Raw genomic sequence first — 125,910 nt, forward strand, 5'->3', positions numbered from 1 at the left:
TTAATTGAATAACAAATGCAAACGGCGAACACACATATTGCCCGTGAACGACATCTCTGTTACACAAAAGGGTAACACATCAGCAAATACTCGCGACATGCGAAACAGGATACATAAGCGAGTAACGGTGACAATACAACGATGCCTCAATACCAAATAAACATACAACGACACAAATGCTAAAGAGATAAATAAATAAAACCACGCAATGTCTCAATATGCTGCATTCCTTCCCGCAAAGCTCGTTCAAGTAAAGGAGGTGAAGTTCATCTCACAGAATGTCCATGTAGTCGGAGCCTCGGAGCTGGCTGCTCGAGTCGGGGCCGAAGGTTGGTTCTTCGCGTCGCGGTCTGATCTCCAATTCGTCAGCGTCTTCATCGTCTTCGTCATCGTCGCCTACGTCATGCCTCTCAGTGATTCCCATCTTAGCTTCTCTACCATCTCGAGCTCATCGCATCATCTATCCGACTCTCCTCGCATCGTATCTCTGACTCTCTTCGCATCGTATCTCTTTGACCCCCTTCGCATCGTCTCGTAGTCCCTTTTTTGTAGGACCCGACTTCACCCTACCGGGGCGCCAAACCAGTCGCCACTCCACGTGGCATATCTTTTCTTCTCCGTCCGAGTGTATCCTCTTCGGCGGCCGCCCCCGCGGCCTACACCAGTAGAAAACCCTCTCCCAAACAATGCCGAGCAAGTAACGATGTACAAACTCAAGCCTCAGGGAGAGTGATGGGCGAGCCGTCCGAAGACACTTTAATTACGGGCGAACAATGGTACCGATGCTTTCGGTACTTGGGGAGCCGATGTCCAGACCAAGTCTCAACGTTTCCATGCAGCTCGGTGTCTCCCGCGAAATTCTCCGTAGCCGCCGCTTCTTCGTCGTTCACTGCCGGGGGTGGCCATCCGCGCAGAACGCAGTAATGAGTCCTGGAGCCACGGAGGCTGACAGAAGTCAGACCGGACCCGGCACAGGCGCTGAGGCAAAGGTCGTATTCCCCGAATCAACAAAAGGTGCTCTGCTGCTCCCCCATGCCACAAATCTGAAGGGTGCGCGCCGATTATCTCCACCGTACGCTGTCACACGGTCTGTAGACGACAAGGCGCCACCCGGTCCTCGTGTTTGCGCGGGGGAGCCCGTGAGAATAGTAGAAATAATCCTTCTGGTACTTCACTCAGGAATGCCCATTCGTTACACCAAAGGTTTTCTTTTCCTTTTTTTATGCGTGGGTTTGAGAAACGAGCGTACACATCTTGAAAGGAGCGGGGTTCAGTCCGTGTTAGCGGGGACGTCACAGTGGGTGTGCGCCAGAGTAACAAGGATCATCATCATCATCGTCATCATCAACGCAATTTGTTTCCCGACATGAAGTATTTAGGTACCGTTTGCCACCTTCTCGGAATAGATTTAATTGCTCAAAATGTTCTTTCTTTCAGGGCTTTGTCTTTTGGCCTCAGCGTCGGGAAAATCATTGACGCATTGCAGGAGTTCGTCAAAAGTTCAAAGAGGTTTAAGTGATGAAATCATTCTTCGGTAGATTTTGACTTTTCTAAATTCACATTAAATCAAATACGCTGCTTTATTGCATTACACCACATATTATTTACAAGTCAACCATCAAATTCGTCTTGCTGCGTCTTTCTTTTATTTCTCGTAAATAGATTATTCTTAACCTGTCATTAAGGAAGAAATTCATGAAAACTATCCGATTCTTGGCCAATCTCCCAGCGTGGTATGCACCACATCGTCAAGAGTCTCGACTTGACTTGATCAAGTCTGCCTAAGGCCAGTTTGCAAAGGAGCGCCAAGCACCGGCTTGGCTTAGTAGTAGAATGCTAAGCTGACGCGCAGTTTACTCGGGTTCGAATTACAGTGTCATTGGTGTTTTTTATTTACCGAGTTTTTTTTCCTTGTCTCGTGCAGGACATCGGAAGCGGCGGCGGCGCGCAACTACAGTGCGCAAGTGAACCGTGTTCGTATCTCATAACAGCTTTCGCTGTAAATGGAAGAGAAGGGGGGGGGGGGGAGCAGCCAGATAAGCCCTGTGGGAATAAAAATTTAGATAGCCTGAAAACGTAGTCTCTTGACTTCCACTTCACTTGTTCGTAATTGACATATTTTACTATTCAACTGATGAATCAAGTGCTGGAGATCAGGCCCAAACCTCCATCGCAATGCTGTCTTTTTTAAGGACGATAGTCCTTCTTGGAGACCTTCGACGCGAAAATTTTGGTCTATCTGTCTGTGCATTTGTCTGTTTGTCTACCCTTGACTGTACCGGGTACTCAAAAGGCACCAGCTGATACCCCAAACGGCTGACCCCATCCGCAGCGCCCACCAATGTTGCTCAAGATTCAGCATCCATATTATTTATTTATGCATTTATTTATTTATTTATTCATTCAAAATACCTTACAGATCCAACAGGGCATTGTGTAAGGGGAGCATAAAAGGAATACATACGCAAATTCGTACAATTTCCATACAAACGATTACGTGAACTATTTGTCAATTAATATACACGTCCTAACAGGAATAGCAATGAGAAAATATTAATAATTTTAATGGGAACAGAACGGCAATTAACATCAGATAAGTATACGCGTGAGATAATGACGTAAAAGAAGCTAAAAAACAAGCACAAATTCTGAAAAGACTTCCCATTATTCAAAATAAAACATCACTAAATAAAACCCAACAGAACTGAATGGCATGTTAGTATTCAAACCACGGTGGAGGAATAACTCCACCGTGAAGAAAACCATTAAACATAATAAGTTTAAAGTAAGAGAAAAAAAGCGAGATACTAGTATTGAATAAACGCGTAGGTGCTGATTTCAATATAAATAAAACGAGCAGTTAATCTTGGAAATGGGTGAGTAGAAGGTGCCGGAATTTTTCCTGATTGCGTTCAGCTACGATTTCATCTGGAAGGCTGTTCCTCATGCGGATGACACGGGGGAGTGCAGATGAGTTAAAAATGCATGTTTTACCGCATATGCGTGTGAATGAAACATGATTATTTAGTCTCTTTGATGTGAATGCAGATGTTTGCAATGTCATTGATAATGGCCTTGTTTCATGTACGTGTTTATGAAAGGATTAATTGCAATTGTCAATTGAAAAACAGTTATTGATTTTTCAGCTGGAGCATCCTGTAACTGGGGGTTACTTGCACCTGTGACGCTGGCTGCTTTGTCCTTCCCCAACACTACTTCATTGAAGCTTGGTCTTGTGACCATTGAACCAGTGGAACCTGTTTTCTCCGGACCTATTTTTCTATTCTTCCCCGTCGTTCTGGGTGACGGTTCCCTACCATTCTCTGCATCGGTCACTCCTTTGTTCACCTTCACTAATATCTCCTCGGCTGACCTAAGCCTTTTTTCCACAGCCTTCGTTTTTTCTTGCTCTGTCAACAACGCAGTTTCCAACTCGGCGATTTTCATCAGCAGTTCACTCTGGGCAACCATCATTTTCCCCATTTTTTCCTCTATATCACATTGCCTACACTAGGCGTCAGCCTCCTCAGCATTCACATCCGCGCTGGTCTCCATTTTGAGACCCACCCTGCGTGCTGAACCATTAAGGCCTTTTTAACCATGTCTTTTTGAGACCAATTGTTCTGCTGAATTGTCCCACTCGATAATTGCAAAGTGCGGCGTACGACGAACCCTGCCCTAAGCAAAAAAAGTCGAAGCCCCACTACCAAATTTTGCATCTTCGGTTTACGTGCACCCCCACCACGGAGTGACAGGAGAAAACACACACACACGAACAAGTAAGTACCAGGTGATTGACCCCCTACCCAAAAAGCCATACTATGTACTAGGTGCTCTAAAGGCTTACACTGCTGCCGTATTAATTGTAAAAGCAAGCTCGAACCATGAAAAAACACTTATCTGCACAGTCGATAGGGAGCCCTCGCAAAACACATCCCTCCACCATGCCAGTACGACCTGACCAGCACTACCGGAGTTCGAACGAGCCACCTTATAATTACGAGGCGGGAACATTTACCACTACGCCACGTCTCTGAAACTGCGCCGACAGATGGCCCTGCGTGTCTGAAAAACTTCGGTCTGACATCTCTAGACCTAACATAAATATTCAGGAAACTTCATCGCGCCAAAGTTGCTAAATTATGAAAAATAAATTTTCATTGATGGATGCTACATTTTGACTTATGAAGCAGATTCTAGAGCAGGCAGCAATTTATTTAAAACAACTCCTGGAGCTTAATGCGTCAATTAAGCCTTTATACATATTATTTGTTATAAACAACTCGCACATACAAAAATCACTGCAAATTGCAAGAGCCATAACTAGGCAGATGGATAATCTTCGAGCACCAAGTGTTTTCATATTTTGAAACGCTAGTCCCGCTGAAGTTTTCGAAAACCAAATACCCTAATTGAAATAACACTTAAAATGTTTCTCCTTGTGACATAAACGTGGTTAAAGCTGATGAAAGTGCTAAATGTACTCAGTCACATATCACTCACAGCAGTGGCTGGTACGACTAAAAAGTCTTGCACGCATTTCACCAAAATGTTCTGCTTGTAAGGAAAAAATACACAACTATACAAGACACACACACACACACACACACACACACATATATATATATATATATATATATATATATATATATATATATATATATATATATATATATATATATATATATATATACGGAAAACGCGAGTATGTGTAGCAATGTTCATTTTATTAGTATACAGCTACCATACAAGCTGTATACTAATTGACAGCATACAACTCAATTTTCTTTCAATTTAGGCTCGCTGGATGACCACAAGATTTCACTTCATTGTTCTTTGTTCCTGCAATGCCATTTCAGAACAGGATTGGAGCAGTTACTAGCAAATATTACGATTTGTAACAGCTAGGAGCAGCATTTCTATTTTGAAGCAGTTTAGAGCAATTGGAGCAGCACTTCCATCACTGCATTTTTAAACTTGCGACATCAAACGCAGAGATTTGGGCACGAAACTAAAAACAGAACCTGATTGTCTCCTTCTCAGAACTTGTGATTGTGAAAGTTACAACATAAAAGTTTTCCTAATACACTTGATAAAACTAAATTGAGTTGTTTTTTTTTTCCTTTCGATGTCCCTTTAACTAACCCAGTGGTTTTGACATCAAAGCCGTCTGCAAATGCAGGTTATGATTATTGAGTTGGCTACTAAAAAAAAGTTTAAAAACATGTTTAATCCCTCCATTATAAGAATCGATAAAACAGGAAAGTAAAACGTGTCCTTAGAGAAGTATTTTAGAGTATACTGTATATTGATATGAAAGAACTTTCGCAGAGTCTAATGGTGTTTATAACAATGCTTAATGTGAATGCATCCAAGTTAAGGCTTAACATACACATCCATCCCGATGACTAAAATCCCTCAGTAATGATTGAACACACCCTTGTCATCAGAAGTGAGTGTGGAAACATGAACTGATATGGCAGCCAGAAGAATGCGACTGATTGGACGCCAAGCTTGGGTTATGGTCGCCTACTTCCAGCATGCTGGTGTTATTGAATGGCATGGCTCAACCAGAGAGAAATGCAATGCGCATTGTGTCCTGACTGATAGCCAGCCACAATTTTTTGTGGAGTATGCGTAAGCAGCGGACACAGAGCCACCATAGCAGAGATTGTACATCCAGACAAAGCAGGCGCGTTACTCTATACGTGGCAAAGCTATTTTTCGGTATGGATGAATGCTATGAGCGACACCGACGCTTGGGGTAAGATCGCCACCTGGGAATGTGGCACTGACAAAAATTGCACATACTCTACTAAGAAGCACGCCGAATAAGATCGACGCTTTGAAAGAATGCGTTGAAGTAACTAATTGCGGATGCTACAGTCAGGACGCATTACTGCAAGAACGCTGAGAGGACTATGGTAGCCATAAAAGAAGTACTTTTTTAAGAGATCACGAAAACACGGGTCATGGGTTCGACTCTAGATGATGGCACTTTTTGCTTTGTCTTCAGATGGTGTGAATGTTTTCGACGTCACTTCCAAGAGGAAAAAACAAGTCTTGGTGGGCCCCGGAATAAAACACTTTTGTGTTAAAATTGGACAGTGTCCAGCAGAAATTTCGCTGGTGACTGAATGTTTGCTTCTGACCTCAGAAGATGGGCGAAGAATGTGCAAGATCCCGCGATCCGAGAGTCGGGAACATGTACAACATTGCAAGGATTGTGTAAAAGTGGTTTGTTCCCGTTTCCGATCAGAAGTCTCAATGTGAAAGCCTTCCAAAATTGGTGCAGATAGGCGAATATTGTGACTGAGACACCGTGGAACGACATGCGTTAGAACTTGCCCACGAAAAAGAGGGATTAGCGTCTTAAATTGGGTTGGTTAATACACTGCGAAAAATATGGCCTTCCTTTGCTACAAAATTTGGTAATATATTGCGATCAAATACTTTTTCTTAATATAAGATTGCTCCTTTCATTAACGCACAATGCGTAACCTAGGCGTGCCTTTATAACGAGTGAACTAGTGTCCTGTGTCTGTACTCTGCGAAGCATACGTTGTAATGCAAGGTGTGACAATACATAATAGAAGACCCCTATTTCGTGTATCTACACCTTACGAGTAAACCGTTAGAATACAGTGTTTTGCAGTAATGAGAAAATATGAGACCCTGTGTGCTGAATCCATGCTGTGAAAGAATGCAGCGCATATTGCTTCCACTAGTGACATTCTTTCGGTGTTCTCGTGGACAATGCACAGCGGTTGATGATAAATGCTGGGATCACATATCACAAACATGTTGTAAGCACCAAGGAGATTTATTTTACACGATTATTCAGTACTGAATATCTAACGAATATTCTTGCGACTTTCTACATCATAAAAAAGCACAAGATGCTGTTCTATTGACGAAAACAGTGACAAAACTTGAAAAACAATCTATCTGCGAGGTGCAGCACTGTTATGTCCTTCCACACAAGCCATGGGGTAAACACCGCTCATTCCAGGCATTAAAGAAAGAAAGCATTGCTAGTGTATGAAATGTATCTTTTAAAATGAATAATGTTGAACCAAAATAAAGAAAATATCTGTTTGAAGCTATACAGTCTTTTCAGGTAAGGTTTGCCAAGCATGTCTTGCAACCTGTTATTTTTATAAGAGACATTTGATACATGTTGATGTACTAGTCAAAATATATGAAAACATTTGATATATTTCAAAATATTTTGATATATTTTGTCCATCATTAGCTGGGGATAAATAAATTTGTCTTTCAAAAAAAATGTCAAATATAGAAGTGATCAGTGAGCGAAACTTGCTTAATGTGAAGAACGGCAGGGTTTTTCAAAAAAATGAGCATGAAAAAGTATCACTTTATTGAAAATTATTTGGATTGTTTTATAAATATGGACGAAAATTGCACTCCAGAAGTTCTGGTGTGATAATGTAAGAGTAAAACTTCCAAAAAAACAGGTAAATTTAAGCTTCTCGTCAAAGCACTGCACAATAAGCTTGGGTGGTGTCATACCGTAGTGCACAGTCCATTAGTACAACAGAGCTTCTTGCTGAGATAACTGGTGCAATTGATTAGAAATACAGGTATGGCACAAAAGTACTGGTGCAAATTAAAGGCACGAATTGAATAACTCATTGCCAATTTCTAGATGTTTATTGAAAGAAACTATGCTGATTCATACATACTGTCAAACAAGGTTAATCTTTTTTAAAAAATACAGCCACAAGAATAAACTGTGAATCATCATGAATTTGTGATCAAACAGGTCCCACAAAGTGCATTGACCTAAGCAGCGAGATCATGCTAGAACAATATAACACGTCCATTACATAGTTGATCTGAGTGAAAGCAAAACAGAGAGTGCACAGTCTAAACTTGACATGTCTACAAGCTATCTTTTAGGACAATCACTTCTTTTATCACTTTACTCTAGTCGCGGCTTCTTAACATGACTACCTGCTCTTTTTACTAGGAATTCCCCAATTGTCACCTTTTCGGAGCAGCTGCTTTCTGTAAGAAATGTGGTTCATCTAAGGTACGACGCACAACCACAATGTTAACAGTGGCGTGCCAAGTGCACTTTCATGGTCATGCCGACCACCAGCGGCTCTTTCGCATGATCGCGAGAACATTGGCCCATTTGTCTGAACAAAGTGGACTACACTGCTAACACATTCCGTGTATCATGTACCGTGCTGTGTATCGTGCAGTGCGCTGTGGACCACATTGCTAACACATTCAGTGTATCATGCAAAGCTCGGCGGCCTTCTTTCTGTCTTTCTGGATTTGTTTCTCTTCATTTCTAATTTTATTCATTCTTCTCTTTTCCTTTTCTCTTTCATTTCGCACTTACTCTTCTTTATTCAGTTTTTATATGTGGTGTTACTTGCTGTATGCGAAGCGTGCTAGCTTTTTTTTCCTGATAATGATAAACGGTAATCATGAAAGCACTCGAAGTACAAAAGAACACTTCGCCTTGGAACGAGCCTGTGCTTAACGTGCTACATATGGAGTGTTATGCCAAACGACAATGACAGAATATGACAGCCCGACCCCCTGAACTGCTCCACACTTAAAAACCGAGCTGTTGTCGGGAAAAATGGCAATAATAAACATAGTGAAACGTAGAGAAAAGTAGCCTGATGACATAGTTGCATACAGCAAGCCAGAAGCACGCTGGCTATGGATACTGGAAAACAACCTCAAAATTGGGGCCACGTCACACTAGAGGCTTCATGGCACAACCATTGTTTACATAAAAATAAGCCTCCTCACCTACAACCTGCATCCCTACATGCAACCCGTATGCCCAACTACCACAGAAAACATAGAAAGTTTTAAACTAAAACATTAACATCAAACAATGAAAATAAAAATGCTTAAAAAAACAATAAATATGTTTCCGTGCTGCCATAAGAGACCTTCCTCGCATTATCGTGTGGCTGCGCCACCAAACCAACTTCCAGACCGAATTTTTCAAAAGTTTTATATCGAATTACGGGTTATATTGAATTCATTGCAGGTTTGTTGTGAGCTCGCTGTGTGCCAGTTATAATGCAAACGCAAAGAAAAAAGCGGCTGAGAAACCAACTTGCCACAAGCATTAACCGAACCTACAACTCTTAGCTCGGGCGTTTCATGTTTTACCACTTGAGCTATGGTGGCGGTTGTCCTCTCATTTACTCTATTAGGCATACCTGTGCACTTAAACCTGGGAGTGCTGCTACGAGCCAGTTCTGGTCGTTGCCACGAAGCGTCACTGAAAGTTTGAAATGCTCCGCCACTCCCAAATGGAAGGATGAACAACCGTTGCCGTAGCTCAACTGGTAGAGCGAGAAACGCCCTAGTTGAGGGTTGCCGGTTCGGGCCCTGCTTGCGCCAAGTGGCTTTTCTTTGTTTACGTTTTGCTTGATGTTTGCATTATGATTACTATAAATAACATCCCCTGCATATTTCTTGAATGGATCATCTGTTTGTTCTTTATGACGTTGCTGGTGTGAGGATGCTAAGAAAGAACCAGTGAAACCCATCATTTCAGAGAACAATGATATGTTCAGATCCTTACATGCCGAAGCTGATGCTTATTAAAGCAATTGTTTTGATAAACGATTGGGACACATTTAACACTTATACGGCCTATCACCACTGTGCGTGCGTCGGTGACTGAATAATACGGAGCAGCTTGAGAAGCTCTTGGAGCACACTTGACATTCATACGGACGCTCGCCTGTATGGGTGCGGTGATGATTTCCTAGAGTTGACATCGCTGAAAAACTCTCGGGGCAAAAACGGCACTTGTACGGTCGTTCTCCCGAGTGACTTCGAAGGTGCAGTGAAACACCGAAACTCGTGGAGAATCTCCGCGGGCATGTCGAGCACTTGTATGGACGCTCGCCCGTGTGGGTGCGTAGGTGACTTGTCAGAGTGGTCTTCCGTGCAAAGCTGTTGGGGCACAGATGGCACTGAAACGGCCTTTAGCCCATGTGAGTCCTGACGTGAATTTTCAGAACGGACGGGCAACGAGCCTCGTAGTCGCACGACTCTCAGCAGTAGCGGCATCCGAGACGAAACTTTTCACCATCTTCAGTTCTTGGATGACTGGCGGACCCTAGTGCTGCACAAAAAAAAAAGAAAAACGTGATGACTTTACTCTCTATGCCAAGGAAATAAGCTTCTCCCCTCCTTTTTTTTAACCACTAGTTTTTTTATGCTATCACAGGCGAGGAATGGGAATTACAAGCATTGTTTTTTTTTCTTATTAAAACGTGGTACGTATACGAGGTTGTTCCTTAATGTATCTGACCTTTGCTGGAAGGAAAAGACTGGCATAGATGGAGCGTTGTTTTAAAACCTAATCAACCTCAAAGTAGTACCACTCGGACTTCACACACTTCTCCTAGCAGTGTTGCCATTGTTGGAAGCATTCTGAAAAGTCCTCTTTCGGCATGCAATTCAGCTCAGCTGTCCTTGCAGCCATAACGTTTTCTGTTGCCTGAAATCGCCCTCCTTTCAATGTCCTCTTGAGTTTGAGAAACAGACACAAGTCGCAGGAGGCCATATCAGGAGAGTAAGCAGCCTACTGAACTGTAGAGTCTGACCTTTTGCCAAAAAAGTTTGAACCAAGTATGAGGAATGGGCAGAAGCATTGTCGTTATGGATGCGACAGTTTCCTGTTTGCCACATTCCAGTCTCTTCGACCTCGCAGCATCACGTGGGCGATGTAGCACATCCCTGTAGTACTCTTTGGAGATTGTGTAACTTGTGGTGCGTACTCATGGAGTACTACACCACAGGAGTTAAAAAAAGCACTCAGTATCACTTTGACACTGCATACTTGGCGGGCCTTCTTTGGACTTGTGATGTGTAACACTTCCATTGTGACGACTGGGATTTGGTTTTCAGGTCATACCCGTACACCCAAGATTCGTCATCAGTAATAATGATGTTCATGAAATTAGGGTCACTGCTTGTGAAATACAGCATGTCCTGTGAGACTTCAACACATAGTTGCTTTTGCTCAACCAAGAGCAGTTTCGGCAAGAATTTTGCCACAACTCTCTTCATGGCCAAATCTTTGGTCATGATAGAATGTGCGGAGAAAGTACCGATACCCATATCTTCCGCAATTTCCAGGATAATCACATGATGGTGCTGCATCCCTGCAGCGTTCACTTCGGCAATGACCTGGTCATTTCACCATGTTGATGGCTCACCGGAACCTGGCTCGCTCTCCACCAATGTGCGGTTCTCTTTAAACCCGTTGTACCACTCCTTAATTTGCGTAGGGCTCATAGCATCGTCACTGAAAGCCGTTTTGATCTTCCCAGTGATTTTCACTTGGCTGTTGCCCAATTTTTGGCAAAATATATTGCAGTAGCACTGCTCCAGTCACTCCATTATTTTCTTTGCAATGACAAGCCGATGAGAGCTCTGCGCACTACCTCACTCAAATTCTGCGTCCCAGATGCTGACGTTACAGGCGGCGAAAAATTCACGCATGCGCACGAAGGTTCAAGGTCAGCTCGTGCAAGCACGCTTGTTTCAAATCCAATAGGTGCTCACAAAAAAGAAGGTAGTATACTTTTCTAACAGACTTCGTACACTGAAATGCCAAAGCAATTATTGAGGAGACACTAATGTGATAAGAAACAGCTTCTTCATTGAATATGTCTTTATAGAAACTTTCATAAACAAACCACGCCACGATAAGCTTCAAGATTTGAACAGGCTTAGCAATGCACTGTTGCTCAGGTCACTACATTCACACAGGAAGAGCGTAATGAGAGACAGCAGTACAACAGCCACAACCGTGTTGCAGTTTGTATGCACAACTTGAGCTGAAGGTACGATCTCTTAGCATTTTAAAAACATAGCATCACAAAAGCAACAGGGGGAACCGCGACATGCACTACAACTCCCCTCTGCTCTGCCATAATTCCTCACAGGGCTAGTATGAGCGGGGAACTTCGTGTTACCGCCCTGGAGAGGCAGCAGGAGGGCGAGTGTCGCAGGTATCGTTGCGAACTCACTATGCGTTACGGCATCAGAAAAATGCAGTTCTCTGCTCGGAAACATATCATATGAGACGGGCATAGCAAAAGTGTGCTGCGAGAGACAATCACAGAGGCCAAAACTCAAAACACAATCATATGCCTGTCATATACTATAACACACTGTATCTCAACATAATATGACCTATAAGGTTTTATAGAATCTAAAAATTTTAAGATGACAACGCATTAAAGGAGGTTTTTCATGAAGAGGAGTCACCTTGAAATACACATAAACATTCACTTCTGATGGTTCTTACGCAAATGCTTGTTGAGGTTGCTTTTCGACATGAACGTCTGAGGACATAACAGGCACTTTAGCGGTCGATCGTCTGTGTGCATGCGCAGATGCTCTCTGAATGCAGACCTTCCAGAGAAGCTCCGGGAACACAGATAGCACTTGTGTGGTCACTCGCCTTTGTGAATGCGCAGGTGACGTACCAAATTGGATTTGACTGAGAAGCTTTGAGGGCAGAGGTGGCACTTATGTGGCTTCTCGCCTTTGTGGGCACGCAGTTGACATACCGAATTGGATTTCTGTTAAAAGCTCTGCGGACACAAGTGACATTGAAACGGTCGTTCACCTGTGTGAACCCTAACGTGGGCTTTCATATTACACAGATTATCACTCGCATAGCTACAGTAGTTACAGCTGTGGCAGCGTCTATGCTGCAGCTGTTCAACGTCTTTACTTGCTGGGTGTGTGAACCAACCCAGTGCCGCAAAAAAATGGGACAGTTGAACTTTGCTTTACTTTCAAATGGAATTCAGTATCAGGTAGGGATGTGAAGATTAGAAGAAAAGGGGGTGAGAGAGTAATGCATAGCATAACCATAGGCAGCATAGTACAGCGAGAAATAGGAAATGCAAGTCATGGTTAGAAAGTGATGTAAGAGATAAGAGAAAAAGAGGTGATAGGGTAATTTGAAGCATAATGATTTTGATTGATTTGTGGGGTTTATTGTCCCAAAACCACCATATGATTATGAGAGAATCCGAATCCATAGCATAGCCATTAACAGCATATCATAGGAAGAAAATGGAAGATGTAATTCAGGGTGAAGAAGTGGTGTGAGGGTTATGAGGAGGCAAAAGAGTGAGAGGGTAATCGATAACAAACATTGACAGCATAGCACAGTGAGAAATGGGAAATGGAAGTCTGGGTCATGAAGTGATGTGATGGTTAGAAGGGAAAGGGGTGAGAGTCTAATCCATAGCATAAACAATGTCAGCAAGCACAAAAAGAAATGGGAAATGGAAGCCTGGGTGATGAAGCGATGGGATGGTTAGATTAAGAGAAAGGGGTGAGAGTGTTATCTATAGCATAACCATCTACAGCATAGCATAGCAAGAAATTTGAAATGAAAGTCAGGGTGAGGAAGTGGTGTGAGCGTTAGAAGGAGGGAAAGGGCTTAAAGGGTAATACACCATTTAAAGCAAAGTACAGGAAGAAATGGGAAATGGAAGTGAGGGTGAGCAAGTGATGTGAGGGTTGGGTGGGAAAGGGGTGAGAGGGTAATCCATAGCATAACTATTGACTGTATAGCACAGCAAGCAATGGGAAGTGGAAGTGAGGGTGAGGAAGTGAAGTGAGCGTTAGGAGGGAAAAGGTTAGAGGGTAATACACCATATATAGCATAGCACATGAAGAAATGGGACAGGGAAGTCAGAGTGAGGACTGATGCTATATGAAGAACAAGTGGCTGACCGATTTCACACCTATTTTGCTACTGCTCCTCAAAGTGTACACCAGGGCTTTGAATGTTCCGATCACACGGTTTCCCCACTCATCACCCTCTCACCTGCCCTCTGGGATCGTGCCGCATTCCAGTGGCAGGTCGAGTGGCCCTGCACTCTGTGCTCTGCCTCCCACTCCTCCCTGCCCTGCCTTTTTACTCCTGTTTTCTCAATGAAATTCGCCATTAAAAGAAGGGAAATGGGTGAGGGGTAATCCATAGCATAAGCATTGACAGCATAGCACAGCAAAGAATGTAAAATGGAAGTCAGGGTGATGAAGTGATGTGAGGGTTTGGAGGAGGGAAAGGGGAGAGAGGGTAATCCATAGCATAACCACCTACAGCATAGCACAGCAAGAAATTTGTATTGAAAGTCAGGGTGAAGAAGTGGCGGGAGCATTAGAGAAAGGGGTGAGAAAGTAAGTCATCGTTTACAGCATAGCACAGCAAGAAGTAGGAAATGGATGTAAGGGTGAGGGGGTGATTCTACAAGTAGCGCCATCCTATGGACGCCTTCTTAAATATGCAGCTCAGGGCGCTTATATCAGCATGTGGCCGTCAACTTTTTGAGAATGCTTAGTTCATTCTAGTTTATGGCATCATTTGTCATAAGACGAGGGAGCAATTTCTCGGTAACTTTGAAAATTGTGTGAATTTCATCCCGCATGCTGCACTAAAATTTCTGAATCTCATGTTCTCGGGAGGTTTAACTATTTATTGGCCGCGTTTACTGACCATGCCACAAAAGTGTTGCAAGGCCATTTACAGTAATACTATTTAACCTCTGATCTCAGGAGCCAAATCTAGTCAGTAAATAAACCAATTTCATATCTCTGCAAATATTTGCCCACCACTTCATGACACAATAAACTATTAGCTATATTTACAATATATACACTCTATGTCACGTCTCTGCTTGATTTGTCTACTAGCATGTCTTCATGTATGAGATATTTACTCAACTAAGCATGCTCAACTAAATGTACCATACTACCCAAATGCACGTTTTTATCTACAAAAAATGAATTAACCACTCAATTCACCCTATAAATGTAATCTAAGCAATGAGGCTGAACGGAACAGAGGGTCCATCAAATAAAGGCACTAAACAACACGAAAGTGAGCAAATAAAAAAGAAAATTAAAGAGTAAAATCAGAGAACTATAAAGAAACACAATCGCTTAAATTTCTCTCTGTTATTTCAGCTGCTATAATATTACTTTACGACTGTAATAAAGGCACATGCTAGTGTCAGTATTTCTACCACACTAAGCATGCCAAGGATAAATTAAAAAAAAACAACTAGATCAAACATCCAGGTGAATCTAGTAGATCCTATGAAAAGTACAAACATGTGAGCTTTATAACAAACAAGATCGATCGCATAACATTTCAATAAAATACAGAGACTACTGAAACAAAACCACAATCACTCGAAAACGTAAAAAACACTTTACACTCTACACCTGTAATCAAGGCACATGCAATACTTTACACCTGTGTTCAAGGCACATGCAAGTGTCAGTATTTCCAGCACTAAGCATGCCTAGGACAAATAAAAAAACTAGCTCAAACATCCAGGTGAATGTAGTAGATCCTAAAAAAAGTAAAAACATGTGAGCTTCCTAACAAATAAAACCGATCACATTACACTTCTATAAAATACAGAGACTACTGAAACAACACCACAATCACTAGAAAATGTAATAAAGATAGCACACTCATAAAAAATTCAACGGTAGTTCAAGTATTATCTAAAATTTCTAAAAATACAGTTATTAACACAATATTTGAAATGTAGTATGTTTGATCCAACAGTGTCTTCAGATTCCTTCCATACTCTGTGACAGGAACCTAGAAAAGATAAAAACAATGCATTGAAAACAATGAACTAAAAACAGCAGTTATCAGCTTCCAAAAAATATTTGCAAAGCAGTTTTGGAATTCATCTTTGAAGTTTGACCAAGCTATGCTTTTACAAACAAACTCGTTTACAAACTATTTTCTAACCAACAAACGCACAATAAAACTTCGTAAAATGAAATCACTGTATGGCTATTCAGACATTACATGAGCCGTCAGAGCAGTTAGCTGGAAGCACATCTCAATCTACCTAAGGCATACTACTTCAGGAAACCATGAATAAACTGCTACGAGCTGGGAGCATTTCGAACAAAATGCCAACATCGCGGCTGGAATCAAATGCGCAACCTAATAGAGCACTGTCACCGAAACACACTTGTGGTACGCAATCAAACTTTGATGTCGCGAACAGCAAAATGAGGCCCCATCCAACAATGCAGATATTCTCTCATAAGTGTCAGTCACGCGTACGAAAGTCTTCTCTTTTGTGCACTGTAAACACCAAATTCAGTTTTGGGACCTGAAAAGACGACTTAACCCTCGTGTGGTTATTGCATCATTGAAAGCTAGCTGCTGCGACGCTACAAGGTAGTGAAAACGTTCCGTTCAAATCGAGGCAACAAGAAATCAGCCAAAACATAGCCAAGAAATTTCTTCGGCTGCCACAAGCTTAAAGAAGTAGCCAAACCTGCAACCCTGGTTAAAAATATAGTAGTGTAAAACAGCACAGCCACACATGTCAGTGAGTTGAAGAAAAAGACTATATCCTCCTGTTCAAAAAGAATACAATCTTCATTTTCCTTTTAATCTCACCAGAGTTTCGTCAGGAAGCATGTAATATTATCAGATTATTAACAGTTGCTGCTGCAGGAGACTTCAAGAGGCCATGCAACACTTTTACAAATAATCATCGAATGGCCGCACTATTGGACTTTATTACTTCAAAGGTGAAATGCAGCAAAATATAGTTAGAATCCGTGGAATACCAACAGTTACAAAAGTTGGTCGCACAGTCGAAGCCTGTCTTTTCCCTATCTTTTATCTCCATATTTTCATCTCAGTGAGAGCACTGAAGCTACACAGTGGAGGAGAGGAGGGGCAAGAAGTGGATGACAAACGAGCGAGAGGCTATGTCTATATGTCAGTGCGTATCATTACATCAAGCACTTTTATTGTGATAGCAATGATACGGACACTCTCGGCTGGATTTTGCCATTGGCGTCGGCGTAGGCGTCGATGTCATGCACCGTATATGTATACGTACCTATACATATGAAAACGCAAGAAAGTAAATATAAAAAACACTCCTCCGGCGTGCGAAATAGAACGTGGGACCTCTGCGACGTGAGAGCAAGGGGCCAACTGTTAACCACAGAGCCACCCCGGAGCACATTCCTCACCGCTCAAACAACAAGCTACTTATATGCTCCACTTACCACTGCTCACGAGCATCTCAGGGGGGAATGGTGTTTTCAGCATTACCAGCAAGACGGTGCAATGAGGGCGTGTCGCAACATCGCGTGGTGGCGGCCGCTCTAATCTTCTACGCGTACTTTGCCCGGCTTAGACAAGAGAAGCGACGCTCCCTCACGCGCCCTTATCGCGTGGCAGCGAGGAGGGGAAGGTCGTTTGCCTTGGCTAGCCTCAGGCTTCACCTGGAACAATTCTGTTGTAGTTAACGGGTGCACAAAGGTCACTGCAATCATTGCAGTCTCCATTTGCGAATAGCACGCACTTTTCAGACACAGCAAAGTAACAAATGAGACGCTTATTTGTGTGATCCGTACCTGAGATTACGTTTTGTGAGTAATTTGTTTCAATCTGCTTTCCATTCTGCGCGTGCCCTCCCAATCTTTTGCTATCGCGTTCACTGCTTCGCCTTTCCGGCAAAGCTGTGACTTTTTTTGCTTTGTTTTTCTTCAACAAACACTGCACGTCACCCACTTGCCTGAACCACACCATGTCGAGGTGTAGGTAGATTGTGACACACTCCACAGACCATCACATCTACGCAGACCACGATGTACAAATAGGCCAACGGCCGTGTCATTTGGGTGGGTGAAGCAGTGGATTTGAATACGTGGCTTCATTTGTCAAGAGAAGAGTGAGTGATTCCTAGGGGACTTTAAAGTTTATTTGTAAATTCCCTACCTAGTCACGTCACATGTCTCACACGTTCGCAAGAGCCTCGACTACCATCGGCGAAATTTCCTGACCACGCTCAAAAAATGTTCCAAGGACACTGTAAGAAAATTCCAAATGAACAACAATCATGCAAGTTTGCAATGAGCTCTTACCGACGATAGCATTATAAGACAGACTAGAAAAGAAGAGTGAACTTATGCTATATTTCAAAGTTGTAAAATCAATGTCCAAAGCATAAGAAAAATGGCAATAATGCATAACCCTGAAGGAACCTGCGTTTACATATGAACCTGCTCGTGTTCTTGCAAAGGTGTACACAGTGCTCAGCTTCTGAACACTAAGAAAACAAAAGATTTTAGCCACACACAACTTCTCTACAATAGACCACAAAACACCTATGCAAAGTTGCACATGACAAGGTTTTCTTGTGTACACATGTAACAATTCCAATTCGAATGCGGCAGCTCAGATTTGTGCTCACACATCAGCGCGAACATAATTTCTTAAACATATATAATAGGGCATATTCAACTGTTTGGACAAAAAATATTATAAAGGAATGAGATCAAATGCAGCCCCTTCATTTTACTGCCTGCTGAAAAATGTTGTACTGTCGGCAATGCTTAAGTCAGGATGTCACTGATACAGCTATTCCACTTATGTTTTTTAGCAAACAATAGTTTGGCTGGGGCATGCCACAAGAAGAAAGTCTGAAGTGCCATTACAAAAAGAACAAAAGAAGGGGAATTTAGCCCCTATTTTTTAATCAGGTACTACACAATTATTCCAACACACAAATCGACCAAATAAAGCATAGACCACCTTAATTTTTTTAGGGGTGAAGCTCCTTATGGCGTGGCTTGTGCGTCCCTCGTAGTACACAACCACCAGCGGCACATACCCGAAATAGCGGTCCTTACGATTTTGATCTCCAAGGCGGTTCCGGTGAGAGATTTCTTCTGTGCGTTGTTGAACAATAAAAGATAGTGCTCAATGTACATGTTAATGGCTGCTAAGGGGGAATGAGAGACAGGAGCATTCGGCCTTTAGGTAACGCGCACGCTGCGATCCCCATTAGCAGCTATGGGCATGTACATTGAGCACGATCTGAGAAGAAAGGGTTGCTACGTTATACTTGCTGGGTGTAACCTCCTTGGTTTCAGAAAGGTTTAGCGAGCGTTGGGCCGCATAGCCATGAATACAGTGAACTAGTATATACCATGAACTCGAGGTGGTTAAAGGTGGGAAGTGAACCCGAAGCGCAAGCCGTAAGAAAGTGTGCATGTGCCACCTCCCGTTTAGTCCTTGAAATGTCCGCTGGATGGCGGTGCTTCTATATGGAGAATATATGATGAAAAGATGCGAGATGGTGGTACTTGGAGTGCTGAATAGATGGACGAACGGACACACAGACAGATGCATGGATGGACGCATGAACGGATGCAGGCGCGGATGCATGGACGAACGCAGGGACGGACGCACGAACAGCCACACGCACGGACGGGTGGATGGACGCATGAACGGTTACACAGACGTACGCAGGAACGGACGGAAGCAAGAACGAATGGACGGATGAATGGTTCGCCCCACTCCCCATCATTCACTCCGTGGATATGCTGCCATTTTTTTTATCTGACGTTGAAGTGAAATAAATATTTAAATTAATTATAGAGGACGAAAAAGCAGCCTTTCCATCGGTAAGATACATATTCCGAAACTTGTGGCTTCAGATCCCGTCGACGAAGAGGGTGATTTTTCATCAATTGCCATGATCCTCACAAAATGGCCTTATTACAGCTGTGCACTGCATGCACACACACACACACACACACACACACACACACAAGAAAACCGAGCACTCTGACTCCCCCTCCAACTACCACAAACTAAAATCCTCGTTAATACTCTGTTTTGAAAGCAGGTTCGTGCAATTATGGCCCTATAGGTTCAAAGTCAATGGCAATCAGTGTCAAAAAACTATGAAGTGAATTTAAATGACGGCAGAACTTGTACAGTACCACGATGAAAACTGTACAGGGAAAAATACATTAGGTTAGAAATTTCTTGTAGTGCTTATCAAATTTAAGACAGTAAAAAATGAAAGAAGAATGACTTAAGTGCAAAGGCGCGGCTTTGCAGCAGTACGGATTTCCCTCGAAAAGTCGTTTTATGGCACAGCAGTCCTGAGATGCAATGAAACCAAGATGAATGCAGGTTACATGTGGTAAAAAAGGTCTTTTTGTTCTTTTTAATACATTCACATGTTTAATTCATGTCGAAGTAAATTTTACAACTGTACCATATTACAATACTTCCTAAATTACATGATTACAACTACGAATTCTTTATTATTCAGACAGAACTATTTAAATAGCAACTGATCATAACTGGCTGAACAAAAAAGCATTGACCAACTTTAAGCACATTAGGAGCCTACAAAATTTCAAGGGTTTTCATTCCACTTCACAATGGTCTTTGAAGATTAACATTAGGAAGGGGACCCCAACTAATCTATTCACCAACAGTAAAAGCTTCCTTTCATTGAAGAAAAAAGGAAAAACTCGGCGTTTTGGGTGCACCTCACACCTTTCTTCAGGGCACCAAAGCGCAACAGAGTTTATAACTAACGTATTCTGTTCATGTTTGGGGTCATGCTTGCTTTGACCAACGTGCCATGCTCTGGCAACACAGTGAGAGGGTTTATAAACAATAGTTTCTCCAAGTGCCAGTCAGAGTAGTGTACAAGTCTGCACTTCTCAGACGTTGACAATACTCGTTCCACTCATGAAACATCACGCAGAAGTGTCAAAGGTCAAAGCTTCGTGTAACACCATACATTCCCAACCCTCGTCGATGTTTCAAGTGCCAACGTTTCGGTCATGGATCGCAGAGTTGCAGAGGGCGTGCCACTTGCGCAAATTACGCATCCATTCAACAAATATCGGACAATTGCACCTCAGAAACAACTCATTGTTCGAACTGTGAAGGAGATCACGCTGCCTACTCAAGATCGTGCCCCGCATGGAAAAAAGAGAAACAAATAGTAGAACTTAAGGCTATATTCAATCTCACATTCCAAGAAGCACGCCAGCATTTCGCAATACACAACCCATCTTATCCCTCCTTTGCAGATGTGACGCGCCGGGGCGCCGCGCCACATGCCTCGGCACCCGCGATTGTCACACAGTGTGTGGCCGCGGTCGTGCCACCAGCACCCCCCGCTGGAGCAGCCTCTACTGCTCCGCCACCTTACAAACAGGGCCGGCAGACCCCAGTGTCTGCTGAACCTCGGACGACTGCAGGCGCTGTTAGGTCCGAAAGTTCAGTGAATGTGCCTGCCCAGCAGGCACCATCCACCACCTCACAAGAGGTGATGGATACAAGTCCCACTCCTCCGGTGCCTCAGACGCCGAAGGATAGGCGCAACTCCTTGGAGCGCGCCAAAAAAGAAAAACCTCGAATCACAGGGCCCTCAAAAGGCCCTGTAAACTAACGCAACACCTTTGTATACACAGCACCACACTACACTAAAATGACACAAATACTACAGTGGAACGTCAGAGGACTGTTGAGAAATCTCGACGATATCCAGGAACCTTTACACAAACATACACCTAAGGTGCTGTGCGTACAGGAAACACACCTGAAACCGAAACACACCAACTTTTTACGTCACTACGTTATCTTTCGGAAAGACCGGAATGATGCCATTGTGCCATCCGGTGGTGTTGCCATTATAGTCAATCAAGGAATTGCATGCACACCCCTAACACTACAAACATCCCTTGAGGCGGTGGCTGTTCGAGCAGTTCTTTTGGATAAGCTCGTCACCATCTGCTCTCTCTACATACCTCCACAACACCGTCTTGAAAAGCATGAATTCGAGTCCCTCATAGAGGAACTTCCAGAACCTTATATTCTCCTGGGAGATTTCAATGCACATAGCAATATGTGGGGTGACTTTCGCTGCGATGCTCGAGGTCGCCTGATTGAACAGCTTCTTTTTTCTTCCGGTGCATGCCTGCTGAATCGGAAAGAGCCAACATATTACAACATCGCTAACAATACGTACTCAGCAATAGACCTCAGCATAATATCCCCATCACTCCTGCCTCTACTTAAATGGGAAGTCATTAATGATCCATATGGTAGTGACCATTTTCCTATCGTTATCAGCACATCAATAACAAATACATGTTCTGCACAAGTTCCCAAATGGCTCACTGACAAAGCCGATTGGGAAAAGTTTCAAAAAATGACTTTATTATCTTGGACTGACATGGCGGCATTGATCATAGAGGATGTTGTATGCTACTTTACAGCTTTCTTGGTTGATGCAGCAACAAAATGTATTCCCCAAACATGTGGACCGTCAAGCAAACGACGAGTCCCATGGTAGAATAATGAGTGCCGTGATGCTCGAAAAAAACAAAATAAGGCATGGAGGTTGCTTAGAGACTCGCCCACAGCCGAGAATCTTGTAAACTTTAAGAACGTCAAGTCGCAAACAAGGAAGACGCGCCGACAGGCGAGAAGGGAAAGTTGGCACAAATTTGTATCGGGCATTAACTCATACACAGATGAGTCGAGAGTCTGAAGCATGGTTGGTAAGGTGGCAGGACGAGGAGCACATTCGCTTCCTCTAGTGAACACACAAGGGGAGAGTTTGGAAGACCAGGCAAACACTCTCGGAGCGCACTTTGAACAGGTCTCCAGCTCAACACACTATAGTGAAGCGTTCCGACGATACAAAACCGCAATAGAAAAACAGAGATTAGAGCGCAAGCCCAGAACACATGAGGCATACAACGAACCTTTCTATTTGGCTGAACTGCAGGCCTCACTGGCCTGCTGCAATAAATCGGCCCCAGGCCCGGACCGTGTGGCATATGAAATGTTAAAACACCTGCCCACTGAAACCCAGAAAGCTCTCCTCTCTCTTTATAATGCGATATGGTCTTCTGGCGAGCTACCCTTAGCCTAGAAGGAAGCTATCATTATCCCAATTCTAAAACAAGGCAAGGACCCGGCCTCAGTTTTCAGCTACAGGCCAATAGCATTAACCAGCTGTATTTGCAAAGTCTTTGAAAAAATGATTAACAGACGCCTGATGCACTTCCTTGAAATTAGTGGCCTACTTGACCCATACAAGTGTGGGTTTCGAGAGGCTCGGTCCACCACTGACCAACTTGTCCGTATCGAAGCACAAATTTGTGACGCTTTTGTTCATAAGCATTTTTTTTTCTTTCTGTGTTCCTCGATATGGAAAAGGCATATGACACTACATGGTGCTTCGGCATATTGCGAGACCTGTCACATTTAGGTGTGCGGGGTAGAATGCTGACAGTTATCGAAAGCTACCTGTCCAACCGTACATTCCGTGTCCAAGTTGGCACTGTCTTATCTCGAAAATGTCCAAAAAACAGGAGTGCCACAAGGAGGTGTATTGAGCCGCACACTTTTCATAGTTAAAATGAATTCCTTGCACCTGTCTCTCCCACGAAATATTTTTATTGCATATATGTCGATGATGTGCAGATTGGTTACAAATCGTGCAACATCTCTATGTGCCAACGTCAAGTTCAACTAGGGTTGAACAAGGTATCTCAATGGGCAAACGAGAATGGTTTATACTCATCGCGCAAAAGAGCACTTGTATCTTGTTCAACCGAAAGAGGGGCCTCCATCCTGACCCAGACATTGACATGCATGGTCAACCTCTGTCAGTGAAGACCGATCACAAGTTTCTTGGTCTCATATTTGACACTAAGCTAACCTTCATCCCACACATCAAGTATTTAAGGGACAGGTGCTTAAAAACAATGAACATCTTGAAAGCGTTGTCATGCACTACATGGGGTATTGACAGGAAATGTTTAATTAACTTATATAAAAGCCTCATACGCACTCGCCTAGATTACGGTGCTATAATCTATCAGTCGGCAACACCATCAGCCTTGAAAATTCTCGACCCTGTCCACCATCTAGGCATTCGCCTCTCTACGGGTGCTTTCCGCACCAGCCCTGTGCTCACTCCCAAATCCCAAATTACGCAATACTTACGACCGCAAGTATTGCGTAAGCTTCTCCTGTGAAAATGCTTGCATTAGGATGAAGAACGCCGGCCTCGGAAAAGGATTGGCCTATTGCCAATCCTTTTCACTCCTGTTTTTTGGACATTTTCGAGATAAGACAGTGCCAACTTGGACACGGAATGTACGGTTGGACAGGTAGCTTTCGATAACTGTTCTCCCAAATCGTACGTGGATTCGAATGAATGGTCGCTCCACCTACAAAGATGTTCCCTGTTTTTTTTGTACTTTTTGAAGGTGAAGGCAGACAAGAAACACCCTTCCCATTTCACAATTAATGATTTGTCTTGTTCTGGCTTGTTCGAGAACCGTCCTTCGTTTAGGCAGCCCTGCTCGCTCATGTAAAAGGCCTGGCCGAAGAAACAGGTGTGCCTCTTGAACACAGTTTGATGGCTCCTGCAACATATCTGCCACCGTGGCAGTGGCAGCTTATAGACTGTGATGTCTCTTTTGTTGATGTCACAAAGCACGCACCACTTTACCCACATACATACTTCCTAGAACTACAACATAAATACACATGCCCTCAGTTCTTTACCGATGCGTCAAAGTCAAACACTTCTGTGTCATATGCAGCAATAGGCCAATCCTTTTCCGAGGCCGGCGTTCTTCATCCTAATGCAAGCATTTTCACAGGAGAAGCTTACGCAATACTTGCGGTCGTAAGACACATTAAACAGATAAAATTACAAAAGGCGGTAATATACACAGATTCCCTAAGCATGGTCAAAGCCCTGAAAACTCCTAAAAAACACAAGAACCCCGTGCTGGTGTCACTTTACTCACTTCTGTGCACACTCTACACATCAAAACAGCATGTCGTTGTCTGCTGTGTTCCAGGGCACCGTGAAATACAAGGGAACGTTTTGGCCGACAATCTGGCTGCTTGCGCCAATGTCACTACTGCCAATGCATCAACACCAGTCCCTGCACTTGACTTAAAACCTTTTATAAAACGAAAGCTCAGGGGGTATTGGCAGAGCATGTGGGATAAACACACAGATAATAAACTCCATGCTATTAAGCCGCAACTAGGTTATTGGCTGCCACTATCAAAATCACGACACACAGAAGTAATACTAACAAGGCTTAGAACAGGACATACACATTCTACACATTCATTTCTTCTGTCTACCGGTGATCCACCATATTGTGAGAGATGTGGAGAGCCCCTTACGGTTCTCCACATTCTCGTCCAGTGCAATGAGCTAGATGCTCTAAGAAAAAAGCACTTTTTACTGCCCTACCGACAGCAGCTCGCTCTACACCCTGGGATGCTCATCGATAGGGATCCGCTTTTTAAACTGCAAACACTTTTTATGTTTTTAAAAGATGTGCAAAGCTTTCACCCGATATTTCGAGGTCATTCGTAGCACGACCTCTATAGAGTGGTCGTGGCTGCGGTGACTACATCTTCATGGTTTTATTATCATGACATTTTGCCATCCGCTATCACTAGACATATGTCACGCCATTGACATGATTTTATTACTTTCATGTTTTAACCCGCGTTAGAGCGAGGAGCTTTAAGGCCCCTTTCCAGCCACGCACCATATCATTGTTCATATCTGTAGTCAATTGAAATGGCGCTCTTTGGCCATCAATTGGCCCTTGCGCCACTAAAAACTACTCATCATCATCAAGCAGTAGGCTCAATACAAACAAAGATTTATTTATCGGATGCCTGAGCTGATGTCACAGTGAACAAGTCCTTCTTCTGCTTCACCTATTGCCCGTGGCGCGTACGAACAGTGGGGGATTAGCCAAGAATTGAGTAGTTATATAAAATAGCTTGCAGTTTTAACATAATGCAGGTTATGCAATTGAAAGATTACAGGTTAGCTACAAGAAATTATGATGTTTTATCTCATGGAAATATTGACGAATTTAAAAGAACCGTCGTAAGATGCTCGTAAGGTAAAGCACGAGTATCATCGTGACTAATGAAGACATCGCTGTTCTGAAGTTGTGATAGGCTCATATAAATGGCCTTGAAATCGTGAAGAATCAACAGGCGTACAACTGTAGCCATAGTAGTTCACGGGTGGTCAGCGTAAGAGTGTACCTCAGCCAATTTCGGTTCCGAGGCAAAGAACTCACCGGGTTTGTCAAGCGTCGTGCCGAAAAGCCATCTCTGCGGATGAACACTGCGTGTCTTTCACCGCGGTGTGGAGACCTACTAGAACCAAAGGCAGGCGTTCCATCAATGTAATTATTGAATCTTCCGCCCGCAATTATGCCTTCAGTTGACGGCGTAAGCGTTCTCCCAAATCGTTCGCGCTAGAGTGGTAAGCTGTAGTTCGTAGAAGGAGGGAATGTAGAATGAGGGAATGAGCCTCACAGGCCCTCGATCTGTCGTGGTGTGAAGCACGTCATAACGAGTGATCCATGTGTGCATGAGAGCCTATGCAACAGATTCGGCAGCGAAGTGTCTCAGCGGCGTTGCTTGGGTACCACGTTACACCTCATCATCATCATCATCATCATCATCATCATCATCATCATCATCAGCTTCACCACGTCTTCTGCAGGACAAAGGCCTTTCCCATGATCTGCCAGTCGACTTGGTCCTGTGCTTGCTGCTGCCACTTTATACCCCCAAACTCTCTAATTTCATCTGCCCACCTAACTTTCTGTCTTCTCCTAGCCCACTTGCGTTCTCCTGGAATGCAGTCAGTTGCCCATAATGGCCAATGGTTATTCTTCGTCTATTGGCTATGAGTGTTTGTAAAAAATGCCAAAACCGTTGAAGGGTCCCTTTAACTCTCCCCATTCTAGGTCTTAGAAAAACTTCTGTAAGCACGCGGTAAATATCATTGGGGAAATCGTATCCCCTTGTCTTACACCCTTCTTGATTGGTATTCTCCGCTTTTTTTATAGAGCATTATGATGGCAGTTGATCCTCTGTGAATTTTTTAGGGTGTTTCTATATGATTTGTCGACTCCCTGATTCCACAGGGTCTGCATTACTGCTGATATTTTTACTGAATCAAAGGCCTTTTCGTAGTTTCAGAAGCCGAAGGCCATGTATAGTGAATGGCTGTATTCTGAGCATCTCTGTATAACCTGATTGACAGTACGAATGTGGTCTATTGTTGAATAGCCTGCTCAAAATCCTGCTTGTTCCTTTGGTTGATACAAAAGGCGATTTTTAAAGCGTACAAAGTATGTTTCAAATGCGAATTCATTTCTTAGTCGGGAAATGTCAGGCGTCTGTCGGTGTCCACGCACCGGCAGGTGTTATCTCTCCACTCGCACTTCCTCTCCCATAGGAACAGCTGCGGGCGCGCACTTATTCGCTACCCTAGCAACTGGAGCGGGTGGGGTGGGCGTGGTAGCGGAGAATGAGTGGACAAGAAGAGCGCGATCTGGCGTGTGTGTGGCACTAGCATCGCGGGAGCTCGGTGGAGCTCCCGCGTGTGTGGACAGACATGCAGACGACGGACAGATGAATTAACAGACAGACGGACAGATGCACAGACGGACGAACGCATGGACGAATGAAAGCAAGAACAAACGAATGGACAAAAGCACGTACAGACGAACTGACGGACGCTTCGCCCCACTCATCATCATTCACTCCATGGATATGCTGTGATTTTTTAGGCGAGGAACTCTCTAGCAGACACTGCCTACGTCGGCGTTGCGAGGCGTGAAACAGGCTGGCGTAGGAAAGAAGAGTGAGGGGGCACGCGTGTGCAATTGGGTGTAAACGCCGCGGGGAGAGATGCCTAGAGCAGAGAGAGGGGGAGCGAGCGTAGGCTAGCAGACCCTGCCTGCGTAGGCTTTGCGAGGCGAGAGGGGCGGACCGTAGGAGAGGAGTAGGAGAGATGACGCGCTTCCGCACCCACTTTATATACATACTTGAAGGAAGGGAGACTACAGAAGGAGAGCAGTGCATGCGCCACGAGAGCTCAAGCAAGAACCCAAAAGCTCGAGCAGGTGGTATAAGAGAAGTAGAGAGAGTAGCGCGCAGCTGTAGGAGAGGGAAAGAGAAATTTGCGCATGCGTTGTGAGTGTGGACGCCGACGCTGCGGGACATAGACCCAAGGAAGAGATACTCCACATGTAAAACAGAAAACAGGCAGCCCGTGGCATCCACGATGAGCTCCGACGATATGCTGCCGGAGCCAATCACAGAGGCCATAGTTCGTGGTAGACATCCAGGCATTTTTTTCTGACCCAGAGTACAGAAATACAAATCTTGGTATTTCTCTATTCTACGCCTGCAAAAATAAAGAATTGAACTGCCCAGAAATTATGTTCTTGGAGGCGTTGTTAGGGGAGTATGTAGTAGTCATCCACTAGAACATTTTCATCAGAAGCAGTGCCACAGGGGCTAGCGCCAGTTGCTGTAACTCTCGATGCATCCCCCCGCCAAGTAATGCAACGTAAAGTGGAGAGATGGCGGCACAGCTTTCAGTACTGCCAGACATCAACAACATAGTATCATAGCACGTTCACTTGCCCATCCGAATGCATGGTCGTCAGCAGGATGTCTTCTTTGGGGTTGCAAACCAGAGTTGCATCGCCCCCGCAGGGGTGCCTGCGCAAGTAGGCGTTTGGTGCGTAGTGACACCACGGACCCGAGCTAACGGGGGAGCTTTGACTCTCTCCCACGCCTAGCCGTGCGAGGCTTTGCCGTGTCTGGGGAAAAGGGGATCCTGGGGGTTGAGCTGACGCTGGGTGATTGGACCTTTGAGGCCCCCCGGCAGAGGCAACACACCCATTTGGCCCCAACTTCACGTAGACGGCCCCCCTGGGCTGACCCACCCAGAGGAAATCGGCAGTCGCCTTTTCTTATCTCTCTCTCCCTACATCTTCGTCTTTTGTTCTCACTTTACATCTTTCCTGTATTCTCCTCACTTCATTTCACTAACAATTTTTCCTGGCGGCAAGGGATAACCTAGTGTAAATATCCAACCTTGGGTAGATATATTAGGTTATAGCGGCCATGTACGGCTGGCGCCTGCGCCTCCTTCGCGTCTCGCAGCGTCCCCTTGTTGGGCTCGGTGGTGGGTGGCTGGCATGGCCGCCGAATAAGCTATCAAATTTATGGGAACCCCTAGCCCTCTCACAACTAATCACCCCTCCAAGAGGTGGCGCACCGATGCAATTTTAAAATTTATTCCAAACAAAAAAGATAACTTCCCGAAGTACCACATTATCTACTGTGAAAGTACAGAAAAGAAAGCTAGAAGCATTTCACCTTTCCTTGTGTCCAAATTCCTTATAGAAACGCTGGGCGCAGGCTACAAGGCCACAAAGACCGCCAGTGGTGACCTGTTACTTGAAATAAAAGACAACGCACAGTACCAGAGACTACATAAACTCACAGCAATTGGGGATCAGCCTATCACAATCACACCGCATCGAACCATGAACACAGTGAAGGGTGTTGTATCAGATGGAGACCTGATGGACCTCTCTGATGATGAACTTCTAACAGGCTGGAAAGAGGAAAACGTCATTCAGGTGCAGCGTATCAAAATAAGAAGAGAAAATAAGGAAATCCCAACGAAGCACATCATACTAACTTTCGCATCTAGCACCCTCCCCACTGAAATAGCAACAAGATATCTTAAACTGCCAGTTAGACCATACATATCCAACCCGCGGCGCTGCTTTAAGTGTCAGAGGTTCGGGCACGGCTCCCAGAGCTGCCGAAGACAGCCTACCTGCGCGAAATGCGGCACCAAAGGTCATACCGCTGACGATGACTGTCAGCTACAAGTCCACTGCGCAAACTGTGAGGGTGACCATCCTACACATTTTAGGTCATGCGTGGCCTGGAAAATGGAAAAAAATTATTAATACAAAGTTTAAATTGAACATAAGCTTCCGTGAAGCGCGGCAGCGCGTTTCCCCGCATTTTGCTTGGAACACATCGTATGCCGAAGTGGTGCGAGGGGAGTCAGCACCACTTCGGTTTTCGGCAATGCCTTGGACCACGCCCAGCATGCCGAGGCAAACGCCACAAGCCCCCATGGGGGGAGCAGCCTCGGCTGCCCCACCCTCCTTAAATACAGCCCCACCGAAGACCCCTGTGAACCTTGGCAGCAGCCAGGGCACCACACAAACTAAAGAGGTCCCCTCGACCTCCAGCCCGGTGGGGTTTAAGGCTCCGTCTGTCACGACGAAGCCTACAACGAAAACAACATTATCTGTCGTCTCTACTGAGGCAATGGACACATCAACTGCACCGGCGCAGACTGCGCCAAAGGAGCGGCGAAGTTCCCTCGACCGCTCTAAAAAAGACAAAACGGTAATTACAGGGCCTTCTAAAGGCTCTGTAAGATAAGTCACTTCTCTCTTTAGACACCAGCCACACTCATTTCGTACACACAGCACTTCTTTACTCCCATAATGGAGACACAAATTATACAATGGAACGTCAGAGGACTACTTCGAAACCTCGACGATGTCCAAGAACTTCTACACAAACAATCTCCAAAGGTGCTGTGTGTACAGGAAACACACTTAAAATCCAAGAATACAAATTTTTTGCGTCAATATGTTGTCTTCCGAAAGGACAGAGATGATGCTGTGGCGTCATCTGGTGGTGTAGCCATTATTGTTAATCGAAGAGTAGCATGTAGTCATCTACCACTACTAACATTCCTAGAGGCAGTGGCTGTTCGAGCAGTTCTATTGAATAAGCTCGTCACCATCTGCTCTCTATACATACCGCCGCAACACCGCCTGGAAAAACATGATTTCCAGTCTTTAATAGATGAGTTACCAGAACCTTATTTGGTTCTAGGGGACCTGAATGCACACAGCGGTTTATGGGGTGACTGTCGATGTGATGCACGAGGTCGTCTCATTGAACAGTTCCTCTTTTCATCAGGTGCTTGTCTGTTGAATAGAAAAGAGGCAACATATTATAACCTTGCAAACAATACTTACTCCTCCATAGACCTCAGTATCGCATCTCCTTCACTTGTACCATTACTTCAGTGGAAAGTCATCAATAATCCATACGGAAGTGACCATTTTCCTTTAGTTATGAGTACACCAATAATATATGAATGTCCGCCACATGTTCCCAAATGGCTGGTGAACAAAGCCGACTGGGAACAATTTCAAAAGATTACACACTTAAGTTGGACCGACATATGCGGATTAGACATAGATGAAGCTGTGCAGTACTTCACGGCTTTTCTTACTGACGCAGCAGCCAAGTGCATTCCACAAACATCAGGACTGCCCGGCAAACGACACGTCCCGTGGTGGAACACTGAGTGTCAGAATGCGCGAAAGGAACACAACAGGGCATGGAGGTTGCTTCGCAACTCGCCGACAGCGGAAAACCTTGAGAGCTTTAAGAAAATAAAATCTCGAGGCAGGAGAACGCGTCGGCAGGCCAGAAGAGAAAGCTGGCACAAGTTTTTATCAGGGATAAATTCATATACACAAGAGGCTAAATTATGGGACATGGTTCGTAGGGTAGCAGGAAGACAAGTATACTCACTCCCACTCGTAAACACACAGGGTGACAACCTGGAAGATCAGGCGAACTTCCTCGGTGCACACTACGAGCAAGTGTCTAGCTCGTTACACTATACTGAAGTTTTCCAAAGATATAAAGCAAGGATAGAAAAACAGAAACTAGAATCATCATCATCGTCATCATCAGCCTGACTACGTCCACTGCAGGACAAAGGCCTCTCCCATGTTCCGCCAGTTAACCCGGTCCTGTGCTTGCTGCTGCCAATTTATACCCGCAAACTTCTTAATCTCATCTGCCCACCTAACCTTCTGTCTCCCCCTGACCCGCTTCCCTTCTCAGGGAATCCAGTCAGTTACCCTTAATGACCAGCGGTTATCCTGTCTACGCGCTACATGCCCTGCCCATGTCCATTTCTTCTTCTTGATTTCAGCTATGATATCCTTAACCCCCGTTTGTTCCCTAATCCACTCTGCTCTGTTCTTGTCTCTTAAGGTTACACCTACCATTTTTCTTTCCATTGCTCGCTGCGTCGTCCTCAATTTAAGCTGAACCCTCTTTGTAAGTCTCCAGGTTTCTGCTCCGTAGCTAAGTACCGGCAAGATACAGCTGTTATATACCTTTCTCTTGAGGGATAGTGGCAATCTACCTGTCATAATTTGAGAGTGCTTGCCGAATGTGCTCCACCCCATTCTTATTCTTCTAGTTACTTCGATCTCGTGGTTCGGCTCTGCGGTTATTACCTGCCCTAAGTAGACATAGTCTTTTACAACTTCAAGTGCACTATTACCTATCTCGAAGCACTGCTCCTTGCCGAGGTTGTTGTACATTACTTTCGTTTTCTGCAGATTAATTTTAAGACCCGCTTTTCTGCTCTCCTTGTCTAACTCCGTAATCATGAGTTGCAATTCGTCCCCCGAGTTACTCAGCAATGCAATGTCATCGGCGAAGCGCAGGTTACTAAGGTATTCTCCATTGACTCTTATCCCTAACTGTTCCCATTCTAGGCTTCTGAAAACCTTCTGTAAGCACGCGGTATATAGCATTGGGGAGATTATGTCCCCCTGCCTTACACCCTTCTTGATTGGTATTCTGTTGCTTTCCTTATGAAGCACTATGGTAGCAGTTGATCCCCTGTAGATTTCTTCCAGAATATTTATATATACTTCATCTACGTCCTGATTCCGCAGTGTTTGCATGACGGCTGATATTTCTACTGAATCAAACGCCTTCTCGTAATCTATGAAGGCTATGTATAGTGGTTGGTTATACTCTGAGCATTTCTCTATTACCTGATTGATAGTATGAGTGTGGTCAATTGTTGAGTAGCCTGTTCAAAATCCTGCTTGTTCCTTTGGTTGATTGAATTCTAATGTTTTCTTTACTCTGTTAGCAATCACCTTTGTAAATAGCTTGTATACTACAGAGAGCAAGCTGATCGGCCTGTAATTCTTCAAGTCCTTGTCATCTCCTTTCTTATGTATTAAGATGATGTTAGCGTTCTTCCAAGACTCTGGTACTCTTCCCGTCAGGAGACACCTCGTAAACAGGGTTTCTAGTTTTTCTAACACAATCTGTCCTCCATCTTTCAGCAGATCTGATATTACCTGAACCTCACCAGCAGCTTTGCCTCTTTGCATGCTGTCCAAAGCTTTTCTGACTTCTTCTATCATTACTGGTGGGGTGTCATCTGGGTTACTGCTAGTTCTTACATTAAGGTTGTGGTTGTGCTGGCTACTGTACAACTCCTCTGTAAAACTCCTCTGCTATTTTAACTATCCTATCCATATTGGTAGTTATTTTGCCTTCTTTGTCCCTTAGTGCATATAAATGGTTTTCGTCTATGCCAAGTTTTCTCTTCACTGCTTTGACGCTCTCTTCATTCCTCAGAGCGTGTTCAACTCTCCCTATGTTACACCTTCTTACATCGAATACTTTACACCTATTAATCAACTTCAAAAGCTCTGCCAATTCTAGTTTGTCTGTTTACTTGAGACTTTCATGCTTTGACACTTCGTAATGAGATTCTTTGTGTCCTGGGACAGCTCGCCAGTGTCCTGTCTAACTACCCTGCCTCCAACTTCCACTGCACACTCCGTAATGATACTCGTCAGATTATCATTCATTGTATCTACGCTAAGGTTGGGTTTCCTCACCAAGAGCCGAGTACCTGTTCTGCAGCGACACTCTGAATTCCTGTACTTTCCCTCTCAGTGCTAGCTGATTGATTGGCTTCTTGCGTATCAGTTTCTGTCGTTGCTTCTTCAAGTTTAGGCGAATTCGAGACCGTACTATTCTATGGTCACTGCATCGTACCTTGCCAATCACTTCCACATCCTGCACGATTCCATGGTGTGCACTCATTATAAAGTCTATTTCGTTCTTATTTTCGCCATTCGGGCTCCTCCATGTCCACTTGCGGTTTTCTCGTTTTCGGTAGAAGGTATTCAAAATCCGTAAATTATTGCGTTCATCGAATTCTACTAGTAGCTCTCCTCTGGCGTTTCTAGTGCCGATGCCATAATCTCCTACTGCCTGGTCTCCAGCCTGCTTCTTTCCTACCTTTGCATTAAAGTCGCCCATCACTATAGTATACTGTGTTTTTACCTTACTCATTGCCGATTCCACGTCTTCATAGAAGCTCTCAACTGAAGCGTCATCATGCTTACCTCCCACATGCTTACGTCAAATAACTCACGGCCCTCAGTCCCCAGCAGCTGCGAAGCAACTGACCACGGCGGCGGTCAGATCTGCAACGCAGCAGAGGGTGCTAAGAATCTCTGGATCCGGACACGCCGCCATTGGAACCTGAACTTGGCAACGTTTAACGCTAGAACTTTATCTAGTCAGGGAAGTCTAGATGTACTATTTGAGGAGCTAGAGGGTGTTAAATGGGATATAATAGGGCTCAGTGAGGTTAGGAGGACAGATGAGGCCTATACGGTGCCACAGAATGGGCACGTCCTTTGCTAAAGGGGCTTGGCAGACAGAAGAGAACTGGGAGTGGGGTTCCTAATTCACAGAAACATAGCTGGCAACATAGAGGAATACTATAGCATTAATGAAAGGGTGGTAGGTATCGTAATTAAACTGAATAAAAGATACAAGATGAAGGTAGTACAGGCTTACGCGCCTACATCCAGCCATGATGAAACTAGAATATAAGTGCACAAAACACGAGGCATACAACCAACCTTTCAACTTAGCTGAGCTACAAACATCACTAAACTCTAGCAGTAATTCTGCACCAGGCTACGACCGTGTCACCTATGAAATGTTCAAAAACCTGCCACCTAAAACGCGAAAAACTTTACTCTCTCTTTACAATGCTATCTGGCTTTCTGGAACCATCCCTGCTTTCTGGAAAGAGGCTATTGTTATCCCTATTTTGAAACAGGGCAAGGACCCTTCCTCAGTTTCAAGTTATAGGCCCATTGCACTAACCAGCTGCCTTTGTAAACTTTTTGAAAAAATGATAAACCGCCGACTTTTACATTTCTCTGAAACACACAATCTGCTTGACCAGTTCCAGTGTGGGTTTCGAGAGGGTAGATCCACCACCGACCATCTGGTGCGTATCGAGGCACAGATCCGAGACGCTTTTGTCCACAAACAATACTTCCTCTCAGTGTTTCTTGATATTGAGAAGGCTTACGACACAACATGGCATTTTGGCATATTCAGAGACTTGTCTCACCTGGGTGTGCGCGGTAGAATGCTTTCCATAATCGATAGTTACTTGTCCAATCGTAAATTCCGTGTCCGTGTGGGCAGTATTATCTCCCAAACATTTGTGCAAGAAACGGGAGTACCGCAAGGTGGTGTACTTAGTTGTACACTTTTTATTATTAAAATGAATTCCTTGCACCTGTCCATCCCCCGCAACATGTTCTATTCCACATATGTCGATGACGTCCAGCTTGGCTTTAAGTCATGCAACCTAGCAATGTGTGAGCGGCAGGTTCAGTTAGGTTTAAACAAGGTCTCCAAATGGGCAGAGGAAAACGGATTCCGACTGAACCCAGAAAAAAGCACGTGTGTCTTGTTCTCCCGAAAGAGAGGCGTGCACTCAGAACCTGACATTGAACTGAACGGTCAACGTCTGTCTGTCAATGCGGAGCATAAATTCTTAGGCTTAATCTTGGGCAACAAGTTGACATTCGTACCACACATCAAGTATTTAAAAACAAAATGTTTAAAAGCCATGAGTGTTATAAAAGTGTTGTCACGTACTACGTGGGGTAATGACAGGCAATGCCTCATGAACCTGTATAGAAGCCTCATTCACACCTGCTTAGATTATGGGGCCGTTGTCTATCAGTCTGCCACTCAAAGTGCCTTGAAGATGCTGGACCCCGTGCACCATTTGGACATCCGCCTTTCTACGGGGGCTTTTCGCACCAGCCCCGTAGAAAGCCTTTATGTTGAGTCAAATGAGTGGTCGCTTCATCTGCAGAGAACTTACATGTCCTTTGTTTATTTCCTTAAGGTGAAAGCAGACAAGAAGCACCCCTCATACTCTACAATTAATGATTTGTCGAGCTCAACTCTGTTTTAAAACAGGCCTTCGATGAGGCAGCCCTTCTCAGTTCGCCTGAAGAGTCTAGCTGAGGAAACTGGAGTCTCACTTGAACACAGTTTAATGGCTCCTGTATCATACCTGCCACCGTGGCAATGGCAGACTATAGACTGCGATGTGTCTTTTCTAGAAGTTACAAAACATGCGCCTATTGCCCATATCCGAACATACTTCCTGGAACTTCAACACAAATACACACGTCCTGAGTTCTTTACAGATGCCTCTAAGTCCAACTCCTCTGTGTCCTACGCTGCTGTTGGCCCTTCTTTTTCGGATGCTGGCCCTCTACATCCAGGCACAAGTATTTTCACAGCGGAAGCCTACGCGATACTTGTGGCAGCTAAGCACATCAAACAATTACAAATACAAAAAGCATTAATTTATACAGACTCCCTTAATGTGGTAACGGCTCTGCACAGTCTTAAAAAAACAAAAAATCTCTGTCCTCGTCTCACTCTACTCCATTTTATGCACACTCTACACGCTCAACCAACATGTTGTAGTGTGCTGGGTGCCAGGGCACCGTGAGATTCAAGGCAACGTGATGGCGGATCAGCTTGCTGCATCCGTCCACGAAATCAGTGCCACTACACCCATATCGATCCCGCTCCTTGATCTTAAGCCGTCTCTCAAACGAAAGCTCAGGGACAACTGGCAGAGCGAGTGAAATAGACACACACAAAACAAGCTACACGTTATCAAGCCATACCTTGGCCATTGGCCACCAGTATCAAAATCACGTCTAACAGAGGTAACACTATTGAGACTCAGGATAGGACACACATACACGACACACGCACATCTTTTGTCCGGTGGCGATCCACCATTGTGTGACAAATGTGGTGAGGCATTAACAGTTCTTCACGTTTTAATCCAATGTAAACAATTAGACACTCTAAGAAGACAACACTTTCCATTGCACTACCGACAACATATACCATTACACCCCGCAATATTTGTCGGTAGGGAACCACTTTTCACCCATAAATCATGGCTAGCTTTTTAAAAGATGTCGGTTTTTACCATGTAATATACCCAGGAGTTGCGTAGCGTGACCTCTCAAGAGAGGTTGCTGCTGCAGTGACTACATTTAAAAGCACTTGCCTCGCAGCCCTTGGACACAAGGGTGCTGATGAGGCACTTGTGCTAGTGCCAAATATTTTTACATGTTTTTATTATCAAACCTTTGTCAGCCTTTTTACTATGCATATCACGCCACTGTCATGATCTTAATACTTGTTTTTACCCGCATTATCGCCAGGAATTTTAAGGCCCCTATACAGCCACGCAACATATCATTGTCCGCATCTCTACTCATTGAAATGGCGCTCTTTGGCCATCAATTGGCCCTTGCGCCACAAAGCACCACACATCATCATCATCATCATCATCATCACCCCACTCGTCATCAATCACCTCGTATATATGCTGCGATTTTTACCAATGCTGCCAGCACACCTAGCATTTTCTGGAGTTGCGAATAGTATGGAGTTCTTTAAAGACTTGCCTAAACTTGCAAAGTAACTAGATGGCAAAGGAACTGAACCGAAAGAATATAGAAACTGAACTGAAAGAATTTTGCTGGATTCTACGAAAAAAAATCTGTTTTGCTAGACGCAGTCAAGTAATAAAGTGGGACATGGTAAAGTTATTCATGCCATAACTTTAGTGGTAGAACCTGCGAGAACACGCTGTACAGAGGAGGACTCGGCAAAATTTGACAAGATTCTTCAAAGACTGACATCGCGCTCTTCACGGGTCTCCAGCACTTCGTATTAATCGAAATTCCAGCACCGCGGCCTTGATAGCACCCGATATAGTCGGGTCATCAGCTGAGCACCATAGCTATACTACACCACCAACCATACGGAACGTGGGTCAATTAGATGTCAGTGTGTTCTAAGCAGATATAAGCTTCTATTCAATGGGAGTTTACTTATGTGCCTAAAACATGTTATACAATTTAATGATTAGGTGCATTGGGCACTCGAGCGCTCTTTCAGTGGCAGTGAATTCAGTCACACATGTGGCTTGGATTGACTACTGCTCTTACTAATTAGGCTCAGTAGCCATACCAAGAGCCGGCATGTATGCCACGTAAAAGAAAAGAAAAACCATGGTGAAGATGGCAAAACTTCTCCTAAGAGAATGAATTTTTTACCAATTACTTATATAAGATTTTTAAAATGTAATTAAACTACATTACACAATGAAGCTGGCCAAAAGTACTGACACGACGTGATTATTGCTTTTGCAAAGCTATTGCCGTTACCGGCTAGTTTGAAACTAATTTAACAAAAGTTCATCATTCGTGCACTAATTAACCTAAGCGGAATGGTGCTCGATTACGGACCCGAAGGTCACGGGACCGAATCCCGGCCGCGGCGGTCGTGTTTTGATGCAGTTATAGAAGCCCATGTGCTTACAGTTAGATGTACGTCAAAGGGGCCCTGCAACACTTTTCCGAGTAGCCATGGAATGGATTCATTAAAGGAGCTTGTTGCCACATGAATTCACCGGCACTAAAATTTGCGGAACCCGTTCAGTACGAGCAGGAAGGGATGAAAGGGGACACAAAATTACGTCACGTGCGCCTTGTGAGCTATAGCCCTTTCTCTCTCCTATTTCTTCGCATGCGTGGATTTCAGTGCGATCGCACGCGTCCCTAGACATTACTGGGGCCACTGCGGGGACCACGACGCGGCCTCCCGCAGTGGCCCCAGTAATGACCGAGCGCGCCATGTTCATATCAATCATAAACACTGTTTATATAGTTTACCGTTAGCGTGATAACGGGGGTTAACGGAATAGCGTTACCATGTCACATACATTTGTTGAGGACAGCGTCATACAGTTTAGCGGGAAAGCGTCTAATATCTGAGATTTAACGTCCAAAAACTACGATATTATAATAAGAAACGCCGCAGTGGAGGGCTCAAGCAATTTCGACCACCTGCGGTTTTTTAAAAAGGCCAACTCTGGCGATTTTTTAAGGTCAATAGATCTCAATGAAATTCGCTGGGTGCGTTCATTTGCACGTTTGCGCCATTCGCAGATTCTTTTCAAATGAATTTGCTTCCAACCACTCACCCCGCTTGCCAGAATTAATGGCAACATTGTGTGTGTGTGACGTTGAGTCTTGCCTGGTGGAAGTAATCGAAGTGACGTGCCACTGCAGCGTCTCCTTGTCTGCTATGTATTTTGTGAGTTTGGCTGGCGCTCCTTTGATTTAGCGTGCGATTTCGTATTCCGTCTTTGTTGGCGTGCGATTTGTGCCAAGTGGTGTTGCGTAACGAGGTAAGCCTAACGAGGTAAGCCTAACGAGGTAAGCCTAAGCCTAACGAGGTAAGCCCACGCCGGCGCGACGCCAGCCGCGTCGCCGTTCCCGGGTGCCCTTTTCGCTCTTCTCAGGGCTTATTTTCAGAAAAAATGGAATATCAGGTGGTGGGGGAGAACATAACCCCCGAAGAGGTGACAGAAGACCGAGGTTGGCAGTCTGCAGGCGCCAGAAGAGCTGGCGCGCGCTCGGCAGGCGCTAATCTTAATGGTGCTACTCTCAACGAGACGAAGTCGACAACGGCCGAGGCCCCGCGAGGCCGCAACAGTGGCAATAACATCAAGGCTAGAATCATACGCGCTGGCCGGATGCCCCAGCTCCCCAGGGAGGATACGAAGATCGTGATTCGGCCCCGCGGAGGCCTCAATATTGTCAAGACCGGCTGCACCGTGGTGGCTGATGCAATCCTGGCAGCCACAAGCATCTGCGCCGAAGATTTGCGGGGCGACACGCTATGCCCCAACGTGCAGCAGAATATTATGGTTGCCAGCACACCAAGAAGGGAAAATGCCAACCACTACGTCAAAGTTTGGCAGATCGTCGTCATGGGCCGAACATACGAGGTCAGTGCCTACGAGGCCGCTCCTCATTCCACGTGCAAGGGCGTGATCCGAGGTATTCCACTCGTAGACGGCCCGAATGATATTGACAACAAGATCGTAAATGAAAGAAATCCGCTCGCCCTGGCAGCCAAGCGCATAGGCAGCACCGGTACGGTAATCGTCGCCTTCGACGGTCATAGAGTCCCAAACTTTGTACGCTACGGCCCCACCCTTGTGCAATGTTCGCTTTATCGCAAGAAAATAGACATTTGCTGCGCTTGTGGTCGGCTCGGTCACCGTGCTGATGTGTGTCCCAGCCCAGGCGACGTCGTATGTCGGGGCTGTGGGGCTACAAATCCTGACGCACAACAGAAGTGTACCCCCAAGTGCAGGCTGTGTGGTGGGCAACACCTCACGGCTGACAAGGACTGTAGGCAAAGATTCCAGATCCCGTATGTCGTGCGACGAAGGCGCTGGGAAAAGTCTCGTGCCACCGATCAAGGCCAAGCCACGGCACCACCATCACCCCCCACGGATGGGCAGGACTTCCAGCAGTCACGTGGTTCCGGGAACCGTTCCAGGCGACGTTCTCGGTCCCATTCCAGGGGCCGTTCCCGGTCCAGGAGCCGCTCCCGGTCCCGAGGAGGAGCCCGGCGCTACAAATCTGGCAGCCGCTCCAGGTCTCGATCCAGGTCTGGCGGGCGTCAACAGCAGCCTAGCGGGGTGTCAGCGAGAAGCAAGAAGTCGGGCTCTATAACCTGGGCCGACACGGTCCGAGGAGGGCCAGCTGAGGTACTGTCGGGGTCACTCCCAGAGCATGCGGAGAGCGCGCGCGAGATTTCCCAGCTGAAACGCGAGAACGCAGAGATTAAGGAAACCATAAACAGGCTTTTGTCCGAAATTGCTGAGATTAAGAACGCGAGAAACCCACCACCGCAACCCGCCGTCGCATGCGTCGCCGATACAATGCCCTTACCCATGGAGGTGCACAGCACTAAAGCCGGCGACAGCAGCAGTGAGGGTCAAAGTGCTCCCAAGAAGAGGGCCGTCGCCTACGAACAGGAAGGTGTAGCGATTCGAGTCAAATCTGAGCTTCGAGACACGCTATCCGCGCTCAGTGAAAGCATCAATAAGCTCAGGGAGAATTTCGCCCAACTGCAAATCACCCTGGCCGCGCAAAACGACCGAGTATCCAAGGTAGAGTCGTTTCTCGAAAGCGTAGTGAAACCAGTTCTGACCTCAACCGCCGTCGTACAACCCCAGCCCGGCGCTACGGGCCCCATCGTCCACGCTATTCTTAGCCAATCTGAGGGCAGCACCAGCCCACAAAAGCACCAAGATGGCCAAGCCAAGTGAGACGTTTCTTATTTGGCAATGGAACTACAGGGGCTTCCCTAGTAAAAAGGCGTCCTTGCAGCAGTACATTCGATGCTCTAGCGAAAAACCCCTCGTCATTTTGCTTCAGGAAACATTAACTCCAAACGTCACACTGACTGGTTACAAGCCCGTCTCGCGTTATTCCGATGGCCGGGGCGTCTGCACCTTGGTCAGTAACAAGCTCACACACATCTCTCACGACCTCAAAATGGCCACCAGCAGCGCCGAATATGTCATGACCGAGATTCTGCCGCGCAGCTCGGACCGAAGCAGCATCTTTTTACTCAACGTGTACAGTAGCCCTAAGGACCGACGGCAGCGCTTCAGGGCCCTCATAAAGAAGGCCGTCAACTTGGCAGGTCCCAACCCCCTGGTTGTGGCGGGCGATTTTAATGCTCCGCACCACACTTGGGGCTACCCGTACAATACCAGCAAGGGCGCGGAACTGTGGCAAAACGCGACGGACATGGACCTGACTCTAATCACCGACAAGGCCTTTCCAACTTGGTTGGGCACCTCATCCTGCAGAGACTCCACTCCCGACTTGACCTTCGTCAAGAATCTCCCCGATGTACAGTGGGCCAACTCAAACATTGACTTAGGTAGCGACCATTACGTCCTGGTGACGCAGTTCTTAATGGTCCGAAAGAGGGCACGGGAGTTTTCTTGGACAAACTGGGACCAGTTTCGCAAAGTCCGCAACAACCGACCCCTACCTGCAACCAGGCCAAGCCTACAGGAGGGGATTAGCCAGCTCAGAGAGGACGTCATAAGTACCACCAAGAATATTAGTACTGACCTTCCGGTTGAAAAAATGGATAGCCGCCTTGCCCACCTGCTCGAGGCCAAGCAGTCACTTCTCGCCCGCTGGAAAGGCCAGCGCCTCAATCGCAGGTTGCGCAAGAAAATCTCCGATCTAAACAAGACCATCGAGGAGCACTGTCGCGTGCTCTCCATGCAGCAGTGGGACGAGGTGTGCAACTCGGTAGATGGCCAGATGCGTAATGGCAAGACATGGAACCTGCTCAAGCACCTGCTCAGCGAGACTAACACCAAAACTAACCAGCGGAACGTACTAGCGCGAGCCATGCACGAAGCCAAGCAGTCCTCTTCAGAAGAGGAGGTTTTGAAGCAGCTGGCGCAAAAGTACCTCCCTGTCGACTCGAACCCTGCAACAACGTACCCCGAGTACTCAGGACCGGTCAACACTGAACTGGACGCCGAGATATGCCACGAAGAGGTTCGGCAGGCGCTTTACGGTCTCAATGGGAGGTCTGCCGCGGGCCCCGACGGCATAACTAATAAGACCCTGCGCAACCTGGACGACCGATCAATCGACTACCTCACCGAGATCATCAACGAGGCATGGAAGAGCGGCGAGGTCCCCGACCCGTGGAAGGTCGCGCTCACCGTGCTCATTCCTAAGCCGGGGAGGTCACCCAACTTGGACAACATGCGCCCCATTTCGCTCACATCCTGCGCGGGAAAGGTAGCCGAGCATGTGGTCCTCAATAGGTTGACTCGGTACCTGGAAGGCAATGGGCTCTACCCGTACACCATGATTGGTTTTCGGGCCAAGCTTTCTACGCAAGACGCTATGAAGCTGCTCAAGCACCAAGTCATCGACTGCAACACTCGAGACATACGGGCCATTCTCGGCCTCGACTTAGAGCAAGCCTTCGACAATGTTGCTCACTCTTTCGTGTTGCGGTCGATTGCTGAGCTCGGCCTTGGAGTCAGATTCTACAAATATGTCAAATCGTTCTTGACCCGTAGGAGAGCCACCCTCAGTGTGGGAGACCTTGTCTCCGAGGAGATCGAGCTGGGATCGCGCGGCACGCCACAAGGGTCAGTGATATCGCCCACCCTGTTCAATCTTGTCATGGTCGGGTTGCCCAAGAGGCTCTCATGTATCGAAGGCATTAACCACACAATTTACGCGGACGATATTACCATTTGGTGCACAGGTGGCAGCGACGGGCAAGTCGAGCGCTCTCTGCAGGAGGCCATAGACACCACGGAAGATTACCTCCGTCCCACAGGCCTGAGGTGTTCCCCAAGCAAGTCCGAGCTTCTCCTTTACCAACCCACTAGGCGAGGGCCCAAGCCCAAAAACTGGCAGCCGATCTCGAAGAGTGATATCAAGCTCTACACCGGAGATGGCAGTGCAATACCCAGAGTTGACTCCATTCGGGTCCTCGGCATGACCATCGAGTCCAATGGTTCCAACGGCAAGACTATACTCAAGCTCGCCGCCAAGACGGATAACGCGGTTCGGCTGGTTCGGCGGGTAGCCAAGCGCTACCAAGGCCTCAAGGAAGACAACCTAATCCGCCTGGTCAATGCCTTTGTGCTCTGCCACTTTTCATATGTCGCGGCCATGCACAATTGGCAGCGTGCCGAGCGTGACAAGATCAACGTCTTGCTCAGAAAGATTACCAAGCGTGCCCTCGGTATCCCGATCAGGACGCGCACCGAGCGCCTGCTCCAGCTCGGAGTACACAATACGTTGGAGGAGATTGCCGAAGCGCAGGAGCGGGCCCAGCTTGCGCGCCTTTCGAGCTCCCAGATCGGCAGACATATACTCCGAGAGCTCGGTCACTCTCCGGCTGAAGTGGACGAGAAGATGAGATAGGTGCCCCGTGAGATTCGTGACCTCATCACCGTGGCACCGATACCGAGGAATGTCCATCCCGAGCACAATCGTGGTAGACGACGGGCTAGAGCTGCCACTCTTCTCAAGCAGATTCACAGTGAGGAGCACGGCGTCAGCTTTGTCGACGCGGTCGCGTACCGTGGGAGCCGCGCCTTCTCCGCAGTCGTCGTCGACTCCAAACAACAAATCACCAACTGCGCATCGGTTCACACTGACGATCCGACGGTTGCCGAGCAAGTGGCCATCGCCCTGGCCATCCTGGAAGGTGAGAGGGAGGTCATCTATAGTGACTCTAGGTCAGCTATTCGCGCTTTAGAGCGCGGTGTAATCTCCAAGAAAGCCCTGCGCGTGCTCCAAAGTGGTGGCCGCGACGGCATCAAGCACCACGTACTGATTTGATTTCCTGCACATGTTGGACAGGTCCAAGGCGCTCCCCCCAACCTCAACGAGTCTGCCCACGAGGCCGCGCGCGCACTTACCGACCGCGCGGGTTCCGGGCAACGATTCGGGGCCAACGGGGTTGCGGAAAACAGGGACGCACCTGCCACGTACAACGAAATAACAAAATATTTTTACCTCGCGCGGAGACTATATCCACTCCCTCATCCAAATCTTAATAGGCCACAGGCCCTTACGGTCAGACTGCTGCAGACCGACACGTACCCTAACCTGAGATCCCTTCACGCTATTTATCCTGACGTGTTCCCCAATGACGCTTGCCCCGAATGTGGGGATGTATCCACGCTGGCGCACATGCTCTGGGAGTGCAAGGCAATGTACACTAACCCCAACACTACATCGGTCACGTGGGAGGCGGCCCTTCGCAACTCCCTCCTGGCCGACCAACTTTGGGCCGTCCAGCAGGCCCGCGGAGCGGCCGATAGGCTTGGCCTAACGGTCCCGACGTGGGAGTCGCCCGCTGCGCGCTGACGCGCGTCTTGCAGGACCTCAATAAAGTTTCGCAACCAACCAACCAACTGGAGTTGGCCTTCAACGTCCACCTATATCTAAACACAAGGCCTCACACGTTTCCGCATTCGTTGAAAATGCTGCGGCCGCAGCTGGAATCCGGTCCGCGACCTTCGGGTTGGCATACAGCGCCAAAACCACCATACCACCACGGCGGGGCAGGCTCAAATCAGCAAATGGTTCATACTTTGCCTGTCGCGCAGTGATTTTTCAGCCGGTAGCGTCATTAATGAATGAGGGGGTTTAACGTTCCAAAACCACCATATAATTATGAGAGAAGCCGTAGTGGAGGACTTCGGAAATTCCGACCAGCTGGGGTTTTTTAACGTGCACCTAAATCTATGCACACGGGCCTCAAGCATTTTCTCCTTCATCTAAAATGCTGCCACCACGGCCAGGATTCGATCCCGTGACCTGCAGGTCAGCAGCCGAGTGCCTTGACCACTGGACCACCGTGGCGGGTAGCCTGTAGCGTCATTTGTCGAGAGAACAGAAAGTGATCTTTATCTAACTTCGAGAATTTAATATATATTTAAGGGTGTGTGCTGCGCAATATTCTTCGGCATGCGTGTTCTCAGGAGCCTTGAATCTCGATCGGCAGCGTTTTCTGACCATGCTAAAAAAGTGTTGTATAAGGCCCTTATGAAGAACCCCCTGCAGGTAGCCAAAGTGTACGGAGTTCTCAACTACGCGTTGTCTTCCATAAATCTTGGTTTTTGGTGGTAAAATTGGAACAATTTGTATCTTTTTAAATTTTGTTCAAGGCTTAAATATCTAGGGGTTTCGCCACATCACCGAGATGTGACTCGAAGCTAGCGTCATAAAGGTGTCTTTATTTAAAGGACAACATGAAACTGCGTTGAACACGAACAGTATGTGGCCGTTCTTAAGACTGCTTAGCGATGCCGCTGTTCTTTCAAAGCTGGAGTTCATCGGTTGTCTTGTCTTGTCGCCTAGGATATCTTGGCCCATACCCACACGGGGGATTGGCCACGCTGTACCTCATAATAAATATTTTTTTACAGCGCTTGCTAAATTAGATAGGAACAATAATAATGTTCCTTTAAAAATCGTGAAAAAGTGCAGAAGAATGCGATAAACCAGAATATATAAAACAAATTGGTTGATGTATAAAGTGGCACGTGGATAAGATTATCGTGTATATTTTTCTTTTCACTCGTGGTCGATTTGTTACGCCTTATTAGAAAAGAGCTTGTGCATATAAATTATGCTATATTTTAGTCGAAAAAAGCAATGAAATAAATCGTGCAAGCTTCCTTCAAAAAACTTCATTACATTTACTATGTCACCGTGCAGTATGCAAAAGCCACACATTACGTCATTAGAACAGAAACTATATATAGCTCAATTACTGTGAATTCTTTACTTCCAAGTCTGAACTATGCGTTATTATGATGAAACAGCTGACGTTTAAAAATTGTCAGATTAGATTATCAAAGTTTCAGTTTATTTATTTATTTTGTTTTATTTTATTTAATACTGTAAGCCTTTCTCAGGCTCATACAGGGTGGGCGGGCAAATATACAGTCGCGTACAAACCAGGCAATATCGCACATAGCGAAAGAGACAGAAGCACAAGATGATGGTGAAAATAAAACTTGAACGATGAAAGCAATTGTACAAAATCATGGACAGGTCACAAAACATCGTGGTATCAGCAGGGGGTACAGTGATCAGTGTGTTCGGAAGCGCTCACAAACATCAAAAAACAAAAGTTGCTTTTAGTCTTCATAAAACAGGTTTCTACATTCCGAACAAATGAATCTCAGAGGAAAGATTAACGCATTCACGTGGCAATTTGTTTCACTCTTCCACTGCTGACGGGAACAATGAATAATTAAAAGTGTCACAGCGTGACATGAATGGTCGGATGCACTTATTGTGGTTGGTACGAAGGGAGTGATGGTTAGGCTGCTTTATATAGCTGTCTTTATCTATGTTTAAACCGTTGTGACACAAAAGAAAAATAAACTTTAAGGAAGAGACACGGGGACGGGCTGCAAGGGTCGGCAAGCATGCCCGCCTGCGCAGCTCAGTGACACTGTCATGCCTTGAATACTTAGAATAGATAAAGCGAATCATCATAAGTTGTTAAGCTTCGGTCCCGTTTCTTCTTTGTCGTCTCACCACGTGTGTGTGTGTGTGTGTGTGTGTGTGTGTGTGTGTGTGTGTGTGTGTGTGTGTGTGTGTGTGTGTGTGTGTGTGTGTGTGTGTTTTCTAGATACGGAGCAAAGCAGGCGTTTCGCGAATATCTGTAAAAAAAAAAGAACATGTTAACCATTTTGCTGTTTTTAAAAACATTTTACGTACATATATAGCCATGAAGGCTTGCCCCCCCCCACCCCCCCAAAAAAAAAAGTTATGAGTACGTGGAGCATTCTAATCAACTTAAATGATTATTGTGTTTCAAGTCCGCAATCTGACCCAAACCTTGATATTCGCATTCGCAATAATTAACCCGAGTCGTATTACTAAAGAGTGTGTCCATCACTCTGCAAGAAAAACGAGAAGGGTGAATTTTCCTAAATGTTCGCGCATCAAGCTAGTCTTTCGTCAATATCGAAACTCGACACGAAAACGAAACCACTTTTAATTCAGTTGCCAGATCAAGTTGTCAGAACAGACTCTCAGCGGCTCACAAGAGCAGCTGCGCTTGCGTCGGGCAACCGTGTCCGATCTAAGATGGCGGCGGACATCCGAAAGAAATCCATCAAGCCCAGCTCGGCAAAAGGAAAATTCGGCTCCTCCATGGCCAAGATGCGCTGGAAAATGCTTGCAAAAGTGAGTCGAACCCTGGCCGTGCTCTCGGAACGCGAGTCCACGCATGCAACGCCTGTGCGCTTAGCATTCGCGAGCCAAGCTATGCGCGCGGCGTGCAAGGCTCTTGGGGATGCGGCAGCTCCGCTGCACGGGATCGCTAGAATATGCGTGCTCCTAGCGCGTCGATAGCGGCGTCGGTTGCTATCTGCCCCTCGCTTGCCGTTTGATGCTGCGTCTTATCTCCGGGATCGGTTGGGACGCTCGGGCGATTAGGGAAGGACAGATAAGAGGCGAGCGGGACCGGGCCAAAATGTATCTACAGATAGGTGCGCTGCGCGAAATGTCGTTTCCCTCGTCCTCTTCTCCCGCTACTGCGTCCTTCGTCTTATCCGCGCCTGAAAGAGTGTGGCGGAATGTCGATGCCTGCAGCTAGCGTGTGTGTTTCGAAGAAATTGTCTCTCTCCTCGGAGCACCTGCCTGAATATTTTTGTCATGTCGTCGTATCGGCCCCGATGTTCGATCGCATTTTCATGGCGTGCACCAGAATGTTGCGCGGCGGCATCGCGTCAAACATAGGCACGGTAGCGGCCGGCCCGGGTTTTGCAACGCGCGGCGTGCGACCATGACACATTGACACAGTAACATTTAAGCGAGAGATCTCGGTGACCCCGGGGGAAAAAAAATGGAGGTTAATGTTGGGAGGAGAAAAGGGGTGATCCGAAGAAAGGGAGCGTAGTTTGAGCATCGTAGATGCTCTTGCGTTGCCGGGAAGCTGACTTCACGATTGCGCGCGCTGTAGGATTGTCGCGCCATATAATGATGCGCCACACGTGCCTAGTAACGAGAAGCGTTCGTGCGTAGACAATGGCAAGCAACGTTTTGTATATCTCTGTCGCAAGAACAGCGGCGTACGTGCTATAATGGGCGACCGTGTTACGACTTGCGCGATTGCAAACGATTGCAATGTGGGGTGTTCAACAATACCGCTCTTTGCAACCATTGCGAATTTCGTCATTAAGGGTAGCTCACTGAGCCGTTATGAAGTAATCTACATTTTTTTTAATACTGTGGTTCTTGTCGGGTATATTGATGGCTGAAATGTAAATGTTTCAAAAAGAGCAGTTGAATATTCAGTTAGCTTATTTTTAATTAGCGCCAAGTATATTTTTTCGGATTATGCAGTGTTGATCAAGGCATAGTTATGTCATTGGCATATGCAGCTGAACAGATAAATGAATCATGATTGTGTAGGTGAAGTATCGTTTTTTTTTTTCTTTTCCTAATACTATCTGGCTGTTGTGTGTTGACTTACTGTCTGACCAGTTCAGTGTGTTGGGTCACGTCTGCTGCATTGCGCCCCAAGTTGCTGTGCTCGTTCTGTAAATGTGTTTTCGTCCTGGCTACAACTAGCTATGATAAGCAAGAAGTGGCTAAGACCTTTTTGCTGTCTAGGTAAACTAGCTACAAGTTCTACTGTGGTAGCCATTACAATATGCACGTTACTGAACATCAAGAAGGGGCAAGTTTAGGTTGTTACTATTATAGAAATGGGCCCGCACTTGTTTTACCTCATTTTTCTTCCAATGTAATCTTACAAGGCATAATTATTTGCATAAATGAAATTTTCTATTGGCCTTATTCTTAAATATGTAGCTTTAGACTGCATACAGCGCTACTTCAAATATATTTCAGTTTTCTAAATTAGGAGAGCTCATGTGGTTTTCACAAATGATATTTTTTTTACAATTATTCAGCTTCAGATTGCATTTTACATTAACTTGACTTAAGATATTTTGTGCTGTTGAAACAAAAATATCTTTTTCAAAAGGCACGTCTTAAGACATAGTACATTATTTTGAAACAAATTTTATTTATGAATTAAAAGCTTCATGGCATTGTGTAACGTAACATAGATTGAAGTATCACCAGTCCACTGAACGGCCACTTCACATGAACCCCTCCATTCCCAGCTGGGGGAGGGGGCAGCAGCCTCTTTTTCTAAACTGTTTTTCCTGCACTGTCCAAGCTCCAAAATGCTGACCCAGGCCAGATAACATTCCTCCCCTCCCCCAAGGGAACTCACTTGTCCCGGTTGCACCGGCCAAAATGTTCTTGGTACTTCTCGTGTCTGTGGCCAAGTGTTCCTGTTTGTAAGTGTATTTGCAAATGTGGACCCCGTCCAAGTGCTTGCCCTGTATTTCGATGCCAGGCCCTTCACGAAGGCAGAGTAACGCAGGCAGACCTGTTCTTCGGGTCCACGCGGAGATTCAGCGCGTTCGGGCTGCTGCAGATCAGCCCGCTAGAACGATGGCGCTCCGACGAGAATGAAGAGGGTGTGTGGTTTGAATGTACCTGCCTCAAAGAACCCGAGTTCGAGCTTCGGATCCGGTGAGCGAACTGGTCTCTCACTCATCGTTCTACGGTTGCATGCTTTTCAACTCTTGCATGTGGACACGTATCTCATGCGTTGACTTATTAGTAACCGTAGTGTGCATGTAATTAAACTGGTGAAAGCTTATCTGCCACAGGAGGCGTATGCTGTAAAAAGTGGGGTCGAAAGTTTAATGCCATTTTTTTTTTTTTTCGTGCAAATTCAGTGGTATATGCTAGTTATAGTACTGATAAAAATCCTGTGTACTGCGAATGTTTTTAGGTCGTAAAAGCTGTGAAAAAAGTAAATGTGACATCGAGGTATGCAGTTTGGGATCGTGCTGCGTCGACCCAGTCTGAACTCTTAAAGGGACCCTACAACATTTTTTGAGCATGGTGAGAAAATGCTGCCAATCGGTAATAGAGGATCTAGAGAACCTGCAAGCCAGATAACATAGCGCAGCACGCGGCCTGGAATTAACAATTTCCAGTCAGCTAAGAACTGCTTTTACTTCTCCCGACAAATGTCAGAGTCCAAAAATCACTCGTCGCAGCTGTTGTGTCAGCCTTTGACTGATTTTAACATGGCCCGTTCTTGTCGTTACAAGGATCACCTTGGGAGGCTACGACTGCTCCATGCGTGTGCGCGTCGTTGCACTAAAAAGCTGCTCATTTGAAAAAAAAAAAAAAAGAGAGAGAGAGAGAAACTGCTCAAGTTCACGAGGCACTCGTGACGTTTTTTTTTTTTTTTTTCCTTATGCTATGCCTTTCTGCTCAGCTTCTAGCGTTTTTATCAGGATGAGAGAAGAGAGAATGCAATTACATTGTTCCCCTCTTACCAGACGGATTATAAATATTTTTGTGGCAGTGATTTCGTGAGGCAATAAACTCCTTTATTAAATCCATTTTCATGGCTACTTGAAAAAGTGTTGCAGGGCCCCTTTAAAGCCTTGAGATGGCTGGATATATCTGTCATCTAGTCGTGCAATTACTGAGAAGGCATATTCCATGCATTTTATGTGGCTGTTCTGGCTCTGCAGCTATAAAGCATTGAAAATTCATACACAACTGCCTGTATATATATATATACAGTATCACCGAGAAGATTTGAAAGATGAACGAAGAAAACCTCAGAGCAGCTTGTTTTCGCATAACTTCCTCAAGGCATGTAAGATGTGCCTAAGTTCTAAAATTTTGATCATTAGAGCCTAAATAATGGTTAAACTTTATTGGCAAGTGTCCCCGTTCACAATATCTTCGCGACACTCTTGCTCTGAACTACAAGCCCTTGTCAGACTCGTCTCGGGCAACTTTTGTCGGATGTTACGTTCTCCCATATCATGCATTCTATTTCAGTGCTCCTGAATGAAATGTAGCATTGGGAATCTTACCAATATTTGTGTTGGCCCACACTTCAGATAACTTTGAACTCCGGTGAACACTGAACTTGAGTTCTTGTGGAATACTGTAATGGCGTTAAGGGCAACCAATAAATAAATAGATAAATGGTGCTATGGCATTCCTAGAGAGACTAAGGGGTCGATCATGTGAGATTGTTGCGTACTAGTCATAGTCGCACGATTGTTGCGTACTAGTCATAGTCGCACCGATTGCGAGCCTGAAGTTCTTGAAACTTGTTTGCAGACTCCGTTATCTCGTATGTCCCTAGCACTCAAGTTCTGTTAATATATTCCCTAGGGTGACATTGTTATCATCAATAGTGACAAGTAGGAATGCTAACACCTCATTTTTCAGGTGCAGCCATCACACAGATCGACTAAATGTGACCCACGGAAAATATTGTCTTGTGTGCCGCAGAAGTCGTGCACTTCCTCTTATCTTTTTACTCTCTTGGCGTTTGACACTGTTCTTGAATGTAGAATGTGTAGACAAGGCAGTGTATATGTCGGCTTTTTCGTCAGAAAGTAGTGTCATCTTCAATAACCAGTAACATTGCAAGTTAGAGCAATGGCTGTGCTTGCAAAATATGCTTTCATCACATCCTAGGGCTGCATGTTGTCATCTTGCAAATCACTTTTGCCCAAATATGCCTTTATTTATCACATGCGAAACCAGAATATGACCTCGTGTGTGATTAGCCTTGTCTGTCATTTAGTAATGCGGTAACAAAAATAACATTTTATTGTAACGAGCTAAGGTACTAGTTCAAGTCATAATCCACGATGTCATCATGCTACTTTAACTATGTTCATTCTTGCCTGCGTGTTTTTTTTTTTTTTTTTGCTGAAAATGCTTTGTTGACGCCATCGCCAACGTCACGCTAACACTGCTTCTCTTCGCTGCCGCAAGATCGCTGCCTGACAGAATATCGCTCAAGGACATCAAAGGCTTTGACAACACCGGAAACATCTGTGAGTGGCTCATTTGACATTCGGGGGAAAAGGGTCTTGCCGCCACACGAGTGCTTTCTCTAACCCTTTTGCTGCCCCAAGAAAGGTCTTTAGAGTTCGCAAGTGTCAGCAGTTGGTTATTTCTAATCATTCTTAACATGTCCAGCGTTGTAACCAGTGATGGAAGTGCAGCTCCAGACTGCTCCAAAAGCGAAATGGGACTCCATGCGGCACGAAACATTAATTTTTGGGAGTACCAAACTGCTCCAAACCTGCTCCCAAATAGCACTGGGAAACTGAAAAAAAAAAGAACTTTGACTGTGTGATCATCAAGCGCGCCTAAAGAAGAAGGTGTACCGTATATACTCGTGTAAGGGCCGCACTTTTTTTTCGAAAATTTTGCTAGGTGCGGCCCTTACACGAATCAGGCCGATTTAGTACAGGCAGTACAGGCCAAAGGTCTGTACTGTTTATGCAACAGTAGCAGAGTGCAAGAGTCACAAATGACATGCCAGAAATGTTTTTATTCGGATTCCATTTCGCTGTCCTCGTTCTCGGAGGAGCTCGCCTCGGCGTCCGCGTCTTCCCAGAGACGGTCATCTTCGGTGCCGTTCATGGAGTTCGAAATTCCCGTTACCTTGAAGCTTTTAGCAACTACTTCTACTGACATGGCACGCCACGCATTCAAAATCCATTCACACACCTGTTGGAGCGACGCCCGCTTCAGCCGTCCTGTAGGGGTCTTCTCGTGGACGCCTCCAGCCATCCATTCAGAGTAACATCGGCGAAATTCCACTTTGAATGGTCTGTTGACGCATACGTCGAGCGGCTGCAGCACACTCGTCAGGCCACCGGGAATGACGGCCAAGTCCGTACGAGTTGCGGCAACTCGGTTCTTGACGCGGTCGGTCAAGTGGCCCCTAAAGCTGTCCAAAACAAGGAGGGCTTTCCGTTGTAACAGCCCTCCAGGTCTGTTTGCCCAGACGGTCTTAATCCAGTCAACGACCAGTTCCTCGGACATCCAGCCCTTCTCTTGCGCACGTACGACGATTCCCTGAGGGAACTTCTCTTTTGGGAGAGTCTTCCTTTTAAATACGACGTACGGCGGAAGCCTCCTGCCGTCTGCCGTGATGCACAACATCACAGTGCACCTTTGGCGTTCTGCACCAGTCGTGCGCACAGACACACTTTTCGCACCTTTTAAATCCACTGTGGTGCTTTCCGGTGCATCGAACCACACAGGTGTCTGGTCCGCATTCCCAATTTGGGACAGGTCGTATTCATGCTCCCTCCTGAGAGCATTCACGAAGCGATGAAACTTAATGACGTGGTCTTCGTACTCGCGCGGCAGTTTTTGGCAAATCGTCGTTCGGCGCCGAATAGAAAGCTGGTTACGGTTCATAAACCGCGTAGCCCAGCCCCGACTTGCCTTGAATTGTGCCGGGGGTATTTCCATGTGGCGAGCGATGCTGAGGGCTTTGACGCGTATCATGTCAGTCGATACGGCGTAGCCGTCCCTTCGTGTGTCGACGACGTAGTTGACGAGCTCGCTTTCGAGTTGCGGGTACTTGCACTTTTTCCCGCGAAACGCCTTTCGGCTCCTGTTAGTAGCGGCGAGGGCATCTTTCTGATTCATCCAGTAACGCACGCGCTTCTCATCGACGTCGTACTTTCGTCCAGCTTCCCGCTTCCCGTGCTCCTCGGCATAGTCAATCACTTGCAGCTTAAATGCTGCAGTGAATGATCTCAGATGCCGGCCCATCGTCCGTCACGTGCGCTGGCTTCTGCAGGGTTCACTACAACCAACAAAGTGACACCGACGACACCGATCTGAAGTCGCGCTGCCAACGTATCGACACGATGCTAGGAACGATGCCAACAAAGAGGCCGCACAAGGCAAATATGGCGGCGCGCTGTCAACAGCGTGGTCGGCGCGTCGGCGGAAGTAGAATAAAAGCGGAAAAGCGTGCAGCGCCATCTGGCTGTAAATGAACTAACTACACTTTTCTGGCGGGACATTTTGAACTTTTGTTTTTTTTTTTTTTCGAAATATCCGCTTTCAAAGTTGGGGTGCGGCCCTTACACGAGGGCGGCCCTTACACGAGTATATACGGTATACTATCATCCTAGTGTGCCGCTTGTAGACTATCTGAATACTGGCATTGTCAATATATATATACCATATAGCTATATTTATGTACCTGAAAAGCAGACTATGCTGGTGAAAAGTGTGAGATATTCGTTTAATATATAATATCATACTGATGAGTAACAGTTGCTGCTATATTATGAATGTGGCATGTAACTTGCATTTATTGCCCTATCAGCTTTGACTTCATTTACGCAATCGGCATTTTGGGTGTATGGCTAGCTCACTTGTGAATTTTCGGTAAATTTTCATTGCAGGCCAATTCAGTGAAGTGTGGAATAACAGATTTCTTTGATCTTGTACCGTTTGATCACATGGTTGCATGTGATTCTGGTTACTTTCATAACTTCTGCCACAAGTACTTGTTTCGCATGTGAGCTATTCAACTGCTTAGTTGTGTTTCTTGCAATAAGCACTGATTGCCATATTTTCAATATTTTTAATAAGTATTAATCATTATACAATGCCTAAACGACGCTTTAAACTTCAGGAGTCGTGCAGAATATTTTTTTTCCACCATTTTATCCGAAAACAGCAATTGCTGCTCCAAATTAACTTTTTTTTCTTTCTGGCCCGGGAGCACTTATGGCTGCTCTTAAACAGCATTCTGTCTGCTCCAGAATATGCTCCTAAAAGCACAGTGTTGATTCCATCTCTTTGTAAAAAGATTTTGGTTCACATACATCCAGTTGTGATCATTTCGGGAGCAAGCAACAGCAGTGAGTGCAATGAAGTTGTCATGCGTCTGTTTTGCATCAAAATGCCAGTAAAAAAAAAAATTTCTCTTGAGTCAAAAATTGATCATAATCGAAGATTTTCTTCATTTTTCTGATCAGTTATTATGCTTTCTTTCTAAGAAATCTGTATTGATTTCTTTTGTAGCTTTGTGCTGATGGTAAATTGGAGGCCGACAATTTCTTTCTTTTCTTTTCCACTAATATTCATATTCCTGTACCTAACAGCTTCCGTGTGGTTGATTTTCCAAGAAGTCACACTACTGTTACAGTAACGGTTATCCAGGCTAAAAAAAATTCTCTCTGCTTACCTAGGTGTAGTTAAAGGGGTGGGCTTAGGGAACTTCAAACCCTTTCTGCCCGTGAAGTTTTTGTCATTCTATGTAATACCGTATACACTCAACTTAAGGCCAAGCTTGTGTAAGGGCCACTCGCCCCAAGATGGCAGTCCCAATTTTAAAAAAGAAATACTGAAAAAATCGCCAGCATATGACAGTGTCGTCACATCATTCGTACAGGGCGTTTAGCGGCGTACGTAAGGGGCGACGGCACAATATTGTGGAGAGCTGAAGTCATCAGGATTTCCATTGTCGTAGACGGCACTGAGGACAATAGGATTCATGAATCGTGAGGTATATATGGCACGATTATATAGGTCTCTTCATGGGCGGATTGAAAATTGAACAAAAACTTCACATTTCCCTGGAAGGGCCGCACCCCATCATATTCACGGAGAAGATGGGCGGCTCTTGCTCGAGTGTATACAGTATGCAGGCTCAGGCATACACATAAAGGCAAGGAGTTGCCCTCCACATAGCATCAGGCGTATATCGTTCAGCATTTTCGTGTGCACATCTGCCGAATCTAGTTCGGAAATTGTTGTATTTGTACCTGATATTTGTCAGCATATTGTATGAAAGAAATTAAGGGTCAAATAAACTACACTGGACTCACGATAATTTAAGCTTTGATAATTCATACTTTCGGTTAATTCAAACAAAATTTAATTTTTTGGTTGGCCCTCAATTCTTGCAATGCATTTAAAAGCCTCTTAATTCAAACTCCACGATTCGGTTAATTTATACTTTTTGCAGTTACAAACCAGAAAATATCTTCTTTCCCACTGCTATTTCAAAATTTGCATGCTTATTCTAACAGTCTAAAAACGAAAAATAAACAGCTCAGGCCTTCAAGGAAAAAGGCATTGCTGGTAAACAGATGTTTGAAACAAAGCCCCTGCCTGGTAAACCATCATGCTCCTCAACTAGTATAGAGAGCTTTGTGCTCAAGGCATATACCTATAGCAAAGAAGCAGTTGGCAATTCATGATTTCCCTAAAAGGTCTGATCAGCAGTAAATGGCCAATAAACTTGTGGACCTTACTCCTCTGCTTTCTGTTCATTGCGTGCAGTTAGTTTTTGAAAATGCTTAAAAAATTTTCAAATGTGATAAAAATCAATGCCTAATCATAATGTGTGGTGTCACCTCACTCAGACTTATCTATCTGAGAACATTAGATGATTCAAACTTCTTGATAGTTCATACAAAATTCAGAGGGCCCTTTGAGTTTGAATTAATGAGAGTCGACTCTAAATCGAATTAGAACTGGCCGGTCACATTTGGTTCAGGATCTCTGGTGACTGCTTCGCCCAGGCATTTTGACAACACTCACTTTCAGCACTACTATGGCCACAAGTAGATCGACTGATAATAGTGCTAGTTCGGGCCTGCATCATGACAGACATAGCAGCAGTAAGGGCCTTCAATTAACACTGTTTCCTAGCTGCAGTTCGGGCAGAAAGATGGAAAAATCAGAAGCTGATGAGTTTCAGCGTCAGAAATTTCAGACCTTCTGATACATCGACGTCTACGAGGCTGGTGATGGGGCCATGAAAACGTCCAAATTTTTTAGCATGTCCAAAACGAGCATCCAAAAAGTGGGCTGTTGACTGTATGTGCCATTCCTCGAGCGTGTTGACAGCTTTTCGTATTGAGGACTGTGAGGCAGATAAAGCGTTTTAGTGATCAAACTCAAGTGAAAACTTTAATGCATGTACCTCTTCACCTGCGATCCTTAAGAAAGTTTGCACTCTTTGCAGTTCATATTGTCGATAATAAATAATTGTCATCTGTTTTTCATGCTAACTCTAGTTTTTACAGTGCACATATGGTGCTCCGTGCAGGTGCGTATTTGCCACCTAGTAATTCGACGTGGTTTTTAAGCGTGTAGGGTGTCACACTGCCAAGCTCGCATGCACAGGTTCGATTCTCGGCTCTGGTGGGCGCATTTGAATAGGTACAAAAAGCAAGAACTCCCGTGTTCTTATATTAAAGCTTGCGTTAAATGTTACATTAAAAGATCTGCGGTGGTGAAAATAAATTCAGAGTCCATCATTACGTGCTTCGTAATAACATTGTCGTTCTTGCGTATAAGCCGTGGAAGTTATTAATGATGAATGTTCTTCTCTTGCTCCCCGAACACTTTGACTAGTAAATGACACAAACAGCTTGGGAATAAGTTTTTTCAACACATCTTGCATTTCTTCTCATTCTCCGATGCCGTGCATTCGTAACTCGTTGGCAAAAAGTTGGCCCATTTTCACCTCCAAGTTATTTCATTAATGGGAAAGGAAAGTTGGTTTTTCAAGGAAATAAGCATAGGCAACTCAAAATAACAATTATTTAAAGACGAGGTGGGTGTTAGTTTCAAATAAGACCAAACTTCTTTTAAGGGCACAACATAGAGAAATAAAAAAAAGGTGAAGAGTGGACACTCCCGTAGACCCCAGCGGCCCAATCGACTCTAGCACACCTAGTGGTTGATGAGAGCAAGTAGTGTGCGCTTCCGGTTTCGGTTTCACTGGCGCAAATTTTGAATTACTTTGCATAACCGACGTTTGGCTATGTCGAAAGTTCATGATTTCAGACCACTATTCATCGCCCAAATGGATAGTTTTTGTAGGTCGTTTTGATTTAGCGATTCCCTGTTTTGTTTTGTTCAGTGGTTCGTGCGAATCGGTCGTGACGTAATTTTTATTTCGATTAAGTTATAATAAAAAGAGATGCAGGTAATGATAATTCACTACGGTTTTATTCATCGCGCTTGTGTTTTTCTTTTGGAACAAGTGATCAATGTATATATCAGTCAAAGAGACAGAGTATCCGCAATGTTTTATTCAAAGGCAAGGTAGAGTATGAGAATATAAAAAGCACAATATGACAAAGGTAGACAAGAAATGCATCTCGCCTTACAAATAAATTGTAACAAATATTGTAACAAATACATAGAGAACACAGACAACGCTAGAGTTGGCAGAAGCCGAGAAGCTGGTGAAGTATGACACACCGGGCCAGTGGGTAAGTAAGGATCTATGGCAAAAACACAGCGCACAATGCTGATGAAGAAGGAAGAAGTGACATATACACAGCAATGAAGTCGCGAATCACGCCTGGGCTTAACCGAAATAATGCATAGAAAAAAAGAGCGCACAGAAACCACACGACACAATATAGCAGAAAGGCAAAGGTGCAGTGTGCTGGCTGTGCTTAAGAACAGCTAGTCCAAAATGAAAAAAAGCAGACTTGATGCCTGCTTGTCCTCAGAAAGGTAGGGCTTTGCAGCTTGCTCACTATGTGAAAGACAAACTTTATGCTACAACACTGGCAGGTCTTGTGGCTTTTGTTATGCGTCGCCTTCATCAAAAACTTAAGATCCCAAGTGATTTGCGTCTGGGTGTTGCTGTGACGCTTGCGAGCTAAAATAGATTGTAGTCATCACTTTATCCAGAATTGTAGACTTTAATTGGTGCTACGAGAGCGGTATTACAGGGCTAATAAATAGCAGAAGGAAACCACTTTGGCTCATTATTTTTCACAAAGGCTCTACATCGTACGTTATCACTCACAAGCTATATAAAAATAAAATGGCAGCGTCCGCAGCCCCATCAAACGCTACAAGTTTGGGTATTCTTTTGAAAATTTTGATGGGCAAGATGAGGAGGTTGATGAGAAGCTAAAATACGAAAAGCGTGATAACATGAACCGTGCCCACTTCATACTGTGTTCCTTACCCGCTCGAAGACATTTCAACAAGCGGTTTTGTTATCGATATATTACTTGAGCTGGAGAGATAAAGCATACACAGTGACCAAGCGACCCACAATAAAGTGTACAGTTTGCCCGTATTTGCTACAAAAAATACAGACAGGATACCCAACATTCTTTTTAAGGTTATGCAAATCACTTCGAGCGAATACACAGTGTTCGTACTCCTCATAGCGGTTAACCAAAACAATGAATGCAACGAAGGAGTGGTTAGTCCAGTTGAACTGAATATAAGCATATAAGACCATAATGAAGGCTGCTGTAACGAAGTAATAACATAACAAAGCTATTGCAGGATTCGGCTCAACTCGAATACTTTAGTGTAAACCCGCCGCTAATTGCTAACCTTTGAACTTGTCAAGCTGCATGCCCGAGATTGAAGACTGGAACCTAACCCTGTCTAAGTTTCGGTTCACAAAACGCACATGCCAACATAAACGAACCCGGCAAAACATTTTCAGAAACTTAGCGCGACACCCAGCAGAGCAGAAATGAAAATCGCCAACACTTGACAGATGGTGATACAAAACATCGCACACTTTCAGGTGATGTGCAGTGGCCTCAATTATGGCAAGAAAGTGAGATTCAAGTTGTTGTACGTATGCAAAAGCTGCTTCTGATGGCACAGTGAGATTCCCAAAAAGTTTGCTGGGGAAGTGATATGCTTTGAGCATTGTGAAATACTGGTGGGTACCCTTAAGCGTCTCACTGTCGTCTTTCAGTAACTGTGGGCAACGGCAACCGTCACATGCATTCCGAAGGAAGTGTTTGATGAGAAAACTAGCTACATAATATGCAGCAGAGTCATCGATAATATGGGAGCGAATGTTTGTCGCAAGTTCAGAGAGATCGTCTAGAGCGGGAAAGTCGTCAGGCTGTGGCTGTGCACACTCCTCATTATCCACAAGAGACGCACTGGTGAGGGAGAATGGCGAGAGCTGCTCCTGGAGGAGGTCACATTCATCATCCTCGACATTTCCGTATTCTGACAGCTTGAAGAGTTTTCTTATGCAGATGTGCTTCAGGCCACAAATAAATTGTGCTACATTGGGGTTGGTGTTGCAACCCTGTTTTTGCCTAATGAGGCCAAATATGTTCTCCAGAGGATCCTGTTGAAGCCTGCGTGTTAACAGGTATTCAAAATTGTAATTTTTGGAGAGGTCGTCCCATAGTTGACAAATTGCCTGAATTGTAATTTGCCAACCTACGATGGTTTGTGGTTGACGTCTGCCAACAAACTGCCATGATGCAATCCAGGGAAGCTGGCCTCGGAGGAAGTCAATCAGCTCTGAATCATTTTTCATGATTGCATGCCGCAGCTTTTGCGAAGTTCTTTTTTTACTCGAGCTGTTCAAGGCATCGAAAATCCTGTCCATATGATCACAAAATTGAGCTGTAGTGATGGCCGAGGCAGGCAGCACCTTCGCATACACCATTGCCGTGATAGCAATCGAAACTGATGCACTGAGGACCTGAGTTGCTCTGCTGACCTTCATATTAGAAAAAGGTTTCTGATGAACGTGCCGTTCAGTCAACTTTGGAGCCAATCGCAACCGCAACTCATGTGAGGATTGGTAAAGGCTTACAATGTGCGACCAGTTAACGATGTCATCCCCAATGTATAACTTGTGTGCTTGGACATTATTGCGTGTTGTTTTAATTAAATGCGGAACATCAAAAATGTAATATACCCGCTCACCATTAACTTCAAAAAAAGGCTTTGCTACAGTCACTCTTAGTTGGTTAGCGAGACTTACATTTGAACTGCCCTGGTCACAAATGACTGCTTTCACTGCAATATTAATGCTCCTAAGCTCCAAAATGAGTGACAACCAGCAAGTTATGCATAACAGATGATGGTGTTGATGTGTGCCCTATAATAAAAGCAACCGGTTGAACCCACTTTCTCGAAACACCAACAAGAAGAAAAACCAGTGCTCGATCAGCAATGGTTGAAGTGTGATGAGTGCCATCATCTGTAAAACCCTGGACAACGTCTCTTGAAGCATCATAGTACAAATTCTTTTTGAGTGCTATTTCGTCGAAAACTAAAGCGCACACTCGGTCCCGTTCATTCCAAGCTTGAGTATTTGTTGCAATGGAAGAAAGGATTCCTGGAATTATGCCTGGAGTCATCTTTACATTAGCTAGCCACCTCCTTAATGAACGCCGGGAGGGCAAAGAAAAATACGGAGCCAGAAATCGGTATGCTCGCGGACCTCGGAAGTTTAAGTGAAGAGCGAATTTCTTGAACCACACGGGAAACCGCTTGCCCTTGCGTTTGGGCCTCAAGCGAACATGTGCAGAAAGAAGTTTAAAAACCTCCTCGGTGACGTGCGGTCGGATAACTTCAAGGGCCTTTGAAGTCGATGACGGTGCTTGGTGAGGCTGTCTCTGCAGTCTTTTGATAGTTTTCCGCTGTGCTGCTACTTTGGCTTGCAGATGTTTAATGGTTTGCTTGTACTTCATTGATGGAGACATTGTCGCTGGCACACAGGAACGCACTGCAGTAAACAAAAAAATTGATGTAAAAGCGAAGAACAACTAATCCCATACGAGCACTTTTCTCGCTCTTTCAGACCCAAGGTGCACAACTTTCTGTGGTACAAAGTTTTCGATTCCACTACCTAAAAACAAACCATTCACAATGTTGACAATGCACAAAAAAAAATGAAAATCACTGAGAGCCCACCCTTACATTTTGTAAGTGCACACGTAGTGTCCTTTTGAGGATAGTTTTCTCAGAATGTCCTAAACATAAAATAGCTCATTAAAAACTGCTGCAACAAAAGCATAGTCACCATTTTCTCTAAGGCACTCAGGGGTGGAGCTGTTGGCGGAGACGTCTTCTGGAGGGTCTTGTGAAGCTTGTTCAGTGCCTCGGACAGTGCTGTCGGAACAATCTTGCGAGCGGCCTGCGGAAGTCTCTATATCAATCCACTCTGGTGTTGAAGTGAACATACAACTTACCGGCCACACAAGTTCCTTTTGTGACAGCTGAACGACTGGTTAAGGTTTTCTCCGGCAAGACGAAATCATCATAAATTCTTTCACCAGCTACAAGGGAGCTGCCACCTGCAGAGGTTTGGTCAACAGTCAATTTGGGCAAAAAAAAAAAAAGAAATCGCGACACTGAACGCACCCTGTTCATCGGGGCACCTCAATGTGTGGGAGCCGCTTTTTGAAGCCTCTACCGCAGGTCCTGAAGAGATGAAATTACGACAAGGTGTCAGTAAGAGGCTTAAAATAACACAAACTGTAGCTCATCCGCACCTTGCAGTGCAGCTTCTGCAGTCATGTCACAGTCACTATTTGAAGCGACGCTCAGAGAATCTGCATATATGTGCAGTTGGTACAAGTTACAAAGCTTGTAGCATGGGGAAACTTAAACAGCTCTTTCAAACGCATAAATTGGTCGAACGTGGAAGAAAAGAGACGGCACCAACTAGAAAACAAGTAATTTGTGATTTTTGGAATTATCAACAGTGGCAGCTTTCACTGATGAAAGGTATACGTACATGTGCACTCAGGCTTGAAGATAACGTGAAATAGCCCTTTAAAGTCTTTCAAAACAAGTTGCGCAGGTCCAGAGCATCAAAAAATGACAGAAATGTAAAGCTGCTGTTAGGAAGGTAATAGCCCACAATTCACAGAATTTAAGACTTTCCAAGTGTTACTTCTGTAGTGAGGTTTCTCCATCGGCTACAAAGATCTTCACGGTTAACTGTCGCTACTGATTCAATACAAGTGGCTGCTATTGCACATATTTGAGTTTCAGTCACTTACATGGTGCAGCTGGTTGCACACTGGGAACAGCCATTCTTGTAAGCCTTGTGTGCTTAGGGTCCACGAAACTTTGAGCAGTAAAATGGTCGCTACAAACCCTGTACGTTGCGTACAATAGGCTGGCCGGCTTACTCAGGAGATCATCGCGTCCAGCATACTGCATCCATGCTTTCATCCTGCATTGGCAAAGAACTATCAGCTGAAAGGGGAAGTGCTTGAATAGTGATTTTTTATTGTTACCCTCACTTAGCAAGTACGAACAATAAGTCTACAGACATGCAAACCATACAAAAGCTTTAACACACCTGCCGTCCCGTGGTACGCGGAAGAAACTCGTCCCAGGCTTCTTGTGGGTTCTGCCATTGTTGAAGCACCACGATACACAGCAGTAGCTGCCGTAGCTTGGACCGCCGGACGGCATGGCGTCAGCGCGGTATGAAAATGTTAGTAAGTGGATGCTTCGCTGTCAAATTACAAAAAAGATATGTGCACGTCATAATTGTACCAGCAAACCCCTTTGAATGATTAGCTAATCGATGCACAATACAAAACCAGTGATACATCTCTGACCCATAAAACACTGTCTTACAAAGATATACGTCAAGACCACGAACAAAGATCTTCAGAAGTTTCCAGGCCGCTATCCCTTGTAATGCAATGGTATCGCGGCCTGGAAACTTTAGAACACCTTCGTGCGTACGCAGTATCAGCAGTACATTGGGAAGAAAAATCGTAGTTGAAATTTGTGCGGTAAAATTATATTGGAAACGTCAAAAAAATTTGTGGGCAGCTTGCACTAGTGGCACAAGGCTAGCGAAGAAACGAAGATGATGGCCACTTGGCTAGTCCAGATTTGCCTCCGGCACACCAAGAATTATTCGTGTTCCGAGCCTTCGGGAAATGCTTCGTGAAGCATGCGAGGCCCAGCAAACGCTTCTCAATATTGTGCACCGAGCCTACGACCTAGCTGCCCAGATATGCTCAGCGCACAGACGCTCGCGTCCGTGGCAGACGCAGCACGCGTCGCCTCGGCTTGACGCCGTGCCGCCTTTGCCATACTGCATACGTTGCACAATGTTCCCGTCTAACCGCCGCATATAGCCACAAACTTTCTTTTTAGCGAACCTCCCAGTCCTTACAAGCTTCAGAAAAAGGTTACAACTGCGTGAATGAGACGCCACGTAAGAAACAAACTCGCACACACGAAGCGCAACGTGTGTGTGTGCATCTTTCTATGTTTGTTGCATGGTGTCTTTTTCGCGCAGGCGTAACCGTTTTCTGAAAAAATGACCCAACAAGACCAACAACATGTCATTCAACAAGCTTCGCTTGAAAACGTGCCTCACCTGTTATCTCACGCTTGAAAACACCGACGCAGCCGACGTTGACGAAAGCGACGAAAGCTTCTCGCTGTCAGTCATGCATGGGCTTGTCGCTGGGTAGATGGTGTTTATGACAGTACGGCTGAAGGAAAATAATCGCGTAAGGTGTGTTGAATAAATCGTTTTTATGTATACAGAACATACCAAATTAGGGCGTGTAATTATTAATTTGTGAAAACAATTCTGTTGCATTGATTATAACTGTGTTTTTTTTGCGCTTGCGCCCTCTGACGTTTGGTGGGAGCACTAGTTCGTTACGTAGTCGTGACGCACTTCCTGAGGCCAGGTTTTGCGGAGTGTCCGCTCTTGTCTTCTTCTTTCTCTATGGGCACAACAACTGCTTTTTAAAAGAACGCTACAGTTAACTCTCAGCAATTTGGCTCTCTTTTGTGGAAATTAGGCAGTGCCTATAATAAGGCAGTATGTGGGTCACAACTGTGACCAGTGACAGTTTGGTCTTTCGGATCTGCCTGGTTTTATCTTGCTTAATAATTAACTGGTGCTTGTCAATGCCTATTGCACACTAAGGCTTATCTTATTGTCATGTTCCATCTGCTTTGCTGATGCTTTTAATAAAGGCAGCCAAGCTTCAAGTTTTGCAGTGCCTTTTCTTATGCTTACGTGAAAATGTCTTTGTTTTTTTTTTTGTATTCTGTGATGACTATTGTCGTTTTGGACAAATCAGTGCAAGGTTTATATTTTTGCTTCATGCTTTCGAAAAATATTACCTTGCTAAAAATATGGCAGCGCTTTTAATGTTAGGAGTTCAGCTTAGGTATCGCACAATTCTATTAATGGAAATTAATGTTCTAGTCATAATGATTATTAATTATTGTAACTGCACTGTTGGTCAATTATTATTACAGCACTCTTTTCTTGAAGGAAATTGCTTGTACTTTCAGGAATATATCTTGGTGTACAATCAGCAACTTGCTCAACGAGAGGCACTCATTGTTTACTGATAAAAATGTTTAATGCAGTCAGGTAGCTTGAAGTTCCGCAAAGCAATAAACTGACTACTATAGCTGCTAATCTCAACGTTCATCAACTTTACTGAGACTTGTGTAATCGGCAGTATTTGTTTTAATGCTGGCACTGGTTATCTGCAGACAATGTCCTGTTATGTTGTTGAGGACGCGTCTTCTTTTACTGGTGCAAAAGGTCAGAATTTTTACTGGTCATTATGATTATTTTTTTATTATTTGATTCATATATCTCACTTTGAATGCTGCATGGGTATTAACTCAACTGTGTCACTGTATACCCAAGTTACGAATGTAAAATTTAGCACGAAAAACTTCATTCTATACATAGTGTTGGAGGTCCCTGAGAACAACTCAGTTCTGTTTCAATGTAAGAATTTGTCGTAATAGCTTCTTACAATGCAGTGAAGCCTATCGTCACGGTTACTGTAAAATCACTATAACTGCTACGGTTTCGTGAGGTGATGAGAGTTTGAAAGCCGTCACAAAGAAACAGTGTGTGGTTGCTGAGTTTTATGTAAATTTTTTCTTACTATTTCTTGGGGCAGAAGGGGTGAGGGATTTCATTTGCTGCTGTCTGAACCAGGCTGCGCAGACTAGCATGCTTTCATGCTCATGGCAACCGTCACTCTTATTGCAAAAAGTTTTTCAAGATGGACATCCCAAGACATGGCCCTGAAGTCGATTCTACTGACATGAAGATTTTAAGAAACTTTAAAGGGCATTGCTAGAAAATTCTGACGTTAAACAACTGCCGCAGTTCTTAGGCACCATGATTCGACTCATTGTGCACGCAATATTTAAAGAATATTTATACAGGTGTTTGATAATCAGGAACATAATGTCTATTCAAAGAATACTTGACAATTGAAAAATTATAAAATACCTAGAGTGTTTACAACACTGAGTGTAATGCCTCAATTTTCATCTCTGCACAAAGGTATATGGCCATCCGAGGAAGTCCTTGCATACTACTGCATGAAGAACAAAGAAATCTTTGTGTGAGTACTGGCGAGCCGCTTTGTTCTTAGATGTCAAGCTTTTCAGTTATGTTTGACCTGTAAATCATTTGACATCACAAACATTTGTGTTACCTAACTTCGTTCTTTAGGAAGTTTGTTTATGAAGTACGTCAAGATTGTTTGAAATTTTATTGTACTTTTAAAGCAAATATTACTTGCCTGGTTTCAAGCAAAGTGTACGCGAGTAGTATTGCATGTTTATTCACATGGTCCTCACACTGTTCTTTTTCGCAGAGAATTTATGAAAAGTTGGGGGGTGGGAGAATCACGCCAGCAAAATTTTTATGTGGCAACATACCGAGCAGGGGAGGAAGAAAAAATATAAGTGGCCGCAAATCGGGATTCTCACACTAGCGACTGACCACAAGCTTTCATATGTACTAATCGAGACTTGCCTTATACCTTAATAATAAAACTACAGGTTTTATTGTTAAGCTATAAAGTAAGTAATAACAAAGCAAGATTCATTTGAGACACAAAACTGCCAAACAAAGCTTATGGGCGTAACGTTAGCGTTCGTCACTGAACGAGAGCTTGCAAGAGATTAGCGTATAATGTCAACTTGGGCTGATGGCCATCTAATACCGAATCTTCCACAGTTACCTTTTGAAGAAATGAAGTTTTACCATCCTTCCCAGTCTTAGCAACACGGAAAGCCCAGCGCGTCTTGGCAGCTTTCAGCTGCCTGTGCTGCCGTCGCCAGTAGTGAACACAAAAGTTGTTGACTCAAAAGTGCCTACCGGCGGCCCTGTTGCCATTGTTTAGTGCATGATCAATCACTTCCAACTTCAAAGTAGCCGTGTGCCTTCCGCATTGCCCTGTAGCGTAACCACAGAACGGACATAACATACACTAACACACCACAATGTGCACTTGCCACTTTGACTTGGCTTGGATTGGGTTGGGGCACCGTGTGTTTATAATGCTTAAGAGATAGTGCCAGGCTCTCGTGTGCTATGATCATCAATGGTCGGAAGGAGCAGACGACATTATGGCGGCAATTTTTGGATGTGTGATAATTACTCGCAGAGTGAGTTAGTGAGTGAAACAACTTTATTGACGATCTGGCATAAAGGGGGAAGGGGTAGGGGGATTAAAGCGAGACACTAGCGTGCTCGGACGTCCCGGAGCAGCAACCTACTCGCGTAAACCCGTGGGGGCGCCGCTTTTGGCCGCTGGCGTTCCAGGATGCTAAGCACGTGCTGGACCACGTCGCAGAAAAAAAATTGTATTTTTGTTGGGCAATGTGCAGGTGTGAGTATTGTGCAAGTGCGAGTATTACGTGTGTAAACATGGTAGTATAAACAACTTGTAATTGATTTGAATAGTTTCAGAGTGTGAAATATAAGCACCAAAGCATGTTATAAAATGTAGTACTTAGCCCATCTAAACCACGATGTAGCCAACTTTTAAACATTTAATTATGATTTGGATTATATGCTCACTTACCCATGGGGCGTGGTGGTGATGGTCAAAATGATTAATGACCGTTAAACTGTTACAGAGAGATGAGATGACTGGGTTAGGGCCGTATTGGCTTCCTCCCTTCACAGTACTAGGTGGAGCCTCTATTTCGGAGGTTCATTGACAAGCAATGTCTGCTCACATTCATTGAACCAAGGCCTCCTGCATTGTGGCTTCACAACTGAATTTCTCTCGTAGAGGTTGTTTCTTGGCGTAGTGGCTCCACACTGCAAATAAACCACTGTTTCATGCAAGTTACCTGTGGTGAAATACATCTTTTAATTCGTTTCGAATTCTCTGAAAGCTTGGAAATTTCGCAGGTTGAAGCAAACTTAGATATAGTGTAGTTATCGTTTTAATATCCGTTTTGGCGCATTGCAGCTGTTTGCTGAATCTGGCTTTTATATTTCTTTCTTTCGCTGTTGTATTTCAGAGACAAGAGCGTTTGCGAGTTGGGAGGTGGAATGACGTGTCTTGCTGGATTTGTCGTGAGTGCTCGTTTTTGTAGCGCCTTTTAAATTTGCTCTACACGTGTCATCATTGCAATTAGAACACATTATGGGTGTAACGTCATCAGTGCGCATACCTTATTGACGTGCAGCAGCTTTTAAAGGGACACTGAGGCTTAAAGAAAAGAATAGATTTCTGACTGTGAGTTGTTCTTCTCTAATAACGAAAACACCGCTTTGTCACGAAAAGAGACTTCATTAGCCAAGCCAAGCCACAAAGTGGTAGTATGGGTAGTGTTGCCATATTAAAATTCTGGCACCTGCTAGCGCTTATTCTGGTACCTGCTGGAGCCTACATAATTTGTTAATGTTAATGGTAAAGATGGACGGCACTTTGTTTTTTGAAAAATCCAGCTTCATCAAGATGACACATGTATTAACTACCTATCACTGTGCTCTCATCATGAAGTTTAGAATATGAAACTTTTATTTTATGATACAAATATATGGAATGGTTATAAAATTGATGACAACAGCATTTTCAAGCAACAATTCATCAATCTAAACTGATCGTGCTTGTTTTCTTGGTGTTTAAGCGGGGTTATTGTATGAGCGGACGCATAATATTAAAAAACACTCTCATAACAAATAAGTATGTATGAAACAACAAAGTTAACAGTAATACAGTCAAACGTCAATATATCGAATTATTGCCTATATCGAACGGTTCCTATATCACGCGGGAAATCGCATGCATTATTGATTTTTTATTTCGAACAGAGTTTGACATATAATGGATATATCGAACTCAGCCACCCCAAACCACCCGCGCTCTATTGACAGGCGGCGAGCTTTCCCGCAACTCTCGAAAGTAGCGGTAGAGCGGCGGGCGTTTACGAATGCTGCACACATCGATGGCGCCAAGAGCGCCACTTTAACCTAGCGGCGTACGCGCGCCGCAGCCTTGCGGTAGAGGTTCTTGAATGAGGAAAGTGAAAAGCGTGGAGCTGTTATTTTCTTTCAATACGAAGGCACCGACACGGCTTCGCGCGGGGGAAGGGGAGTGGGAGGTAAAGATTGAGGAGGAAAGTATAGGACAGAAAGGACGCAGACGACTGTCTCGGACGCGGCCCGCGCTGCCGCCGGAAAAGGGAAAGCCATGGAGGGGAAAGCAGTCAGGCGAGCCGGCATGGGCGCGCCATGTGCGTGCTTTACACCTGGACTCACGCCGCAGCCTTGCAGCTTGCAGTCGTTGCAGTCTCTATGGGGTCAACGGCACATTGCGCACTTTTTGCAAGCTCCTCCCCCGTAGCATTGGCAGGCATCGGTCGTTGTGCTCGCAGTGTTCGTGCATTCGGAGTTAGGCCTGTGGTGCGCGACAGCGCGTGACAGGCTAACTCCGAAGGGCGGAGCTCACGGATGTGGAGATTGTCGCCGAAGCTACTGCTGAGCAGCCAAATGAAGACTCTGCCGAGGTGGATCCCGCAAGCGCTGATGGTGCCCCGCTCCCGACATCAGCTGAGGTCGTAGCTGTCTTGGCCCTTGTGCGCCGCCACTGTGGCGCGATTGAAGGCACAGGCCTATCACTTATGGATCGCCTGGACTATATTGAGGACGCAGTTGTCAAACACGCCATGGCCAACAAAAAGCAGGCTACTCTTTTTCAATATTTTAAACCAACACAATAAATACTATGTTTGAATCTTCAAGTGAGTATTTACTGCACCACGCTTGAACGGTTCGTTGGCTGTTTTCAGCAAGCTGTTGACGCATTTTTTTCGTGATTTTTTTGTATCGAATTCTGGATATATCGAACTATTTCGTGATCGCCGCGCCGTTCGATATATCGAGGTTCGGCTGTACGTAACGTTATTCTAAAACATTGATTCTCATTCAAGTAGTGACTGAGTTCTGTAAGACAGTAAATTTTGTTGTTACGTTGCCCAGAGAAAGATCACATAGTTTAACTAGCTTCCCCAAAAATGAAAGACAAATCGGTTCGTTAATGTTTAGTGGGGTATGAAATTCAGCGTTATGCACTAGTTGTTTTGGGGGTAAGTTGGCGGGGCTGTACTTTTAGAAAACCGTGTCTTGCTGAAGTTTAGTATTTTAGAACAAATCGCTCACGCAGCAAGATCTTTCGTATGCTGTTTGCCTGTTTGTGCCTCGATTCCAGGTTGCCGCCACGACAAAAGCGAGGGAAGTCTTTCTGTCGGACGGAAACAACAAATCTGTGCAGAGTATCCTTCAAAACCGAACTATTTGTTAGTTTACCTCAAATTTTCGGATCACATTGTCGTTTTTTCGTTCATTGCAGAATCTCGTCATATCTGGTACTGATGCCGAGAAGTGTGAGCACCAGCACTGTGATAAGTCTCAGAAGGCAGTGACCAACACGACTTAAAAGCTCTGCCTTGCACTTTTGATGCTGTGCCATAAATTTCTTCACTTAGAAGGAGCCAAAACACGATTGCTAGAAGTTTGAGGATGCTGCACTCGCATATTTATCAAAAAATTGACCAATGTTCGTGACTGTCATGTTGAGGCATGATGAGAAGTGGTTTATGAATGCAGCACACAAATATTGAGAAATGTGAGGGTGTAGACGCTATGACATATTAATTGCGTAATAATCCACCATCTTGTACGCAGACTTGTCAGTATGGCTAGTTGGACGAGTTTGTGGTATACGATGGCAGGAAATACGAGTGCATAACGTAGACAAGGACTAACCAAGGCTAGTAGTTTAGCTAAAGCACACCGCAATGTTATTATACACCACTCAGCTGCATATTTGCTTTGTTCATTATGTATTTCAATGGTGCAGAATTATTCTTTTTAAAAACTTCTCAATGCCTCATAATCATCACTTATATATTTTCCTTTTTCAGTCATTAATTCAAATTTAAGCATGTTTCATACATACTGTCTTATAATTAGCACATCTGTTTTAATAACTTTGTGCTATTCCAACTATTTGACCAGAAGATAAGCACAATATGTTTATGTTGCCAAGTAAAACCTGGCTGCAAACTTTTCTTTTGAGTAAATTAAGTTATGATTTTATTGTTCGGTGTAACCTGTGAGAGGCCGATTCACCAGTTGAAAATACAATATGCCGTGTAGTGCACAACAAATTTATTCTGCCAAACACAAAGCTTAAAATTTAGTTCTTGGCAGTATACTAAAAATTGGTGATCATATGATTGGGATCGTGCATGACTGAGCAGTTTACTCATGTATTCTATAGGGCAGATGGATTGGAATGTGCCGGGCCATTATGTTGCATTTTGATAAATGCAGAAAGACATTTCCTTAATTGTTCCTTCAGATGTCCAAATAATCCTCGAGCGCAATGCGGGTTGCTTGGGAGATGCAAATGTGATTGCAAGGTAATGTATGCATTCTCTTACTTCATCTATCAACTCATATTTTATGGCCTAATCGTGGCACCATAAACCATGCAAAGTATGTAAAGGTCTTCACTGTACAGAGCTAAAAACTTGCCATTTGGTGTTGAGCATACTGCACTTTCTCACATATAACCCTCCCCAAAATGTAGAGCAAATTCCGATCTGAATCCAAAGTGTAGACTACATGTTAATTTTGGTGTACAAAACAGCTTCACGGCAGAGCTTTACAGTAATCTAAGGAAAATGGCTTTAATGGCAATACACTGCTTTTTTTTCTTTTTTTTTTTTAGTTTTCTGCTGTTTGTAGTGGGGAGTGTGAGTTTATGCTGGAGTGGTTTATGTGCAAGAAATGTGGACTTGTTGGACCCATTACATAAGATTAAGCTGCTAAATGCAATACGAAGGTAACACCGTGTCATCTGTAGTTAACTTGATCAGCCTTAAATTTCCGAAACGGTAGAATGAGTTCCCATTTATAATTATGCTCACGTTCATTTTTCTCGCACACACACTTAAACTGCACTTGATGTTTAGCCCATTTAGCTTTCACATTTTAGCATGTACTGCCTAGATTCACATTACAAAATACTTGAATGCCTATCACAGCATATTTCTAGCGAGACATTAGTATGTACAGCTGTTTCAATTAATCCCGGAAATGTTTGTGGAAACCAATTCTGCACATCTCTTCGAGGCCGAGGACTTTGTGCGAAAGAGAACGTTAGCTTTGAGCTGTCAAGTCCACCGAATTGCTCCTATGCTGTCATTTTCCAAAGGTCTAGCCAGTCATGGCGTTCATTTTATGACATGCCCTTTCTGCTATTCGTGATCCCTTCACGTGTATTCCATCTTTACTATGCTTTTTGAAAATATTCTAATGGTAAAACAGATGATGGCGATAATGGCCAATCAGTTACAGTTAGCCAAAATGGTATAGTTGCTCCTGTGGAAAAAGTGTGGTTTCAGCTTTCAGAAACCTTTCAGCTGTGAAACTTGGGTCTATGATGGTTGGCATGACTTTCTATTTCACAGTGCATTGGGTTTAAGATTCTAATTCAATGAGATTTTCAACTGGTCTGTTATTCGCTCTATTTTTTGTGCTTATTCTCTTCTGTTTCTAACGTAGTGAATAATGATATTGTATACAGCAAAATGGTGCATCAGGGAGTAGTAATTTTACCGTAAATTGTACCATAACGAATACTTAATTGTGAGGTAAGGTAAAAGAGTATGCCATATTGTGTAATACAACTGTGCAATGTCATTTTTCATTATGCTGAAAAGAGTTTCTCTAGCATTGCTTACTGTCTTGTAAATAGTACCTTCGATAGGACATCAACACTTTCTTTTTTTCAAGTCAACCTTCCTCAAACTCTCCGTATTGATATTGTATTTGATAGATGTCACTACTAATTAAGATTCACTTCTTGAAAGCAATAAATATGGCGAAATCATGTGATAGCATTAATAACAGGCTGTCACTGATGTCCAAGTGTATACGCATCAACATTTTCTTCTCCCAAGCACTTCTGGAGTTGAAATCAACATTCCTTGATCAAAGTCATTGTCAGTGTTCTCCACAGGAAACACCTACTTCATCTATAGGCTATATATTTCATTATTATTAGAGTAACTTACTACTAATCAAGAGCTTGCAAACAATGTACACTAAAAACTATATCTTGATTAATCATTATGCCCAATACCTAATAAACCTCACAGGGGCGTCTGCGTTAGCAGGCGTTTGGTGTGTAGTGACACCACGGACTTGAGCTAACGGGGGAGTTTCGACTACCTCCCATGCCTAGCCGTGCGTGGCTTTGCCGTGTCCGGGGAAAAGGGGATCCTGGGTGTTGAGCCATCGTCGGGTGATTGGACCTTTAATGCACCCCGGCAGAGGCAACACACCCCTTTGGCCCCGGCTTCACGTAGACGGCACCCCTGGGCTGACCCATTCAGGGGAAATTGGCAGTCGCCTCCACCTATGTCTCTCCCCTACAACTTTGTCTTTAACTCTCAGTTCTTACCTGTCCTGTCGTCTTCTCTTTTCCGTTTACTTCCAATTTTCCTGGCTGCTAGGGTTAACCCCGGGGGACTGACCTCCCTTGGTCAGGACCACAGGGTTATAGTAGCAATGTATGGCTAACGTGTGTACACGTTTCCCTTGTTGGACTACATCGTGAATGGCCAGCATAGCTACCGAATGATCGTGCTTTTCTATGGAAAAAAGTACCCCCCCCTTTCCACAATGATCGGTCCCGTAAAAGGGGTCGCACCGAAGCAAATAGAAACTTTCTGGCTAAAGAGAGCGATTACACGAAATTCTTTGTTGTAACGTCATTGGCTGAGACTAAGATTCAGGACATATCACCATTTCCAATTGCAAAAGCAATCAAAGAATGCATTGGAAGCAATTACAGTGCAAAAAAAAAAAATTCAGATCTTCTCATAGAAGTGAAAAACAAAGAGCAAAGTGATAAAATCAGACACCTTGGAAAAATTGGACAGCATGAAGTTCCTGTAACAGCTCACCGATCTCTCAATTACACGCGAGGTGTAATATCCGACAACGAACTGTTGAAGTGCACCGACGCAGAAATTGAGGATGCTTCAGCGGATCAAGGTGTACTTGCCGCACGAGCAATCATCATTCGTAGAGATAAGAAGGAAACTCGAACAAGGATTGTAATACTAACCTTTGCAAGCATGACGCTTTCAGCTGCAGTTAAGGTAGCGTACCTTTACCTACGTGTGAGGCCCTACATACCTAATCCTCACAGGTGCTTCCGGTGCCAGAGGTTCGGGCACGGGTCTCATTCATGTCGTGGCAATCCAACCTGCATGAAATGCGGCCAGTATGAACATGATGATGGCGAGTGCACGAACGCTTTAGACTGTGTGAACTGCAAGGGGCCCCATGCAGCGTACTCACGCTCCTGCCCAGAATGGCAAAAAGAAAAAGACATACTTACACTGAAAACCAAAGAAAACCTATTGTATCCAGAAGCGCGCAAGCGAGTGGTTGTTGCCCAAAAGGGCACCTACGCTGAAGCTGTGCAAAGGGGGAAGGCACCCCCGACGGTCTCTGTAGGCACACAGGTCGAACTCCAGGACCTAGTGGCCGCAGTCCGTCCCCTAGATAAGAGCGAAAAAAGGCACCAAGTGCCTTTTTTCAGGGAGGCCCCAAATCCTCAACCAGTGTTGGTGCCAGCCAACCTAATGTCGAGGCAAAAGAGGTCTCAACGACGGTGCCGAGTAGCCAGCCTCCCTTGAGGAGGCCAGCATCGTCGCCGACCACCAACACTGTTGAGCACCCTGGTGGTGCTGATTCCATGGACATGAGTCCATCGGACACTGAAAGCCTGACAGACCCTGCTGCAACTAGCAGGGCAATCAGACAGCCCATCATCCCTTCCTGCAAAGGAGGGAAAGGGAGCCGAACCACATTTTCGACCTTACAAAAAAAGAAGTGACGAAGCACACGAATAGCGTCGCTTTTTAGCTTATGCACAACTAACTCTAAGTACTAAATTTTATACACATCATTTCGCGTAATGGCAGACATCATCCATTGAAACTGCAAAGGTATGACACGAAATTTAAGCGATGTTAAGGACATATTTACGAGCTTCTCTCCTGTAGCGTTATGCTTGCAGGAAACGAATCTGGGACCAAAAAACACCAAAATACTAAAAGTTTACACTGTTATAAGTCGCGACGGCTCGCAAAGCATCCGGTTGTCGGGCGGCGTCGCCATTGTTGTCCAAAGTGGTATAGCGGTAAGAGAAGTTATAGTTAACAGCTTCATTGAAATGGCTGCAGTCACCATTTTATCACACAAAACTATCACTATTTGTTCTATATACAGTCCACCTCATACATATTTTACTGTAAAATATCTAGAACAGATTGCAGAACAGTTACCTCAACCATTTTTAATGGCAGGAGGTTTCAATTCGCACAACATACTATGCAGTTGTGTAAAGACAGACAGTACAGGGCAGGTAATTTGAGATTTTATTCTCACTAACAATGGGTGTCTTTTAAACACTGGATCACCAACATACTGCTCTCCAGGCACAGGAGCCATGAGTTGCTTAGATTTGGCACTGTGCTCTAGCTCACTGTTTGCTGATTTTACATGGGAAACAATAAACAACCCTTACGGTAGTGACCATCTACCGTCGATTGCAAAACTAACATCACCACTTCCGACCATACGCTCTCGACCACAGTGTTTAAAGCGTCACAAAGCTAACTGGCCTTTGTTTACACAGAGAGCTAATAAACAGGATGAGTTCTCTGAACACCTAACCATAGATGAAATAAATGACAAGATCACCAATTGCATACTGTCTGCGGCAGAGCAAGCTTTGTTCCCCAGTTCTCAGAACTAGTGGGAACAAAGCTAAAGCCATAGTGGACCAGTGAGTGTGCAAAAGCCATAAAACTACAAAATAAAGCATGGTGCAACTTCGGTAAGTATCCCACATGTGACAACCTCCTTGCGTTCAAACAAGCTAAAGCAAAAGCACGCCCCGCCGCGGTGGTCTAGTGGCTGAGGTACTCGGCTGCTGACCCGCAGGTCGCGGGTTTGAATCCCGGCTGCGGCGGCTGCATTTCCGATGGAGGCGGAAATGTTGTAGGCCCGTGTGCTCAGATTTGGGTGCACGTTAAAGAACCCCAGGTGGTCTAAATTTATGGAGCCCTCCACTACGGCGTCTCTCATAATCATATGGTGGTTTTGGGACGTTAAACCCCACATATCAATCAATCAAAGCAAAAGCACGATATATTCGTAGAAATGCAGAAAAATCGTCCTGGCAGAAGTACATATCTACAATCAATAGCACAACCACATCCAAGAAAATGTGGAACCAGGTTAGAGAATTCAGTGGTGGCTATTCCTCATACGCAATACCCATACTTACAGACCCAGGCACACAGACATCTCTAGAGGCGCAGGCGAACATTTTAGGCGAACACTTTTACACTATATCCAGTTCCGCTAATTTCACGCCATCCTTCCTGGCATACAAACACAACCGAAAAACACAAACTACCAGTAACCGGTGGCCTAGATGAGCCGTACAACGTTCCCTTGACACTCCAAGAGTTAAGCACTGTGCTTTTGGCAGGAAAAAAGACAGCGGTCGGTCCAGAAAGAATTCATTACGCAATGCTCGCGCACCTGTCTCAAGCTGCCGTGCAAATATTATTAAAGTTTTTTTAACATAATTTGGAAAACTGGCAAAATGCCCACAAAATGGAAAATGGCAACCATAGTGCCATTTCTAAAGACTGGAAAACCACCTACTTTACCGGGTAGCTATAGGCCCATAGCACTTACAAGCTGTATGACAAAATCATACGAAAGCGTAATAAACAAAAGGCTAACATACACCCTTGAAATAGACAACCTACTAGATGATCATCAGTGTGGGTATAAGAAAGGCCATTCAACGATGGATCATCTTGTTCGTCTCGAACACACAGTACGTGAGGCCTTCTTACATAGGCAACACTGCCTAGCAGTGTTTTTTGACCTGGAGAAGGCCTACGACACCACGTGGAGGTACGGTATACTGAGAGACCTGGCAAATCTCTGAATACGCGGAAGAATGCCTAATTGCCTCTCTGACTTTCTATCAAACCGAAACTTCCAGGTACGGTTGGGCTCCACACTATCGCGGGTTTTCGTCCAAGAAAATGGTGTGCCGCAGGGTTGCGTGTTGAGCACTACACTGTTCGTAGTCAAAATGAATTCAGTTAATGAAGTAATCCCATCCTCCATCATGCACTCATTATATGTTGACGACCTTCAGATAGCATGTCGGGCCTCAAGCATATCCACATGTGAAAGGCAGCTGCAGCTAACCATCAACAAACTGACCAAATGGGCAGATCAAAATGGCTTTCGCTTTTTTACCCAGAAAGCCATTACCCTACTTTTCTCACAAAAGCGCGGCTTGTATCCGGACCCTGTTCTTAAAATCAACAACAGTGTGCTGCCACTCAAGTCAGAACACAAGTTCCTAGGCCTAGTCTTTGACAGGAAATTAAACTTCATTTCCCACATGAATTACACAAAAAAGAAAGCAAACAAAGCGCTCAACATTCTGAAAATACTATCCTGGAAACACTGGGGTGCCGATTGAGTCTGCCTTTTACGCATATTCCGCTCGATCGTGCGCAGCATACTTGACTATGGCAGCGTTATTTACGGTTCAGCCAGAAAATCTTACCTCAAACGTCTTGACCTAATACATCATCATGAATTGCGCTTGGCGACTGGAGGGTATATAACTTCACCTGTCCAGAGCTTATATGCTGAGAGCAACGAGCCTTGCCTGGAACAAAGAAGAGCGCTACTTACTGTATCCTATGTTTTAAGAACGTGATCGAAACCAAGCCACATATGTCACACTATTGTCTCTAACATCGGTACCAGAATACAATACAACCGACAGCACACGATAAGACCACTTCTCCTGCGCTTTGAAGAAATATGCCTAGACTACAAAGTACCGAATCAGGCACTAAGCGTTGTCCAAATGCCGGAAAGACTGGCTCCATGGGTGGACTTTTCGCACTATGCTGACTTTGCCTTAACTCATTTAAGGAAGAAGAAAACTCCACGTGAACAAATTATCCAGGATTACCTAGCCGTACAAGAAAAATATAACATGCACTTTGAATACTACACTGATGGATCAAAAACACATGAATATACAGGAAGTGCTGTCATATCAAAACACTCAGAAACATGTATAAGACTGCCACCATTTGTATCTATCTTCACAGCAGAAGTATATGCTCTTGTGATTGCTCTCGAAGAAATCTTATCGAGAAATCACAAAAAAGTTGTCATATACACTGACCCACTTAGTGCATTAAAAGCCCTACATTTAAGGTCAGAAAACGAACCGTTTCTCGGGGACATTTTACAGAAGCTAGAAAGAGCTAAAAAAAATGGCAAGACAATACGGCTTGTATGGGTGCCGAGCCTTGTTGGTATCCTAGGAAACGAAAAAGCAGACAGGGTAGCAACAAGGGCAGGTCATCAAAAAATAGCAGAAATAAGGGCACCATTCAGAGACTGTTTCAACAGTTGTCGGGCAGCCTTTAGGGCAAAATGGCAAGAAGAGTGGCAGGCTCAAGTGCATAACAAGCTGCACATTGTGAAGCTTATTCTACAAGAATGGAAGTCATGCAATCACCAAAAGCGCTTCATCGAAGTAATACTATGCCGCCTGCGAATAGGTCATACTCACCTCACCCACTTCTTGTTGCGCGGAGAAAATCAAGCAGAATGCGAATATTGCAAGGAAGCTCTGACTATCAATCATATTTTAATAACATGCCCAGTCTTTGAAAAAAGAAGACAGGCTTATTTTAAACAATTTTCCAGAACACAAACACCTCTCCACCCAATGTTAATACTATCAGAAAATGCAATCATCCCCATAGAGGATGTTTTCCGGTTTCTAGAGGCCGCAGGCCTTTTAAACAAACTGTAAACAGAAATCTGTTTTTCATCTCATATTTTAACCCTATTATCAAAATCACCTAGTGTCTGGCGCATCATAGCCATTGTTGCTTTTGCACCATAAAACTCAATGTAACTAACTCTCACTCTTTTATCTTTCCTGTCTACTTTTTTTTAAATTTTATTGGTCACACTTTTTACAAAAAATTTTCATACACTGCGTGGACCGATAGCCATAGGCTAGTTTGAGTCCAAAAAAGTTAGATTTATAAAGGCACTTTGGAAAAGTGTAACTAAAGAAGTTATACAATATCACTAAAGAATTAACTAAAGTTTTTACAATCTAATGTAATAAAGAATCGGCAAAGAAACATTACAGTGCATGAAATAACCGCACTAAACCGTTACAATGCACGAGAGAACGAAAACGGAATAAACACCTACTTTCATATTGAAATCAAGACAGTCATCAGACTAATTATGACAGGACATTAATAAATCAGTACATTCTTCTAAATAGTGTTTTTCTAGTGCCTTAGTGAAATTAGAGCATGTTTTTGTTTCAAAAGGAATAACATTCCAGATTTCAATACCAACAAACTGTAAAAGCCGTTCACCATATACGTTGTTAGTTCGTGGAATATTCCATTTACCAAAGGTTAGTTGTCTAGTAGAACGAGAAGGGGCGGAAAACATCGACACATGAAAAGGGTGGTTGTAATTAATAACTCCCTTCTGTTTACTTCCGATTTTTCTTGGCAGCAAGGGTTAACCTTGTGTATGTGCTCTGTCTTGAGCACAATACATTTGGTTATAGCGGCTGTGTACAGCTGATGTTGACATGCCTCATATAATTTTACGACCTGTCACGTCCCTTGTTGGGCTCCATGGTGGGCAGCTGGCATGGCTGCCGTACTTACTCCTATTTCATGGCTTTTTCTTCTCTCCCTTCACTGCACTATCGTCCTCTCTTGAAGAGAGGGCGCACCGAAAACGTTTGCAATAATTTCAGAAAACCCAAACAAACTTTTCCCCGCTACCATGTAATTCACTGTGAAACTGCTGAAAAGAACGCCAGAACGATCTTGCCTTTTGTTGTCTCCAAATGCCTCACCACTGCACTTGGCCCAGGTTACCGAGGGATCTCCTCTTTGAGGTAAAAAGTCAGACCCAGTATGAAAACCTCTCAAAACTAGAATCACTTGGAAACAGTCCTATCTCAATTACACCACACCACTCACTCAACACTTCCCGAGGCATTGTATCATATCAAGACTTGCTTGGCCTGACTGAAGGCGAGCTCCTCGAGGGCTGGAAGGACCAGCAGGTGACACAAGTACGAAGAATCAAAATCAGGCGTGATAAGACGGAAGTCCCAACAAAAGATATAATTGTGACATTTTGCACCAGTACCCTGCCTGAACATCTCGAAACAGGATACTTGAAGTTGAATGTGCGACCCTACATCCCCAACCCACAACGTTGCTTTAAATGCCAGCGTTTTGGTCACGGCTCGCAGAGTTGCCGCGGAAAACTCACCTGTGCAAAGTGCGCCACCACAAGACACGCCACAGATGATTGTAATGTGAAGGACGGGGCCCACTGTGCAAACTGCAATGGTGCACACCCCGCATACTCCCAAACCTGTCCAACATGGAAAAAGGAAAAAGGAATAGTTACAATTAAAGTCACACAAAACATAACTTTCCGAGAAGCCCGACAATAGGTATCTGGTCTTTTCACAAATAAACCATCGTTCGCCGATGTAGTGCAACAGGGGGCAGCACTACAACGACCTGCGGCAGCTGCCCATGCCAGGCACAGTGGGCCCAGGCAGTTGCCAATGCTCCCCCGCCCCCCTCCCCATGGTGGGAACAGCCAAGGCTGCCCTGCCACTCGTCCCCACGGCCACGCCAGCGGCTGCTGCAAGCTCTTGCAGGAGCAAAGGTAGCCTCTAGGCCAATGGTGCCAAAGGTTACGCCTCCTGAGGTCTAGGAGACCCGAGGGTTGGCAAATATAAAAACCTCGGCTCACCAGGCGAGGCCCCAAGCTCGAAACAAGCTCGCGAATGCGGGCACGCAGTGCCTCTGTTGAGGCTATGGACACCACTGTAACCGTGGTGCCAAAAGATCGGCGTAGCTCTCTGAAGCGCGCCAAGAGAAATAAAAAGCGGGGCCGGATGACGGCCCTGTTACCTGAGTCTTGACATCCAGCTTAAAGAGCAGACACACCCATTTTGTACACACAGCACTACTTTTCTTCCAATATGGAAACACAAATTATACATTGGAATGTCAGAGGACTGCTTAAAAACCTCAACGACGTCCAAGAACTCTTACACAAACACTCACCAAAAGTGCTCTGTGTAGAGGAAACACACCTAAAATCCTCCAATACAAATTTTCTACGTGCTTACGTCATATTTTGAAAGGACCGAGATGATGCTGTGCATCCAGTGACGTGGCCATTATGGTTAATGAAGAAGTAGCGTGTACACATTTACCACTTCAGACATCCCTCGAGGCGGTGGCTGTCCGAGCAGTACTTTTAAACAAACTCGTCACCGTCTGCTCTCTGTACATGCCTCCACACCACCGTCTTGAAAGACGTGTATTCTAGTCTTTGATAAACGATCTACCTGACCCTTATCTGCTCCTTGGGGACCTAAATGCACATAGCGGTTTGTGGGGCGATTCTCACTGTGATGCACGAGGTCGTCTCATTGAACAATTTCTCTTCTCTTCAGGTGCCTGTTTGTTGAATATGAAAGAGCGAACATACTATAACGTCGCCAACAAATTTTACTCGTCTATAGACCTCAGCATCGTATCACCTTCACTTCTACCCCTATTGAAATGGAAAGTCATAAATAATCCATATGGAAGTGACCATTTTTCTGTAGTGTTGAGTTCACCAACAACATATGAATGTCTTCCACATGTTCCCAAATGGCTGATAAACAAAGCAGACTGCGAACATCTTCACAACACTACTCGTTTAAGTTGGACAGACATATGTAGGTTAAACATAGATGAAGCTGTGGATTACATCACAGCTTTTCTTACTGACACAGCAGCCAAGTGCATACCGCAAACATATGGAATGCCTGGCAAGCGACGTGTCCTATGGTGGAACACTGAGTGTCGGAATGCGCGAAAGGAGCAGAACAGGGCATGGAGGTTGCTTCGAAACTCACCGACGGCCGACAATCTTGACAGCTTTAAGAAAATTAAGTCTCAAGGCAAGAGAACGCGTCGGCAGGCCAGAAGTGAAAGCTGGCAGAAGTTCTTAGGGATCAATTCATATACACAGGAGGCTAAAGTGTGGAACATGGTTAGTAGAATAGCAGGAAGACAAGTACACTCACTCCCACTCGAAAAGGCTTACGATACGACATGGCGCTTTGGAATATTAAGAGACCCGTCTCATCTTGGCGTGCGTAGAAGAATGTTTAACATAGTCGAAAGTTATTTGTCAAATCAGACATTCCGTGTCCGAGTAGGCAGCATTCTTTCCCAAACATTTGTCCAAGAAATAGGAGTGCCGCGAGGTGGTGAACTTAGCTGCACACTTTTCATTATCAAAATGAATTCCTTGCGCTTGTCTATCCCTCGAAATATGTTTTACTGCACATATGTTGACGACGTCCAGCTTGGTTTTAAGTCTTGTAATCTGGCCTTGTGTGAGCGGCAGGTTCAGTTGGACAGAAGAAAACAGGTTTCGGCTGAAGGCACAGAAAAGCATGTGTGTCTTGTTTTCCAGGAAGAGAGGCCTTCATTCCGAACCTGATATTCAACTGCATGGGCAACGTCTTGCTGTTAATACTGAACACAAATCCTTAGGCCTAATATTGAACACTAAGCTAAGCTTCATACCACACATCAAGTATTTAAAAAACAACTGCATAAGAGCCATAAATGTTCTAGAAGTGTTGTCACATACTACATGGGGAAGTGACAAGAAGTGTTTAATGAATCTGTATAAAAGCCTCATACATACTCGCCTAGACTATGGGGCAATAGTATATCGGTCTACGATGCCTACTGCCCTTAAAATGCTTGACCCTGTTCATCATCTAGGCATCCGCCTCTCCACAGGTGCTTTTAGTACTAGTACCGTAGAGAGCCTGTACGTGGAATCGAACGAATGGTCGCTCTACCTACAGAGATGTTACATGTATAATGAAGGAATGATGACAACAAAAGGGAACAACAATCATCATCGCATAGTAAGGCACCACGAGATCGGCGCTCGAGCTCTTCCATCTTCCTCGTTCTGTCGCTATCTCGAATCTTCCACCTGCCCGTTTAGTTCGCCCAATAAACCTCTTTACATTTGGTGGATCGTGCTGGGTAACCACTTCGCCTACAACCTGGAACTCCGATCCTGCACCCTGCCATCGACCATGCAAGTTGACGCTGCCCAACAAACAGTATCTCTCGTGGCCGCTACTTGCCCTGGCCCGGTTCATCAGTGAGACCCCCCCCGATCTTTGCGGGCACCGAAGACCAGGACGTCGAGGAGTGACTCTCGTCATATGAGAAAGTCAGTAGACCCAACAGGTGGGATGATGCTGCTAAGTTGGCCACTGTCAATTTTTATCTCACTGATGTGGCCAAGCTGTGGTATACGAACCATGAAACCGAGTTCGCGAATTGGTCCGCCTTCAAGGAGGCGATATGTGCCGTTTTTGGTCGCCCTGCCTTACGGAAGCTACGTGCCGAACAACGTCTGCGCACACGGGCACAGGAGCCAGGTGAAACTTTCACATCATATATAGAAATTGTGATCGATCTCTGTCGGCGCATCGATGCTTCCATGAGCGAGAGTGCGAAGATACAGCACATTATGAAGGGCGTCGACAATGACGTTTTCCAGGTGCTTCTTGCGAAGTCTCCTAGCACTGTGGCAGAAGTGACTTTGTGCCAAAGCTATGATGAATTGCGGAGGCAACGAGCTCAGACGCGATGCTCATTCCAGACAATCCAACCAATGACCGCACTGGACGTTATGACTGACCAGACAAACCTTCTCGCACAAATGAAAGACTTCGTGCGAGAGGAAGTGGCTCGGCAGCTTTCTCTACTGTATTTTGCTCAACGCCAGGAGCTCTCGCAGCAACAGCCACTGCGACACCCACCCCCATTGGCTCCCATGCTCCAACATGTGGTCCAGGAGCAGATCTCCGATGCTATGCCGGTGCCCTTGCAGCAGCCCCCCGTCACCGCGCCTCTTACTTACGCTGAGGCACTAAAGCGGCAGCAGCCACACCACCCCCCGCCGTTCCAGGGACTGCCATATACCTCAGCCCCAACTCAGCCGTCCACCGCCTGGGTTCCTCCCATTGCCACCACAGCCCCGCATGGGCTGCTCCCCTCGTCGCCAATACTTGGAGAACGCGCGATAACCGGCCCATCTGTTTTGCGTGCAGCGGCCCTGGCCATATCGCCCGTTACTGCCGTCGTCGTGTGCCGGGATACACAGATGCCCGGACACAGAACCATTTCATGGACCTTCCTCCATCTCGTCTGGAAAATTCTGTTCCTCAGTCAAGCTCGTCTTCACGAGAATATCCGCGTACTATGTCTGGTTGCTCACCTTCACCCTGTCGTCGCTCCCTGTCACCCATGCGTCGTCGGCCAGCTCCTGAACACAAGGGAAACTAACCGCCGCAGTTCAGGAGGCAAGAACTGCGCTGTCGAAATGCTCAAGTCCTCGGACATTGCCATCGAATATTGTCGAAGTTTTTGTAGATGGTACTCGAGCATATGCTCTAGTGGATACCAGTGCTGCTGTTTTCGTGATAGGCGCTAAACTTTGCCGCAAGCTCCGAAAAGTGACGACACCTCTTAATATGATGTCCTTGCAAACAGCGAATGGGGAGCAGGTTCAGCCTGTAGCCGCCTGTACTGTCCGACTGATGATCGCGAAGGACCACTACATTGTTGAGTTTATTGTCCTTTCGCCATGCACACACAACATCATACTTGGATGGGATTTTTTATCGCGTAACCATGCCATTATTGATTGTGCAAGATGGGAGCTTGAACTTTTCCCGTTTTACGACCAACCAACCAGCCTCATTCAGCCCGCCGTACACAAACTCGTCGTCAAAGAAGGCACTGAAATTCCTCTGACAGCAGCTGTGTCGCTCCTCGTGTTCTGTGACGGCATTAGGGACAAAGCTGCCTTCTTTGAACCATCAAGCCTCTTCTTTAGTCGAAGATCACTTTTTCTGCCTTATTCAACCCTCTCTATTTCTGAAGGAAACAGTGCTCTTTGCCTCATCGATCCCCTTCCGTATCCCGTCGAACTGTTTCAAGGTGAATCTCTTAGACACGTGCATGCCATTGATAAGGAACAAATTTTTACCATGCCGCCAGATTGTTCCGGTGACTACGACGCCATCAGTGCCCTCAACCCTTCCAATATACCACCTTCCGAGCTTTTCGATTCATCGATTACCGACGGACTCTCGCCATCTGAACGCTCTGAGCTTCTTCAGCTACTCTACCAGTTTCGTGAATCCTTTGACGTTGCTCAACCTACCCTTGGCCGAACTCCAAGTTTTTTTCACTGCATCGACACAGGTTCCAACGCGCCAATACGACAGTGACCATACCGTGTTTCCGCCACGGAACGTCAGGTTATCACTGAACAGGTTGACGATATGCTCAAGTGTGACGTTATCCGACCTTCCCAAAGTCCATGGGCATCGCCTGTCATTCTTGTTAAAAAGAAGGATGGTACAATTCGCTTCTGTGTTGATTACAGGCGCTTAAATAAGATCACTCGCAAAGACATATACCCTTTGCCCCGGATTGATGACGCCCTTGATTGCTTACAAGGTGCCGAGTTTTTTTTGTCGTTAGATTTGCGTTCGGGGTATTGACAGGTGCCCTTAGCAGATGGGGATCGTCCAAAAACAGCCTTCGTGACACCGGACGGGCTATATGAGTTCAATGTCATGCCCTTCGGCCTCTGCAATGTGCCGGCCACATTCGAGCGCATGATGGACTCGGTTCTGCGGGGTTTGAAATATATGCCTCTGCTACCTCGACGATGTCGTCGTCTTTGCACCCGATTTCACAACACATCTTGTACGCCTGAAACATGTTCTCACGTGTCTGAAGAATGCGCAGCTCCAACTGAATCTCAAGAAATGCCACTTTGCTGCTCGGACGCTCACCATTCTCGGTCACGTCGTATCAAAAGATGGCGTTCTTCCCGACCCGGCTAAACTACGCACTGTCGCTGAATTCCCCAAACCAACGACTGTAAAACAGTTACGCAGCTTCGTAGGATTGTTCTCCTACTTTCGTCGGTTTGTGCGCAACTTTGCCTCCATAATTGCCCCTTTGACTAAACTTTTAAGCAGTGCCAACGACATCTCATCATCTCCGAATGTCTTCCGAATGTGATCACGCATTTACCACTCTTCGCCGTCTCTTGACATCACCGCCTATATTGCGCCACTATGATCCCACGGTTGCAACTGAAATCCATACAGACGCCAGCAGTGTCGGTCTCGGTGCAGTTCTCGCTCAACGCAAGCCCGGATCCCCTGAGTATGTCGTCGCCTACGCCAGCAGAACACTCAACAAGGCTGAGGTAAACTACAGTGTTACCGAAAAAGAGTGCTTAGCCATAGTTTGGACAATTGTGAAATTTTGCCCATACTTATATGGCCGCACCTTTGCTGTAGTTACAGACCACCATGCCTTATGTTGGTTGTCGTCACTGAAGGATCCGTCAGGTCGCCTTGCTCGTTGGGCTCTGCGACTTGAAGAGTATGACATCCGCGTCGTGTACCGTTCCGGCCGCCAACATACCGATGCTGATGCGCTCTCACGATCACCACTGTCCGCTGAGGTTGCCTTTATATCTTTTATAGAACACCCGCTGTCCGCTCTTGACATCGACTCAATGACCTCTGCACAGCGCGACGATCCATGGATAACTTCGCTTCTGGACGTCTTATCTGGGGTACCGACACTTCCCACCACTCGAGCAATGCAACGCCAGGCTTCGCACTTCACCTACGAGGTGGCCTCTTGTACCGGCGCAATTACTCACCAGACGGCAGGAAGTGGCTGCTCGTTATTCCCTGAAAGCTGTGCTCTACAATCTGTGCATCATTTCACTCCGACCCGCAATGCGCTCACGCTGGTGTCTTCAAGACCTATGAACGTTTAAGGAAGCGGTACTACTGGCGTGGGATGTTTACTTTTGTTCGTCGTTTTATTCGCGGCTGCCACGAGTGTCAGCAACGAAAACAGCCACCGAATGCAGGAGCAGCTCCACTACAGCCGCTTGTGTGCCCTGACCGCCCATTCGATCGCGTCGGAATCGACCTCTATGGACCACTGCCATTGACTGCTGCCATTGACCACAGCAGGTAACCGGTGGGCTATCGTTGCTGTAGATCACCTGACACGGTACTCCAAAACCGCTGCTCTTCCTACGACGACCACTCAGGACGTCGCATCTTTCATCCTACATCTGTTTGTGTTGCGTCACGGCCCTCCTCGTGAGCTCCTCAGTGACCGGGGCCGTGTATTTCTATCCGACGTAATCCAAGCACATCTCCGTCAGTGCCTTATTGTACATCGGATGAGTACTGCTTACCACTCTCAGACGAATGGCCTGACTGAGCGGTTTAATCGGACCCTGGGTGACATGCTTGCGACGCATGTGGCATCTGACCAAACGAACTGGGACCTGGTTCTTCCGTTTGGGAACTACGCGTACAACACCGCTACCCTAGTCACCATCGGCTTTTCCCCATTCTACCTTCTATACGGACGTCAACCATTGCACACAATTGACACTTTGCTGCCATACGCACCAGATGTATCTGAGTGCACGACCATGTCTGAAGCCACCCGTCATGCTGAAGAATGCCGCCAACTAGCGAAGCAGTTTACTACGGCTGACCAGCAATGCCAGAAAAAGGCCCACGTTGACGACCACCCTCCTGCGCAAAGTTCGCCCCTGCAACCCTTGTATGGCTGTATGTACCACCCTGTGCACCTGGTTTGTCTACCAAACTACTTTCAAATTACCATGATTCATACCGCGTGGTAGAGCGCACATCGCCCGTCAATTACGCCATTGAATCGCTTACGCCATTCGGTGACCATCGTCGGCTTGGACACGATATTGTTCACATGGACCGCTTGAGGCCGTACTTCGACCCGCTTGTTCCCACCTGTTAGATTGCCAGGATGGCTTCATATTTCTCGACGGGGGCAATTATAATGAAGGAATGATGACAATAAAAGGGAACAACAATCATCATCGCAGAGTAACGCACCACGAAATCGGCGCTCGAGCTCCTCCATCTTCCTCGTCCTGTCGCTATCTGGAATCTTCCACCTGCCCATTTCGTTTGCCTAATAAACCTCTTTACACGTCTTTTAAATATTATCTCAATGTAAACGCAGACAAGAATTGCCCATCACATTCCACAATGAATGACATGTTAAGCCTCGCTGTATTTGAAAAACGGCCTTCTATGAGACAGCCCTACTCACTCCGTGTGAGGGGTCTAGCGAAGGAAACCGGTGTGCCACTTGAACATCGTTCGAAGGCTCCCGCAGTATGCCTGCCATTGTGGCAGTGGCAGGCGATAGATTGCGATGTGTCTTTCTTGGAGGTTACGAAGCATGCACCAATTGCACATATCCAGACATACTTCCTTGAACTACAACATAAATACATATGTCCTGAGTTCTTAATGGATGCTTCAAAGTCTAACACTTCTGTCTCGTATGCAGCCGTCGGCCCATCCGTTTCGGAAGCCGGCGTTCTGCACTTTGTTACAGGCATTTTTACCGGCGAAGCTTATGCGATACTTGCGGCTGTTAAACACATTAAACAAATAAAACTACAGAAGGCAATAATATGTACAGATTGCCTAAGCATAGTAAAAGCTTTGAAAACACCTAAAAAGCACAAAAACCCTGTCCTTGTCTCGCTTCATTCGCTTTTATGCACAATCTACTCATCCAAGCAGCATGTCATAGTCTGCTGGGTGCCAGGTCACCGTGAAATACAAGACAATGTTCTGGTGGACCAGCTAGCTGAATCCACCAACAAAACCGCTATCAACACTGCGATACCAATTCCTGCACTTGACTTGAAACCTTTTCCAAAACAAAAACTCGGGGGTTATTTGCAGAGCACATGGGACACACACACAGGTAATAAATTGCATGTCATCAAGCCGTACCTTGGTCATTGGCCGCCAGTATCAAAATCACGCCGCACAGAAGTAATTCTTACAAGGTTAAGAACAGGACATACACACACAACACATTTGTTTCTTTTATCCGGGGACGTTCCACCTTTGTGTGACAGATAGACAAGCTAAAAAGACAACACTTTCCATTAGCCTCCCTACAACAGATACCACTACATCCTGCAATATTTGTCGGTAGGGAACCACTTTTCACACATAAATCGTTGTTAGCTTTTTTAAAAGATGTTTGTATTTTTCGTATCATATACCCGGGAATTCCGTAGCACGATGTCTCCAGAAAGGTCTCCGCTGCGGTGGCTACACTCAACAAAGCACCTGCCTCACGGCCCTTAGACGCAAGGGTGTGAACGATCAAGGCACTAGTGCTTATGCCATACATGCCCACCATGGTTTTTATTATCACAAACTTTCATCGTCCATTAACCCCACACAATTTTCATGGCATGGTCATGATTTTATTACTTCTATGTTCTTACCCGCCTTAGGGCAAGGAATTTTAAGGCCCTTATACAGCCGCTAACCACAATCATTGTTCACATCTTTTGCCCCATGAACTGGCGCTCTTTGGCCATCAAATGGCTCTTGCGCTACAAAGACAAAGCACCAATCATCATCATCGTCATCAATACCTAATACAAGTAACTTCTGATGACAAATTTATGCTAGCCTTTAACATTAACTGGGCAGATATAGTGTCGGTTGTGGAAAGTGTAGATCACTGGGGGCAGAGGGATCAAACCCACCCCCTTTTTCAATTTTTTTTTTTTTCAATTTTGCATATGCACATAAGCACACAAAGGTACAAGCACATGTAGAAACAGCTGCATAAAATGCGGTTATACCTTTCCCCTCTCCCTCCAAACATTGCTGGCCATTTAATTTTTGTAGGTAATGCAGAGCGCACTTAACAGCCTTCTTCAGTGCCTATAAGCAACGCAATTTAAGTGCACCTGTAACATGTCAAAAAACATTTTTTTAAAGAGTCTTGGCCTCATTCTCATGACTCCTGTTTTGCAGGAGAATACGATGGGACGACGACGACGACATCGAGGACCTGGCAGGGCGGTTTGACGTCATCATATCGGCCGACTGGTACGTATAATAGCTTTCACGTGTAACTGGCGACTTTTGAAGTTTTTGACCGCTACAGACTTTGCATTTGTGTGGCGATAAATACGTTGGGGTGTGGTGTAGTTATACTGAGACCCAGTACAACACTGCATGCGGAATAGTTCACAGGAAAACGGCTGATGCGGAGCTGCATCCCTCTGCTTGCGACTTTCTAAGAGCATGTCTGCGCTCTACTTGAAGGACATTAGCTCAATACAGTCAAGACGAAACCGGGCGGGCCAGTCGCCGTGAAGTTTTGCCAGGCGAGATCCACCGGCAACCTAGAACATCCTAAATCCTACACCAATGTTACATATGTTCAGTATGTTAATGCTGCTTTGTTGTATTTACTCGAATCTAGGCCGACCCCGATTCCGAGCTGACCCCCAATATTCTTAAGTTTGAAAAAAAAAAAAAAAACTTACCTCGAATGTAGGCCGAACGAAACAGCGAAGACAGCGTTTACAAAGAGAAAACATTCATTGAGCATGAAACGGAACAAAACAGTTCGTTTATGATGCAAATAACTCGAGAAATGTACAGCCACTAGTCCCATTGTGTGTTTCTTTGTTCTTGCTTTTTTCACACACTGCTTCTATTTATTTGCATCTTAAAGATGCCTTGCTTGCCGATGTCGCGCTCATTCCGAGCCATCATTACTGCTTCCCTCGTCTCTGACTTTGTTGTCGCTGTCTTCAAACAGTGCGCAATCCTCGGTGCCATCAAGTGCATTAGATCAAAGTACTTGGGATGTCATCCCATGCTGAAGCCCCTCCAGCAACACACATTTTTTTCGTCCATTCCAAAGTATCTACTCAGGACGTCATGAAAATGCTGAAGCATCACATCATAGATCAGGGGACAAAAGACGTTAGAGCTATTCTCGGTCTGGATCTTGAAAAGGCCTTTGACAATGTCTCGCACTCCCACGTACTTGCCTCCATCTTTTCTTTCAACTTAGGAGCCAACTTTCATAAGTTCACGAGCTCGTTCCTCAGAAATAGAAAAGCCACTATACAGCTTGGGGATCTCAAGTTTGAGCCCTACAATCTCGGTTCCTTCGGCACCCCGCAGGGCTCAGTCATCTCCCCACTGCTTTTTAACATTGTAATGTGCGGCCTTGCTGCAAAGCTCTCAAACCAAGAGGGCATCAAGTTCGCCATCTACGCGGACGACATCACCATATGGAGTGTCGGTGGCTCGGAGGGCTCTGTGGAGAGCTCTCTTCAAGAGGCCGTAGACTGTGTTGAAGTCTTCATAAAGGAAATGGGCCTCAAGCTCTTGCCAGCAAATCCGAACTTCTTTTATATCGACCCACGAGACGGGGACCCAAACCCAAAAACTGGCAACCACTGGCTGACATCGACATTAGGCTGCACACGGCATCGGGGCAGCGTATTCCAAGGGTGGACTTCATACGCGTTCTGGGCATGATTATCGAGGCTAATGGACAGAACGGCCGCACGATCGACCGTCTGACTTCTAAGGCGGAAGGGGCCATCCGACTAATCTCACGCATTTCCAACAGTCGGGGTGGTCTTCGAGAGCACAACCTCCTCAGACTATTCCATGCATTCTTGATGAGCCACATAAGCTATGTCGCATCTATGCACAGGGGGCAACTCCATGAAAGAAATAAATTGAACATCCTCATAAGGAAAAGCATCAAGAAAGTTCTTGGCATTCCTATGCGCACAAGCACTGAGAACCTTATGAAACTTGGGAGTCCACAAGACGCTTGAAGAAGTTATCGAGGCTCAACAAACGGCACAGGTTGCCAGGCTTTCGATCACGCCAGCGGGGAGAAAGATTCTCGTTGACACTGGAGTCAACCCCCTGACGCTCGAAGTGCAAAACACGCCACTCGATGATTATATACGCTCTCGCATCAAAGTATGCCCCCTTCCACGAAATATGCATCCACAGTACAACACGGGCAGGCGTGTCGCTCGAGCCTCCTCTCTTTTAGCTCAAGCTCACAAACACTCGTCTGTTTCATGCTTTGTTTTGTTGATGTCGCCCAGTATGGCGTTTCCGCTCGCTTTGCGGTAGTATCCGTAGACACTAAGGGTCAGATTTTATTCTCGGCGTCGGTTTGAACCCCTTCTTACAAAGCAGAACAGATGGCCATTGCACTAGCACTCCTTGATCCACAAAGGGCTGATATTTATACGGACTCTAAATCGGCTGCTAGGGCCTTCGCTTCTGGTTCCGTGTGCAAGGAAGTTTTGAGAATTCTCGCTCACAAGGAACTCGCCCACCACACAATTATTTGGTTCCCTGCTCACCTTGGCTTGAGGGTCGGAGGCCTTCCCAATGTCAACGAGCTAGCCCACTCCAAGGCGCGAGGCTTCACTTACCGCGCCGGGACTTGTGCTTCTCAGACAGAGGAGTCAGCCACCAGCCTTCATTTTAGAGACATTTTGACTACCTTCAACAAGATCACGAAGCATTATCAATTAGGCCGTAGGTCATTTCCATTGCTACACGAAAAGTTGTCTAGGCCACAGGCAATCTCTCTTCGCATGCTTCAGACGGGAGCATACCCTAGCCTCGTAACCTATAGCCATTACTCCCATATTTCAGAACTTTGTCCGGACTGCCAGAATCGCAGCGATTTTAACCACATGCTCTGGAGGTGCCCCTCTTTACAAAGAAAAAATGAAGAATTTTCTGAGAACTCCTTTCATTTAATGCTCACGAGTCCGGTTCTCATACAACTCAAGGCTGTCCAGAAGGCCCACGATGCGGCGGTGAGGCTGGGCCTCCCAGTCCCAACGTGGGAGCGGCCCGCGATCCTACCCCTATAAAACGGGGGTGGAATCCTTCAGGACCCCAATAAAAGTTTTTCATCCATCCATCCATCCATCCATCCATCCATCCATTCCAAAGTACAGCCGGGCTTCAACGTTTGACGACAACTCCATGGCTAGGTTAACTTTCCTTTCATAAGCGGCGCTGTAATGACACTGCCTGTTTGGTGCCATTGAGCTACGCCACACACGGACCACTCGAAGCACGACTTGAAATGACAAATGGCTCATATCGGGGTTTTGAGATGGTAAACCCCACATGTCATCATTAAGGTTTGAGGGGCTTTCAATAAATGAGGGCACATTTCATGCCGAGTGTGTTCAGCAAAAAAATATCAAAGAAAAAAAGAAAACAATGGTGAAGCTGCATGTCACGATAGATTACTTGGAGGGATAGACATTACTTTTACAGTGAAATCAACAACTATGATGTTAGGCAAGCTTCACCAACAAAAATTTGATCATTTGGTTTATGGTGCATGTCTTCACTGCAGAATTAAAATGGAGAATTAACGAAGCAGTGTTAATTTAACAGAAATTTAACAGAAATGGCTGCTCAGCATCATTGTGAGTGCTAGCCTTAATTCAACATTTGAGTCTTGTGTGTGAACATAGTCTACGATATTTCATTAAGTTTGACATTTCATAACTGCATTAAGTGACACCGAGCTCGATTGCCATTCGGTTTTCACGTTTACTCGCAGCCTATTCTTTGACGATGGACGACAGCCTCTCGTCAACACGATCTGGAAACTGTTAGGAGACAAGGTAAGCCTTGTCGATTCAATTAGAGTCGGCTGAATCATTCAACGTGCTGTCTTTTCCTATATTTGTGTGCGTGTTTCCCTGATTTTTTTTTTTTGTTGTTGAGTGTTTATTTCATTCCGTACAGCTCTGAAAAATGTCCGTGATGCCGTCTTACTATTGAGTGTAGAGATACAACATGTACAATACAGCGTTTTGTGTTCTTTCTCATTCCTTTAATGTAGTGATGCACAACCTCTTGTCTAACAAGCGGAACACGTTGCACTGGAAAGTAGAACATTTTCTGAAAGGCTTTTTTTGGATGACTTCATAATGGCAGGGTAAAGGTCTTGAAGACAGCATGGGAAGAGGAAATTATGACTTTGAGAAAATTTAATGCCAAACAAGCCACACATTCTATAGTTGGGGGATAACCCTTTATGTCACAGCATACTCTTTAGAAAATAATATTGTCGCAAAGACACAGGTACGCAGGTACAAAATAGGGCGTTTACTTTCGTAACCCAAGGGCCAGAAACGTGAACACAAGAGCACGCGCACACAGAACTACTTCGTTGTCCTCCTCAGAGGCTGGCTACTATAGTTGCCAGCCTACCTTGTGTCAAGTCCCCCCTTTCAAGAGCGACCGTCCCGGTCGATTGACTGAGATGCTAGAGCTGGTCATGAAAAAAAATGATCACGTCAACGGAAAAAAAAAACCCACGCTGTTGTGGATAATAAGGAAAAGTTCGAAGTGTTCATAACTCGCGGGCGTGATACGGTTTCATCCATACCACATGGACTACCTCTGGACGTGGACGTCTTCGGTTTAAACTGGTGTCGAAGCTTTGGAGAACTACCTCGTAACTCACGTCACTGAGGCAGCGCACAACTTCGTAAGGGCCAAAGTAGCGTCGCAATAGTTTCTCCGAAAGCCCACGATGTCGAACTGGTGTCCACACCCATACATAGTCACTTGGTTGATAGTGTACGTTCCTTCTGCCTTGGTTGTAACGGCGAGCGTCAATATCTTGCTGCGCGCGAATGCGGTTCCGTGCAAGCTGGCGGGCTCCCTCGGCTTCCTCGACGAAGTCGTCAACGCTGTCATTTCCGCTGGTGTCCTGGTCTACGGGGAGCATAGCGTCTAGCGGTGTTGTGACGCGACGGCCATAAATAAGCTCGAATGGTGTTAGGTCTGTGGTCTCTTGCACAGCGGTGTTATAAGCAAACGTGACGTACGGCAAAATTTCATCTCACGTTTTGTGCTCTACATCAACATACATAGATAGCATGTCGGCCAGTGTTTTGTTTAACCTCTGTGTCAAGCTGTTCGTTTGGGGATGATAAGCTTTTGTTTTCCGGTGGTTGGTGTGCGTCAGCTTGGTGACTTGTTGCAATAACTCTGCCGTAAATGCTGCTCCGCGATCGGTTATGAGAACAGCAGGTGCACCATGGCGCAAAACAATGTCGTGGACAAATCTGGCGACTTCAACTGCAGTTCCCTTAGGCACAGCTTTGGTTTCTGCATAGCGAGTCAGATAGTCGGTTGCGACGATTATCCACTTATTTTCCGAGGATGACGTAGGGAAAGGACCAAGAAGATTCATTCTCACTTGCTGAAATGGTACTCGAGGTGGATCTAAAGGTTGGAGGAAACCGGCGGGCTTTGCGGGTGGGACTTTACGCCTCTGACAGTCACGGCAGGTGCGGACATAGCGCTGAACGGACGAATACAGCTGTGGCCAGTAGTACTTCTGTCGAATGCGCGCTAATGTCCTAGCAAAGCCTAAGTGACCGGCCGAAGGATCGTCGTGGCACGCCTGCAAAACTTCCTCACGCAGTGCCGTTGGAATGGTGAGGAGGAAAGTTTCCTGGCTGCTCTCAAGATTTCTCTTGTCGAGAACATTGTTTCGCAGGCAATACGTTGTTAAACCACGCGAGAGCCGGCGGGGGACGATAACGTCTTCTCCTCGAAGATGCTGGATGACAGGAAGTAGCTCAGTGTCCTCACGTTGAAGCTCAGCCATCCGCACCACATCGACGATGCCAAGAAACGGTAAATCTTGTTCAGTGTCAGGTGACGTCGGGGAAATAGGAGCATGAGACAGGCAGTAAGCATCTGTATGCTTATGTCCTGATCGGTAGACCACCGTTATGTCGTACTCTTGAAGGCGGAGGCTCCAGCGGGCGAGGCGGGCTGATGGATCCCGTAGATTGGCAAGCCAACAGAGCGAATGGTGGTCACTGACCGCTCGAAATGGTCGGCCGTATAGGTAGGGTCGAAACTTGATAATGGCCCAAACGACTGCTAGGCACTCTTTTTCGGTGGTAGAGTAATTAGCCTCTGCTTTTGTGAGACTGCGGCTCGCGTAAGCGATCACACGCTCTGCGCCGTTCTGCCATTGAACTAGAATGGCTCCGATTCCTACGTTGCTGGCGTCTGTGTGGATCTCAATGTCGGCAGTGTTGTCGAAATGTGCCAGCACTGGAGCTGTCTGCAGTCGATTGCGTAGCTCTACGAAGGCTTGTTGTTGTTCTTCCGTTCATACGAAAGGCACATCTGGCCGTGTCAGTCTTGTAAGTGGTTCCGCAATTTTTTAAAATCCTTCGACAAAACGGCGGTAGTACGCACAGAGTCCGAGGAATCGCTGAACAGCCTTTTTGTCTCCAGGACGAGGTAAATCGGCAACGGCTGCCAACTTCTCCGGATCTGGTCGAACACCCCGCGGGCTCACCACGTGGCCGAGAAACTTGAGTTCTTGATAGCCGAAGTAGCACTTTTCGGGCTTGATGGTAAGGTTCGCTCTCCTTATTGCAGTGAGGACACTTTTTAGCCTTGAAAGATGCTCGTCAAACGTGCTTGAAAACACAACGACATCATCCAAGTATACAAGACACGTCTGCCTCTTTAGTCCAGCTAGTACAGTGTCCATCATGCGTTGAAACGTGGCGGGAGCGGAACAGAGACCGAAAGGCAGCACTTTAAATTCGTAGAGCCCGTCAGGCGTCACGAATGCGGTTTTCTCACGGTCGCCCTCGTCAACTTCAATTTGCCAGTACCCTGACTTGAGATCTAATGATGTAAAGAACTGAGCGTGGCGTAGACGGTCTAAGGCGTCATCAATCCGTGGCAGGGGGTAAACGTCGCGTTTTGTGACGTTGTTGAGCCGTCAATAGTCGACGCAGAAACGTAGTGTATTGTCTTTTTTCTTTACTAAGACAACAGGTGACGCCCACGGACTTGTCGAGGGTTGAATGACGTCATCATTCAGCATTTCTTGAACTTGACGCTTAATCACCTCGTTCCTTCGGGGACACACGGTATGGATGTTGGCGAAAAGGCCGCGCAGACTCCTCGGTAACAATGCGATGTTTTGTAACGGTGGTACGCTGAACTTTCGATGTTGTGGAGAAGCAGTCCGAGAATTTCCTCACAAGGTTTAACAGCCGTTCTTTTCGTGAATCTGGCAAGTCTGGATTAACGTAAATGCGGCTTTCCAGGTCAGCACAAGCTTTTGCATGCTGTGAAGTCGTATCCAATGTGCCGATATTGGAAAAGTCGGCGATTTCACTGAGGAAAGCGACAGTAGTGCCTCTAGGGACGTGTTGGAACTCATTGCTAAAGTTGGTCAGCAGAACTCGAGAGCGTTTATTCTCTAACCGAACAAGGCATCGGGCTATGCAGATATTTCGTTTGAGCAGCAGCGGGATATTTGCCTCTGCAATACCTTCATAGTCGTTGAATTCATCAAAAACGTCGCAGGCTACCAAGGTCAACACGCTACTCTTCGGCGGTAACGTGACGTCATCGTCAACAATTCTCAAAGCATTGACGTAACTGCCATGAGGGTTGCGCGCTAAAGCGTGTGCCGTAGAAAACGTTACCTGCGACTCTTGCAAATCAATCACGGCTCCATTATCACGAAGAAAGTCGAGTCCGAGAATTAGGTCTCTCGAGCAACTCGGCAGTATTACAAAATCTCTGAGATACTTAAATCCGTGAATACTGACTCGCGCTGTGCACCGTCCCACCGGAGTGAGAAGATGGCATCCTGCCGTACGTATCTGCGACCCAGCCCACTGGGTGGAAACCTTCTTCAACCTGCAGGCAAGACCCATGCTCATAACGGAAGTGTCTGCTCCAGTGTAAATTAGCACCATTACTTCTTCGTCGTCCACAGTTACCACAATGTTTGATGTCACCACTCTTCGTACCATGTTTGACTGCGTCTGTACATGTTTTTGCTGCCGTCGGTGTCATCGTAGTGGAGGATCTTCCATAGAGTCAGCGTCAGCGGCCTCACCTCCGGAGGTCGCTGAACTCAGTTTTCCCGACTTGCAGGACTGGGTGAACGGCGTCTCGGAGCGCCGCGTGAATAGGCTGGGCTCGGTGACCTGTAGAGAGCAGGCGACGACGAGCGAGACTCTTGCGACCGATGTTCCATACTGCGACGATTCGAGATGAAACTCTCTATTTCCAGTGGTCGCTCGCCAGCTTGTGGACGAGGGGCATTTGTCGAAAATCCACGGAGACCCACACGACGGTATGGACATGTTCGGTAGACGTGTCCGGCTTCCCCGCAGTGGAAACAAATGGGCCTGCGGTCGTGTGTACGCCAGATGTCACTCTTTCTCGGTCTTGCTTCGGCGATCAACGGTGTGCTGCGAGGACGGAAGCCTACCTCCATTTGCTGAGCGTGTCGCTCATTGGGGTAAAATACGCTGGTTGAACTGCACGATGGAGGACGTCGCACTGCTTCCGCGTAGCTCATTTCAACGGAGTGCCTCTGTTGTGGCGCCTCGGACGGTAGGGGAGCGTAAACGGCTTGCCGTAGCTTGGAGCGTACCACCTCCGCAATGGAGAGCTGCTCTACAGGTGAAGCAGTCATCTGCATCTTTTGTAGCTCTTCCTTAATGAGAGCTCTGATAAGCTCTCGCAACGCGCTGATGTCATTGCCGAGAGCGACAGAAGTGACCTCACTTGGGTGTACACCACGGTTATACTGCCTGGCACGCTGTTGAAGGGCCCTCTCCATGGCAGTGGCTTCCTCATGGAACTCCGCAAGTGTCGCAGGCGGGTTTGGAATCAGGCCGGCAAAAATTTCTTCTTTAACACCTTGCATTAGGTGGCGAACTTTCTTGGATTCGGACATAGAGGGCTCCGCACGCCTGAAAAGCCGATCCATGTCCTCTATGTAAGTCGTCACCCTTTCGTTAGGGCCTTGAACCCTTGCCTCTATAGCACGCTCCGCTGTCTCTTTCCTGTCCTCTCGAGCAAATGCCTTGAGGAACTGCCGGCGAAACTCATCTCATGACGTAAGCGCTGATTCATGGTTCTCAAACCACGTTTTCGCGGAGTCCTCCAGGAAGCAGTACACATAGCGTAGCTTACGCTCTGGGGTCCAATCGTTGATGACGGCGACCCGGTCGAAATGCTCGAGCCAGTCGTCGGCATCTTCAAAAGCAGCTCCGTGAAATGTCTTCGGCGTCTTGGGCTGGTTGATAATCAGGTGCGCTGGTGCTGGCGCGGTGACGTTAGGCGGTGTTTGGTTCATAGTCCTCTGACGTTCAGGCAGCAAATTGGGCTGTGGCTCGAGTCCCTGGAGACAACGGCTGGAACGTACGTGCACAGGGGTAAGCTCGGCTGAGCTACTCGATGGACTTGCGTCAGGGGTGCTCTCAGAGGACCGTATCATCTACCGTACCCCGCACTTCCACCAGAAAATGTCGCAAAGCCACAGGTACGCAGGTACAAAATAGGGCGCTTACTTTCGTAACCCAAGGGCCAGAAACGCGAACACCAGAGCACGCGCACACAGAACTACTTCGTTGTCCTCCTCAGAGGCTGGCTACTATAGTTGCCAGCCTACCTTGTGTCAATATACTTACTTTTGCCATTTAGTTGCACTTTGGGCAACGAAGAGGCCACAAACGCTGTGCTAATGGTCAATGAACCATTCTTCTTGGCTAAAGTTCCCTTATATACACTCAGACGTCATTATAACGAAGTTCCCAAACATGTAGGCCCTCGCAGATGCCATCAAAACTTGCAACATCATGGCGGCTGATGCAAGAACTTCAAGGTAGCATCGCCACCCGTACTTTCTTCTGGCGCGTTTGCTCGCTTACCAAGTGTATTCTCGTTGCAAGCATAGTGTACTTGTTATCATTAAAAAGGAATTTACGAGTACAAGAAAAATTCTAAACACTATGCTGTTTGGGAGCCTTGTTTGTGGTCCGTCCATGGATTTTATGTGGCGCGATCACGCTCACAATTAAGCGCTCGATACAGGCCCTGAAGAGGGCTAGCAATGCTCGAAACCGGATTAAAATAATCAAACGTCTAAAATAATCTACACTTAAGCCTCGATATTACGAATTTGGATACAGTCGAGCCCGCTTATAACGAACCTGAGCGTGACGCGGCATCCGTTCGCTGTATCCCGAAGTTCATAGTAAATGAAACACAGCTTTTAAAAAAAGTTGCGAGTGAAAACACAAATCTTTTTTGCCCCAAAAAGTTTGCGATGCACGTGTTTCGAAGAGCAGAAGCAATAAAGGCGGTCTCGAGTTCATTTAAGACGGCAGGATGCTCGTTCGCCGAGGCCTGTGGCATCAGCTGCATGAGGCACTGGCTCCAAAGTTCCGTCGTTCTCGCAATCCGATTCCTCTAAATCGCTCTCGCCACGTACTTCATTTTTGATGCCCCAATTCGTGCACGATTCCGCAGTGTCGGCATCATCATCAGCCGTAATTAAACCATCGCAACAGATGTCCCACCCGCTCTCCCACGTTGGAGTCGTCGATGCGCTGCCACAAAACGCGGCCGCAGTTCGGAAGCTTCAGGCTCGGTGTCGGGCGAAAATAGTTTCGCGTGCGTGTAGTCGTCACTGCCGCCCACGAAATATTCACCATCTCCATAGCTGAATACCGGGACGCCCGAAGCGGCAAGTTGGCTGTCAGGTGGTCAACATCTATGAGCAAGCGCTCTGCAACGCGGCACCTAATGCGCGGATTACGCTCAAGTCAAGCGGTCACACTTTCGACGTCTTGTTGAGCGGCAGGAAAAGGCGTGCAAGTCCTCCCGTCTGCCATCCTGATCACACGCGCACACCAAGAGCGAGTAAGACGCGCACACGCAACACACATGCCAGAACACTTGGAACAGCCCTGGATCCGTTTTCAGTCAGAAAACGAAACTAATTCGAGCCAGCGTGGCGGGCGTTGCGGAGCGGTGGAGACAGGCAAAGGGGTTGTGATCAAGAGAGGAGAGCAGACTTGCGAGAGAAGGGCCAGGAGTTGCGATAAAGAGAGGGGAGCATGCCGCGGGAGGGTGACCTTGACAACCAAAACACACTGGAAGGAAGCAGGTTGGGTAGCTTGCTTGAAAGGTCCACGAAACTCGCTCATAGAAAAAACTTGGAAAGAGTTCCTGCGCGCGCAGGAATCAAAGCATGGCTGCCTGGATCGATGCGCGCGGCGGTGTTCGAAGAATCGGCGGCCGTAGTCACAAAAATGTTTTGTTGCACCGGCGGGTTTGCGTGGCCTCACGAACTTCGATATTTCGCTATTCGTTCCGCGCAAATTAACAGCCGTTTTCGCCCTTTCGCACGCACGTGGCAGGCATGCTGAGCCGAGTGCGAAGTGAACGAGAACAAGTCCTAAACACAAAACGAATTGCGAATTATCAGAGTCGGTGGGGTAGCGTAAGCGCGTGCACTAGACGCAGACTATGGGATGCAGTCGGTGGCCGACGATGTTGGCAAATGGTCTGGTCACTCCAGGCCGGCAACGCCAATGACAGTATGAGCGATCAAAAACAGGGTAGATGGCCGACTGGTCTTCGAAAGATCGATGGCAGTGGGAAAACACGGGCATCATCTGGCGATGGGGGGTGCTCAGAGTAGCGGGGGGGGGGGGGGGGGGGGGGACGGACAAAGGACAGAGGGTTGCGTAACAAAAAGCAGTCGGGGCATGGAGGAAGGAAACAACTTTCCTTCTTCCATGGATTGGGGAGAGTGGCTACTTGAGGGCCGTGGAGGCAGGGTCGGCGTTTAACAGTAAGAATGTATGGGCACCTCGCCAATGCCTGATCGGTGGTCGAAATTGGTTTCCCAGGAAGTCTGCAGACCGCTGACTCTGTTCGCTGTAACCGATCAGCGGCACTCGAAGACATTCGTTGTAAGTGCGATTTTGTGCCATTGAACCAATGTATATTTTTACGGTCACGCGGATATTGTTCGTTTTAAGCGAAAGTTCGTTTTAAGTGATGCCATTACAGTCGAGCCCACATATAATGGCCCCACTTAAAACGAACTTTCGCTTAGAACGAACAATATCCGCGTGACCGTGAAAATATACATTGCTTCAATGGCACAAAATCGCACTTACAACGAACGTGTCCGAGCGCCGCTGATCGGTTACAGCGAGCGGAGTCAGCGGTCTGCTTTGGATCACTTCGGTGCCCATACATTCTTATTGTTAAACGCCCCGACCCTGCCTCCGCGACCCTCTAGTTGCCGCTCTCCCCGACCCATGGAGGAAGGAAAGCTGTTTCCTGCCTCCATGCCCGAACCACTTTTTGTTACGCCTCCCTCCGTGCTTTGTCCCCCCCCCCCCCCCCCCCACCACCACTACTCTGAGCCACACCGCATCGCCAGAAGGGGCCCGTGTTTTCACACTGCCTCCGATCTTTCCAAGATGGGTCGGCCATTTCCCCTGTTTTTTATCGCTGGTACTGTCGTTGGCGCTGCCGACCTGGAGTGACCAGACCATTTGCCTACATTGTCGGCCACCGACTGTATCCGATAGTCTGCGTCTAGTGCACATGGAAACGCTACCCCACCGACTCTGATAATTCGCGATTCGTTTCGTGTTTAGGACTTGTTCTCGCTCACTTCGCACTCGACTCAGCAGCCTCCGCGTGAGTGCGGAAACGTGAAAACGGCTTTTAATTTGCGCGGAACAAATCGCGAAATATCAAATTTCGTGAGGCCACGCAAACCCGCCACCGCAACAAAAAATTTTTTGACCACGACCGCCGATTCTTCGAACGCCACAGCGCGCCCGAACCAGCTGGCCGTGCTTTGAATTCTGCGCGCGTAGGCACTCTCTCCAAGTTTTTTTACGGGCGAGTTTCGCGGACCTTTCAAGCAAGCCACCCAACCTGCCTCCTTCCCGTGTGTTTTGGTTTTCAAGGTTGCCCTCCAGCCGCATCCTCCCCTCTCTTTATCACAATTCCTTCGCCCACGGAGGAAGGAAATGCCTTTGCCCGTCTCCACCACTCCGCGACGTCCACCACGCTGGCTCGAATTAGTTTCGTTTTCTGACTGGAAACAGCCCACAGCTGTTCCACATGTTTTGCTCGCTCTAGGTGTGCGTGTGTGGTCATGATGGCCGACGGGAGGTCTAACACGCTTTTTTCTGCGGCTCAACAAAACGTCGAAAGTGTGAGCGCTTGGCTTGAGCATAATCCGTGCGTTAGGTGCCGCGTTGCGGAGCGCTTGCGCATAGCTATTGACCACCTGGCAGTCGATTTGCTGTTTCGGGCGTCCCGGTATTCGTCTGTGGAGATGGTGAATATTTCGTGAGCGATAGGGACGGCTACATGCGCACGTAACTGTTTTCGGGAGGTCGACGTCGGGCCTGATGCCGAGCCTGAAGCTTTCGAACAGGACCACTGCGGCGACGATGTGTGGCAGCGCATCGTCGACTCCGACCTGGAAGAGCGGGTTGGACATCTGTTGCGATGGTTTAATTACGGCCAATGATGATGCCGACACTGTGGAACCGTGCACAGAATGGGGCATTGTGAATAAGGTACGTGGCGAGAGCAATTTGAAGGAATGGGATTGCGAGAACGACGAAACTTCGGAGCCAGTGCCTCTTGCAGCTTATGCCATGGGCCTCGGTGAACGAGCACCCTGCCGTTTTAAATGAACTCGAAACCGCCTTTATCGCTTTTGCTCTTCGAAACACGTGCATCACGGACAATTTAGGGCAAGAAAAGTTTGTGTTATCACTCGCAACTTTTTTAAAAGCTGTGTTTAATTTACTACGAACTTGAGGATACAGCGAATGGATACAGTCGTGTACGAGGATACTTCCTCGTACACGACTACATCGCCATCGGCGCGAACGAACGCATCAATGGTGAGTTCATCTGGGATGTCAATGTCGATGGCTCTAAGTTCCCCCCAGGCCTCTATCCCGAGGCAGTGCAGTGCCTCTATCCCCTCAGGGATAGAGGCACTGCAGTGCCACCACTCTCGCCGTCAAGTGCGCCTTCGTCGAAATCTTCGTCTGGTGAGGCCAAAGCGCAAACTGTGCGTGATGCTTGCATGGTGGTGGTGAAGCCCGCGTGCTTGAAGCAGTTCTCAATCAGCGCGGGGGATGTTGCAAGCCGTGCGGCGGCCACCATCTCGAAAGCGATGCACAAGTTGATGTCGGTGGAACGCTTGTGGCGGAGGCTGAGTAGCAGACACTGGATCAACCTCTCCCTGTATGCGCACTTGACGCTCCGAATTGTGCCTTGGTCGAGCGGCTGCAGAATGGAAGTGCAGTTCGGTGGAAAAAAACCAAGCGCACGTAAGTGAGCTCCGTCTCGTTGATGTGGTGGGCACTACAGTCCAACTGTTGGTGTTGCTTCGGCCTGTTGAGCTCATCCGACGGTGTTATCTGTACTCCAGCATGATCATTTGCCATCGCCTGCTGCAGTGTGGCCAGGCATGTTGCCGGACACAGACCCCATCGCCGATTTAAGTCAACAAAAATGGCGGTACCAAAGCTAGCGCGGCTAAAGCAGACGTTTACAACTTCTGAGTGCGCATAACGCACATACGAGCATATTTTCGACAGTTAACGTTTGACGGGAGGGTAAAATAAGGCCCGCACCATGGGAGAAAATTCGATAATGCGGAATCGCTGTCCAAAAACATTATCGTTGCCGCGGGATACGTAATACATGGGCTTCTATGAACATTCGCCGAGGATCCGGAATATTTTATTGCAGCGGGGATTTCGTACTCGCGGGGTTTCGTTATTGCAGGTTTCGACTGTATCTCGACTGTCGTATCATAAAGGAAGTCGGATGAAGTACAGTGAAATGTAGTGCAGCTGTCGAACACCGAGTTTGCGAATCTCCCTAGCAAGATTTCAATTGTACGTGAGAAGCTCTACATACATACCTGAAGGTTGGCAGCTAATAACATTTTTTCATTACCCCCAATTCATAGTAAATACATCAAAAAGACATCTTTGTTCACTGCAATTCCACTTTAGAATGACTTGCCTACAGCTATCGAATCTCATGGTTTCCTCGCAGCCTTTGAAATTGAGCGGAGGCATCACTACCTGCACTAAGTGGCTCTTGTAAAATCGACTTTTTCTTTTTCACTTGTACCTTTGGTTTTTTCCTGTGCTTTTTTATGTTTCACTGATCTGATTGTAAACGTTTTATATAATGTGTTGTTATTTTGCAAAAAATTCCGTTCACTTGGTGTGTTACCTCTATATTGGTATATTTAACCCGGGTTCTCAACTAGTTTTTTTTTATTTGGGACATTCACTCGTACAAACTCAGACCTCGTTATAAAAAAATCTCAGTTATAATGAAGTGAATGAAGAGTAGTCCTGCAATTGACATAGTGCTAAAAATACACCTTTATAAAAAAATTTTTAGATATAACGAACTCATTTTCATGTAATGTCCAACTTCGTTATAACCAGGTTTGCATGTATTTCTCGATTTTATAATACTTCTTTTGGAAGCAATAAACTAAAACTGAAACATTGGCGTCATCGATGGTTCGGTTAACGTAGCAATGGGAACTCTTCAAACGAGCATAACTGGTTGCCTGTGCCCACTCTTCGCATTTCACACTAGCGGAGCTGCAGGTGATGCATGATTTATAACTGCACAAATCACTACATATGAACGACATTTTTTCTCAGTTTTATGTTCCTTTAATTTTAACTGAACGAACTGAACTCAATCGCAGGGCCTCGCCGTGATCCTGGCACCAACTCGAGGACGAACGTTTCAGCATTTCGTGGAGCTTGCGCAGTCGCGGTTCTACGTTGAAATACTCATGGCCTACGATACCTGCGTCTGGGAGCTCCATGCTCGGGTGGGTGTCATGGCGTTGACGGGTGTTATGTGTCTGGTTTGGATGTCCAACCGAACCGAATGACTGCCAAGTATGTCTTTTGTCGACTTCTCAGTGATATGACTTTCTTCAATGGTCAGCCATCCCTAAATTGGTCCTCGCATTGCAAGAAATGCGGTTGCACCTCAGACTTTCTGACTTTGAGAGGTCTGCGTATGTATGAGACAGAACAGTGTGGGATATTGTCACAACCTTCTTCAGACTTGCGTGGTGTGATGTGATGAGTTGTGAATTAGTCAGTTACTCTAAATGCTGCAGAAGTGGGGTACTCTGATGTGTGCAATTACAGCTTTGACAATAGCCAGTCTTGAACAGTGGGTAGCACCAAACACAATGATTTAGCGCTGGCATTACTATTGCGATTCACACTGCACGTGTGTTGAACATAAATGCAGCCAAAGCGGTGACGGGCCTGTGCTGTTGTCAAAACATAGCCCTCGGTGCGAATGTGTGCTTGGGGTTTCACATGTATGTAAGTCAAGATGGCAGCGCTTTTCAAACTGCGAGCTGTCCACTTCGGATCTGTTGAGTCATCTAACTGCACTTTTCAGTCCATCTATTCAGCTCTAACACTCGTATATTAATTCAGATTTTGATAACGATGCTTTATCAGTTGCCTGCTGCTGATTAGATAGCATTATTTTTTAGATGAATTCTCGATTAGCAGCTCAGAAGGCCTAACTAGAACCTGCGCGTGTTTGCACTAGCTGCGCTTAAATGCGCCACCACTTGCAATCTTTTTTGTTGTTCATTCATTTCAAAGGATGTGGCTACAAGTCCATTGAAATGTGCAGTGTTTTTTTGGGGGGGGGGGGGGGGGGGAATTGAGTGAAACTTGGTACTGAGTGTTTTTACATCTGCATGGTGTCGTATGTGTTAGTGCTAGCGTTTCTCTCCTTTCTGCGATAGCAAAGGGCTGATTTGAGCCATTCAGTGTACTTCGTACTAAAACTCTCCGCTATCGTTCTCGCTCTTTTCCCTGGTTCTTGTTTCGACTTGTGTTGAGTTTAATTTATACTTTTTCTTTTAATACAGTCGATTCGTTTAATTTATACTTTTTCTTTTAATACAGTCGATTCCGGATATATCAAACTCGGATATATCGAACTATTGGCTATATCAAACACTCGAGAAACCGCCTTGAATTTCCTATGCAAAAGTACGAGACCGGTGCACTCGTATTCCCGCACAGCGGGACGTCTGCAATATTGAACGCTGCACCGCGCCAAATTACAGGAACTGCATTTTTCCTACCAAATACTGATCAATTTTCGGTCGCGTTCAAACAAGTTCAGATCCCTTTTCGCGTGCATGTGACAAAAAGGCGCTGTTAATCTGGTTCGTTACGTGGTGCGTGCGAGTGCACCGGTATGTTTGATGCGCACTCTGCAGGCCTTAATGCGCGGGCCTAGTGTTTTTCAAAAAGACCGATTGCCAAAGACACCCAAAAGATAATGCAAAGTGATTTGGCGATTTCATTGCAATGTTCGCATTTCCTTTCTTGTTAGCGCACATTCGCATGCGAGCCTCAAAAGCACAGACTTCAAAATGTGCGACCTCGTGACGTATTTTTGGTGTTTTTGGCTTCAAAACACTTGTCTCGGAGGCTACACTTTGTCTCGTTTTTCGCATCAAAGCAGCTGGAAGCAACGGCTGCCATCTACGAAGCCACACGTGACACCGATATTGCCAAGATGTCGACGCTGGGAACTCTGCGCTCTTTTGCACCTTCGGGACCTGTGAACTCTTTCCTGGCCTCGTTCCTGATAAATCCCCATTCGGGAGTCGAATGGAACGTTGACTCGCAAGAAAATTTACTGGCGCTTGGATCAACTTCAAGTGAAACACCATCATAAACATTCCTCGCAGGCCAGGTGACGACATTGGGTGCATCATGACCGCTCGCAATGGCGTACGTAGTTTGGCGACTTAGCTTTTCCGGGCACTGTCTGGTACAGTGAGCAGCAACCTCAGTGGAGCAGATGACGACGCTGCTGTTGCACCCGTACGGTTATGAATATGCCAGCGCCTTCGATGCCGCCACTAACGAACCTTTTGCCCCGCTGCAAAGCTTCCATCAACGCTCTCCCTCATACTACACTGTTTTGTCCGAAGGTGCCGAATTCGCCTACTTGAGAAGCCTCAATGATACTGTGGATGACCAAAACTTGACGGCATGCCAGGAAAGTTGATGGGCTTGTTACAAGCTGCCACTCTAGCGTCGCCAGCGCGAAGTCGGCGACGGGAATGACAGCAGGTTAGTTCGATCTGTACGCAAGCAGAGACAGTGAAGAGATCAGAGACGTGAGAAAACAAAACAAACTTTACTCTAGTGATATTGCAGCATACGGGATCCAATACAATACTTCAATACAACTAACAAAATACATCAATACTTGACACAACTAAAAAATACATAAAAGAACAATAAATCAGCTTACGAGAGAGAACTATTACAAACTACACAAACTAACAACAATAGAACTACGAAGGAGAAAGTTTGAAGATATAAACAGGTGAAGGCGTACGTGTAATGACCGGCAGCGTTGTGTCCCCGACGATCGGATGCGAGAAGTCGAAGAGAGTTCTGGAACGACTGCGATGTCGGCAGTGTTGCAACGCTGGTGGCTCCGGGAGGCTAGTGCTTGCAGGTGCCTTCGAGCAGGTTGAGCTAACTCGAGGCGAAGTCCCGATGTCTACGTTGCAGACGTTAATATCGCATCACAACTAGACGAACGGCTAAGTTTAGGTGGCCAGCCGATACAGAGCCACACTAAAAACTTCTATAAGAGATGCTTGTTGATCTGTTTTTACACCATGTTGGTCAGCGACTAGTCTGCCTAGCAGGGCAAAATCCTGCGCTTAAAATCCCCCTCGTGTCTCGTCGCTCTCTTCCTTGGGGACAAGAGACCTCTACATGGGTCCAATCATGCGCGTTTCATTTATGGAAACTCCGCCCCAAAAATATATTGGCCCCACCCCTTTTTAATTAGGAGAGGGCTCTCAACTAGGGAGAGTGACAACCTGTTAGGGTGTTGTCATATGGCTTGGCCACCAGAGGTTTTCCCACGGTTTTCTCCGTGGGAAACGGTCAGACTGTTTGGCTCTCAGCCGGTGCGTCCCGTAGTCTAATCCTTGTTCGGGGTACATCGCAGCCTTCCACGACCTTGCAGACGCCGCCGCAGCTACAAAAGGATCAAACGTCGGTAGCGACGTTCCAAGAAGAGCACCCCATTCTGCACTTCTCGGCTCTCTTTCATGCGCCTGCCGTTACCACGGTCAGTGGGGAAGTACGGCGCCCGTTAATTGCCGTGACGCGGGGCCGCCAAAATTGGCCGTCCGTGACATTGCCCCCCACTTTCAGAATGTTGTTCATAACATTTGCTCACACGGAGGGGAATTTTTCGACAACAAGGAACAAAACATCACCAACAAGGGAGACATGAGGACTGTCCCTCTCATACACAACATAAATAGGCAGAGTGCATCAAAGTAACAACAAAAAGGGAAAAAAACAATTGTTAGAGTACCAGTTTCAGTTACGCGCAACAATATCAATGCGCCATACAAACAAGAAAAAGAAATAGCCGTGTACGGCAGCCATCAATACAGAATACACTGCACGAATGTACACTACGAAAGAAAACGGAACAGGTGCGCTCCTCCACTGTAGTGAAATCCTTCAATGTGCATTACAACATGTAAAAGCAACCAATGCACCAAGCAAAAAGAAAATAACTCAAAATACACTTCTTGTACAATCAAATATGCACATACAAACAGAAAACAAGCGACGAAATGAAAAAAAAATAACATGCTCATAGACCTCAAGAACTATATCCGGCTCAAGTAATCAGCTCCCACGTTTTCGCTACCCTTAATATGCGTAATGGTGAACTGGTACTCTTGGAGTAGTAAACTCCATCGAAGTACTCGAGCGTTCAGCTGTTTTGCCTGTTGGATATAACTCAGAGGCTGGTGGTCTGTCTGGACACAAAAATGTACTCCATATAAGTACATAAAGAATTTCTGAATTCCCCATACCAACGCGAGACATTCGCGTTCGATTGTACTATAGGAAGCCTCCCGTGGAAGCAGCTTTCGGCTGGCATAAGCTGTGCGGTGGAGCTTGCCTTCGTGGGCCTGCATGAGCACGGCTCCGAGACTTGTGTCCGATGCGTCCGTTTGAAGTACGAATGGTTGGTGCAAATTTGGTAGCCGTAGTATCGGCTCCGTAGAGACATGTTGTTTGAGACTTCGAAAAGCCTCCTCGTGGGCTGCTGTCCATTTCACCGAGTTAGCTTCGCCCTTGCGGGTTAAATCTGTAAGGGGAGCGCTGACTTCTGCGTAATTCGGGATAAATTCCCGATAGTACCCGGTCAAACCGAGGAAGGCGCGCACTTGTCGCTTGGTTGAAGGACGTGGTGCAGCTTCGATCTTGTCGAGTGTTTTCCCCAGTGGTTGCAATCTGCCCCTGCTAACTCAAGTGTCCCAAGAAGTCGATTTCTTCCACACCAAGTTCGCATTTACTGAGGCGCACTGTAAGCCCGGCCCTCTGTATGCGCTCAAAAAGCAGTTCCAGAGACCTCAGGTGCTCTTCCCATGTCTCGGTGGCTACCAGTACATCATCGTAGTCGTGGTCCACACCGGGTATACCTTCTGCAACCTTCCGCATCAACTTAGCAAATACAGCAGGCACTGTCTTGATGCCGAATGGCATGAAGCAGAACGGATATAGTCCCCATGTCGTCAAGAAGGCCGTCTTCGCTTTGGACTCTTCGGTCAGCGGGATCTGCCAATAGCCCTTCACGAAGTCGAGCTTCGAGAAATACTTCTTTCCCACTGTAGCAAACACCACGTCAGTTCTTGTCATAGGTTCGGAGTCGGCCACCAGAACGTTGTTCAGGCGTCGAAAATCGATACACAGTCGATTTGTACCGTCGGGTTTCTTTAATAAAATGACTGGCGAATTATAAGGTGACTCTGATTTCTCAATGATGCCGAGCTTCTCCATCTCCCGCGCCTCTTTCTCTACACCTTCCTGCGTTGCAAAGGGAAGAGGGTATTGTTTCACGTAGACTGGGTTACTCGTGGTGAGTTCGAGGTTGCAGTGGACCCAGTCAGTTTTGCCCGGGACATCCGAGAAAATACGAGCGTGTTCCCTGACAATTCTTTGCAGCTGTCCGATCTGCTGAGCGTACAGTTTGTCGGAGAGCTTCACGTCTTCTTCCCCTTCTACTTTCAGCCAGCCAGGGGTTGGAATATTCTCGTCCTCGCTCGAATCCACAACACCAAATGTCACGTTGCACACCTTGGTGGAGGGGCTGTCCCTCTCCTGGTATCTTTTCAGTAAGTTGGTGTGGAAGATTTTTCTGCCGCCAGCCGTGTCTACAACGTAGTCAGCTTCACCTTTCTTTTCCCGGACTTCAAAAGGGCCCTTCCATTGCAGTAGCAGCTTGTTCGTGTCGGTGGGAAGTAAAATCAGTATTTTGTCTCCGGGGTTGAAACTCTGCTCCTTCGCCTTTCGATTGTACAGCTTCGTGTATCGTGCTCCGGCTTTTTCCAACTTCTCGTGTGCCAAGCGGCACGTTTCCTCCAAACGGTTCCGAAGGTCGAAGACATGCTGGTACGTCGTCTTAGCTTCTTCAGTCAAGTCGGCGTTTGTCCACAGCTCCTTCAGTATCGCCAAGGGTCCCCTCACATGGCGGCCGTAGAGAAGCTCGAAGGGTGAAAATCCCATACTGGCCTGCGCAACCTCCCTATAGGCAAAGAGGAGAGGTACCAGGTAGCGGTCCCAATCTCTCGGTTTTTCGGCGCACATGCGCTTCAACATTAATTTTAAGGTGCCGTTGAATTTTTCCACCAAGCCATTCGCCATGGGGTGATATGGGGGGGTGTGGAGCTGGCGCACGGAAAGGAGCCGCGCTACTTCCTTGATCAGGTCCGATGTGAAGTTCATGCCCCGGTCGCTCAGTACCTCGCGGGGGACGCCAAATCGGGAGAACATCTCGACCAGGGCTTTGGCCACTCGCTCAGTTTCGATACTCGGGAGCGTCACTGCGTCTGGATACCGGGTGGCATGATCCATTAAAGTCAAAATGTATCGGTTTTCCAGCTGTGCATGTGCTTGGGAACGGGTGATAGCTGCTGCTACAGGCTCTTCCCTTAACTCCTTTGTCGAGACAGGTTTTTCAGTCTCCTTTCTGGGATCATTAGGAGGTCTTACGCCATCGATATTGCCCAGAATGAGGTCATACAGGGGATCTTGCAGGCATAGTGCTGTCAGATTGCCAGTAAAGTAGGGGGTGTCAACCTCAATCCGTGCTTCAGGCAGCATCCTCGCTGTTCCGTCAACCAAGTAGACGAGTCTGCTTGTACCTGTCAGCTCGTCTTCCTTCACCAACTTCCTCCGCACGATTACGGTGTTGCACCCCGTATCCCGCAACACTGATATGTCTGTGCCTCGGAGGGTCCCTGTGGCCACTGGTAGGTTCTCGGCCAGATTTTTCGGCGGTGTCACCCTTACGGCGTTGACGACGGGGACTTTTTCGCCATTCCTAAGCTCGATATACCCGTCGCGTATGGGATCCTCACGCGTTTCCCTTGGTGCGTAGAGGCAGGACGCCTGGAGTGAATTATTTGCTCCTGACCGGCAGTCGTTTGCCCTATGTCCTTTTTTCCCACACTTGAAGCAGACGATGGCTACATTAGCGGCAGGTCTGTTGCGACACAAGTGCGGCGGGTGATTCCCACGATTGCAAATATAGTAGTAGTGCGTAGTAGTAGTAGTATAGTGGTAGTGGTGCGTGGCTGTTGCCTCCTTTCTCGTATTTCCCCTTCTCGTCCGTTATGTGACTACCTTTCTTTGTTTTCGCTAGGCTTGCTCCACCCTCAGCTTCCAAAAACTGGTCTGCCAGCTCTAGCATGTCTCCCAGGGATTTCGCCCTCCTTTCTTTCAAATATAATGCCAGGTTCGAACCATATTCATGCAAAAACCTCTCTCTAATCAACAATGCGTGGAGGGACTGGAATTCTGTCTGTTTTGGACAGCTCAACCCATCTATCGAAGTAATGTCTTGAGCGAGCCGCGTACTGTGTTGCTGTTTCACCCCCTACTGTCCTCTCCTTATTAAACTTGTCTCGGAACCCATCCGCCATGAAGCGAAAGCGCTTCAGGAGGGCGGTTTTGACCTTGGTGTAGTCCGCTGCATCTGTAGGTGGTAGCCTGCCATAAACACTTAGCGCCTCTCCTGTAAGACATGTCGAAAGCGCCGTCGCCCATTGGCTTTCAGGCCACTTCTGCCCTCTGGCGATGCTCTCAAACCGGTGTATAAACGCATATAAGTCGTCCCTTCCTTCGTCAAAGGTGACGAGCAGTCTACCTGTGTGTATTCTCAAACTCGGCTCCCCCCCGGCATCGTGTTCACTGCTGGATCGGCTCAACCTGCTACTCTCACTGAGGCGAATCTTTAATTGCAGTAACTGCACTTCCCGTTCTCCGGCTTCCCTTGCCGCTTCTTGTTCTTTCTCCCTTTCTTCGCGCTCTCTCTCCTTTTCTTTGCATTCTCTCTCCTTTTCTTCGCGTTCTCTCTCCCTTTCTTTTTTCTTTTCCCTCCCGGGCCAGTGCCCGCTCTTCTCTGGCTAACGCCTGCGCCTGTTCCTGCTGCTCCTTAACCCATTGTCTCAGTTCAGCGCCCTCGAGGCCTAACTGTTTACCGTGCACGATCCACTTATCAAAATCCATACACTTTATACTGCAACTGTCACTATAATGCCACTATAAAACCAGCGCAATCATATGCAGGATGCAACCGCATCAACTGTGCGGCTCTATCACCACGCTGTCCGCACGGTTCTCGTTCACCCCTCACTGTCTTACTCTTGTACGGAACGTTCCTGTTGTGTACGCCAGTTTTGTTACAAGCTGCCACTCTAGCGTCGCCAGCGCGAAGTCGGCGACGGGAATGACAGCAGGTTAGTTCGATCTGTACGCAAGCAGAGACAGTGAAGAGATCAGAGACGTGAGAAAACAAAACAAACTTTACTCTAGTGATATTGCAGCATACGGGATCCAATACAATACTTCAATACAACTAACAAAATACATCAATACTTGACACAACTAAAAAATACATAAAAGAACAATAAATCAGCTTACGAGAGAGAACTATTACAAACTACACAAACTAACAACAATAGAACTACGGAGGAGAAAGTTTGAAGATATAAACAGGTGAAGGCGTACGTGTAATGACCGGCAGCGTTGTGTCCCCGATGATCGGATGCGAGAAGTCGAAGAGAGTTCTGGCACGACTGCGATGTCGGCAGTGTTGCAACGCTGGTGGCTCCGGGAGGCTAGTGCTTGCAGGTGCCTTCGAGCAGGTTGAGCTAACTCGAGGCGAAGTCCCGATGTCTACGTTGCAGACGTTAATATCGCATCACAACTAGACGAACGGCTAAGTTTAGGTGGCCAGCCGATACAGAGCCACACTAAAAACTTCTATAAGAGATGCTTGTTGATCTGTTTTTACACCATGTTGGTCAGCGACTAGTCTGCCTAGCAGGGCAAAATCCTGCGCTTAAATCCCCCTCGTGTCTCCTCGCTCTTTTCCTTGGAGACAAGAGACCTCTACATGGGTCCAATCATGCGTGTTTCATTGATAGAAACTCCGCTCCAAAAATATATTGACCATCCTCCTTTTTAATTAGGAGAGGGCCCTCAACTAGCGAGAGTGACAACCTGTTAGGGTGTTGTCATATGGCTTGGCCACCAGAGGTTTTCCCACGGTTTCCTCCGTGGGAAACGGTCGGACTGTTTGGCTCTCAGCCGGTGCGTCTCGAAGTCTAATCCTTGTTCGGGATACATCGCGGGCTTCCACGACCTTGTAGACGCCCCCGCAGTTACAAAAGGATCAAACGTCGGCGGCGATGTTCCAAGAAGAGCACCCCATTCTGCACTTCTCGGCTCTCTTTTATGCGCCCGTCGTTCCCACGGTCAGTGGGGAAGTACGGCGCCCGTTAATTGCCGTGGCGCGGGGCCGCCAAAATTGGCCGTCCGTGACAGGGCTGCTTACACACTAAATAAAATGTGGTAACTTGGAGTTAGCACCTTGTTCTTCTTCACACTTTGAGCGAATAATTATGGTAGTGGTTGTAACGATTTCTGAGGTCTGAAATGCTTCAATTTAGGCATTAAATGCACGTATCTTGTATTTTGAATTATCGATATACTGAAGATCCTCTTCGAGTTCGATTTATCTAGGAGCGACTGTATCGAAAAATTTCCGTTGTTAGCCTAGTGTTTGTCAATTCCTCGCTTCATCCTTGTTTTTCATGTTTTTGTAAGCGTGAAACAGTCAACATGTCAAGATGTTTCGGTCTTTCAGACGTCGTACGCTGCTGCCGCGGCAGAAACTCAACTCTCTGCCCTGAGCCTTTAGATGAATATGTTCATTTCAATCAAGTTTAATTTTTGTTTTATTTCAGTATCAGCAGGAAAGACCAGACATCTATGATGCCAACCTTCACTACCCCCAGATGCTCATACTCCGCAAGATACTCGCGGCATGAGGTGAGCTATCCATAGACACCTATTGTGGCATCCCAGCTTTCGTTCACTCTATGACTGCTTTAACCTCTTCACTACCACTGACAGGTATAGTCATCTTGAGACTTTACTACTAAATTATCGCTTATGAGTATGCCCGTCATCAACGAAGAGTGGTCCCACACGAAACTGATCAAGACTGTACTTGTGATACTTGTGTTTCTCGATGCTAGTTGTCCACACATGGCGGGCTTTCATGTTATTGAGCCTTGGCTTTTATTTTATTGCCATGCAGTGTATTGAAAAAGAACAGCTCGAAAAATGAGAAACTAGACGGAGAAGGACACATACAGAGCACTGACTTACAACAAAAACTTTATTCTTCAAACCATGTATATATACCTATGCAGTGGAATAAAAAAAGAAGAAACAAAAGTGATAGTCGAAGATAAATGAAAAATGAACATCATAAAACCATTCTCATAGCACGTGCTGTCAACGAGATGAAAAGGCAACTTCATTTTCATTGCATGCACTGTGATAATGGTTTTATGATATTCATTTTTCATGTTGTACCCTCAAAACAAATGCCACAATCTAGCGACCACTAATTCGTTGGCAGCCATTGCATAGTCAAACATGTGGCCACACTTGCACACATGATGCTATGCGCCGACAGTGGGAAAAGCTACTCTGTTGACCTAAAATTTTGCCGTCAGCATGTTCTCAGCCTCGTAAAAGACGGTTACACAACAGAGCCTTCGGAACTATTTTCGCCACACCAGCTTCATATTGGACACTAAGACAGCTGTCTTGCCCAGAGTGGACAGCATGTGCGGCAAACTTCCGCTCGCTGATGTTTTCTTCAAAGATCTGCATGCTGCCGGTGTTTTGATTCCAGCCGGGATAACTTTTGAGGACTTTGCCGATGCTGAGAAAGACTTTGAGCTGTGCGCGGAATTGACCGATGAAGAAATCATTCGTCAAGTTACGTAGGATTCTGATGACCCCTTCACCGAGATCAAAGAGGCAGAGCCTACATAGCCAACGAGCTCGGAGTTGAGACGAGCACTGACACAGTCATGGATGCACAGCAACAGCATGACATTAGCTGAAATGGAGGCAGACATCGTTGCGGGCAAGCGGAATGGTGTGCTAACGAAAATAAGTGACATTTTTTTCATGCCAAAGTGTTTACTAATGTAGTAGCGCTGGCCACATAAGACTTTTTTTTTCATTTTTTTTCTTCGTATCGCTTTATACGTCGCATATATATATATATATATATATATATATATATATATATATATATATATATATATATAAAATTTAACAATGAAGTATACTATAGATATAAAAACATAACTATATAAACAACTCTTTTTTGAGCCACCTAAACGATGCATTCGCTGAATTGCAGTGATAATCCTGTACTTGTGGCGTGACACTCTCCGTCAGTGAAAAGTACCTTTCAAAAAAATGTGTTTCGCATGCATTCATTTTTGCGGACGTTTTTGCGGTCCCTTGAGAGTCCGGAAAAACGGACGTCAACCGTATTTCATCATCGTTGTCGTCAGCCTGTCGTGTGTCTACTACAAGGCAAATGCTTCTCCTAATAATCTCCAACGAACCTGGTCCTGTAATAGTTGCTGCTATTTTATGCGTACAAGTTTCTTAACTTCATCACTCAACCTAACACTTTTCGCTTGTTCGCCTCAATGCCACTTGCCATCTTTTAGTAGCTATTTGGTTTTTCCAATTGACCTTTAGTTATTGTCCTTCTTATGACCCACCCAGATACATCTTTTTCTTTTTTTAAAGGTGCCGTGAAACATTTTTCATCATAATCCACACTATGTATGTTAATCGTTGTGCATTCACACACCACGTAGCAAACATTTAGTGCATTTGGTCAAGCACTTAGTTTGTATTTGAATATTGTTATAAACGTGTGAGCAACCTGAGTGTCGGGCAACATCAACATAGTCGTGAGCCACATAACAAGTGGCTTGCCGTGCAAGCGTCTGCATTCTAGCAAATCATATTGTTCAGGGTCAGGTGCACATTTTTTCGAGATGTTTTAGTTTTGTTCAGACTGGCACTCAAATTGTACAATTTGTAGCGGCTGAAAGCTTTGTTGGAAGATGATGGCTCCACTGCATGCAGCACGGGACGTCACACGTGGCATGGTAAAATGGTGGTCACCATAGGGGGAAACGTTGTTTGAAGTAGGAAGTCAAGTTAAGAACAGGCAGCTGAACAATGAGCCTTTCTGAAGCAGAACCCGCGAATTTATCATGTGTCAACAGCTGAACACCAAAGTCACGGAAACACTGTGGTAAAATATGTACACTCCAACCACGTTATAACAAAGTTTCATCTTACAAGAAAATAAGTTTGTTATATTCAAAAATTTGTTATAAGAGTTGTACCTAACACTGTATTTATATCAAGACTATTTTTTCATTTATTCTTTTTCGTTATATTCATTATATTCATATTCGTTATATTGAGGTTTGAGTATCTAGAACAACAACTCTACTTCATTTGCCAATGCAGTTTCGCCTCCCTGTATGTAGAGTGAGCCGCGTGTTATAGCTTTTTGCTTGTTTTACAAAAATTTCAATTGAAACATGTGCTTTTCATTGCAGCATCGTCTTGGTGCAATCGCTGAAGAAACTCACACGGAAAAAGTGAAAACACAAAAAAAGCGAACAGAGTCGGCTCTAGTCCTGACCAGACGTCCGTCACCAAACGCCGCCATCTTGGAAAGAAAGACTTTCAGGACCAACTGTTGTATAGAAAATAGGGAACTTAAAGAGGAACTGCCGCACACTGCGTGTTTTAAGTAACAGCAAAAAAAACTAAAATATGTGTGTTTCTGTGTGTGAAATGTGGTTGTTGTTCAAATGTTTTCATGGTGTCGCCACCAAATGTTTAAAAAAAGATCTATCATCATCTCATGTAGCGAAGTGTTTTAAATGAGAGAAATTTATTGAAGAAGAACCTGACCTAATAAATGTTGTAAATAACAAGTTATTTTCGGGAGAGAAAAAGTATCATCACGGGGCCGGGCCCCATAGCGCATTTAATCGTGCCGTCTCACAATCGTTTCCAGATGCCCGTGAATAATGTCATCTCGCATAAAACAAGGTGTTCACTAAAGTAATTTATTGAAGAGAAATCATTGTATTTATTAAAGCCTTCAATAAAGGTTGTTATTTTGAAGAATAAAGGTTGAATTTCGAAGACTTCCTGCTCCAATGACAGGAGGAGGTGTTACAGGTCGACAAATTCGCTCACGAGTCAACTCTGAGTCACTCAGGCTCAGATTGAGACTTTGAGTCTGGATGAATCCGGGTGAGTAATAAATTTGCACTATGCGATGCCTCTTTGCTGTTCTAAAATGCTTTATTACAGATATTAACAAGATTCCTTGTCAGATACAAGGCCTGCCAAGAGTCAGCTTGCAACAGAGTTTCAAGCACCTAGAACACTAGGCTGGTTCGCTGAGAGACCTGGGCTCGAATCTCATCGTTTCCTCGGCACTTCTTAGTTATACAACTTTTTTTTTTTCATTTGCACGATAGTGATTATGGACACAGGTGTCGGCGGTGGGCAACTGCAGCACCGAAAACAACCCTTGTGGTGTTCTCGTAGCAGCTTTCTCTGTAAAGAAGTCAGTTTCACCGCAAGGGCAAAGCAATGAATGCGATAGCAACAACTCCGAATGTAACGCTGAGAACAGCTAGCAGACTAAAACGCGCAGCGCGATACTCGCGCACAAATGACGCACGAAAACAACACACACAGGACGAGAGCTAACAACGTTTACGGCTCGACGCATGAGGTGCTGTTTAAACAAAAATGACACAGGAAACATAAAGCTACAGATATGAGTACGAACTTACGAGTGTCCCTGTTGTTACTTCGCTGTGTTTGAAAAGCGTGCTCTTTTCGCAAACGGGGCCTGCTCTGCGAGCGAAGTTGACCTTTGTGGCCCAGGCAACTAACGCAATCATTCCGGTGAAAGGCCAGGGCACACGATTCTATTCTTCCCGTCAAAGAATAAGCGCGCGTTGGCGCATCGCGACGAGCTAGGTGCCGAGCGCAGGTGGCTTTTTTTTCTTGAGTTATAATATATATATATATATATATATATATGACGACGGCGGTGGCAAAAAACCAGTCAAGATGGTTCATATAATTGCTATCGCAATAAAAAAAGATTCAGAACAATTCTAGGTGGATTGCACAATGACTAGCACGAGACGAAACTTCCAGCGTGTCTCTGTAAGAGGTGCAAAGTGATTGGACCCTACTATTCATGTCAGCGGGAAGGTCAAATACAAAAGGGAATGCTTTTGTTTTTTTCCCTCGCTATTTGTTGGGGTTAATAAACTTGAAGACTAATACCTTCCGTTCTCGTGCCCCAATTATGATCATTATTTTTTCGTTCCTCTCAATATTTACTGCTGCACACACTGACCACAGAATGCATGTCTGACAAAAAAGACATCTCTGGGCCTCTATTGCTGTCGCCTTGAAATCGGTGTGATCCTAATTCAACGAAACATTTTTAAGTTAAAAAAATATTTTCGGAGGCTTACCAATGAGGCCGAAAATGGATTCAATATCAATGTTGTCCAAATTTGATATTACTTTGAAGAATAAAAGAGTAGGAACCTTTCAAAGGCTATACACTTTCCATTTTAATGCAAATCGAACACTCAGTCCATCTTAATTCAGCGTGATTCGAGCCACCGCTATTCCGATTGCGAGACGAACACTTTACCACTGTGCTACTGCCACGGCTTGATCATATGGTTCAGAAGTCAATTGGTCCAAAGGCTATAGTGTTGCCATTTTTTCTGAAAATCATGCCGAACATAAATGATTTGAAACGCGTCAAAATGTCAAAAAATCGAAATATAGAAGCTCTCCGAAGGCTAAAAAGTCGTCAATTTGTCTCGATAGGACCCTAAAAACAATTTATCAGCATTCGACGCAACCTTGAAAAATCAAAAATTTCCAAAGGCCTTGCCAAAGGTCTTGCCATTTTTTCAAAAAATCATGGCAACTTTAAATGATTTAAAACGCGTTAAAACGTCGTAAAGGCGAAAGATAGAGGCTCTCCGAAGGTTATAAAGTCGTCATTTTGTCTGAAAAAGGTCCTAAGATTGATTTATCAGCATTGGACGCAACCTTGAAAAATCGAAAATTTCCAAAGGCTTGCCATTCTTTCTCAAAATCATGGCAACTCTAAATGATTTGAAACGTGTTAAAACGTCGAAAAGGCAAAAGATAGAGGCTCTCCGAAGGCTATAAAGTCGTAATTTTGTCTGAAAAAGGTCCTAAAAATGATTTATCAGCATTCGATGCAACCTTGAAAAATCAAAAATTTTTAAAGGCTATAAAGTCGTCATTTTGTATCATAAGGGCCCTCAAAATAATTTATCAACATTCGACGCAACCTTGAAAAATTGAAACTTTCTATAGGCTAAAGTCTTGCCATATTTGATCAAAATCATGGCGAATATAAGTGATTTAAACTCGTCATAACAGCGAAAGATAGAAACTCTCCGAAGGCTTTAAGGTCGTCATTTTGTCTGAAAATTGCCCTAAATTGAGTTATCATTCCATGCAACCCCGAAAAGTTCAATTTAGGCTTTCAATTTTTTTTTCAAAGATCGTGTGCCAAGGCTCGGACACATAAATTCACCATTTAATATTGAAGATTGGCCTGCGTAATGTACACAACTTTTACACCGTCTTATCATACACTGGCAGAATAGCCGAGAATAAAGAAAAAAAAAATGGCAGAATAGCCGAGTCCGTGAAGTGTTGAGCTCTAAACCGCGTGGTCGCTGGTTCAAATCTCGGTGCCAGTAGGGTTGAAAAAAAGCAGGGCGATGTGGTGAAGGGCGCTCATACGCCAAAGAGCGTAGTTTGTTTTTAAAATTGAGCTGCAGTATATTGAGCAGAGCAAGTTCTCATTTGTGTATCCAGCGTCGAGGCAGTAGACCAGTGCATATGGTGTTCAGTTCACAACTAATAGGTCGATGGTTCGAAAACAGAGCGGCGAGTGCCAAAACACCAGGATGCAATACAGATACATTACTGCCAACCCTAAAATGCACGCAATGCCACATACTAGAAGTTATAATACGGATTGCCACTCTGCAGGTGGGGTTTACAAGCCTGAAAAAAAAAATCGTTCAACAAATAAATTTACGCTTTCATTTTTTGTGAAAAAATTTGCTTTTTTTTTTTGCAAAATAAGGGGCCATGAGCTACGGCGGCCCTGGACTTGCCGAAGGACTTGCCGGCTCTGGACTTGGCAAGGAAGCTAGCAGCAAGATAAAATTTGAGGAGCGATTGAGAAAAATAGGGGAGGAGCATTGGGCTAGGAAGGTTTTTAGCAATTTGCACATGAGACATGTCGATACAAAATGGAGGAAGCGAACCAGAAAATTGACGGGTAAATATTTGGAAAACGGCAGGGTGCCAAACCAAGAAGAATTATTGGTTAAGAAGAAAGTGAAGGAAACCGAGACCGACACGCAGAGAATAGGCATGATTAAGAAGTCGGCACTAGAGATCTATCATACTTTTAAGCAGAAAATTGCCAAGAAAAGGATCTATGATAATTTTCGGGGTAGTTCTCTTCTGTTTGAGGCCAGGACGGGAGTATTGTGAACCAAGACTTATCAGAAAAATAACAAGGGGTGGACACGGTATGCAGTGTGTTGGAGAGGAGGAAACTGCCGCACACTTGATATTGTTCTGTAAAGGGCTCCAACCTATAGTTCAGGATGATGGCGCAGAATTATTCAAAGCACTCGCGTTTAGGGACAGGGAGGGCAAAATAAACTTTAAGCAGGTAGAAGTAACTAGGAGGTTGTTATCTGATTGGTGGTTACAATCAAGACACAAGTGAAAATTAAATCTTTCACTGTAAAGTGCCATTCCTTAACTGCACTATTTAAAAAAGAAAAAAGATAAATCTAGTTTTTGTTCACTGAATATTACGGCTAAGTGGGGTGAGCCGCCGCCTGATGTAACGAGTACAGCCATATCAATCCATCCATCCATCCATGGCGAGCGTGCTATGCGTCTTGAATCGTGTTAAATACCAGTGATTAAAATTAATAAAAGTGATAGTTATTCATCTTTAATTTATGTTTTAGGTCACGAACCGCTGCTAGGGCGTCGATGGCTACTCGCCCACCGAAAAATCTTGGCATGAGTAAATTTGATGTCAGTGCTCCTTTGAAGAGGACAAAAACTTAAGAAAAGCTTGAGTCGTTTGGAAATTGTTCCCTAGCTGCTTGGCATTGCCTCCCACATGAGTAGTTCTCCAAAGCCACATGCTCAAAATAACCACTGCTCCTAAATTCTCATCAGTAAAAGAAACGATTTTAAAAGCGTATTTTTGCCCCTTTTAAATGAGCATTTTAAAATGAGCATTCCTCGAGATGCCATTTGGGCATTTTTTTGGTAATTCTGATGGCCAGATCAAGATGAAATTTTCGCCACATATTCCTTAAAGTGCGAAGAGTGCAACTATCTTCTTAAAATCGTGATATTATTTATACAATAATTATAAACTTTATTTTAATTAGGAATATGTCTACATAGAACAGGTAGTAACCGCAAAGCCAAACCATGAGAGTGAAGTAACCAAAAGAATAAGGAAGGGGTGGATCACATTCGGCAAGCATTCTCAAATCATGAATGGTAATCTGCCACTAACCATCAAGAGGAAGGTATACAACAGCTGCATCTTGCCAGTACTTGGCTACAGAGCAGAAACCTGGAGGCTTACAAAGAGGGTTCAGCTTCAAGAGATGACGACGCAGCGAGCGATGGCAAGGAAAATGATAGGTGTAACCTATCATTGTAACCTATCAGAGAGCAGAGTGGGTCAGGGAACAAACCGGTGTTAAAGACATCATAATTGAAACCAAGAACAAGAAATAGACATGGGCTGGGCACGTAGCATGTAGGAAGGATAACCGCTGGTTATTAAGGGTAACTAACTGGATTCCCAGAGAAGACAAACGCATAAAGGGGAGACAAAAAGTTAGGGAGGCTGATGAGATCAAAAGTTCGCAGGTACAATGTGGCAAGGGAAAGCACAAGACCAGGTTGATTGGCGGATCATGGGAAAGGCCCTTGCCCCACAGTGGGCGTAGTCAGGCAGATGATTATGATATACGGTAAACCTAAAGTAAGCAATTAGATAAGGGCTGAACATTTAAAGCCAAGCGACGTTAATATTTTTTCATAAAGCGACAATCGCTAGAAATTATTACTCTGCAATATAAAGCACATCTATTAGGCACATGTGGGCGTTACAAAGCAAGTCGTATCGTTTGTACATCTCTTTTTGTACATTTTTGGTTTGTACATTTTGATTGGCAAATCAGCTACGACTGTTCATGCATGGAATACCAGAAATATAAGTTTTGAGAAAATCGATAAAAAGATTTAGAACAGGTACAGTGCTTATTTAAGACATTAAGGAGGGCTAAAATTCTCCATATTTGTAGCTAGTTCCATCTCGGAGCTTAATACTGCATGCATTTTCTCTAGCGGCTACTGCACATTTTTTTTTTCGAGCTTGTTTCGCAGCATCAGTGACATGACAGAGTGCCTTCACGCCACAGTGCTGATCGTCTGTGAGGCACGCTTTTCCAGCGTAGGGGCCATGCTCGATCCCAATTTGCTTAAAAATATGTAATATGCTTCTGTAGCCATTACTGAAATGATAAACATTGTCAAACAAAGCAAATTTGATGGCTTACAGGCTCACATACACATCCTTGAGCGTGAACAACACATGCAACACTTCATGCGTTCACCTAGTGTGAGCAGTTCATGGCATGATTAAAAATTATGCGTTGACAGTGCTTTTAGAGCAATATGACATGTTCGTGCTTGATACAAATGAGCCAACAAATTCTAAATATCAAGCCAATCTTATGATGAGCACAAAACTGGCACTTTCAGTTTCAGTTTCGACGCTGATGTGTGGTCCAACATTTTTGCTGGCATCTTTTGAAGGAAACTGCGCAGATGGAAGGTTTATGCCGCAAAATGATGGGCATTAAACTGTGTATTTAACTCGGCCCAAAAATGACAATAGAGAAAAAAAATTCGCTTTTTCCACTTGGCCTCATGCCTTAACACTTCTCGCATTGCAATTATTCTAGTTCATTTAAACGTACTAGACATGGTTTTTTAATAGCTATTGGCATTCTACAGTTAATGTGGAGCAATACGAGCCATCATTGACTCACAATTACAGAAGCTTACGGGCAGAAAAAGCCCGTCCGTTTACACATTTTACGCATTGTCATGGTATAAAACGAAAACTACGCAACTTACTATAAAACTGATAATATTTGCTTTTTGAATCACATCTCTGCTTTGAAGATGCAGTGTAGAAGAGTAAAATAACCCCCAGGCTTCACACAATGTGAATCGAATAGTTCGAATCTCCGCACCCATTATGAGATCATACATAATATTTCCATCGCCTTCAGAGACAGCGCCGACAGGGTGCTTGTGACACCTTACATACACAGAGAGGGTACCTCGCTCGTCTACAGAATATATAAAATGTCACCGCCATATCCCCAAAATTAGTGTTAGAGGAGCTTGCTCCCGCGAATCTTCCGTACACACCTGCTATCATCATATATTTTGATTGACAATGTTATATATACGTAACATACACAATTTTCATTAAGTTACAATTCAATGCACTATATGTACACAAGAGATGCTGCCTCGACTTGTGGGTTGTACATGCAGCCATGGGGTGACCATGTGTCGACTTTCGGCGAAGAGAAAGAAAGCAGACGTACGTGTGCGCCGCCGCAAGCGATTCCGTCCCATCTAGTGAGCTTTCTTATAATCACCCAAAAACCAACGCCTTGAAAGACGGCAGGCATTCACGCGCG

The 125,910-nt window shown here is 45.6% G+C and overlaps 1 protein-coding gene across 1 annotated transcript; it reads left to right on the plus strand.

The window, feature by feature from the left end:
- The first annotated feature begins 47,500 nt into the window (after window positions 1-47,500).
- LOC119185348 (calmodulin-lysine N-methyltransferase) lies at window positions 47,501-119,174 on the plus strand. The gene is made up of 12 exons (XM_037434402.2): window positions 47,501-47,619; window positions 49,808-49,986; window positions 52,279-52,340; window positions 66,398-66,458; window positions 68,377-68,431; window positions 70,569-70,632; window positions 71,724-71,784; window positions 90,576-90,650; window positions 94,186-94,249; window positions 106,225-106,353; window positions 115,879-115,963; window positions 118,591-119,174. Exons 1-11 carry the CDS (start codon window positions 47,521-47,523, stop codon window positions 115,960-115,962), a joined length of 933 nt encoding a protein of 310 aa, XP_037290299.1. The 5' UTR covers window positions 47,501-47,520; the 3' UTR covers window position 115,963; window positions 118,591-119,174.
- Window positions 119,175-125,910: the final 6,736 nt, after the last annotated feature.

This window comes from Rhipicephalus microplus, chromosome 8 (assembly GCF_043290135.1).
Source record: "Rhipicephalus microplus isolate Deutch F79 chromosome 8, USDA_Rmic, whole genome shotgun sequence".
NCBI classification, from domain to species: Eukaryota; Metazoa; Arthropoda; class Arachnida; order Ixodida; family Ixodidae; genus Rhipicephalus; species Rhipicephalus microplus.

Bases quoted from the DNA above. Each gene is read 5' to 3' on its own strand.
- LOC119185348 (XM_037434402.2), top strand. From the start codon at position 47,521: ATGGCGGCGGACATCCGAAAGAAATCCATCAAGCCCAGCTCGGCAAAA. The intron at 68,432-70,568 runs GTGAGTGCTCGT...CCTCGATTCCAG, and splicing joins CGTGTCTTGCTGGATTTGTC to GTTGCCGCCACGACAAAAGC. The intron at 71,785-90,575 runs GTAATGTATGCA...CCTGTTTTGCAG, and splicing joins GATGCAAATGTGATTGCAAG to GAGAATACGATGGGACGACG.